The sequence below is a fragment of the Giraffa tippelskirchi genome, chromosome 1 (genome assembly GCF_054371585.1).
Source record: "Giraffa tippelskirchi isolate mGirTip1 chromosome 1, T2T-mGirTip1v1.2.pri, whole genome shotgun sequence".
NCBI lineage: Eukaryota > Metazoa > Chordata > Mammalia > Artiodactyla > Giraffidae > Giraffa > Giraffa tippelskirchi.
Window position 1 is genome coordinate 45,176,967 of NC_137275.1, and position 144,179 is coordinate 45,321,145.

The 144,179-nt window shown below is 41.3% G+C and overlaps 3 protein-coding genes, 1 long non-coding RNA gene, 1 other non-coding gene and 1 pseudogene across 13 annotated transcripts; 5 read left to right on the forward strand and 1 right to left on the reverse strand.

Moving 5' to 3' along the window:
* Window positions 1-15,168: 15,168 nt before the first annotated feature.
* On the reverse strand, window positions 15,169-61,199 carry SPATA18 (spermatogenesis associated 18). 8 transcript variants are annotated; one of them, XR_014082103.1, is made up of 14 exons: window positions 60,889-61,199; window positions 56,305-56,337; window positions 44,799-44,904; window positions 44,551-44,666; window positions 42,748-42,854; window positions 37,112-37,207; window positions 34,723-34,968; window positions 32,803-33,097; window positions 30,941-31,099; window positions 28,572-28,747; window positions 22,260-24,968; window positions 17,922-18,287; window positions 15,621-15,666; window positions 15,169-15,349 (listed from the first exon to the last, which is right to left on the reverse strand). XR_014082103.1 is itself a non-coding variant. In XM_081590031.1 (14 exons), the coding sequence occupies exons 1-14, from the start codon at window positions 60,973-60,975 to the stop codon at window positions 15,342-15,344; spliced, it is 1,683 nt and encodes a 560-aa protein (XP_081446157.1). In that variant the 5' UTR covers window positions 60,976-61,199; the 3' UTR covers window positions 15,169-15,341. The 8 variants fall into 8 exon arrangements, 7 of the variants coding, with proteins under 7 accessions (XP_081446157.1, XP_081446218.1, XP_081446168.1 ...); XM_081590031.1 differs by having other exon boundaries at window positions 17,922-18,005; window positions 24,845-24,968; XM_081590092.1 differs by having other exon boundaries at window positions 17,922-18,005; window positions 24,845-24,968; window positions 42,737-42,854.
* Window positions 61,200-61,257: 58 nt separating this feature from the next.
* On the forward strand, window positions 61,258-62,248 carry LOC145545496 (uncharacterized). The gene is made up of 2 exons (XR_014082116.1): window positions 61,258-61,622; window positions 62,125-62,248. It is a non-coding gene; the product is annotated as an uncharacterized LOC145545496 (long non-coding RNA).
* Window positions 62,249-68,358: 6,110 nt separating this feature from the next.
* On the forward strand, window positions 68,359-94,958 carry SGCB (sarcoglycan beta). The gene is made up of 6 exons (XM_081590107.1): window positions 68,359-68,580; window positions 76,480-76,689; window positions 85,448-85,633; window positions 86,369-86,560; window positions 86,888-87,019; window positions 91,388-94,958. Exons 1-6 carry the CDS (start codon window positions 68,428-68,430, stop codon window positions 91,589-91,591), a joined length of 1,077 nt encoding a protein of 358 aa, XP_081446233.1. The 5' UTR covers window positions 68,359-68,427; the 3' UTR covers window positions 91,592-94,958.
* On the forward strand, window positions 79,310-79,637 carry LOC145545495 (ATP synthase F(0) complex subunit j, mitochondrial pseudogene; annotated as a pseudogene). Its single transcript, XR_014082111.1, has one exon. The product of XR_014082111.1 is annotated as an ATP synthase F(0) complex subunit j, mitochondrial pseudogene (transcript).
* A 3,241-nt stretch (window positions 94,959-98,199) lies between the features above and the next one.
* On the forward strand, window positions 98,200-121,788 carry LRRC66 (leucine rich repeat containing 66). The gene is made up of 4 exons (XM_081590144.1): window positions 98,200-98,695; window positions 110,647-110,816; window positions 116,252-116,441; window positions 118,077-121,788. Exons 1-4 carry the CDS (start codon window positions 98,200-98,202, stop codon window positions 119,795-119,797), a joined length of 2,577 nt encoding a protein of 858 aa, XP_081446270.1. The 3' UTR covers window positions 119,798-121,788.
* A 6,689-nt stretch (window positions 121,789-128,477) lies between these two features.
* TRNAC-ACA (transfer RNA cysteine (anticodon ACA)) lies at window positions 128,478-128,549 on the forward strand. Its single transcript has one exon. It is a non-coding gene; the product is annotated as a tRNA-Cys (tRNA).
* The last annotated feature ends 15,630 nt before the right edge of the window (window positions 128,550-144,179 follow it).

Here is a 144,179-nt window from a genome sequence, read left to right on the forward strand (position 1 = left end):
CGATATAGTGCGATAATACTGCAGCGGGGTGCTCCTGTTATTTAGGATGTCTGCTTTTTTTCCAGCCAAAACAATGTGCTCTTCAGTCCCCTCTCTAATGCACAATACTTAACTGCTATTTGTCAAAAAATATTAAATCTTTCTAAAGAAACAGCAGTGATGTGTTTCCACCAAAGCCGGTAGGAGAACCAGGTCTGACCTGACCATCTACGCACCCTTCAGTGGATTTTCCTTGGCTCACAGTGTCCTGCCTTCACTGACAGCTTCTCACAAGTGAAGTCCCAGGATTCCTAGGAGTGCCCCTGCCTGGGACCTGAAAACTAGAAAACTCAGAACCTGGGAATCGGGGGAAAGGGCCACAGCACTGAGGAAGAAGGGACGGGGCTGGAGCAGGGTGCGAGGAGACAGGATGCTGAGCATCGTCAGCAAAAGACAGCTTAACTTTTCCAGCTGCTTCTTCAATGCTCTATGGAGATTGGGGTTCTCAACACATTTATCTAGTACCTGTTCTGCTTTGTTTCAAATTTAGTTCTTATAAATCTCCCATTTTATCCATCAAAGGGAGTCACTGGGAAGTTAAATGAATTGCCCAAGTTCACAAAGGAAACCACAGGCAGAGTAGGAATTCCCAGCCCCAGAGAACTGAAGCCTGGGCAGTAGTTCCACAGATTAAACAGCCTGCTCAGAGGGTCAAGGGTTGGTTCAGGGCTCAAGCAGTTTTGGGGGACAAGGGAAAGGGGAGGAGACAGGAAGGAATGGACAGTTTGGCTGCCGCCTCAGCTGCTGCTGTTAAGTCGCTTCAGTCGTGTCCGACTCTGTGCGACCCCATAGACAGCAGCCCACCAGGCTCCCCCATCCCTGGGATTCTCCAGGCAAGAACATTGGAGTGGGTTGCCATTGCCTTCTCCAATGCATGAAAGTGAAAAGTGAAAGTGAAGTCTCTCAGTCGTGTCCGACTCTTAGCGACCCCATGGACTGCAGCCTACCAGGCTCCTCCATCCATGGGATTTTCCAGACAAGAGTACTGGAGTGGAGTGCCATTGCCTTCTCCGCTGCCGCCTCAGAGGGACCAGCAAATAATGAGACTTCCAGACCCACCCAGTAATCTGCCACTCCTCTTAGCCATGATTTTTATCCTACCACTTTCACCCCTGCTCCATGCCCCACTCCAAATACATCTCTTTTATCCACTCAAAGCGCTCTCTCCCTTGTCCTGGATCCCAAAGGGAACTCCCACCTGCTGGTTGGAAAACCTTGTTGTAGCAAAAGATTCTTCTTAGTTAGGCTGAAATCCCAGGAGAGAGAGAAGGGGGAAGATGGGAGAGGAGAGAAGATAAGGAACCCAGACTGATGCCATATTTCTTCAAGATGGTGCCTCAACAGGGGCTACTATCTGGGGGTAACTTCTTGTCTTCCTTCTGTACCTTCTTGTTCCTGCTAGCTCTCCCTCCAAGGCCCTGCATTCCTCAACAGAAACCCAGCCCTTCAGAGTCCTAGCTACTGTCTGTCCTCCAGCCCCAACATGAATGGAGGAGCAGCCACCTTGTGGATGAGACCATTCCTCTAACCCAGGGACATGCCCAGTGGGGCAATGGTGGAAGCGCTCATCCACCCAGTGTCTCCAGGGTGGAGACTCAGAGCCTTGGGGGAAAGTCTCTCACTTCCCTGAGATATTGGGTTGAAAGTTAGAACACCCTCAAGCACTTCGCTTGACTTGAAGGGGGAAAATTCCTAAGATTTTTTTTTTCTGTCATGGGCATCATTGTACCCCACTTCTGAAGTTCTGGACTAAGAATTATTTTAAAACTGGCATCAGCTCAATTCTCATGCTACTCTACTTGAAAGCAAATATTTTACTTCATGAGGCATAAGTGACTGTTTTATCAAAGACTCAACCTGGAAAGAATCTCCCGGTACCCTTCCTCTCTGAGGCAGGGTCCCAGCAGGCTGACTTTACCTATTCAGAATAAAGTTGCCCACAGCCAGGTCTCCAGCCTTCATCAGTATGTCTTTGTATGTGGTGCAGAGTGTGTGTCTGTGTGCTTGTGTGCAATACACAGTCTCTCACTTGGGCTGGTTCTGAAATGCCTGTTGGTCATATACTCACAGAGAAAGGAGCCTAGTGAAAAAAAATCAGTGTCTACATGTCAGTCATACCTCCCAACCCCCTCAGTAAAACTCTAGCCCTGCATTTTGCACAGAGCTTCAGAAGTCTGCCTTGCTCAAAGCTGAGCCAGAGGGAAAGTGGGGGAGTAGATAATCCAGCTCTTTTCTCTCGGTAAAACCCAGAGAAGTATTCTATTAACGGAAACAGTGCCACACCAGTCCCATTTAGTGTCCACATCGGTTGGTGTGGCTTCTTTACGGCTTGGAGACGCCCTAAAGGAGCCACCTCTGTGGTTAAAATTCCCTCATCAGACAACTGCTGTGGAATTGGGGCGGGCACTGAAGTTAGGGCTCTGTAGGGGTCCTGTGAAGAGTGCTTCCGCCGGTGAGGGGAATCATCACACCAGCAATAAGGAGCAGGAGCAAAGGGAATCCTCCAGACATGAAGGACTTCTTTTCTAGTCAGAGTTTCTGATAATAAAAGCAACCCCCTCATCAGGCGAGCCGGCTGACCATCTTCACTAAAAGCCTCAGTTAACAGTCTGGCTTTGCATTTTGCACCTGTATGTGTGTGTTGGTTTGCCTTCAAAGACCTTAAACTTGAAGAAATTATAATGCAACCCCCCCACCCTCATATAATTCAATGTTTTTCACAGTCTAAAAGCTTAAGGAACTCTAACAAAATTCTGATTTTTTTTTCCTAAAACTAATTATAGTATTTTTTGAAAATGACAGACACTAAATTTTTTTATTTGGGGGGTGACCTTGCTTTGCTGATATACCCTAGTTCATGTTCAGTGTGACTGGCAGCAGCCCAGGGTTGGTCCTGGGCCTCTGCTTCAAGTTTAAAAATTGTTAACAGAGCATTGCCCCTGGGCCTCAGGGTTATAAGTATATATAGTTCTGCAGGTTCTTGGGAAGAAGGAAAAAATCAGCTTTCTTTTGTTTTCAATAACTCTATTGTCACCATTAAGAATATTTAGAAATTAAAGAGTTCAGTTAAAGATATTTCTGGCTCTTAGGAACGAGGTTTCCAAAAGAGAGGCTTAGTGGGGCATCAGTATTACCTCCAAAGTGGATGACTTTCCAATTTCTTTATAAAGTTCTCATTGTTCTTCAAGGCAGAGATCACTCAAGTGCTGGTGTACACTGCACCATCCTGCAATTGCTGGAGGGCCATCTCTTCTCAAGGCAACTCTCCAGTACACAGAGACTAAAGTCAAATGAAATACATATTTCAGAATGCCCCATCAAAGACCCAATTACTGGATGTAATTGCATCCAGGAATTAACAACGCCCCCATTTGTGACTTTCCCAAAGAAATGTCTCTCTTCTTGACACAAGATGTTCTCTTTCAGTGTGGATATCAGAGATTCTGTTTTGCTCAAATAAAACTGTTCCTGTGTTATTAAATCTCTTTACATTTTTATTCACAGTACTCTTGATTAGAAATGCCTTTTAGGTCCACCAGTACAGAAGTCCACACATCAGACTGGCGCTTCCATCCTATTGTCCATGTTGGTCTGAAACAGTCCTAGAAATCAAAAGGAAGTTTATTGTTCAGACCTGTGTAACACAGTTCACATAATCAGAAACCAAAGTTGGGCAAATCCTCATTATTTCTTAGATTTAGCATTTTTTTTGTTTTTGTGGCTACAGAGAAAAGTTGCTGATAAATGCAGTTTCGTGTGATACAAGAAACTTGCTACTTTTGGTCTTGTTTTGTTTACAATCTGATTCATTGAAAAGAAACAGATCACAATGACATTTTCTCATCAAAGCCCAGAGATACTAGCCATATTGCATTAATTTGCAGACACTTCAGACAATTCAAATCATGGATTCAGAACCCAAAAGAATGTATTATCAATATCATCCTGTCTTTATTTAAAAGGCAAACACTTTGTTCATCATGGATTTTTTCCCTTAACTTTGACTTTTTTTAAAATATTGCATTAAAACATTTTATTACTGAGTTTTTGGTACCTATTGATAGTACAACTGCTATCACTTGCCTCACCCTAGTCCAGACTCTAGGGCATACTTTTCGTAAGACTCTCAGAAGGAAGACAGAAGCCCTGTTTGAAGAATATGGTTTATATCCTCCTCAACAGGGAAACAGCAAAAATGGTTCTGAGAATCTCCTCTTAAACGAGACCTTCCAAGAACTTCGAAGATGCCACCAAATCAATACTAAAGCCACCTTCTCTTATGCAAGTTTACTGTAAAGTTTCACTTTTGAGCAGTGCACAGTTCTAGGGGACACTGTTCTGTTTTTTGTTTTTGTTTCGGCTACACTGGGTCTTCGTTGCTACACTGTTGTGGTGAGCAGGGCTTATTGCGGTGGCTTCTCTTGCTGCAGAGAACAGGAGCTCTGCAGCATGTGGGATCTTTCTGGACAAGGAATCAAACCCATGTGCCCTGCATTGGCAGGTGGATTCCTAACCACTGGACCACCAAGGAAATCCAGGTGCCACGGCTCTCATCATAGTCTAATCAGTGCTTCTCAGGACTGCTGTCAATTCACAAGCTATTGATTTCAGGTCCATCACTAAATAATGAGCTTGCATCAAAATTTAAATCAACTGTGTCCCTAACCATGCTGTTTAGTGCAGCTTTTTGGTTTGTTTTCTCCCTTAGCAAGACTTTCTCAGTGAAGGAAGCAGTGCATTGATTTATATTCTGATCCCAGCTCCTCGTCAATTTGCACTTTGAATAGCAGTTATCCAAATGAGAAGGGTGCCCTGTGGATGTGAAAAGCAAAATCTGTGCAACTGAACATGGACACTGTGTTTTCACCTCTCCTTGCCTTCTTAATAGACATAGTTCTGGTAGCAAAATTAGGAACAAAGAGATGTCTTTGAAAACAGCCCCCCTTTCAACGCTTCTTTAATCCTCACCCCTTTTCCTTACATCTTAAACATTCAAAACTTTCCCTTTCCCTTTCTAGTGCAAAGGTTCTGTTACACTATTTTGGTTTAAGAGTGATAGGTACCTTTCCCACAATGACTTCTGCCCTCCTGGGACCAAGCACAATGTCTATTTATTAAAAATTAAATACGAAGTAGACAGATGCCCTATTGTTAAAACTAAATACAAATAAGCTTTAGGCTTGCTGATGGCATATAACATTAATTAACAGCATCCATGTTATTGATCATAAACCCACAGCAAGGAAGAGTTTCTTTTCCCAGCCATCAGTGACAATATCCTAAAACTGCTATGTCTCTGAGAATACTAGAAAAATAGGGGATTGACCACTTTCCCCATAAGTCTGACCCAGGTGATACAGAGCCGAAAGAACTGGATTGAAGCCTCAAAAAGGAAGAGGAAGTAGAAAATCTGTCGTCAAATTTTGCTTGGAGACTAGAATTTTAATTTAAACTTAGATGTGTGGCCATTGACGACAGAAGGATATATTTCCCATAGTGAGACTTTCATTGACTGTATTCACTGACTGTAAAGATGTAAATTTTAAGATCAATGTTCTCTGAAAAATTGTTAAAAAATAGAGTAGAAAAAAAAACAGAGTAGGTCTACAGAAGCTAAAATGGAAGTCTACAATTTTTAAATTGAAGTATAGTTAATTTACACTGTTGTGTTAGTTTCAAGTGTATAGCATAGTGATTCGGTTATACATATATACATATATACATATATATATATATATACACACACACATATTTTCAGATTCTTTTCCATTATAAATTATTACAAGATAATGAGTATAGTTCCCTGTGCTGTACAGTAGGTCTTTGTTGTTTATCTATTTTATATATAGTAGTGTGTATATTTTAATCCCAAACTCCTAATTTATCTCCTTGCCCCCCAGCCTGGAACTCTACATTTTTGACAGGAAACATTTCTGCTTCTGCAAAGATTTATTTTTTATAAAGTTTTAATTAATGCTATAAAATTTTCTTCTTTTCATTGGTGACTTTTTCAAATGCTCACAATATTATTCTGGTGAGTTCCTATAATTTTGTAGAGAGTTTCTCAGCAATATTATTCTATCTTCCAGGTGAAAACTGAATTATTTGTTTGGAATAACCCTAAGGGTTTCTGAAACTGACCTCCCTGCTCAGGATGGACCTGGGGAGTTTGGACCATGGGAAAAGCTAACAGTTTGAGAAACCTTGGAGATCTTAAAGGATCATTAAACCTTCAGTTTCTCCTATTCCATGTTTAAGAGCAAAGAGCTATATGCTATATATAGTATAGCAAAGAGCTGTATTATATAAATATAATAAAAATATTAATTAAGGAATTGAATTATGTTTTAGTAAGAACTCCAGATTAACAAGGTGATGGTGTTAGGTTGCATAAAGAAATTTTAAAGTCAACACAGAGAAAGCTTTGTTCTAGCACAGGAATTGCTTCTTGAGCCTTGGGGATCAAACGCATAAATCCTTCATTAGGTATAATGATAGCTATATAACACTTCACATTTTCTATCACACTCTTTGTATTTTATGCCCGGCCATTCTCCATCAATTTAAGTTGTTCTCCAAATTTATGGAGAGCAGTAAAACTAGTAACTAAATTACAGATTTTACCAAAAGAAAAGATTTTACTACTCTCTAGCGAGTCTTAGTACTGATGACTAATAGCCTTTTATTTCTTAAGCAATGTTGCCATCTGGTGGTTACCTCTATGCATATCCCAAGCCTAAGTGAACTAGAGAGACCTCAAGATTCGAATTGATTTATAGTGCAGAATTTCTTTTCATTGTGAATCAAATTGGTTAAGGAGGAGGCGATTATCTCTCCTCCCCAATTTTACATTGATTATTGTTTCCAGTAATCAATGTTGCTTTGTCTTTTGGCCACTTTTGGCCATTCACTGAATAAGAGCTAAACCAAACAAGGAAAACATTAAGAAAAAAATTAATCATTATTTTCACCAAAGCACCATGTATTTCAAATATTGGCACATTCAATTTGGCTCCTATATATGTATATTTTTTCCTGGAGCTTTTCAGAACTTTCTTTTCAACACTAAGACACTGTAATGATGAGAGATGATATTGGGGCCTGAAAACAGAAAAAGTGCGTTAGTCTTTGTGAATATAAACTGAGACAGGTTCATTTCCGATTTCCTCTTTGGGACATTTGATGAGTAAACAGAAAAGGCCAAATTTGTCTCCTCTATTTAACGTTTGGGAAAATTCCAGGTGAGGTGGGCCACCTGTGAGGTCTAATGCTTGGATGTCAGTTTCACTCTATTTTAGATTTTCTCTAGAGACTCATATGAATAATCATAAAGCTGTTCCTAAGTCTGACTCATACAGGTGACTAGCTCCACTTGGCAGACAACCATGACTAGGCAAACTGTGGCCGACGGGGACGCGTTACTCTGTGAGTCTCTCATAATACACAGTGAACACGGGGTGGAAGGGAACAACTTATGAAATACACGTTCTGACAGCTCAACAAAGAAGCTACCCAAACAAGAAATGCAGGAGAGGACATTTTTAACCTCTAGGGAAGAAAAGTAAAATTTCTCTTCTCTTTTGTTCTCTTTTATTGAAAATCTAATTATATAGCAACATTTTTATATGCATGTATACAAATGAAGAATGCATATACTAAATTGTCAGTAATTTACCTATTATTGGAGTACGGGAAATCATTTAATATTCTCAGAGGCTTTTAAATTAATTTATTATTTTCCATTTAGAAAGTAAAGGACAGCATAATACATGGAATAAATTATTTCTGTAACATTCTGCTTGTAAGTCATTAAAGCCAGACCTAGACCAGTGTTTTTCAAACTTGTCTGCTGATGTTAAAATACAGATGCCCCTGGAGATTCTGATTCAGTGTGCATGGAGTGGCGTCCAAGAATCTCTCTTTGATAAGTTTGCCAAGTGATTTTCATCATCAAACAAATTTGGGAAGTATTAGTCAACATTTTTACTGAAGTGACTAAAGATGTAAGTATAATCACTACTCAGACTTATTGGAAGTCAAGTATAATTTAAGAATCGTCATTTTTAATAACCTAAATATTCAAAACTTTAGAAAATATTTTAAAATTTTTATAAAATGTATGCTTTATATGAATCGGAATGCAAATTCATCTTTATAAGGAATGCGATTTGGTGTGTTCTAATTTTGAATAATATCCATTTGTCTCTTTCATTGATTCATAATTACATTAAAGTTTAGCCTGTTTGTAAGAAGCGTAAATGGATTTGCACTAAAGAGATTAACTTGGAAAACAAAACCCTGAAAAAGAAAGCAGAAGAGAACAAGAGAGAGAAAATAGAAGCGAAGGTCAAGGTATAACGTGTAAGGGATTAAAGGAGAATCATGGAATGCTGGAAAAGCAACATTGACATAAACACTGAGTTCAAGGGAATCTTACTTTATGATATAGTTGATAGAAGGGTGAAGAAAACAAGAGGAAAAGCTAAGCAAAAGTATAAAGATACAGACATAAGTAAGAGATTTCCATTCTGAGCCTGTTATTCCATAGTAAATTTATTAAGTGAAAAGTCTGTTTATCTATGACAGAGTCAGAATTCTTCCCTCCCTTGTAAAAGCTGATAAAACCTAACTCCCAATGGTTGTGGCATCTGTAATTCTAGAAAACAGTAGGTCTTAGGAAGTATTTCCTGAAATAGGTCTTCCAGAACAACACCTCTTTAAGAACTCCATGAAGAAAAAGGCTTCCATGGAAAAATAAATTTGGAGAATCTACACAACATTCTCCTTGAAGTTCCCCACAAACAGTAGAAGATTCAAGGCTCTGAAGAATCCCAAAGAGACGATTTGTGTGCAGACCAGGGAACACATTGCAGGGCTGGGCTCCCTGGTCTAAGAAGATGGAAGCAGCCCCAGCACCCCAACACCAGAAGTCAATTGCAGAAGGCTCCACTTCATCCAGTGGCACTCAAGATCTTCTGACAATTACTACCTTTTCCAAAATATACTTCACGTCACATTGCAAGACGTTATTTTGGTTGTTTCACTAAAATTATGGCTTAAAATATACTGAAATGGAGCTATAACATGCCCATTTATCATATTTTTTGTTGCTCACCTAATAGGAGATGGAGTTAGCTGCCTGGCTGACATACTAATTGCCAGTGATATTATGCAAAGTATGATGTTCATTCTGGCAACTTTAGGAGAAAATTTTTGAGCATGAAATTACCCAATCACATTGCATTTGAAAGAAGAAAATTCATTCCTGCTTCATTTTCAAGGCCCCTTTTCACTCACTGCGTTAAGGCTTCACTGCTTTGGTATTTAAATGGCATATATTGAATGTCACTTTTCCATATGGCCCCTGGACTCACATTTCAATGACCTAATGCAGTTTGAAATAGTAGTTTCTTAGAATCTCCATAACACATTACCCTTAGTAGGTATGATATTATTTAAAGTCACACTACTAAGAAGTCTTTCATTTGACCCAAAATTTATAGAATGCTATTGGCAGCAGTCTGCCTCATGAAGGATTTGCAGGGTGCCTAAAAGTGAATTATAACGGTCCGCAACTTGCCTTGTTTTTTAGGAATATAGTAGGTGGAACACAAAGTAGGGTAACGAGGAGTGTTAGATGGATCTCTGAGCCCCTGTCCCCACACTCATTTTATTGTTCATGATGATCTTAGGATTATAGTTTTAGTGGATACTTGTTAAAAGACTGACTAATTCACCTGTGGATGACATAACTGAGTTACATTCTCTCATAAAGTTCACCATACTTCTCCTACTGTCTTGCATAACTTTCTTATATATAGATGTTTGTCCTCAAGTTAATTCAATTGCTATGTGGCACTCTTTTAAATTTGCTCTACTGACTGTATTTTTTTCTTTACGCCATCATATATGCTCTCTATGACAGGAAAAACAAAGGAATGCAACTGAACATGACATTAAGCTCAGAAGAGCCAGGACTTTGTCTATCAGTGTATCCCTAGCGGTGTATACTGTATCTATCACCCAGGAGAAGCTCGTTGAACTTGCGAGTGTTTGAATGAATGAACAAACAAAGAAATAAACAAAAGAAATGATGCAGTAGGCCATCAAGGAACAAAAGAGAACATGATGGACTATTATTGTGAAATAAAAAGCCTTGAAGGAAGACTGCATGGTGTACTCGATGAACAGTTTCCTTACCTTTTTTATGCTGCGTGGATCACAACAAACTGTGCAAAATACTTAAAGAGATGGGCATACCAGACCACTCGACCTGCCTCCTGAGAAATCTGTATGCAGGTCAAGAAGCCACAGTTAGAACAGGACATGGAACAACAGACTGGTTCCAAATCGGGAAAGGAGTACATCAAGGCTGTATATTGTTACCCTGCTTATTTAACTTCTATGCAGAGTACATCATGAGAAATGCAGGGCTGGATGAAGCAAAAGCTGCAATCAAGATTGCTGGGAGAAATATCAATAACCTCAGATATGCAGATGACAGAAAGTGAAGAGGAACGAAAGAGCCTCTCAATGAAGGTGAAAGAGGAGAGTGAAAAAGTTGGCTTAAAACTCAACTTTCAGAAAACTAAGATCATGGCATCTGGTCCCATCACTTCACGGCAAATAGATGGGGAAACAATGGAAGCAGTGACAGACTTTATTTTTGGGGGCTCTAAAATCACTGCAGATGGTAACTGTAGCCATGAGATTAAAAGACACTTGCTCCTTGGAAGAAAAGCTATGACCAATCTAGACAGCATATTAAAAAGTAGAGCAAAGGTCCATCTAGTCAAAGCTATGGTTTTTCCAGTAGTCATGTATGGATGTGAGAGTTGGACGGTGAAGAAAGCTGAGCGCCGAAGAATTGATGCTTTTGAAATGTGGTGTTGGAGAAGACTCTTGAGAGTCCCTTGGATTGCAAGAAGATCCAACCAGTCCATCCTAAAGGAGATCAGTGCTGGGTATTCATTGGAAGGACTGATGTTGAAGCTGAAACTCCAATACTTTGTCCACCTCATGCGAAGAACTGACTCATTGGAAAAGACCCTGATGCTGGGGAAGATAGAAGGTGGGAGGAGAAGGGGACGACAGAGGATGAGATGGTTGGATAGCATCACTGACTCGATGGACATGAGTTTGAGTAAGCTCCAGGAGTTGGTGATGGACAGGGAAGCCTGGCGTGCTGCAACCCATGGGGTTGCAAAGAGACAGACACGACTGAGAGACTGAACTGAACTGAACTGACACCTGGATTTCTTGTGGGGAGAAACTGAAATCATGTGCTTGAAAACTCTATAAAAACAGTATAGAACTACTCAGAGAGTATATCTCGAATATGAAGACAAAGAATTGTGAATAAACTGAAGCTGGCAATTAAGCTACAGCAGGGAACTGCAGCATCACAGAGTCAACCCCAGAGCAGAGGCGCTGTTGATATTTTTTGAGGGAATTTTCAGCCATGGTTCAGGCTTCACAGAAGGGAGGTAGATGAAGGGAATCTGCAGGAGAGTATATCATTGCAAAGAACTTATAGGTACAGAAGAATTTTTTTCCTGATTTTATTATTAGAGGTTAAACTGATAATACAGTAACTAACATTTACCCAGGTTACAATAAAAGTTTATCATTTTTCAAAGTCACCAAGGTTAAGGTGCATGCCTTGATGAAATGAGTATAGGTCAGCCACCTTCTGTTTTTGGACCCTTTCCACAAATTATTCTAGACTAACTGCCAGGCCCTGTGCAGTTACAGTTCAAATCAAAGACTTGGGAAATGGCAAGTGGCCTGACAGGATACAGAGAAATAAACTGAGTACATACAACATTTTTCCCAACCAGGTGCATTCTCACATTTCAGTCCTAAAAAAAAAATCTGATATGTAGGCATTCTCATTACTTAGTGAGGTTTAAGAAAAGACCTTTTAGCCCATAACACAAAGTAATTGATTTATGGTTTTAATATACATCAGCTTTTCCAGGCATGCATTTACTATGCAAATCAAGGCACTGCTGTAAGTTATTATTCAAAACTTCACCAAGAGTTGTTCACCATTTCAGAAAACCCCTGACCATCAGTGTTTCTGACGTCACCGGTACAATGCACACTGATTTGCATTTGTAGCTGGTAATTCTACATACAGGTGGAAGTGTCTGATGACTTCACTATATCTTCTGGGATCATTATACCCAAGGCTTTTTGTTGAAATACATTCTGTTTTATTAAAAATTTCCTTTTTTTTTCTGTTTATATTACAGTTTGAGTACTGTATCCACTGTTTAAAAACATATATGCCATATATGGAATTTGAAAGATGGTAACGATAACCCTACATGCGAGACAGAATAAGAGACACAGATGCATGGAACAATTTTATGGACTCTGAGGGAGAAGGTGAGGGTGGGACGTTCTGGGAGAATGGCATTGAGACATGTGTATTGTCATATGTGAAACAGAGCACCATTCCATGTTCGATGCATGTGACAAGGGCTCAGGGCCGGGGCAATGGGATGATCCAGAAGGATGGGATGGGGAGGGAGGTGGGTGGGGGGTCCGGGAAGGGGAACACATGTAAACCCATGGCTGATTCATGTCAATGTATGGCAAAAACTATTACAATATTGTAAAGTAATTAGCCCCCAACTAAAATAAATAAATTTATACAAAAAAAAACAAAAAAAAACAAAAAAAAAACATATATGCCTATAATCACACTAATTTTGAACTTCATTTCAGAATAGCCAGAATACATATTATAAAAGGAGGCACTGAGTCTGGGAGGGTTGACAGAACTACCAATCCCATCCACCTGCCTCCCTCTTCAGTGAAACTGAGGCTCAGAGAGGTGCAGTAACTTGCTTCAGGCCACCAAGCAAGCTGAGGACTAAGTCAAAACTGGATCTGTCTGGACACTGAGCTCTTCTATCAGCACTCGGCCCTGCCTCAAAATGATGACTACACAAATGCAGAGGGAGAACAATTAAGCTTGCACTTCAGAATAAGTTGGCGGCTCAGACTGTAAAGAATCTGCCTGCAATGTGGGAGACCCAGGTTTGATCCCTGGGTCAGGAAGATCCCCTGGAGGAGGGCACGGCAACCCACTCCAGTGTTCTTGCCTGGAGGATCCATGGACAGAGGAGCCTGGTGAGCTACAGTCCATGGGGTCACAAAGAGTCGGACACGACTGAGTAACTAACACTTCCACTTTCACTTTCAGAATAAATTGGTGACCATCAGACCAGGGGGTGGAGGCTAGAGAGGTCTCTCCCTTGCCTGTGTCCCATCACAAGAGACAGATGCTTTAGGGAAGTTTTTCTTTTTGTTATCTGTGGGGGTTTTCATTTTGTTTTTTATTTGTTTTCACCTAAACAGCCCCAGCTGCTGGTTCTGGCCCTGAACTTATGCAAACTGAGCTGTGACCAATTTGGAGCTTCTCTCTAAAAAGCACACGGCAAAAGTTGTCATTTGCGAAGCTTGCGTTTGAAGACGGCATTAAAATGGACAAAAAAAAAAAAGCAAAAACAACATTACTTATCATTCCATCAAGAGCTTGAACTTTTTCAACAGTACTTCACAGTGAAGAAATCAAGAGACAGACATTCTATTTAAAAATCTACAAATGGTTCCCTTAGCTTTTAGCCTTGAGATTCAGAGTTTCACTCAGATGGAGTTCCTTTTTTCTTTTTAAGATTTAAAAAAACATTTTCTTCTATAGTATATTTTTCTAAATAGAATTTTTCACAAAGCAAAAATCAAAAACAATAGTGCTATTTTATTTTTTAATTGTTTAGCATAGCTAAATGTCATTTATTAATCAGCTATTCAATGAGAACTCTTCTGCATTCCAGGCATGTCCCTTTCTTTCTTTCTTTTTTTTTTTCATGGAAATGCATTTCATTTTAAATACAGCAGTGTGTATAAGTCAATCCCAAACTCCTAATCTATCCCTCCCCCTCCCCACCCTCCTCTCAACAGTAACCATAAGTTTGTTCTGTAAGTCTGGTGAATCTGTTTCTGTTTTGTAAATAAGTTCATCTGTATCACTTTTTAGGTTCCATGTGTAAGCAATATCATACAATATTTATCTTTCTCTGTCTGACTTACTTCACTTAGCATGGTAATCTCCAGGTCCATCCATGTTGCTACAAATGGCATTAGTTCATTCTTTTAATGGCTGAGTAGTATTCCATTGAATATATGTATCAATCTTCTTTATCCATTCGTCTGTTGATGGACACTTAGGCTGCCTCCATGTCTTGGCTGTTGTAAATAGTGCTGCTATGAACATAGGGGTGCGTGTATCCTTCGAATTCATGTTTTTCTCTGGATATGTGCCTAAGAGTGGGATTGCTGGGTTATATCGGTAGCTCTATTTTTACTTTCTTAAGGAACCTGCATACTGTTCTCCACAGTGACTGCACCAGTTTACATTCCCACCATCGGTGTCAGATGGAGTTCTTAGGAGATCTGAGTTTACAACCAACTGAGTAGAATAGGTAAAAGATGTCAAGATGTCAGGTAGCTTTTCTATTTAACATGTACATTAAAACTTCATTCAGAAACATTCCCAGGAGATAAACACAAGATAACTAACATATAGTCTTCAAGTTAGCTTCTACCCAAATCACCACTCCACATTTATGAAGCAAGAGAACTCTCTCAAGTAAGTAGCTTCAACCAACAGTGCTCAACTAAACCAAACTGGGCACTTCAAAGTAGGAAAAGAGAAGCCAACCAATGAACTATATTTTCCTAAATCATCATCATGTACATGTAGCCTGAAGTCCCTGTTATGCTATAAGTTCCCCAACTTGAGACTGGGGCTGTCTTCCAAGTCCCCAAAGAAAATAAAAACACCCCAGACTGTTTTCCAGCTAAATCTAAAACCAGCAATTATAATATTTATGATCAGTCTGCAAATTGAAATGACTCTTCTTGTCTTTTGGACATAGCGCAGTAAAAGTTTTCCACTTTAGTTGTTATAAAAGAGCCTTGTGTTTCAGGTTGAGAATCCTGAACCTGTATAATGGACTTTGCTTCAAATGAATATGATCCTAAACACCTAGGCAATAGTTTTTATCAAATTAATGGAATCTGTATCTATAAAAATAAAATAAAATGCAATATATCTGCAGTTACAAATGTGCTAAGCCAAAACATTTAACTCTCTGTGTGAAGTGATACACAGAATTGCCTTGTCACATTAGCTTAAGTGAGGTCTGAGGCAGCACAGCAGGCAGGTGGAAGCACTGGGTAAGCTGGCCATTGCAGGTGTCCTGGGCAGAGGAACATGGCTGGTGGTTTTAAAACCCTAGGGAGAAAAATAAAGGGCTCATTATTATGGTTGATTTCTTAGACTTTCTTTTGAGAAGACCTAAACAAAAGATGGGTGGTTAATCCAAGTTTGAAAGTGAAAGTGTTAGTCGCTCAGTCATGTCCAACTCTTTGTGACCCTATGGACCCTATGGACTGCAGCCTGCCATTCTCCAGGAAGCAAAACATTCATATTGCTGCTCCATGCTGAGTACTAAGAGAAGCATTAAAAAACAGAAACCTTGCTCCACCTAGACAATCCCACTTACTTGGCAATCCACATCTTATTGGAGAAGGACTCCGGCTTCGAGATATCTGGAAAATATAAAAGTGTAATGCAAATTACACAGTAGATGAAGCTCAAACAATGAATTCTTTTGATGTTTTTTCCCTAAATCCAGATAAACAGTTGCTCTGAAGCAGTTTAGAGCTATAGTGGCTTTGCCCTGAAGTTTTTGCCCTATGATTCCTTTTACACTTCCTGAAGTGCATGTATACTCAACTTAGCTTAAATTATTTATTATTAATTAAAAGCTCAGTGGCCTGGGTTTTGTTGGCTTTTGTGGTGTTAGTTGTTAACAGCTGCTGAACATTTTTTGAGATTGGATGCTCACTGGCCATACTGAATTCCATGACTTCCAGAAGATATTATTATAATTATGAAGATTAATTAAGGCTAAAATTATCAAATACTCTCTGGCACATCCTTTATATGAATTATCTCATGTGTCCAAAATGCTACCTATTAAAGGGAGTCCCTGAGAAGCCAGAAAAGACCCACATGTCAAATCTCATCTTTGTTTTCACTGAACAAAAGCCAGTTATCCTGGTTACCTACCATCCTGACATGGCTCAGAAATAATTGGCTGCAGGCATCATTCTTACTCTGAGCTTTCACTTTAAATAGACACTAGCAAAGATGGAGGCTGTTCTGCCCATGAAATCTCAAACAAGTCAACCAGATTAACCAAAAATTTTTGTACCAGTCTTGTTGTAAGGAGATGATGGTGGAAAGGGACAGAATTTTGGTAATAGTTTCACCTTTGAGAATACATTTTATTCTTATCAAAGGTTTAAGTTTGTTCTCCTGGGGGACAAAGGAAAGAGAGAGGAGGGGCTCAAACATGTATAAGTACTTATCACAGAGGGACACTGCCCATTGATAAATCTTCCAGTGAGTGTCCAGAGTTAAAATGTGTCGTGGCTGTAAGGACAAGTGGCTAATATTGCTCTTGCTTCTGATATAACACTTCCTCTTAGGATGAGGAAAATTTTTATTCTTCCAGTATAAAACTCATAAGATGTCTCTTTATCAGCCCATTAAGTGTACAATCTTTTTGCTTTTACCTATGGTGAATACTTATTTGGCAATAAGGATAATTAAGTTTTATTAAAATCTGCAAGAGCAAAAGAACCACGTCTGACATACACCTTTGCATTCTCAGGCCATTTTGTTCCTATGGTTAGTCTTCCCCAACCCGTAAGAACTCTGTAAGATCACACACCACCTCCTCCATGAACCAAATCCAGAGGGAAGCACTGCCTCCTCTGACAGCTTTAGTACACGGTGCCTCTTTTATGGACTCTATCATATACCACATTCAGTTACTTTGTTTAAATCATACTGATCTTTCCATACTGATCTTCCTATATTGAAACCCATTCAGGAAAGAAAACATGTTTTAATCATTTGTGTGTTGCCCCTCTCCTCCTAGTCTAGCATCCACTCAGTACAGAAGAAATGTTTTATAGGAACTTTATTAAACATAATGCTTTGCTGAGAGGAGTTTAGAAGTATAGGGCTACAGTTGCATCACTAGAGATAATTTCAGAGAATGGAGCCTTGACAAATGTGATCCTCCTTCTTCACCACTCTCCCCAAAACTAGGTTGAACAAATATTTAAAGAATTTTTATTTGAAGGAAAAGCAAATTGTTAGCCTATCTGGTATCCACATGTCTTGGTCCAGACATGTATTCAAAAGGAATTAACTATGAACAGTGGTGATTCATAATAATTTCAGGTTTTAGGGATGTTATCATCACAGTCTGCAGAGGTGTTTTTGCTTTTTTTTTTTTCTTTGACAGACTTATTGCTAATCCTAAGAACAAATATACAGAGACTAATCTTAATTCTTCCTACTTTGAAATTTGGAGGAAAATCAATACCTGCAATGCCCTTTATACAGTACTGAAATCCAGATCATTTGAGCAACTTCTCCAAGCTCATACAAGAAGTTCTAGAGGAACCAGGGACTGGTGTGTGCAGAGATCAGTTGACTAAGATGTCCCATTCTCTGTTTAGAAAACTAATTGATATCTAATAGCCCATTTTCATTTAAAGATAAAAATAAAGCAATGAAATAACTAATAAAGAAAAAAAACTACCTCTCTTTCCTTCTTTCTAGAATGATAAATTCCTTAGCCCAAGGTCAGATAGAAATCAATCTAAGGTGACTGCAGCAGGTTCTTTTTCTACCTCCAGACTTACCATCACCTCTTTTATAGGTAACTGTGGATGAAAAAATACATAAGATGATTTTGTGTAAAAACAATGAGACAGATACCTACCATGCCTAAACCAATATGGGTACGAGGGCAGATGGGGCTTAAACTCCTGCTTCGACATCGACTTACAGATCGCACTGAATTCCACTGGAAAAAAAAAAGAAAGAGAAAAATAGTCAATGGTTTGTAAGGGCCCATGTGGCTTACAACAATACTTATATCCCATAGAATGAACAAGAAATTTTCTGACATGATTGCACTTGCCTGTTACTGGCAATTGGCATAAGGTACACTAATTTCTTATAGCTGCCCAATATTTGACAATAATTCTGGGATATTTCTCAAGAAATTCTCCTTACAATGAACTTTGGGATATTCAAATTCTTCATGCTAATGGAACTGTTGCAGGAAGGGGACCCCTTCCAGGGCCTGAAACTGGGCTCTTGTCTAACACTCGGAAAAGAATTGTCCGAGGAGACACATGTGCTGACAAAGCAAGAGATTTTTTTGGGAAAGGGCACCCGGGTGGAGAGCAGTAGGGTAAGGGAACCCAGGAGAACAGCTCTGCCACGTGGCTCCCAGTCTCGGGTTTTATGGTGATGGGATTAGTTTCCGGGTGGTCTTTAGCCAATCATTCTGACTCAGAGTCCTTCCTGATGGTGCAAGCCTTGTTCAGCCAAGATGGATGCCAGAGAGAAGGATTCTGGGAGGTGGTCAGACATGCGGTGTCTCCTTTTGACCTTTCTCGAACTCTCCCATTTGGTGGTGGCTTATTAGTTCCATGTTCCTTACCAGGACCTCCTGTCGTAAAACAACTCATGCAAATGGTTACTGTGGTGCCTGGCCAGGGTGGGTGGTTTCAATCAGTGTGCTTCCCCTAACAACTCTCCCCTGAGAGACTTCATACTCAAGATACTTCTTGGGAATTGGGGGGAGGTCCTTCTTCTGTAACTTCTTCCTGCTGTGCATGGGCGTAGGCCTGCCTAGCAGAGCAGAAATGTCTCTCTACCTGATCTAAGTCAAGGTGTTTTTTGCCTAAAACCAGCATTCACCCTTGTAATAACAGCAATTTGGTTTGAAACTGTTGGCTCCTCTCAGAGATGAAATAGACAGGGACCAAACAGGAGACCTAACAAGAATGGTCATCACTGGTCCCCAGACACAGGAGGCAACATTTAGGGTAAGGGATACAGGGTTTGTGACATTTTTTTTTTTTTTTAATTGGTTGGTGGTGAGGCAACAGAACTATGCTCCAGGAATCTTGTGTTTAGCCTGAAGTTACCATCCTCCACCTGGGTCGGGGCTCCAGTTCTCACCTTAAAATGATGCTCAAACAAAGGAGAAACTACACTACACCAGGATGAGAAGACAACAACATCAGAGGTAGACAGTTTGCCCAAGATGCTGGACCTGATTCATATGATCATTTATAAAGTTTTCTTGACTTCTTAGACCTTTACATATAAATCAAATGCTTTTCTATCATAGGCCTGATCCTATGCTAGTTTTAGAAATCAATCCAATTGTTGGGTTTGTGGCCAATTACTTGTGTCTACTTCTGGGTTACCTTGGTAAATTTCTCTACTACAAGGCTCTAACTGGTTGGCCTTGAGAAAATTTACTTTAAAAAAAATTATAGTCATATTCAGGTCACTGTGATATTACTAGATGGGATCCCTTCACCGGGCCAATTAATAATGCATTCTTGGACTCTGGCCATAAATTTGAGCTTTCTTCTATTACTCAAGCTCAATCAGAGCAACAAAGTTTCAGCAAAGGAGGGAAAAAAATCTCCCACAATTATGGGATGGATTCATATGGATAACACCGGGCTATGGTAATTTAGGTTTAGAGTCTCCTCTATGTTAGAAACAATTAAATTATACTAAGGATAATCAGTCTAAGTAACACTAGAAAACTGGACTATGTGCCTTATAGACAGTGCCAATATATAATTTCCCTGGGAGATAAAGATTCTACAGAGTAGACTAAGTCAGATGACCTGGGATATTCTGGGCTACATCTAATGGAAGCTCTTAACTTAAGTCTTACTTGTGACTTTACTAATACTGCTGGCTATGTTATTTGTATTTCACCTGTTTTACAAAATTGCTGTTTCTTACACTGCCAAATGTGTGACTGAGGCCTCTGATAAAATAATATATAGTTCCATATGAGATTGATGATGGTAACAGTGTAACTCTAGATATGGGAAGAGCCAATAAGAGGGAAAGAGGTCTTTCCTGGACCAAGAGGCTAGTAAGACAGGTGGTCCAGAGAATTTTGGGTACTGTTTTATGGCCTAGTCCAGTAACAGCACGTTGAGTGGCCTGTCAACAAAATCTTTGCCAAACCTGAGAATGGACATTCTCAGCACCATGAGATAAAATGGTCATGGAATGCCCCCCTCAGAATCATGGTCAAGTTTATGAACAAAAAGGGGCTCTGCCAACTGAAAACTGACACTTGCCATCTACGTCTACAAAGATTAAATCATGGCCACTGCAACTGCTGACCTTCAACTCCCCTGAAAGGAGTTCAGGGTGAAATCAGGAATGAGGCACTCTGCGTTCTGGGAAAAACTGGCAGAACAGGCCTTCAGATAGTTAGATCTTTTCAGGAGAAGATTTTAAGAGTCCCAATTCTTGCATCTTCTCATACCTAGAGAAACACTGACGTCATTAATGGTGATATCTGCTTTGGCTATTAAGAAAAATTTTACAATTAAAAGTCAAAATAGAGTAGCTATGGTTCAGACATCCTGAGAAATAACTAGGTGATGCTATGGGTGTACTTTCAGATTAGACCTTGTATTGCTAAACACTTGAGTTTTCTGAGTCATGTCAGGCTTGAATGCCACCATTCTCAAAACAATGTCTGCTGGAAGCTAGTAACTGCAACCTTACTTTTTATAAAACTAGGCAACTGGCTACCTGGCTACAAGTCTCCCCGAAGTGCCAGGTCCAGACTGGGTTTCAAGTCTATTCTTCTAAAAAGAAATGAGATTTATTTTGTCTATAAAAAGTCCAGTTATCACTCCCCCAACTACTTCTAATTGGGTCTGTTACACCAAAATGGTAGACCAAGGGATTGAGATTTTAATCATACAAGACTCAGATCTAGAACTTGGAACTCAGGAATACTTCCAATTCAGTGTCTATTCTCCAAGCTGAAGCAGTCCTATGCCCCATTTTGACAGAAAGTTATCACAATCATAGTTGCCTAGTTCCTCAAATTAAAACTGAGAAGAACTCTGTGGGGCTCTGGAGTACAGATCTGTTCTGTGTTCTCCATTTCTTGTCTGTAGGATATCGGCTTCATTCAGCCTCCTTGACCTTCTCTGAGTTCCAAAGGGTGGATTCAAACAATTGCTAATCAGGGAAGGGGGGGATACATAAACAGAGGAGAAACAATCAAAGGTTGGTACAGCCTCCAGACAGGGTCCTGGTTCCTACTCAAAGAAATATGCATAACAATGTCTTTGAGTTCTTCTACAGAACTGGAGCCCCGACCCAGGTGGAGGATGGTAACTTCAGGATAAACCCAAGATTCTTGGAGCATAGTTCTGTTGTCTTACCACCAACCAATCAAAAAAAAAAAAAAAGTCACAAACCCTGCATCCCTCACCCCAAATGTTGCCTCCTGTTTCTGGGGACCAGTGATGACCATTCTTGTTAGGTCTCCTGTTTGGTCCCTGTCTATTTCATCTCTGAGAGGAGCCAACAGTTTCAAACTAAATTGCTGTTATTACAAGGGTGAATGCTGGTTTTAGGCAAAAAATACCTTGACTTAGATCAGGTAGAGAGAGACTTCTGCTCTGCTAGGCAGGCCTACGCCCCTGCACAGCAGGAAGAAGTTACAGAAGAAGGACCTCCCCCCAATTCCCAAGAAGTATCTTGAGTATGAAGTCTCTCAGGGGAGAGTTGTTAGGGGAAGCACACTGATTGAAACCACCCACCCTGGCCAGGCACCACAGTAACCATTTGCATGAGTTGTTTTACGACAGGAGGTCCTGGTAAGGAACATGGAACTAATAAGCCACCACCAAATGGGAGAGTTCGAGAAAGATCAAAAGGAGACACCACATGTCTGACTACCTCCCAGAATCCTCTCTGGCATCCATCTTGGCTGAACAAGGCTTGCACCATCAGGAAGGACTCTGAGTCAGAATGATTGGCTAAAGACCACCCGGAAACTAATCCCATCACCATAAAACCCGAGACTGGGAGCCACGTGGCAGAGCTGTTCTCCTGGGTTCCCTTACCCTACTGCTCTCCACCCGGGTGCCCTTTCCCAAAAAAATCTCTTGCTTTGTCAGCACATGTGTCTCCTCGGACAATTCTTTTCCGAGTGTTAGACAAGAGCCCAGTTTCAGGCCCTGGAAGGGGTCCCCCTTCCTGCAACAGAACTTTGTTTTGATGCAGAAGCTGTTAGAAATTGCATTCAAATTTCCAAGTATTGGACAATGTAAGCTCCATGTGGGCAGGAATTTGTGGCTGTTTTGTTCATTGCTGGATCCCAAGCACCTAAACAGAGTGCTTGGTTCATAAATAACTATCAAATAAAATGAATTAATGAATGAGTGCATGGGTGAATCACCACTGTGGACCTTCTACTCTCTAGCTAAATCAACGCTCAAAAAAGAAAACTCTCTTTCCTATAATGAGATTTTACTAGTGTTAGGTAGTTAGAATAGGAAACAGGAGTCCAAAATGGCAGTGGCTAAAAGACAATGAAGGGAAAAGCCCACAAAAATGGAACAAAGGAAGGTCAAAGGAACTTCCAAGGACCGGAGTGAGAACTTCAGGTAGAACAGTTCTCCTGGCTAAGCCCAATTTGCTTAGGGCAGGCCCAGAGGGAGGATAAAAACATAAAAAGAGGAGCCAAAAGTGCTCTCTCCCTCTCTCTCCCGCGCACTGGGGCGTTCTTCTCTTAAAGTCTTTGGGTCCACGGTCAGCATGCCCTCATGCTTCGAGGATGCATTTTCCTGCTATCATCTAAATAAAAGAGCTGTAACACTGAGCTGTGGAGAAGGCAATGGCACCCCACTCCAGTACTCTTGCTTGGAAAATCCCATGGACGGAGGAGCCTGGTAGGCTACAGTCCATGGGGTCGCTCAAAGTCAGACACGACTGAGCGACTTCACTTTCACTTTTCCCTTTCATGCACTGGAGAAGGAAATGGCAACCCACTCCAATATTCTTGCCTGGAGAATCCCGGGGATGGCGGAGCCTGGTGGGCTGCCGTCTATGCGGTCGCACAGAGTCGGACCCGACTGAAGCGACTTAGCAGCAGCAACACTGAGCTGTAACACTGATCCATCTAAGAGCTATAACACCGTCTGTTTGAGACCTGAGAGCTGTAACACGGTCTGTCCAAGACCCGAGAGCTGTGACCCGCTGAGGGCCGAGGGCTCTAATGTCCGTCACTCCAAATCTTTGTTGTGACGAGACAGAACCGAGGAGCATACACTCGCCTAACACTAGCCAAAGTCTTCTTATCAGATCCTTTCATTCAACCCTTTCCTTCTCTGCTTTTGATTTTAGGGTATTTTCTTTAAGTTTGGGAGTTTCAACTTGGGTAAATACTGATGGTGCACTTAAGGAGAGAGACAAAGGAAGTAAAAGGCAATTGCTATTTGATGTAGACCACAGAAATAGTGGCTATTTCCTCTCCTCCCCTTCCAAACTATACTGCACAGTCTACATTAAGAGTTCCTTAACAGAGGGTGATTGTTTTAAGGGCAAGAAGCACATTTTACGAGCTCACTTCATGTGAGCATGTGTGATTCTCAAGTCAACACAACCAATTTCTACAGCCTCAGCTTTCCTAGCACAGAATATTTCACTGAGATACTATTTGCTCTAGTGAGATGTTTAAGCTGCAAAAAATCCTTTTCTTAAGTTCTTTTAAAATATACTACAGTGCTTCTCACACTCTGCATGTGAATACCTGCCACGAAACACTTCCTGTCTTCTCCAAGTCAAAGAGAACAGGAACTGAGACCACCAAGAAGGTAGCTTTGCTCTGGACCCAGGAGCTTCTCTCCAGAATTCACTTACCTCCTTCTAGGAAGGGCAGGGTAAAACTCCATAATCGGAAACATGCAAAATATCCAAGCATCCACAGCAACCAGTTCCAACACCCAATCCCCACCTTAACACACACATGTTCACACACTTGCATACCTAAGCTTCCACTTTGAAGGCTGTCCAATTATTTGACATGTTCAAAGCATTCTACAGCTGATGTACATAGGAAACTGATTGACTACTCTCTCCCCATCTCCTCTGCCCTCTTTTTCTCCATCCCTCCTCTCCTTACACATCATACCAAGGAGGAAAAAACAGGACACACTCCAAACAGGACATATTTCCAAACAGAGAACTGTCAATAAAAATTTGACCAACCGTGTTCTGAAAGTTAATCAATCACTTTTAAATGCTTAGAATTATAGAAAGCCTCCAGGTGAGCTCAAAGGCTTTGCCCTTATAATAGCATAGTATTTATAAGATGAAGAAGGCAAATAGGACCAGTTCTATCTTATAAAGAGGCTTCCCAGGTGGCTCAGTGGTAAAGAATGGCCTGCGAAGGCAGGAGACGTGGGTTCGATCCCTGGGTCGGGAAGATCCCCTGGAGGAGGAAATGGCAACCACTCCAGTATTCTCGTCTGGGATATCCCAGAAGAGTCTGGTGGGCCACAGTCCGTAGGGTGGTAAAGAGTCAGACACAACTTAGCAACTAAACCACCTCCATCTTACAAATAAAGCAATAGACAAAGAAATGACTGCCAGGAAATTCTGAAGACTCATGAGTCAAAGAAAAGAATTCGTTCTTTAACAACCAGTCCCATTCCTCTCCTTTGTATGAAATCTTATCAAACAACCCTTATGAACTTTTTTTATACAATCTTTGGGTTTGTAAATGTTCTCGAACTTGTGAATCAAGCACTAGGGATGAATTGTCACTACACAAGGCCACCGTACAAAAGCCCCTCTCCTGGTGACAGCTTCTCCCTTCATGACGACACAGTCATTCTCCATGAGAGCAGGCCACACATGATAGAAGACCAAGGGAGCCGTGAAATCGGAGTCATAGCTTCGACGGTACCTATTATGAACACATAAAAGAACAAGAAAGAGAGGTTAAGCAGTTATGTAGCCTAACTGGGAGGGGAAGGTCATCAGTGTAAAATTTTCATCTTTTATTCTGCTCAAACCTAGATAAATATGGATCCTGATTCTATTATTAAAGAGATAGTTGTGGGCTCCTAGAATAGGAACCAGTTATAACAAGGACCCAACATGAGCTCACTAAGAATAAGTCATGTCATAGAGAACAGACTGGGGTTGCCAAGAGGGAGGAGGTTAGGGGAAGGGTGGAGTGGGAGGTTGCTGTTACCAGATGCAAACTAGTATATGCAGATGGATAAACAACAATGTCCTACTGTATAGCACAGTGAACTATATTCAATACCCTATGATAAACCATCTGGCAAAGAATATTTTTTAAAAATGTATATATATGTATAATTGAATCACTGTGCTGTACAGCAGAAATTAACACAACATTGTGGAAGTCCAATGTGCTATCCATTGCACAACAGAGTAACCCTAACACAACATTGCAAGTCAACTATATTTCAATTTAAAAAAATTAACAATAACAACAACAAAAAAAACTCAAGTCATGTCAGACTAATCTTGTTCCTTCTCAGGATTACAAGAATTGTAATTCAGGGAAATGCTAGAGATGGAGAACATCTGAAGTCCCATAAGCCACCTACAAGATTTCTCGTGTTATCTTTGTGGACAAAATAAGAGAAATATAGGTGGATGATTAATTTAAGTAGGTGGATTAGACACTGGTTCAATAATCATATCCAAAAGGGTAGTTAATGGGTCAACAAGAATGAAGGTGCCCAGGGCTTGCTCGCTCTCTCTCTCTCTCTCTCAATCCTGGGGTAAGTCAATATGTTCATCAATGACTCCCATGAAATACATGAAAAATGTTCAAAGGTGGGGAGTGGGTAGGGAAAAAGAAACAGATGACTGTATCAAAAAAACAGTTCAAGAGGTTGGAACTATAATAAGCTAAATCTACTAATATAACAACATAATGCAAACACACATGAGGTCCTGCAACTGAGTCTAAAAAGCATGTAACTGGGTTCAGGAGGGAGAGGACATATGTATACCTATGACTGATTCATGTTGATGTATGGAAGAAACCAACACAATATTGTAAAGCAATTGTCCTCCAATTAAAAATAAATAAATTTTTAACAAATAAAAAGCATGTAACTGCACAGATGATTGGCTCAATCACAGTAAAAGAAAAAAAAACAAAACAGGTTTTAGTTGAACTCAAAATGAACCAACAGTGTTCTATGTCCAAAAAAAAAAGAAAAGCTACTATAAATTAGAAGACTTAATAGAGGATAAAAATGGTGTTAGCACCTCCAGTCTGGTCAGTTCAAACTTGGGGTTTACATTCAATGTGGACACTTTTTAAAATTTTTATTTACTTTTAATTGAAGGATAATTGCTTTACTATATTGGTTTGATTTCTGCCATACATCAACATGAATTAGCCATGGGTGTACATATGTCCCCTCCCTCTTGAACCTCCCTCCTACCTCCCACCCTTTCCCACCCCTCTAGGTTGTTACAGAGCCCCAGTTTGAGCCTCATTTTCCTTGAGTCATACAGCAAATTTCCATTGGCTCTCTATTTTACATATGGTAGTGTATATGCTTCCATGCTACTCTCTCCATTCATTTCCTCCCTCCGCCCTTGTCCATAAGTCTGTTCTTTATGTCTGCATCTCCACTGCTGCCCTGCAAATAGGTTCATCAGTGCCATCTTTCTAGATTCCATATATACGCATTAGTGTACGGTATTTGCTTTTCTTTTTCTGATTTACTTCACTGTATAACAGGCTCTAGATTCATCCACCTCTTTAGAACTGACTCAAATGCGTCCCTTTCTATGATTGAGCAATATTCCATTGTATATATGTAAGTGTGGACACTTTTTTTCTAAAGAAATACTCAGACAAACATGGAGCACAGACCAAGAAAACCAGTCTAAATGTGAGGTCTCAAAATCCCTTCAAATAAAAAAATCTAAAACCATGAGGCTGGAGAAGGATGAGTAATTGATTTCAAATGTGTGAAAGGCTATCATGGTAAGAATAAAAACAAACAAAAAAAAGGTTTAGTCTTGTTCTGTAAAACCCTAGGGTAGAACCAAATAAATTCAGTCATTATTAGGAACTCCAGTTTGAGCTCACAGCCATCCAGGAGTACAGGCCACAGTGCCCCAAGAGACAGCATGTTACAGCAGGTATGTAAGCAGCAGGCCTGCCAGAAGTCTGTGAAATGAGCAGATTCCACAGACTAAAATGGGTGAATACTTCTCAGTAGTTAGTTAGGCAGAGGATCTGAATGGACATTTTTCTGAAGAAGATATACAGATGGCCAACAGATACATGGAAAGATGTTCAACACCATTAATCACAGAGAAATCAAAATCACAATGAGCTATCACCTCACACCTGTTAGAAGAGCTGTTATCAAAAAGATAAGAAGTGCTGGCAAGGATGTGGAGAAAAGGGAACCCTCGTGCCCTATCGATGGAAATGTAAATTGGTGTAGCCATTATGAAAAACTGTACGGAGGTTTCTCAAAAAATTAAAAACAGAATTACTGTATGATCCAGGAATTCCACTTCTAGGTATTTATCCAAAGAAAACTAAACTTGAAAAGATATATGCACCCCCATGTTCACTGCAGCATTATTTACAATAGCCAAGATGGACACTTAAGTGTTCATTGATGGATTAATGGTTAAAGAAGTTGTAGTACATATACAATGGTATATTATTTAGCTATAAAAAAGAGAAAGAAATCTTGCCAATTGAGACAACATGGATAGACCTAGAAGGCATTATGAAATAAGTCAGACAGAGAAAGACAAATATGATGCAATCTTACTTATACATGGAATCTAAAACAAACAAACAAAAACCAAGCTCACAGATACAAAGAACAGATTAGTGGTTGTCAGAGGTGGAGGGTGTGCAAAATGGGTTAGAGAGGTCAAAAGGTACAAACTTTCAGTTACAAAATAAGTCATGCAGATGTATAATTGTTAATAATGTAGTTAATAATACTGTCCTGCAAATTTGAAAGCTGCTTAGAGAATAGATCTTAAAAGTTCTCATTGCAAGAAACAAATTTTTTGTAACTACGTATGGTGACAGATGTTAAGTACAATTTTCATGGTAATCATTTCATAATATACACAGATATAGAATCATGTTGTAGACATGAAACTAATATAACATTAAATGTCAATTATACCTCAATAAAAATTTTTAGACAATAAAAAGTAATACATGTTTGTATTTATATAGCACTTTTCTTTTAAAGTGTTCCAGAGTCCAGGTGCTCCTTAGTTCTCCCCAAAACCAATATACCCAATGGAAATCATAAGGTCTCCTCTGAATCACATTTGACAGAGAAGGAAAATGACCCCAGGAGAGGGCCCCACCCTGTAGTACAAGGAAGTATACGGTAGGGCTTGGAAATCAGGTAATGTCTGTTGATTTCCCCACTCAGAGTTCTTTTCCCTAAATTGTTCCCAGGAAATAAAGACAATATCATTTATTTGTAAAGAATCCCTTAGCTTCTGCTTCTATGTCTCTTACTTGCAATCATTAAAAATTTCTCCATCGGCCCCAAATGCGATATCTAGGGGTGGTTCTAAAGTCTGCATTGCAAAGGCAATGCAACATATCTCCTGGATGAAGTTACTGAGGAGGCAAAAGTCAACTTCAGGAGGGAATGAAATCTTGGGATTGACATTCATGGCTCGGATCACATCCTGAAAAACAAAAAGATGGCATCATCTTTTTACCAACCTGTGAAAGATACACTGACAATCCCTAAGGACGTTATGACTGATGGGAGGTGGGAAAAGAGCACATGAGTGAAAATAAAATAAACTAGAAAAGAAGTGCATGTGCTGAAAGGAGAAAGACTCCTTAATAGAGGAGGAGGAAAGATGACAGAGGACAAATGACATACTAAAGGCCAAGAAAGTCTTCCCAAAAAAACTAAAGTAAAAACTCTTAATAGCTTTTATTTATTATTTCCTACTATTTTTCTATTCTGCGCAAGTTATATGATTGCCAGCACAAAACTCTGCCTTGTTCATAATCTATAATAATACCAATTATAATCGCTCAGGCTCAGTCACTCAGTCATATCTGCCTCTTTGAGACCCATGGACTGTAGCCTGCCATGGGATTTTTCAGGTAAGAATACTGGAGTGGGTTCCCATTTCCTCCTCCAGGGGAACTTCCTGACCCAGGGATAGAACTCACAACTCCTGCATTGGCAGGCAGAGTCTGCCGCTGAGCCACCTGGGAAGCCCAACAATTATAATCTTGCTCTTATTGAGAGGTTTTTTTGCTAAGAAAATTACCTGCTTCCTTTCATTTAATCCTCTCACAAACTCTGTGGGGTCATGACCATTGTTGCTCCCATTTAAGGATTAGAAAAATCAAAGTACAGAAAAGTTAAGTAAATGTGCAAGGTCACACAGCTAGTAAGTGGCAGAGCCAGGATGCAAATCCATAACTATCTTTCCCAAAATCATTGCTCTTAAGCACTATAATATTCTGTCTTCCAACCTTAAGGGCCTGTCTGAAGAATAGAACTACAAAGCTCAAAATAGTTTCCCCATAAAATGTCTAAGAAAGAAACAGCCAATAATGACTGGTTCTATAAAGCACATTGGATGCTGCTCATTCCTGCTCTTCCATTACGTAGAAGTGAGAGAGTCAATCCCTAGGCAGGTTGATAAGAAGTCTGGGGCTCCCGAGGAGGAGCAAGGGGTCTGAGGATCTCAAGGAGGAGAAAAGAACAAACATTTTTTTCTACATTGCTTTGTCTTAGTCAATATAACAATGTATCTTGCTCAAGGATATGTTTCTCCTTAACAATAACCTTCTGACTAATTTTGTTATCTTAAAACTTGTATACTGCGGGAGTGGGTCTGGTTCAGTTCAGTTCAGTTGCTCAGTCATGTCTGACTCCTTGCGACCCCATGGACTAAAGCACACCAGGCTTCCCTGTCCATCACCAACTCCTGGAGCTTACTCAAACTCATATCCTTTGAGTCAGTGATGCCATCCAACCATTTCATACTCTGCCGTCCCCTTCTCCTCTCGCTTTCAATCTTTCCCACCATCAGGGTCTTTTCCAATGAGTCAGTTCTTCGCATCAGGTGGCCAAAGTATTGTAGTTTCAGCCTCAGCATCAGTCCTTCCAATGAATATTCAGGGCTGATTTCCTTTAGGATTGACTTGTTGGATCTCCTTGCAGTCCAAGGACCCTCAAGATGTGAAACAGAACACCATTCCACGTTCGATGCATGAGACAAATGCTCAGGGCTGGGGCAATGGGATGACCCAGAGGGATGGGATGGGGAGGGAGGTGGGAGGGGGGTTCAGGATGGGGAACACATGTAAACCCATGGCTGATTCATGTCAATGTATGGCAAAAACTACTACAATATTGTAAAGTAATTAGCCCCCAACTAAAATAAATAGATTTATTTAAAAAAAAAAAAAAGAGTCTTCTCCAACACCACAGTTCAAAAGCATCAATTCTTTGGTGCTCAGCTTTCTTTACAGTCCAACTCTCACATTCATACATGACTACTGGAAAATCCAATTTAAGATGTATGTTGTGGGAGTGGGTCTCATAAAAGTATATAATTCCCTTGCTAAGGCTATCAAGGGCGGCACTCTCTGTCCCCCTTCTGATGTCTATGCCAGAAGCTTCCTCTGTCCCTTTTCATACTTTAATAAAACTCTACTACACAAAAGCTCTTAAGTGATGAAGCCAGGTCCCTGGTCCCGAAGCTAAATCTTCTTTGGAGATCATGAATCTGACATTGTTCACTATAAGCTATCAGAAGTGATAGTGAGCACTGGATGGATTTCTGAGTTATTAGTATTCAAGGCAACAGCTGTAGCAAATCAGTCCCAATAAAAGACCCAACACTTACATTAACACTGCTTTGAGAATCATATAGATCAAGATGACAGATGATATAATCCGAGACAGCATCCTCAAAGTCATTTGACCCAGCACAAGATGGTGTCAGTGATTTCCTCACACGGATCTTGAAGTGTCTGAACGCCATTTTGGCCACATGGAACGCCTCCTGCACATAAAATACAGCCAGTGTATTTGGTGGGAGCAGAGGAATAAAGAGGTCCAAAGCAAGGAACAAAGAAAGAATGCCCCCCAAAAATCAGCATCATATTGGACACTTCTGATAACTAAACCCAGCAGTCAAAACTATTTTTAATCTGGGAGAAAATACACAACTAAATTTTGGAAAATGTGTAAATACATGTTCTATTCATCACTTATTAGAGTATCTATAGTCACTAATTTCGAGACAGTTGACCATTGTTCTGATAACCCTGATTTCAAGAAGCAGGACAAGGCAGGCATTCAAGGAAATAAAATCCCCTGTGGTTACATAAATACTTGAAGTATGCTAGTTGATGCTTTGTCCCCACAGCATGATTATAATATTGGTCAAAAAATAAGAGAAAATTATCAATCTAGTGCTCATGTCATACATAGACACATATCGAGCATCTGGCATGTTTCCTGGTATATATTAATTCAAAAAATATTTATTGAATATTTATTATGTAGCAGGCATAGGAAAACCTCAATTATGCATGAAAGATATGCCCTCTACAATTACAGAATTTTAACAACTCAGTACGTGATTCTTAACTATATAACCCAGGGGTTGGCAAACTTTTTTCTGTAGGAAGCCAGATGGTAAGCATTTTAGGCTTTGTGGATCCAACTGTTTTTGTCACTCTCTTTTCTTTTTACAATCCGTTAAAATGTAAGAGTATTCTTGTATGATAGCTCTTGGGTGGTATTTCTCTTAGAATTACAGGCCAGAACCAGATATGGCCCAGGGGTCATAGTTTGCTGATGCTTGATATAAAATAAACATAGGAGAAGATTCAAAAGATTCTGATAATTCTTCTCTTACACCAATATTTAGTTTTGTTTGTAATATTTAATTCTTCTCATAACAGGCTTTTAGTATCTCAATATGGTGCCCCTAGAACTGAAGATTATATATGAGCACTCCTTAATTTTCCATACTCAAACAGCTGATATATTAGCAATTTCAGTAACTACTCTTCATTAAATAAACAAAAGAGTTAGCATATTCAGAGCCTTCTGATTTTTCTAAGAATGGTAGGTAACCAATCAAATGTTTGCTGTTGTTTAGTCACTAAGTTGTGTCCAACTCTTTTGCAACCCCATGGGCTGTAGCCCCCCAGGTTCCTCTGTCCATGGGACTTCCCAGGCAAGAATACTGGAATGGGTTGCCATTTCCTTTTCCACGGGATCCTCCCTACTCAGGGATCAAACCTGCATTGGCAGGTGGGCTCTTTACCACTGAACTACCAGGAAAGCCCAGAAGAAAAGGTTGCTGCTAAGTCGCTTCAGTCGTGTCCAACTCTGTGCGACCCCATAGACAGCAGCCCACCAGGCTCCCCCGTCCCTGGGATTCTCCAGGCAGGAACACTGGAGGGGGTTGCCATTTCCTTCTCCAAAGAAACGGTTACTTAGTGTGAAAAATAATTCATCGCAAATATTTGTAATAGGTGAAAGGAACGAAAGAAGGAAGGAGAGAAAAAGAAAGAACAGAAGAAGAGAGGAAAGAGAAAGAAAGGGAGGGAGGAAACAGATGGAATCCCACCCTCCTTCAGAGACCTCAGGCCCTACGAGTCTTTTGAGCGTCCTGTTGAGGTTACCTAGGTTTTCCCTCCCGCGATGCCCGGGGACCACGGAAGCGCAGCGACGCGTGCGAGGCTCACATACCACAGTAGCGATGTAGATGATTCGCTGCACCGTCTCGGCTTTGTCGATGCAGCGCCGCAGCAGGCACTGTGCATCCAGGCGACCCTGGGAATAGGCATCGCTGAACCGGGACAGCAGGGCGGCTTTGCGCGCCACGCTGGACAGTTTGGCGCGATTCGGGGACGGGGTCCTGGCCTTGGCAGAGGAGGGGCTGACGGACCTGCTTCGGCTGTGACTGTGGCTCCGGCTGTGGCTGCGGCTGTGGCTGTGGCTGCGGCTGCAAGGGGCAGGGCTAGGAGACCGGCTCCTGGCGGACCTGTTGGTGAACAAGAATCAGGCAGGGAAGTGCTCTGATTCCCTTCTCCCTTTTGTTCCTATACTCCAGCTGCTTCTCTCCCCATAAACCAGAAGCCACCGGAGACCGAAGCAGGGAGAGCAGCTCCCTGTGAAAGGCACTGTGTCTCCACAAAGGAAAAACAGTACTCAATATTTGCCTGATGCATTAGAATTTATAACTCACTTTCACTCACTCAGCACATCAGTTTACCCTTCAAGCAGCCAGGTAAGGTCAGCATTTATTGCTGGCCATTTTACAGATGAGGAGGTTGAGGCTCATAAATGCTACGAGGGCTGTCCTAGAGTAATACAGCTAGCAAGAGCCAGAGTTAAAGAAGTCAGATTTCTTACCCTGACCTTGGGCAACTGACACATCACTGAGCTTTCTGGTATAAAATGAGATAAACAGATTGAACAATGAGAAAGAAAATGTGTTCTCCTTCTGTAACAATGAAACCATTTGCAGTCATGTCTCCTCTCCAGATCCTCCATTTTCACCTACATAATTTGTGCCCTATTTTAGGATAGTGATGGGGGTTGGAAGAACATGGGGAGGTACTTGGTGAATCGAAAAGCATTGTGTCAGTGAAAGGTATTATATATTGCTACCAAGTACATAATAAATGATCAGACTAGCTAATCCTTAGGGAAAGTTTTGTAGAAGGAACTATGGGGCAAAAGGTGGTGCAAAGCAGCCCCTCTGAAGGTGGAAGGTGGAGGTTGGGGGGAGCCCTCATTTATAGTGTTTGCCAGTTTCCACAGTGCAACAAGCACTCTCACCATAGGCAATTTCAAACTATTCATGTGATGTCACTGAACCTGGAGTTAGGTAGAAATGCACAGAATCAGTCCCCAGGAGCTAGTACAAGCTGGCGCCTGCACCACACTGATGGAGCAATTCCTCAAAATGAAAGATTAAGGTGACATTAGGGAAATGGAGAGCTGGGGTAGGTGTGGCTTTGATGTTAGCCTGAATCTGGACACACTGTGGGGCTGGCAGGGAAGAGGGAAGTGTTAGAGAGCACAAGAAAAGGCAGAGAAACATCCTGCTTTGACCTCACTTAACACTGAATGACCTGTCTTAACATTTTGTCCATCAGCAGAAGGCAATTTCACATTCCCTTACCTACACACCCCACCGGACAAAGTGAGATGTAAAAAGGAAATGCCTGGCAGTAAAGTGACAATGGGTCATCTCTGGAGAGAGGACTCCTAGGACTCAGAGAACAGGATCCTCCTATCATGAACAGTGTTTCAACACAGGTACCAAGTGTTTCAACATGAGTACTGCTTTTTGCATTATAGGCACTCAAATCTGGTTTCAAGCCACAAACTTTCCTTTGCACATCTCAGTTCCATTCCATAAGCTTCAATGTCATTCCAAAATTAATTAGTGCCCAAGTATTGTAAATCCAGGAGGTATTTTCTCTCTGGAAGGGAGCAGTTAGAGAAAACAGCCCTTTACAGTTCAAAATTTTCCATATTGTTGAGATTTGGGTTCAGGATATCATTTTACTTTTGTTTTTTTCCTTTACCGAGCTGGGCTTTGATCACTAACTTGGCAAAAAGGGGCTTAAATGAAAGATCTGTGAGAGTTTGTCAGACCTTCCTTGGAGTACAGATTTTTCAGCAGACAGAACAGCTATCTCGTCCTTCAGCGTTCGGAGCTGTTTCTCATAATCGCACACGGCTTCTGCGTTCCGCTGGTCTGCGCTCCGCCTGTCCAGCTCAGAGACCCGCTGCTCCAAGCCCCGCACCTCCACTCTCCTACGCTCGGAGCCCCGCTTCTCTGATCTCCTACGATCTGAGTTTCTGCGGCGAGATTCTTCCTGGGCTTGAAGAGATTTAAGCCTGAACAGAAACAAAGGTTTGAAAGAAAAGAGAGAGAGGTAGAGATGGAGGAAAGGTGATAAACTGCAATTGGCATACTTAACGAGGCTACTCTATTCAGTGTGCAGTTACTGCCTTGGAAAACTCATGGAAATAGGAACAAGAATAAATTAACAGAATTGCCAGGGTCAGGGAACCACACCGTGTCTGCAGCTTGCATGGGAAAGCTCCTGAAGAAAAGATGGGTTTGCAAATCTAGCCAAAGCTGTGGGCAGAGTCATGAAATCCTTGCGGAGGCAAAGCAGAGGCATCCTATTCTTTATTGGATGGCTTCACTGCACAAAACTCTGGAAGCAAGTGACCCCCAAAACCTACTCCAGAAGCTGGTCAAAGATATGATCTATTCTCACTGGTGCTTCGGAATGTGGGGGGGGAAACTTCACTGGAAATTGAAAAACATCCACAACACTAAGCAGATGTGTGGACCTATAAAAATAATGTCCTACAGAAAGGAGCAAAGCTTTAGAAATAAAATGGGCATCCTCGTTAAATACAAAGAGGTGTGACCATCATACCAGGGAGAAAAAGTCATAAGAAGAGAACATGGTATCATGAAAATGGCAATGGTGTTAGAAGAAAAGGGAAGAGGTAAGATTAAGAAGGATATAGAGCAGCTGAAAATGCAGTAGCAGAATTAAACGCCACACTAGAAACAGTGGAGAACAGAGTAGGTGCTATAGGAATTGCTGAGTAATAGGAGATAAAGAATTTGAGAAGCTTTATCAGCTAGAAAAATAAGAGATTGAAATGATGATGAGAGGGGAGTTAGAAGTGGAAAACAGAGCAGTGCTCCAAGCTAAAATTTATGGATGTTCTTAAAGAAATCAGAACAATTGGAACGTGTATGAAGACAGTAGAAATGTGTATATATGTATTTTACTACAACTGCTCTTTTGGGGCGAAAAAAATCAAACTTAAGATTTTAAAAATTATAACCTTAAAGGATCAGTGTTTATTTTCCCCTTTTAGAAATTTATCTTTAGAGACTAACAATCTGAAATTTAAACTAAGATTTGCCACAAAAAAATTATTTCCGATGTTGAAAATTGGCATCAAAGTAAATATTTAATATTAAGGAAATACTCAAATGAGGAAATATGATGGACCCATTTAAAACTAAGCTCTATTTTCTTGGTAATATAGAAAATTATTAAATGAAAAAATGGGGTCCACAACTGTATACTTATATTTTATTGTCTTTATTTTTAATGAACTAATTGGAAAAAATATCCAATGGTGACAGTGAACTGGCTCTGGAATTATGAGGGGTTTTTGGTTCCTTTCTACTATGCTTTGAAGATTTTCTATAGTAGATAGGCAAATAGATGGGGAAACAATAGAAAACAGTGACAGATTTTATTTTCCTGGGCTCCAAAATCACTGCAGATGGTGACTGCAGCCATGAAATTAAAAGACGCTTGCTCCTTGGAAGAAAAGCTATGACCAACCTAGACAGCATATTAAAAAGCAGAGACACTGCCAACAAACGTCCATCTAGTCAAAGCTACGATTTTTCCAGTAGTTATGTATGGATGTGAGAGTTGGACTATAAAGAAAGCTGAGCGCCAAAGAATTGATGCTTTTGAACTGTGGTGTTGGAGAAAACTCTTGAGAGTCCCTTGGACTGCAAGGAGATCCAACCAGTCCATCCTAAAGGAAATCAGTCCTAAATATTCATTGGAAGGACTGATGCTGAAGCTGAAACTCCAATACTTTGGCCATCTGATGCGAAGAACTGACTCATTGGAAAAGACCCTGATGATGGGAAAGATTGAAGGCGGGAGGAGAAGGGGACAACAGAGGATGAGATGGTTGGATGGCATCACTGACTCAATGGACATGAGTTTGAGTAAGCTCCGGGAGTTGGTGATGGACAGAGAAGCCTGGCGTGCTGCAGTCCATGAGGTCACAAACAGTCAGACACGACTGAGAGACTTAACTGAACTGACTGCTTTTGTAATAAGAAAAGTATATAAAATATTAATAAAAATATTGCTGCCTCTCCTCTTTGTGGACAGATTCTTTTGTATTGTCATGGAGCACCAAACTAAATTCAAAGATTAATTAGCAGCCTGCAATAATCCTGTCATTTTTTTTTTCTTACTGTTGTTTTAGCTGATATATTTCCTCCTCTGCAGCCAAAAGGGATATGGCAGATCTGTTCTTGGGTTCTTCAAGAGTCTTTTCAGTCTCAGCCATACTGTAAGAGAAATCAGTAACTAAAGACAGACTTTCCAAAACTGGCAGACTTTTTAAATCAAGGCATAGTTTCTCTTGGGAACTTTTGCCATATGCTATAAATTCAACATAAACAAGAACAAATTATAAGACATCTGCATTCATTCAGATGATATTACAAATATTATGGCAAACTGGTATGCAAAAACATGCTAGCATCTTTCCTCAATGTCAAACACAAAGAAATTTCAGTGCTACTATCCCTACAAGACTACATAATAATTACTGATATTAGAATATAAAGTACAAAGAAACTTGTCCAATCTCTTCATCTCACCCTCCTAATTCATTTTCTCTAATTACACCAAATCCCCAGGTTGCTCCTCTCTATAAAATCTCCATTTTTCTGTAATATATTAATACCTATTCTTATTACTTTGCACTGTAGCATTGTATTTGACTTAAATTTCCTGGACTTACTAAATATAAAAAAATTATTTGCCTACCTATAAAGAAAGTCTTCCACAGTTACACTCAACTACCAAGTATCTCATGTGTGCCTCTGACTTCCAGCACTAATTGAGCACAATTTTCCGCATTTTCAATCTAGTTTGGTCATTGTTAATTTCAAAGACTTCTCTCATTGTAGGCAAATCATAATAAATCATACTATTTCTTTAGGTCTAAATTAAAGGAAATGAGAATGCTATGGATGCCATTGGACAAGTGAAGCTGTCCTAGTACAGTGAGAGATCATAGCAAAAGAGAGAATGGGGATCATAGCAAAGGTTTCCGGACATCTCTGACCCTACATCACTGGAACACCCTGTCTCTTTCATCACAGTAGTTCTGAGAATAAGAGATTGCAACTGCTGTCCAAACTTACATCAGTCTTCCCCCTTACACTCGGACAGAAGAATGGAAGGTTAAACTCTGGCCTACCCTATACAGTGAGGGAGACAGAAATAATGGGCTAGCTAGATTCCTATCAAGTTCCCACGGGTCCCAGGCAATGAGGAAATAGAGGAAGAGGTGTGAGTTTCCCCAAATCCCATCTTATATCCTTCTCCTCCAACAAACTCCCACTCATCCATGAATACATCTCCAAAGGCCATGTCTAACTCTCAAGCAAAGTTTGTCTCTCCTTCTGAGCTCCTCCCACACTTGTTCACATCTATAATCTCATTACAAACACACTATGAACTAGTGAAAGGCAAAGAGTCTATTTTATTGATCTCTTTATCCCTAGCATGTAAAACAGTGCGTCATATAGTAGATTTAAAAAAAAACAAAACTGAATGAGTGAAACAATGAAATGCCTAAAGTCTAAACTAAAACCAAAGTAGCAATAACTTCATAATAGGGATGTTGGCAGTTGAAAGGAAATTACTATGATTTAATTTAAATGTGAATATGTTATAGATTCTTTTTAAGTACATATGGGAAAACGAACACTTTTATCAAGAGAAAATTGTGGAATATTAAAAGAAGAAAATAGACCAAGAAAGGGAGAAGAGTATGAACAATAATCATTTTTTGTTTGTTTTGTTTTGCTTTTTGTCTGAAGACAAGGCATAGGGAGAGAGGGTGAGGGAGGGATGGATTAGAAGCTTAGGGTTAGCAGATGCAAGCTATTATACATAGAACTGATAAACAACAAGGTCTTACTGTGTAGCACAGGAATTTATAGTCAATATTCTGTGATTAACCATAATGGAAAAGAATAGGTTAACGAATGTGTGTATATATATATATATATATATATATATATATGTATGTATGTATAACTGAATCACGTTGCTATACAGCTGAAACTAACACCACACTGTAGATCAACTATACTTCAATTAAAAAAAAAAGACCTGGCACACGTGTGTGAGCCAATATACATATGAACAAAAAGGGCAAGAGGGCTAATTTGGCTCCCTTGGATGATATACAGAAAGAAGAAAGGGGGTACATTCATGTGACAAGCATTGTTTTAAACAGGCTAACGTATTTATTTTTCATTATAGGTTTATTCATTCATTGAGCAAATTATTGAGAATTTATTATGTGCCAGGCACGATGCTGGGTGCTGAAGATACAAGTGTCAGAATAGTGATACAGGATGGTAACCCTCTAGAGCCTCCAATGTAGTGAATCATAAATATGCAAACAAATTTTTCAAAGTTCCAACTTATGGTATAGATAATTGTTGAAAGAGAAAAGAAAGAAAGGAAAGACTATTCAGTGTAGAGTGGTCACAGACTCTGAGAAAGTCACATTTAAGCTGAGACCTGGAAGACAAGAAAAAGCTAGTCTTGCAAAGAACCAGCAGAAGACTTCTGCTTTTCTGAAAGGGCACAGGCAAGGCCTCGAGGTGAGGAAGCAGAGGGAAGACTGAGTGAGGGGAGCCTGGCATGAGATGAGGGTGGAGCAAGAGGTAGGGTCAGATCACACAGGACTGGGAGAGCTCTGAGAAGGAATTTAGAATTTTTTTTCTAAGTACAAAAAGGGGTGACTAAGATGCTTTAAGCTGGATGTGGGAGAGTTACTTGCTATAATAAAAATATATTTCTATTTGCTGTGAGGAAAATGGATGGTAGTAGAGCAAGAACAGACCCAGGGAAGCCAGTTGGAAGGCAGCTATTTGAGGTGAGAGCTTACAGAGGTTTGACTGAGAGCAGCAGTAGTAGTATAGAAAGGACTGGGTGCAGGAGACGCTTAGGAGGTAGATTTCACTGGATCCTCTAACAGATTGGAATAGGAAACGAGAACAGGTGAGGGTTTTAACCAGAGTCCCAGCAAAAAATCTAGTGGTCTTCCCTTGTCTGCTGCTACTGCTAAGTCGCTTCAGTCGTGTCCGACTCTGTGCGACCCCATAGACAGCAGCCCACCAGGCTCCTCCATCCATGGGATTTTCCAGGCAAGAGTACTGGAGTGGGGTGCCATTGCCTTCTCCCTTCCCTTGTCAAGGGCTCATCAAATCTGGGCAGACCTGTCCCCATTCTATTGGAATTGGCTCCTTTGGAACTGAGTCACACCCAAACTGGACTCCACAAGGTTAGACCTGGGAACCTCCTTGGACGGGCCCTTCATTCCACAATAGATAGCATCCTGGATTTGGAGACAGGGAAGCAGAGTAGTGGAGGAGAGAGCTGGCTACCATAGAACCTGGGTGAACAGCCTCCATCATTTCTGATGCCTTAAGAAATAGAATATGAACCACAAGTGGGTTAAACCAAAACAAAAGTAGGAAATTTAGGGGAAAAAAACAAGCACTTTACTGTGTGCAACTTCCAAATGGGGGAGGGGAGTGTACACACAGATAGGGAGAGTATAAGTACAAGATAAAGTAAACAAAGCAAAAGGCATATGAAAGGGTACATGGGTGTTTTTAGTATTATTCTTGTGAATTTTCTGTATTTGACCTTATCTCCAGATAGATGCTTTAAAAAAAAAAATCCACGCAGTCATAGCTTTTGGTCCATGATATCTCTTATGGGTAACTACACAGCTATGGTGACAAGAGAGGGAGGTAGGAATTACCGGCTCCTATGGGTGCTGCCTGAAGTCAAGAACCAGAAAGGTCACAAAGATTTGCCTCATAACCAGAGGCAGCAGCAGAGGCCATCGAATGCCCCAGGAAACCTAACCAACAAGCCACAACTCAGCATCATCAGCACAAGACTCTAGTGCCCAGGCAGAACCAAGGCAGCAGGAAGCCAGAGGGAAGTACAAGACCCAAAGCCCCTCTCCTCCAGCACCAGGAGAGGTAGAAGCATCCCTCCATCCCTAGACAGCCATCTAAGGAAGGAGGAGGACAGTGAGACCCCTTGAAAGGGCAAACACAGCCCCTAACAGAAGTCCGAACTTGGAATTAACTGAAGATTTACACATAAAGAACTACGATAAACCAGAAAAGAAGTGGCAGGGTTAAGGCTCCCCCTTACCCCTCTCCAAATCAGTTGACATTAATTGAATTAAGTCATAGAAATTCAGAGGAATTTATGCATTGTGCACATTACATTTGTAAATTTTGACTGCTGCAGCTATAAAACTGCTGACAATGGATCCAATTGGAAAAATAAGTGAGTGTGTGGGGAAGTAACTCTGCATGTGTGTGAAAGGAAAAATATCTAGAGTAATATGCAAAAAATGTTAATAGGCATAAACTAATAGATGATTTTCACCTTTGTATTTTTATCATATGCATCTTGAGAAGGAAATGTGTATAACTTTTATAATTGGGCAAAACGAAATCAATCGATCAATAGAGATGTTTTCCTTAGAAGGAAATCTCAGCAGAGAACAAGGCAGAATGCCACAAGGTATTCCATCATAAGCCCTGTGTAGTGTGTTAGTTGCTCAGTCGTGTCTGACTCTTTGCGACCCCACGAACTGTAGCCCGCCAGGCTCCTCTGTCCATGGGATTCTCCAGGCAAGAATACTGGAGTGGATTGCCATTCCCTTCTCCAGAGTATCTTCCTGACCCAGGGATCGAACCCAGGTCTTCTGCATTATAGGCAGATTCTTTATTCTTTTCATAAGCCCTATGCTATGCTATGCTATGCTAAGTCACTTCAGTCGTGTCCGACTCTGTGCGACCCCATAGACGGCAGCTCACCAGGCTCTGCCGTCCCTAGGATTCTCCAGGCAAGAATACTGGAGTGGGTTGCCATTTCTTTCTCCAGTGCATGAAAGGGAAAAGTGAAAGTGAAGTCGCTCAGTCGTGTCCGACTCTTAGCGACCCCATGGACTGTAGCCTACCAGGCTCCTCCGTCCATGGGATTTTCCAGGCAAGAGTACTGGAGTGGGGTGCCATTGCCTTCTCCGTCATAAGCCCTAACTAGTGACAAAAGAATCCTTTGCTGCCCTCTGCAGGTCAGCCATGGAGCAATGCTGCGGTGGGAGACACACCTTATTGATGGATTTTTGTTAGATAAATTGAAAGCAGTTGCATCACATTCGTCTAACTCCCTCAAGGAAAAACCCAAAGTTTGCAATTTTCATTGCAGTGATTCCTTGAGCTTGCTACCCTGGCTTTGCACATAGCATACATCTGATGTCCATTATTGCCTGACATTACTTAACTTTTTCAAATTACACTTTTGTATCTCAAAATTATTCCAAAATCTTTAATGCTTCTTAGTCAGGCATACATAGATCTTAACTGACAGATAGATGCAAACTGCTGCATTTTACTTTTTCTCTCTTTCTCTTATTTTTTCTCTTTACCTGATCTTACACTCTTTTCCTGTTTGCATCTTTTCTTATCTTCCTTCCCAAAGGTAGATTTGCATGTTACAATCTTTCTTTTTTATAAATATGGACTGATAGTGAGCCTATGAAGAAGGAAGAACCTCAGGAATGTAGCCAAGGGAACCAGAGTCTTAGGGATCATAATATAGAAATCCCATCCCCAAATTCAAAGACACTGACTCCCAACTCATACACACACACATCATGTTACGTATTTGCAAATATCTACATTTTACATGAGCCAGTATTTTCCTATCAAACTTAAATATTAAGAATAAGCAATTGTTTTTGAAAGAAGATAACTTGCATTCCTCTTACTCGTCTTGAACCTGGTTGAGTTGATTACGAGTTGCACTCAAATCAGCATCTAATTCTTGTATGTCCCGAGTACCAGTCTCTTTATGTCTGTCCTTATCAAATGTGTCCTGGAATGATACAGAAATCAAAACAGAGTCTGAACACATGAGGCCACATGGACAGCAAAAACATTACGCTGGACAAAAGAAGTCAAGCCAAAAGGGCACGTAATGTATTGTTAAATTTTCATAAAGTTTCCGTGCAGGCGTAATTAACCTAGAGTGATAAAAATCCGAAGGGTGATTGCCCTAAGGGCAGAGGGAGGGGACTGGGAAGTGGCACATGGGAATGAGCTGAAGGAATGGAAATGTTTTGTATCTCAATAGGGATGTGAGTTACAAGGATATATCCATTTGTCAAAATTTATCAGCCTACGGTTTTCAATGCAGGTAAGTGACACCTCAGATTTTTTAAAAAGACACTGAAATACTATTCTACATCTTTATACCCAGAATAACATCTACAGGGGGTAAAAATCTAAGAGAGTTTTCCCCATGTAAAAACTTTCTTTAATGAAAACTGACATCTACAGAGCACTTCCTACATGTAAGTTTTTTCCCATGCTTATCACGTTTGACTCTCACAATGACCCTACTAGGTAAGCAAAAGCATGGTTCCCATTTATTTAGCAACTGAGGAAACTGAGACCTAATAGGTTGGACAGTCTACCTAGGGCCTTAGAAGGTGGACAAGGATTCTGTCAAGTGATCTCTAAGCAGGAATCCTTCAGCCACTACCTCATAAGGCCCTCTTGCTTAGAACACAGCTCTGGTGGTCTTAGAACACAGCCTGGTCTTAGAACAGGTCTTAGAACACAGCTATGGTTTTAGAACACAGCCTGATCTAAGTGGTTCATCTTTTGAAAGAAATTTATATAAATCCAAAAAACACTGGAAATCAAGGTTACCAATGTTTTGCTTATCCAGACATAGTGATACCCGTGCCTTACCAGTGGTCCCCAACCTTTTTGGCTCCAGTGATCAGTTTCATGAAAGACAATTTTCTCACAGACCCGGGGGTAGGGGATGGTTTCAGGTTGATTCAAGTGCATTACATTTATCATGCACTTTATTTCTATTATCATTACATCAATTCCACCTCAGATCATCAGGCATTAGATCGTGGAGGTTGGGGGCCCATGCCTTGAGCAAAGTATGTGTTCTCTTCTCAGTCTGGTCCTCAACTGTTAAAACACCATCACTGCCGTGTGGAAATCACCAATATATCAACCACAAATGATGACACTCTTGATCAGTCTACCAGAATTGAGTTTTCTTATCTGGGAAGTTTCCAATTAGGTAATTCGTTTTATTTTACTCTTTCAGAATACTAAGCTACCCCCCTTTTAATGATCCCTTCTCTTGTGACTCCCCACCCCTCTCCCATGGTACCCTGTCAGGGTGACTAACTTGTCATTTAAAAGTTACTATTTAATGCCTAGAGTGGGTGCATCAATGTCCCAAATACAGACCATCACCAGGCCCTTTTCATAGCTGAGGAAGCAGAGGCTCCTTGAGTTGATTGAAGCCATACCACCAGGAAGTAGGCAAGGCTGAGATTTTAATGCTGATCTGTCTTGAGAGAAAACTCAAGCCATTATGCCACAAACTACGATAAATAGAAACTCACCTTTCCAATCCCTGTCTCAGTTCCCTAACTAGAACCGAGCTCCTCACTAGGTAAAAAGCCTTATCTTATGTATGTTTGAGTTCCCAGAGCCTGATCAGGTGCTGAACACCGAGGGCGATCCTTTAGTATCCCTACCTGCAGAGAAGGGACCTTGCTGTCCACAGGTTTTCCCAGGGAAGCAGCTGTAAAGGAGGCCTCCAGCCAAGGCAAAAGGCGCGATTTGATTGTTTCCACACCATCATAATGTCCTCCTGGAAGAATCCACAGACAAGGTGAGCGAGAGAAAGCCAACCACACCCACCCAGGCAGAGAACAAAGGGAAGGAAAAAGGAAAAGAAGGCGAAGAGGGGAGAACCAGAGGGAGACGCACGGGCCCTTCTCACCTTCTTGGGCAGCTGTAGTGAGGATCCCAAAGAGTTGTCCCTGCACTTTGGCAACTTGTTCAATGAGTTCGAGGCAGTGATTTAGATTTTGATCACATGAGTTCACCTGCAAAGCCAGAATGAGAGACATCAGTGTAATTTCATCCTTCTGGGACCCACTGCACGGTGGACACACATGTCACTTTATGGACACACATGTCACTTTATGGACACATGTATCACTTTACACAAGGGACAGCTGGCTCTGGTATGCTCCCAGGGCAGAGACTGCTGGGTGCTCACAAAACACACTTGCCTCTCCTCCTGGACACCCAGCTAGACAGCCTTCCCCCATTTCCCTAGCAACCAATGTGGCCATGCAACCGAGTTCTGGTCTGGGATGGCAAGTGATGAGTGACTGTCCTGAATGATTGCCTTCTCTCTCTCTCTCCGTCTGCCAGCCGAATGCAGAAGACCTAATAGAGGACCCCAGGAGCATAAGAGATGGTGAAGCCACAAGATTGAGAAGGCTGTTAACTGAACACTTGAACTATTGAAATGTGGGGTTGTTTTTTATAGCAATAACCCTGACTCCCTACTCAATGTGCTGTGCCCAGACATTCAGCCGTGTCCACCTCTTTGCAACCCCCTGGACTGTGGCCCACCAGTCCTCTGTCCACGGGATTCCCTCAGCAAGAATACTGGAATGGGTTGCCATTTCCTCCCCCAGGGGATCTTCCAGACCCAGGCATCAAATCAAGACTCTTTCATCTCCTACATTGACAGGCAGATTCTTTACCACTAGGGACACCTGGGAAGTCCTACTCAATGGAACCCTGTAAACACTTGTTTCATAAATAGACATTTTGTAACAAAAGATAAATCATTGCCTCCTAATTTACCCACATAGTTGGTTCTTATCCTCTACCTAAGTTCAACATGTGCATAAAGAGCACTATTTGTCAACAATAAGAAGGTATTGCTGGGTGGAGGATACAATGGAGAAGAAGACCAAAAAGATGGCCTAGGCTTCATGGTGATGCAGACTAGCTGGGGAGACAGGAGAGTAGACAGTTACCCTGCAATGGAACAAAGTCTTACTGTAGGGATAAGCACAAGGTCTATTTAAGAGCCATTGTCTGAGAAAGTCAGGGAAGGCTTCCAACAAGCAAAATCTAGGAGAGAAGAAGTTGGACTCAGGGAAAGTCTGCCCCCAGAACAGAAGCTAGGAGGTAGAGCTTTCAGCTCTTCTGCTGCTTTTGTTGTCTCCTTGGTGAGCTTTCACCAAAGCCTCACTAGCCAAACCTCTAACTGATTCTGACTCCTGAAGGAAAGAACGCGACAGCAAGGAACAAATTATGTGGGTGTAAAATGCATAGATCTATGTATCACCTCAAGCCATCATAAGGCAGGGGTGCTTTCTGGATATTACGAATCCCAAGATAAGAAGTGGGAGATAGAAACTAGAATGAAGAGGAAAGGTTTAGATGACCTCCAGGCAAAAGTTTACAAGTGAAATGCAGACCTGTGTCAACAGGGAAATGGTTCAGACAGGCAGTAAGCTCTTGAGGACAGAGGCTGTGCCTGGCTGGGTCACTGTGGCATTTCCAGGCCTTCATCCTACTGTCTCTATGTATTCAAACTCAATATGTATTGCGTGGATGAATGAAAATGAGACGATTCACTCAATTTGGCTTTATTACATACCTGCTAAGTGCCAGGCACTGTCCATGCTTTATGTAGGTAAACTCAGAAAATCCTCACCATGGATACTCTAGGAGATTAGGAGGACCGTTGTCATCAAAGCCATTTTTAGATGAGAAAACTGAGACCCAGAGAGGTTAAGAAACATGCTCAAGGGTACTTAGCTAGTAAGATGTCAGAACTGAGACCTGCTTCCAGAGCCCATGTTCTTGACTACTAAACTATACTGACTTTTGGATCATGATTAGTGCCAGAAAGAGGAAGGGGAGGATTGGATTATGTGACAAAAAGTGAATTGGGAGGGCAGTCAGGGAAGCCTCTCTGAGAAGGAGTCACTGGAGCTAAGTCTCAGATTCAGAGCGCCAGAGAAAGAGCAGGCCAGGCTGTGGGAACAAGAAGGGCAAAGGCCCAATGGCAGGAAGGAGTCTAGCAACCTTGAACCAGAAGTATGTGCATGTGGCAGAGGATAGGTGGTCAGAGAGTTGGCAGGACAGATTCTGGGGGCACCCTGCAGGCCGGGTAAGCAGTCAGGATGGAAGGGACTCATTGTAACTGAGACGGAGATGCTGGTTTACTTTCCATGCCTGGTTAATGGTACCTGGGACTAGCTCTATTGTAACACTTACAAGAAGAAATGGACACAATCGAAATATCTCATTCTTCTATCCCCTTCTCCTAAAAAGTCTATGAGCTGTTTTGGTTCAATTTTGACTATGAGTTTTCTTTTTTAAAGACTTTGTCTTTCTCATCAATCACCTCTAGTATCCATGGCAAACCAAAGGGCCCCAAAGATTTGATGAATGAGTGACTGAGTGACTAGCATAATACGGACATGATCAGGACACATGGGACCCACAGCCTGATCAGCTTTCTCCATTCCTCTCTCGTTGAACCAGTAACTCCTTGCCCTTGCTGTTTCTTTCCTGCACTTACCACAGTGAAATTCAGTTCCCCAGTTACAGCCTTTTGCCCTCTGGCTGGATCATGCCATGTGCTAAGTGGACAGAAAATAGGCTTGGGAGTTAAGCAGATCTGAGTATCTCAGCTCTGCTACCTGCCACTGTTCTGTGTAATTCTGCACAGGTTACTTAGCCTCTATGAGCCTATTTCCCAACCAAGAAAATGAAGATTATGGCTTGCAGAGTGTTAAGAGAATTAAATCAAAATAATGCACTTTCTGCACCTTCAAGACAAAAGATGTAGCACCTGTAAGATGCTGCAGAGAACTGAAGGGAGCAATGGACTGAGTAATAGGGCAGACCCTAGTTCAGATCTGGTTCTCCACTTATTAGCTTATTCCCTTAGAGAAGACATTTTAAAAATGTTCTTCCATTCACTGGAATTTAGAAGGTGGATGATCTCACCAGCTAGCATAGGTGCAGAGTAGAGGAGATATATAATAATTAGGATTATTGTAGTATTATTACTATAGGTTTCTGTGCCTTGACCAGTGTCTGGCACAAAGTAGGGGTCCAATGTTTATCAAATGAGTTTGCACACACCACTAACATAAGAGAATATACCATGTCAGACTGTTTCTGATCCCAAGACGTGTCACAACACGCTGCCTGTTTCTAACACAAAGCATTGCACAAGACACTCAACTTGCCATAGTCACAGTACTCTACCAAACAATTACTCCCCACAAGATAAACAGAGCAAAGATATGAATTAATTATGTGCTTGCGTGCGTGCTCAGTCGCTTCAGTTGAGTCCACAGGGGAGATTGTGATGCCGTTGCCTAACCAGAGGCCACAAGTAGAGAAGCAACAAGACAGGAGGGAGGGCAACTCATCCTGTTTGGTTCATGTTGATTCAGAGGATCTGGCCATCCACATGGAGCTGTCTGGAAGGCAGGTGGCCAGCCATTCAGGTCAGGAGCTCTGGAGAAAGGCCCAGGCTGGAGATAAATCTTGGAGTCACCAACATCTGGGAAATAGCTAAAGCCATAAAATTGGGTGAAAGTGTCAGTCATGTCCAATTCTTTGTGATCCCATGGACTATAGCCCACCAGGTTCCTTGTCCGTGAAATTCTCCAGGCAAGAATACTGCTGGAGTGGGTTGCCATTCCCTTCTCCAGGGAATCTTCCTGACCCAGGGATCAAATCCAGGTCTCCTGCATTGCAGGTAGATTCTTTACTGTCCGAGCCACAGGAGAAGTCTAATAAAATTGGATAGGATGTGTAAATTACTGCAGAGAAATCAAGGATAAGGACTATGAAAAAAAAAGAGATTAGACTTAACCTGACCATCAGGTGGAGCAGTTAGAGAAGAATGTTTTGGGGAAAGGATACTTGATGTTGTTCCAGATTGTTCCAGGTTGAGGAAAAAATGGGAGTTAAAGAAGCAAAGACAGTGAGGACAGACTGGTCTTTCAAGAAGTTTTGCAGTGTGGGGAAGGAGAGCAACAGAACAGAGGCTTTGTTCCCACCCCTTTAGTGTTATCACTCTCTAGCCCAGACCAAACCTCCTAACCAACTGAGCTTAGTTCAGTTCAGTTCAGTCGCTCAGTCGTGTCTGACTCTTTGCGACCCCATGAATCACAGCACGCCAGGCCTCCTTGTCCATCACCAACTCCCGGAGTTTACCCAAACCCATGTCCATCGAGTCAGTGATGTCATCCAACCATCTCATCATCTGTCATCCCCTTCTCCTCCTGCCCCCAATCCTACCCAGCATTAGGGTCTTTTCCAATGAGTCAACCCTTCACATGAGGTGGCCAAAGTATTGGAGTTTCAGCTTCAACATCAGTCCTTCCAATGAACACCCAGGACTGATCTCCTTTAGGATGGACTGGTTGGATCTCCTTGCAGTCCAAGGGACCCTCAAGAGTCTTCTCCAACACCACAGTTCAAAAGCATCAATTCTTTGGTGCTCAGCTTTCTTCACCGTCCAACTCTCACATCCACACACAACCACTGGAAAAACCACAGCCTTGACTAGACAGACCGTTGTTGGCAAAGTAATGTCTCTGCTTTTAAATATGCTGTCTAGGTTGGTCATAACCTTCCTTCCAAGGAGTAAGCGTCTTTTAATTTCATGGCTGCAATCACCATCTGCAGTGATTTTGGAGCCCCCCAAAATAAAGTCTGACACTGTTTCCACTGTTTCCCCATCTATTTCCCATGGAGTGATGGGACCAGATGCCATGATCTTAGTTTTCTGAACGTTGAGCTTTAAGCCAACTTTTTCACTCTCCTCTTTCACTTTCATCAAGAGGCTCTTTAGTTCTTCTTCACTTTCTGCCATAAGGGTGGTGTCATCTGCATATCTGAGATTATTGATATTTCTCCCGGCAATCTTGATTCCAGCTTGTGTTTCTTCCAGCCCAGCGTTTCTCATGATGTACTCTGCATATAAGTTAAATAAGCAGGATGACAATATACAGCCTTGACGTACTCCTTTTCCTATTTGGAACCAGTCTATTGTTCCATGTCCAGTTCTAACTGTTGCTTCCTGACCTGCATACAGGTTTCTCAAGAGACAGGTCAGATGATCTGGTATTCCCATCTCTTTAAGAATTGTCCACAGTTTATTGTGATCCACACAGTCAAAGGCTTTGGCATAGTCAATAAAGCAGAAATAGATGTTTTTCTGGAACTCTCTTGCTTTTTCGATGATCCAGTGGATATTGGCAATTTGATCTCTGGTTCCTCTGCCTTTTCTAAAACCAGCTTGAACATCTGGAAGTTCACATCTGGAAGTTCGCGGTTCACGTACTGCTGAAGCCTGGCTTGGAGAATTTTGAGCATTACTTTACTAGCATGTGAGATGAGTGCAATTGTGCAGTAGTTTGAGCATTCTTTGGCATTGCCTTTCTTTGGGATTGGAACGAAAACTGACCTTTTCCAGTCCTGTGGCCACTGCTGAGTTTTCCAAATTTGCTGGTATATCGAGTGCAGCACTTTCACAGCATCACCTTTGAGGATTTGAAATAGCTCAACTGGAATTCCATCACCTCCACTAGCTTTGTTCGTAGTGATGCTTTCTAAGGCCCACTTGACTTCACATTCCAGGATGTCTGGCTCTAGGTGAGTGATCACACCATCGTGATTATCTGGGTCATGAAGATCTTTTTTGTACAGTTCTTCTGTGTATTCTTGCCACCTCTTCTCAATATCTTCTGCTTCTGTTACGTCCACACCATTTCTGTCCTTTATCGAGCCCATCTTTGCATGAAGTGTTCTCTTGGTATCTCTAATTTTCTTGAAGAGATCTCTAGTCTTTCCCATTCTGTTGTTTTCCTCTATTTCTTTGCACTGATCGCTGAGGAAGGCTTTCTTATCTCTCCTTGCTATTCTTTGGAACTCTGCATTCAGATGGGAATATCTTTCTTTTTCTCCTTTGTTTTTCGCTTCTCTTTTTTTCCCAGCTATTTGTAAGGCCTCCTCAGACAGCCATTTTGCTTTTTTGCATTTCTTTTCCATGGGGATGGTCTTGATCCCTGTCTCCTGTACAACGTCACGAACCTCCGTACATAATTCATCAGGCACTCTATCAGATCTAGTCCCTTAAATCTATTTGTTACTTCCACTGTATAATCATAAGGGATTTGATTTAGGTCATACCTGTATGGTCTAGTAGTTTTCCCTACTTTCTTCAATTTAAGTCTGAATTTGGCAATAAGGAGTTCATGATCTGAGCCACAGTCAGCTCCCGGTTTTGTTTTTAAGCGTTTCCTTATTTCCAAGGTTCTTCATAACGTGCCTCTCCATGACTTCCGCTGCCTCACTTCCTCCAGCAGCTCTCTCCACTCCCACACAAGCCTATTTCGCTAGTGTATGTGTGCCATGGACACCAGATCAACAATCCTTTGATCCCTTTCAATTCCTATACTTCTGAGCAGCCTTGACCTTATTAACATTTCTCCTCATGAGACCCCAGTCATCCTAGCCTGTGTTGAAATGGCTCTCTCATCATAGTATTCTATTCTTAACTTGAATCACCTCCACAACATTAGAAAGAGAGAAAATTTTCACCCCAAATATTAATAATATAATGTATCACTAAATATTTTTAATCAACTTGCAAATTTCAATTCGAAAAGCTTTGCAAATTTCAATTTGAAAAGCTATTCAAATCGTCAATTTTAGTACAAAATATAGTTATTTCCACTTTGAGAAACTTTACTTTCATATATACAAAATATGCTTTATCTATATTAGATAAGAGACTGTGCAAAAGGATTTATCACAGTATCCTTTAAAATATGAAAGTTACAATCATTTAATAATGATTTGCCTGATATTTTTATTTTTAAAACCCTTCTTTTAAAAAAAGTCATTTTACGTAGAACAAGAATGGCATTTCCAGACACACCAATTAGCGAATATGTAGAGGAGCAAGGAAAAGAGATGATCAGTAGGAAGGATGTGGAGTCTAGTCTGAGGGGTGGCATTTCTCAGGTCTTTGCAGCTGACTCTGGAAATTCACATATGGAAAGCACAGCCCTAATTTCTATCTTCCTTCCCCGTTCCAATCTCCCCACTGCCATCGCTGACCAGGGTATGTATTTTTAGAGGGTGGGTGGGGGAAGGATGCCAGGAAACAGACGCTGCAAGTCAGTGGAATGTCCTTCCCTCCTTCTGTAGGAGATAAGAGAATGGACTTGACAAGCAAAATAGCTAGGTTCAAATCCAAGTTCTACCCTTTTTAGTGAAGTGGCCTTGGGCAAGCAAGCTGCCCTCCTGGGACTTGGTTTTCTCATCTGTAAAATACAGAAAATAAAGCCTGCTATTTCATAGGTTCTTATAAAGCTTAAAGGCAATAATGCATGAAGAGTGCTTTAAGGGATTTCAAGAACTCTTTAAACACTCATTATAAGGGATTAAGAGGTATAAACTACTATGAATAAAATAGACATTGTACTGCAACAAACATTGGGGTACATGCATCTGTTTCAATTATGGTTTTCTCAGGGTATATGTCCAGTAGTGGGATTGTTGGGTCATATGGTAGTTCTATTCCTAGCTTTTTAAGGAATCTCCATATCGTTCTCCATGGTGGCCGTATCAATTTACATTCCCACCAACAGTGCAAAATGGGGACGGAGATAGGAGAGGGGACATATGTATATCTGTGACTGACAGATGTTGATGTATGGCAGAAACCAACACAATATTGGAAAGCAATTATCCTCCAATTAAAAAAAATCAAAAATAAATAAATAAGCCACAAGGATATATTGTACAGAATGGAGAATACAGCCAATATTCAATAATTATAAATGGAGCATAACCTTCAAAAATTGTGAATCACTATGTTGTACACCTGAAACTTATATAACACTATACATCAGCTATACCTTAAAAAATTCTTTTAAATGAAGTCTGATGCAAAGTAAAAATAAATAAAAATGCTGGTTATAACAGGCTATAACTGCTTCTAGAAAGGTGCCCATCTGTGGGCAGCCTTTCAAGTAGCTCTGTTTCAAAACCAACCCTGTGTTCTACATCATTGAGGCTGACCCTGCCACACGCTCACTGCCTCCACAACAAAGTTTTTAAACTGAAATCCTGAATTTTATTTTATTTTTTTCTTAATATATATATTTTATTGAAGTATGGTTGGCTTACAGTGTTTCAGGTACACAGCAAGGTGATTCAGTTATACATATACACATATACTGTTTATATTCTTTTTCAGATTATTTTCCATTATAGGTTACTACAAAATATTGACTATAGTTTCCTGTGCTATACAGTGAACCTTTGTTGCTTGTTGCATATCTACTTTTTTCTGAATTTTAGATATAAGAAAGAGGAGGATTACCCCAACAATTTAGGAACAGCCTCTATTTAGGCTTTCCCACTGGATTTTGGAGGCGGGCATGGCAACCCATTCCAGTATTCTTGCCAGAAAAATAATATGGACAGAGGAGCCTGGCAGGCTATAGTCCATGGGGTCGCAAAGAATCAGACAGGACTGAAGCAACTGAGCATGCATGCACTGGGTTTTAGTGTCTTGATCCATAATTAATATTCCTACTGGACTTATTTTGTTACTTCTTCTCCTTTAACATTAAACAATGGTGATGTTTACATTAACCAGTTTGTCCAAGATGAAAATAAGGAGAATCAAATTTAAAAGTTGGTAGACTCTCTGTTAAAAAGAAAATAGTGTTCCTTAACTATTTGTCAATTATTTTGTAGACATGAATTTATCATTAGTAACTGTGGCAGAAGGGGTGGTACCATTAAATATTCCACGTGCTTTTCCACATTTCTTGGGCTCCCTTACAGTTAGACAGCAGCCACACAACTAAGTCTGCCCAAGGGACAATGAGTGCAAGGGCTGTGTATGATGTAGGAGCAGGGCAAGTTCTCCACTCCCTCTATTTCCCTTGCAGAACCTTCAAGGTCCGGTAATGAGGTGGCTGCTCCATCTGATGGAGGGCACCTGAAACTGAGCCAGTGACAGACAAGAGCTACCATCAGACTTTGCGTGAATGGGAAAGAAATTTCTGTTATGTTAAGACACTAAGGTTTGGCGTTTATTCATTACTAGCCAGTAAATCACTGCAGATGGTGGCTGCAGCCATGAAATTAAAAGACACTTGCTCCTTGGAAGAAAAGCTACGACCAACTTAGACAGCATATTAAAATGCATAGACATTACTTTGCCAAATAAAGGTCTGTCTAGTCAGAGCTATGGTTTTTCCAGTAGTTATGTATAGACGTGAGAGTTGGACTATAAAGAAAGCTAAGTGCCGAAGAATTGATGCTTTTCAACTGTGGTGTTGGAGAAGACTCTTGAGAGTTCCTTGGACTGCAAGGAGATCCAACCAGTCCATCCTAAAGGAGATCAGTCCTGGGTGTTCATTGGAAGGACTGATGTTGAAGCTGAAACTCCAATATTTTGGCCACCTGATGCAAAGAACTGACTCATTGGAAAAGACCCCGATGCTGGGAAAGACTGAAGGCGGGAGGAGAAGGGGATGACAGGATGAGATGGTTGGATAGCATCACTGACTTGATGGACATGAGTTTGAGCAAGCTCCAGGAGTTGGTGATGGACAGGGAAGCCTGGTGTGCTGCAGTCCACGCAGTCGCAGAGAGACAGACACGACTGAGCGACTGAACTGAACTGAAAGAAATAAAGGTCCTGAAGGGAAGAAAAGTGTTCTCTGTAAATTTAATAACTAGTTGAACCTTCAAGAATGTAGAAGGGGAGGAGTGAAGGGAAGAAGTGAAGGTGGGGCAGGGAATCTGTTTGAAGACACCATAGCAACGACAACAAACTTATGAGAGGGTAACAGGTAGGGAGGCCAGAGATCCCCAGGCAGTAGGAGGAAATAACTGCAAGTGGCAGACTTTTTTTTCCTTCTGTATTGACGAAACTGGTTCTGCCTAAGACCAACCTCTTTTTTCTTTTCTCAAACCTTGCGCTGATAATGGTTCAGCAAACCAGTACTCATATGAATTGTTTTATGGCTGGGGATGAGACACCTTGGCCATCCTGTCTCAAAAATGCATTTTGTGGGAGAGTGGCCTGGTGAAACTCCCTCAGCCTTGAGGTGTTTCTTTTATCTGATTAGAAGCTAGCTAACAGACATAAAATGCCTTGCTAAAAACGAGCAAGGAGGCACTCTTTCTGTCCCCTTCTGATGTCTGTGTTAGAAGCTTTCCCTTTCTCTGCTATACCTTATTAAAACTTTGCTACACAAAAGGCTCCAAGCAATCAAATCTTGTCTCTGACCCTGGATCAAAATCCTCTCCTCCAGAGGTCACGAATCCTGGCATAACACACAGCTCGCAGTAGCAACCGTTCACTTTTTTACTTAGAATCAGGCATGTTTTGGCATAAAAGCAGGCTCTATTTCAACCACAGAGATTATTCTAAAACAAACAGAGGATGTCTCTCTAAGAGCTCCTTTTTATGTGCTGATAGTTAATATGCTGTTTTCACTTGTTAGTACAGAATTCTATAGCACAAGGGGAGAGTAATGCAAGAGAAGCATTACCTCCCTACATAATACTTTTAGTTTCTCCGCATTGCCCTCAGGATAAAGTCCAAATTCCATAACACACCATCCAAGGCACCCGTCCCCTGGCCCCCACCACTCCATCTCCTTGGCCTTATCTCATGTCCACTCCCTGTCTGGAAGTATTCCCAGTCCCCCGAGATATGCTAGCTTTTTCATGCTTCCCAGCTTCTTGCACACATCCTTTCCTCTCTCCTTTGTCCTCTTCTCCAGCTAGAATTTCATCACTAAGATGCAGCTGACATTTCTATTCCCAGCATCTAGCACAGACAGGCATATTGTAAAAAAAAAAATTTGATGAATAAGTGCACACTGCAGAAAAAGTGTGAAAATAGAGTATCTCACCCAAACCTTTATACCTACCAGGAGCTAAGTTACCATTTGTTCAATTAATTCTTAAACTCTTAATAATTGGCTCAGTTATTGGCTGAACAAGAAGGAATTCTCTATGGCTGTTCCACTAATATTCTCAATAACCACAAAGGAGGAAAACTAACTCTGCAATTCATGTGTTTACCACAACCCGTCCCTGAGTCTCCAATGGAATCCAAGTTTTAAAGACCAAGTAATGCAATAATTCAGCATCTCTTTAATAACTAAGAGAAAATGAGGTGGTGCTGTTTGCTGTTGTTTTTAGGATTTGCTTCTCTGGGAGGGGAGTTGGTTAGAAAATATTTCTTCCTGAAGTTGTTTAAGATAAATATAGCTTAAAAAAAAATCAAGCAAGAAGCAGTTTTGCCAAAGGCCCAGAGGATTGGTAGATGTTGTAAGATTAAAAACAAGCCAAAAGATAAAAAACAAAAGCTTCAGGGCAGAAAAATATATTTTAAAAGAACTTACTGTTTCTGACAACGTAGGAATCAAGGAAACAGGCTGTGTATGAGATGGTGGTGATGGCCAGATATAGGCAGAGGGGATAGGAACAGATAAAGAAGGAAATTATATTAGAGAAATTAAGAAGAAAAACTAAATAGGATCTAATTGTTAATTTAAATGATGGCTAGCTTGGAAAACAATCAAAATTCTGCATTGTGTTTTAGAATTAATCTGTTCAAGTTATTTACCTATTTCACTTGAAACTAACTTTTCCCAGAGGAATAACTTTAACCATGTTCCTAATTCTAGAGGGATATATACGGTCTTTTCTTTTGCTTGAGTTTATCAGAACTCAATTAATGTGATCACAGTCAGAAAAATCAACCTTCCATAGCAAATATAATTTGAAGCTTTTAAGGAAAAAACATAGTTCTCTACAACCAACATTTTAATAAATATAATTTGCTGCAGTGAGTACTCTTCATCTTAAGGATTCAAGGCCAAAGTCTTTGGAACTAATAAAACAATACTGCAGTATTACAGGAAAACTCTTAGCAATTGACTGAAACTCAAACTGTAGATGACAAGATGTTGAATAAGTCTCTATGTAACTTAAATTTTGGTAGGTGCTGTAAAGAGATTTTCTCATCGTCTTTCTTTAGTGCCATGCCCCCACCACCCACCACACACACACACTGTTCAAAATGCTTGCACCCTCCCACTTGTGCTCCTGATCGTTAATCCTGGCTTCTGGTTTCAATTTTAAGAAAAGTTGAATTAAAGATATTTGGGGATCATTTCTGGGCTTCCCTGCTGGCTCAGGGGTAAAGAATCTGCCAGCAATGCAGGAGATGCAGGAGACTCCAGTTCGATCCCTGGGTCAGGAAGATCCCCTGGAGGAGGGCATGGCAACCCACTTCAATATTCTTGCCTGGAGAACCCCACGGACAGAGGAGCCTAGTGGGCTATGGTCCATAGGGTCACAAAGAGTTGAACACGACTGAAGCGACTGAACACACAAGGCACGCACAGGGATCATTTCTAATTTTACACTGAATATGAGGTTTTTCAGAAATGAGTCCAAGGAACTGGGTGTCTGGGAGAAAGGTGGTGGCGTTCAGCCAGTCATGATTTATTGAGCAACTACTAGGGGCCAAAAGTGTAATGAAACAGAAATCTCTGCCTCTGCCGTCTGGAGCTTACATTTTAGGGTGTGTTGGGAGAGGGGAGGAAGACTAATAAACAAAATAAAAGAGTAAATCAGTAAAAATTAGTAGATATTATGGAAGAAATAAAGCAGAGAAGGGGCACAATGGTTCCATTGTGGAACCACTGAGGGTGGCTGCTCAGTCCAATACAGTCACCACTGGTCACATGTGACTGCTACTGCTGCGAAGTCGCTTCAGTCGTGTCCGACTCTGTGCGACCCCATAGACGGCAGCCCACCAGGCTCCGCCGTCCCTGGGATTCTCCAGGAAAGAATACTGGAGTGGTTTGCCATTTCCTTCTCCAGTGCAGGAAAGGGAAAAGTGAAAGTGAAGTCACTCAGTCGTGTCCAACTCCTATCGACCCCATGGGTCTGCAGCCTACCAGGCTCCTCCACCCATGGGATTTTCCAGGCAAGAGTACTAGAGTGGGGTGCCATTGCCTTCTCCACATATGTGACTAGTTGAATTCAAACTAGACTTTAATGAAGTTAAAACTGCAGTTCCTCAATTTGCACTCATTGAATTTCAAATGCTTATTGGCCACCATGTTGGACAGTGCTGAAATAAAGATATATATAGAATGTGTCCATCATCATGGAAAGTTCTGTCAGACAGTTCTGCTCTACAAAAAGCAAAGTGTCTAGTACTGCTGCAGTGGTTGGGCAAGGGAGAGATAAGAGACAACATGATAGAGTTTAAAGGAGCACAGTTGTACAGGAGCTTGATGGCCATTGCAGGAACTTTTTCCCTGAGATATGAAGTTTGGAGAGTTTTGCCATAGGAGTAACTTGATCTGACTTGGCATTTAGAAGAATTACTCTGGGTTATTTTTTTTTTTAAGTAACACAAATAAAAGATGACCAAAGGTGTACAAGTGTGGCAGCAGAGTCGGGGGCGGTGTGGAACATGCTCAGGTTCTGCACAAGCTTAGAAGCTAGTACCAACAGATTCTGCTGGTGAGAAAGTACTGGAGTATGTCATGATAAAGACTGTGACTAAAGGAAAGAAGTCAGTGTTTGTGGCATGGGAGAAGCTGGGGTCAGTCTTACACTGATTTGACTTTGCAGTGACAAAAGCACAACTGAAAATGTCCAATGGACATTTGGAGAAGTGAGAGCTCAGATGAGAAAAGGACCTGAGTATAGACAGGATATTCATCAGCAGAGGGGTAAGAGATGAAACAGAAATGGAAGTGGAAGAGGTTTCTAAAGTCTGCCCTTGAAGAACAACTATGAGACAGGTATGGGTAAGACAAGGGACAAATAGAGTCTTAGAAAAATGCAGGTGTCGACAGTCAAATGCAATAGAGATGCCAGAAAGTTGAAGAGAAATGATGATGCCCAAGGAATGGCCACAAAATTTGGAAAGGCACTGATCTCTAAGAGTGCAGTCTCTACTAATTATATGTATTGGAGATGGGGAGAGCCACAAGTGAGGAAACTAAATAGAAATGGTTTCAGTGAGAACAGACGAATGGAGTGCACCACTGTTAGTGAGAAGAGAAAGTACAATAAACTTTGGCATTTCTCAGAATTTACAGGTCGTTTCTAAAACAATCATGTAATTTGGTCCAGCCACTACCAGTGACATTTGTGTTCAACATTGTCTAGTGACAAACTGAATACACTTTTTAATGGTCCAAGTTAATTTAGGCCACAGGGCAAGAAAAACATTTTTTTGTAAGAAGTAGTTTTAAGAAGGGAAAATACATGTATTAGGATTTGTTATTCTCATCCTTGTGAGATTAGGTAACAAGTAGCCACTTTTAAAGGTAGGTGGTGGGGGGAACCCAAGGCTTTGTGCTAACAGTGAATTTCAATTTTCCTGCAATTCTGATGGAGAAGCGTAAACACTAGAAAAGCAAGCTAAGGAGAAAGCCATAGCTTAAGCTCCCCTCCTCCCAGGAGCCTGGTTACAAGCTGGATAGGAAAGTTCAGGAACTCATGATGGCAGGCAGTTGCATTTTCCTGGCAGGATTTCAGAAACAAGCTAATCTAGACTCAAAAAATTGAGATCCAAAAAGGAACTTCACCCATCATCAATTCCAGTCTCCCAGTTAGCTAAGGAAGTACTGAGACCTAGAGGTTAAATATTTTGCCCCGAATGATTCAGCTTTTGTTATTGTTGTTTGTTGTTGTTTAGTCATTAAGCCACCAGGCTTCTATGTCCATGGGATTTTCCAGGCAAGAAAGAATACTGGAGTGGGTTGCCATTTCCTTCTCCAGGGGATCTTGCAGACCCAGGGACTGAACCAGCATCTCCTACACTGGCAAGTGGATTCTTTACCGCTGAGCCACCAGGGAAGCCCCAATGATTCAGCCAGTTCTCTGCAAAGTCAGACCTAAAAGCTGGGGCAGGGCCTGATTCTGGGTCCCCAGCTCTTTTTCTTTCATTGTTCTACTTGCTGTGTGAGAATAAGACTCTCCTTTTTTTGTTATTGTTTAGTCACTAGGTCATGTCTGACTCTTTGCGACCCCATGGACTGTAGCCCGCCAGGCTCCTCTGTCCATGGGGATTCTCCAGACAAGAATACTAGAGTGGGTTGCCCATGCCCTTCTCCAGAGGATCTTCCTGATCCAGGAATCAAACCAGAGTCTCTTGCATTACAGATGGATTTTCTTTTTTTTTACCAGCTGAGCTACAGCATAGAACTCTCCTTTTTAAGACAGACCAACCGAAGCAAATTCTGCATTGGAGTTCTACTATCTGGATGGGGAGATGAAAGGGAGCTGGAGTCGGGTTGGGGGGGGGTGGGGAATTAACGAGATTTGAAGAACTCTTCTGGGTTTGATGACAGAATATTGGCTTACAAATGCCTTGACAACAGGCCTTCTGAAATCTGCCCTGGTGTTGAAACTGCCTTACTTGCCATGCTGATCAGCACACAAGTGAAACTCGCAAGGTTGACTAGTGTCCGTTTCATTAACTTCTGGGTACTAACTCCTGGGTATATTTCTATAAAAATCTTATCCCCAGAGTGGGAGAGTTGCAGCAAGGCAAGAGGAGGGATGTAATAAATAATAATAATTCGAGTCGGGGTATGGGGGTGGACTGCAGGCAGAGGGGACTGGAGGAAGAGTGACAAGCTAGACCGGACCCGGGTTGCTCGCAGGGCTTTCCCGTTGCTAGGACCGCCAGCGTCCTTGGCTACCGCTCGCTAAAATACCAGCTCTCCTCTGCTACGACCAATCCAGCGCTTCGCGGACCGCGCCACCTCGCGCCGGAAGGAGAAAGAGGAATCACCTTTCCTCGCTTCCATCGATGCGGGTGCCAGTGAGGAATCAAACTGCGGGACTTGGCAAAGCAGTCACCCGGAGACCAGTCCTAAGACCCTCCCGCCGAGGGTTGCGCAAGGAACTAGAGAGAGGGCGAACCCCGGGGATCTTCCCCTCTGACTCACGTTGTACTCCCTCAGCCAGGACTCTAGCTTGTCCTGCAACGATCTTAAAGCTTCGTTGGAGACCAGTCTCCTCAGGTTATCTGCCATCGCTCGCTCTTCCGCTCGGCCTGCTCTGGGAGATGGACTCGTGGACCGCGGGATGGTGTGGCGGGAAAGGTGTTCTCTTCCTGAGGGGCTCAGAGCGCGGCTGGTGTTTCCATCCTCCCCCCTCGGGTCGGACGGGGCAGGGTTCGAGAAGCCGGGGGGAGGTGCCCTGGGCCACAACCGCCGCGCCTCATTCGCTGCCCCGCGGGCGGTCTCCCGGCTCCCGCGCGGCGGCCGGGAGCCAGGGCCATAAATACCCGGGCGATTATTAAACAAACCTTGACGTGAGCGCGCGGCAGCCGGGGACGCGCGCCGCCCGTTGCCTGGCAACGCGCACGCCGCCGCCCAGCCCCAGCCGAGCGCACTACCCTCCTGCAGCCCCGCCGCCCCGCGTCTCTCCTGCCCCCTACCCACCCACGCGCCATGCCGCTCTTCCTCATGCTGCTGATGCTTTGCCTCATGCTGCTGCTGCTGGTGCTGCTGGTGGCCGAAAGCGAGAGCCCCCACAGTCTGTGAGACTCCGGGTCGGGCCGGCGGCTGGAAGACGCTAAGACTCCAGATGGCAGCCGCCCGACCCCCTGATGGACAGAGAGGCGCCCGCAGTGTGGGGATGCTGGGCAACCGGAGGCCTCTTGTCTAAAAAAGCAAAGGTTATTTCCTTCTAGACGTTTTTTGGTTAGGCGGTGAAGAAAGCAGCTGTTTGGCTCCTTCCTATATTCTTTCACTTCTCAAGACTTTACTTCTTCCTTTGATTTGGTGGGTGCCCAGCTAAATAGATTTTAGCTCCAGGTTGTTCACAAATTAAAGTCAATCAGGTTTAAATAAGATTTGGTCTGTTTTTAGACTCATTAAGCACTCTAAAGTTATTTAATTATGAATTCTCTAATTGAGACTTTGTGCAAGTTTAGAGCCGGTTTGGCACTATTTCAAAAGGTGTATTAAGCCACAGTGGTAGTTTGGACTACTTAAGAAATGAAACCATTTCAACCATCATTAAGCATTTTAGTACCCTTATTTTCTATGTCATCAAATAATGTGCAGATTGCAAATCATCCTTACCTATCTTTTTTAAAGCAGAGTGAGTGGAAGCAGAACCTCAGCTAGCTAGTCGGTTAGCTAGTTTAATTCAGTTTCTTCTTTTTTTTTTTTCAGGTATTTAAGAATTATGAACATTGAACATGTCCACTGACGGTAAACTTAAGAGTTATTGCCCCCACCCCGCTTTTTTCCTCTTAATTAGTGGTTTTACTGTCCTCTGATAAAAATGAAAGGCTCATTCTGGAGTCTGTATTCTTACTATCTTCTGTAGACCACAGAATAAGACTATAAAAGTTCTCACCACAAGAAAAAAAAACTGGTAACTATGTCTGGTGATAGGTATTAATTAGACTGATTGTGGTGATTATTTCACATTATATACAAATATTGAATCACTATGTTGTACATAATGTATTATTTTAATTATATATCAACAAAAAGAAAAAACAAGGAATATAAAGAGAAGATACATTTTATCATAGTGCAATAACAATTGCTAAAGTACAAAAAATAAATATTCATTACTGACTTTCTTTAAAAAATATAAAGAATGAGGAAGGCAATGAAGAAGAATCTTATAGATTTCTTAATGCACATTTTTATAGGTAACTGGAATCTTTGAAAGTCTGATTTACTTATTAATAAAAACCAAGTTGGAATATTTGCTTAGGTCAGACTAAGGGTTAAATCTTCCTCCTTGATGTTACACTTTAATTAACCTCTAGTCCTTGTTTATATCATCTTGCATGCCTATGTGCTCAGTTGCTTCAGTCATTTGGGACACTTTTATGACTATAGCCTGCCAGGCTCTTCTGTCCATGGGATTGTCCTGGCAAGAATACTGAATAGGTTACCATTTCCTCCTCCAAGGGATCTTCTCAACCCAGGTATCAAATGGTGTCTCCTGAGATGGATTCTGAGCCATCTAGGAAGCCCTTATATCATCTTACTATAGTTCTTACTTCACAGTGTTATTAGAGACTAAATAAGATCATTCATGTGAAGTGCAACACAGTGCTTGACATGCTATAGCAAGGGCTTCCTAAATGCTATGATCACTATTACTACAAATGTGCAATAGGTCACAGTACTAATATTAAACAGACAAGAGTAGGTTGGAAACATGTAAAGCAACAATAGGGCTGCTGATTGAGTAAATTATTCAATGGACTGTTTCACAATAGAAATCTCATTATTGAACAGTTAGTATCTAGGAATTATTACTATATAATGTTAAGTGAAAAAAGCAGGTCTCTAAATTATATATATATTGTGTTACATTACACAACATGAACCCAAGGCATGACTATGGGTGATTTTAATTAGTTCCTTTATACTTCTCCGATTTTTCAAATTTCCACCATGAACACAAACTGCTTTTATGAAAACTTACTCAGAAACAGCTATCCAAAAACTAGACCACCTTCAGAAAAATGTTACTCAAAATAGAATATACTTTGACCAGATGTTCATATTACTCATTTAATAGACTATAGAGTCTTAGGATAGAATGGTCTGAAATCACTTTAGAATATGCTACCTGACCTTATCTCTACAATACTTGACCACCACAACTAGATTCAAGACCCTTCAGGTTTTCCGGTCATTTCATGCACCTCTTAGTTTCCATAGAGCTCTGGAGCATGGTTGTCCATAGCAAGAACTTGATGCTACTAATAACAAGCATAGCTCTCAAGTACTCAAAACAAAGGAAACACTTTACATACTTAGTCATTATTTATCCCCCTAAAACTTCCAAAAGAGGATCTCAGATCGCTTACAGTAAAGGGTTTGTAGAAAACATGTTTGTTAGATTTAGAAAAAAAATTAGTGAAAAAAACAAATATGCCCCCAGTTTAAGCCTGTATACTAATATGGAGACTTATTTTACATTTATTTTGGGGCTTTGTGGCAGTCAAGAAAAAAAGGAAAATGGGTGGTATGATTACCATTTGATTTTTAAAGTACACATACCAATTCTTTGAATGAAAGCACATTTTTTGGTACCAGTTCTTAAATATGTTTATTCCTTTCCACAGAGTATAGAATAACAGATGAATGTGTCCTTAATAATCTCCCCTTTGTAAAGAAAATACAGAAACAATCTTAATGTGACTTTCTTACAGTCACCTTTGATCAATGACAATGGGGGTAACACTAGAATACATGCCATCAAAGTAGGGCCAAGCAATTGACACCCCATTTCTTAGCTTCTGGTGATGTTACTTGATACAAGCTTAGAACTTCCATACCTGTAGGAATAAGTAGATATCCTCATAAGTGCCCTTAATGATTATCCCTTCCTTAGCACTTTTGATAGGCACAGGATGGCAATCAATTTAAGAAAGAGTTAGAGCTTGGAATGCAAACAGTAGATGTTGCTGATTCAAGAAGAATCCACATGCTTCAAACTATAAGCATGCACTGAACAAGGTTGAGATTCTGTTTTTAAAGTCTATATATACATAGGATAAAGGAAGTGTTAGAGTCCCTCAGTTCAGTCCAGTTCAGTTCAGTCGCTCAGTCCTGTCTGACTCTTTGTGACCCCATGAACCGCAGCACGCCAGGCCTCCCTGTCCATCACCAACTCCCGGAGTCCACCCAAACCCATGTCCATTGAGTCGATGATGCCACCCAGCCATCTCATCCTTTGTCGTCCCCTTCTCCTCCTGCCCTCAATCTTTCCCAGCATCAAGGTCTTTTCCAATGAGTCAGCTCTTTGCATCAGGTGGCCAAAATATTGGAGTTTCAGCTTCAACATCAGTCCTTCCAGTGAACACCCAGGACTGATCTCCTTGGCTAAGATCATGTGTAGTATCAAGTGTAGTGTCCCTCAGTCACGTCCAACTCTTTGAGACCCCATGGACTGTAGCTCACCAGGCTCCTTGTCCATGGGATTCTCCAGGCAAGATACTGGAGTGGGTAGCCATTTCCTTCTCCAGGGAAACTTCCCAACCCAGGGATCAAACCTGGGTCTCCCACACTGCAGGCAGATTCTCTACTGTCTGAGCCACCAGGGAAAAGTGAAAGTGAAAGTCGCTCAGTCGTGTCCGACTCTGCGACTCCATGAACTACACAGTCCATGGAATTCTCCAGGCCAGAATACTGGAGTGGGTAGCTGTTTCCTTCTTCAGGGTATCTTCCCAACCCAGGGATCAAACACAGGTCTCCTGCATTGCAGGCAGTTTTTTTACCAGCTGAGCCACAAGGGAAGCCTGAGCTACCAGGTAAGCCATTTATATATATGAAAGGAAATAGATAAGTAAAGGTTCCATTTGAAGAATCTTTTGATGCTCTAATTTTGTTCCTATTTATTTCAGGATATTATCAAGTAGGCATTTATTTGGGAATAAAAGAAAAATCAAATCTTTCTTTCTGGTACACTATCAGATTATCTTAGAGAAGCTGAAAGAACAATAAATTTGAAACATGGATACTCTTGTTTTATCTCACACTCTTCCAGTTAGCGGTTTCTCATGACTTTACATAAGTTTTTAATCATTCTGAGCCTCACTTTTCTTCCATCTATATAATGAAAAACATGGACTTGATGAGCTCTAAGATCTCTTGCAGTTCTGACATTCTTTAACGTTGTTTTTCCTTTTTTTTTTTTTTAACATATTGGTTATGGTTGAGAGTGAGCAAATCTTGCTTGTTGTCTCAATTTCTGGTTCACAGTTCAGTTGAGGTCAGGCCTTGATTCTGAGAGCGTTAGCCAATCAGCAAAAGTTGAACCTCTTTTTGGCATACAATTTATTCTGCAGGCTTGCTGAAATAACTAACAGAGCTAATCTCCAGGAAATAAACACAAGGTTTCTCCAAAGTTGCACTTTTAATAAATTTAAACTCAGCTCAAACTGACAAAATCTTCCTAACTTCCCCACCCCCTCAAAGCTCCTTACTCTCTTCCTTATGCTTTGTCTAACTTTAGAAATGTTGATATTGTTATCCTACTATATTAAACTTATTTGTCTGCATCCTATATAAGCTTGTGAGTTTCTGAAAGAAAAGGGCAAAGGTCTATTTAGTTTAATATCCTCAGCACAGCAAGTGGCACATTCTAAGCCCTCTATAAAAGTTTGTTAAACTGTTAACAAAAAGAGAAAGAAGTAAAAGAAAGAAGAAAGGAAAGCAAAGAAGGAAAGAAGGCAGGAAGATAATTGGCTGCTTTATATCTGAGGTCATAACCCCATAGAGGTAGAAGAAGAGCAAATTTAATAGCCAGTTGGTTGTTCTTAGAGCATCATAATTCTACCACCCAGCCAGGAGCCTTTTTTTCTAGAGAAGTGTAATGAGTCAAACATCTGGATGGAATAGGCTTTCTGAAAGTTCTTACTTTTGTCCACTTTGAATTTTACCTGCATCAGCTAGCTGGAGAGATTTTTAATTGGGGATTTTACGAAGCCAACAAAAGAGCAACCAAACCCCTCAGTATAGCAAGAGCTGTGTGTGTTTTCCGATGCTTATATGTAAGAAGCTTGTATTCAAGGAGCTCCAAGGATATACAGTGGGATCCTCATCATAATTTCCACTGGGGACAGTTGGAAACCCTCAGCGAATGTGGCTAAAGGCATAATCTGTTCTGCTCTAGTCAGGCTTCTTTTTAGGCATCCCAGTCCCCTTCTGTGTGTGCCATGCTATTCTTATCCTACAGCTGTCCATGTTAGTCCTTTGGGTCAGGGCCTATATTACTATTTGAAGAAAATCTTTCAGCCTTTGCTGACCCAATTGCATGTGATTTCCTTTAAATTTAGTTTTTACTGGTGGTATTGCCAAGGTACTTTTTCTCTATGTATGAGACAGGTTGGCAAAACCAAGGCAGGGCTGCTAGTCTTAGAAACTGGGGTATTACAGATTTCTAAGAAATTTATTAAGTTTCATTACTGTCTTAAAGCATTGGAGATAAAAGGATGAGTAAGATACGGATCTTCCAGATAGAGCTCCCCATTTTTTAGATGAACTTAAGAGAGGTAAACAAAATAGAATACAATGCAATCTGAAATACGTGTAGAAGACTAGGAGCAGAATTAAGGGACAGACCAGCTAAAAGTGCCCAGGCTTGTAGGAAGGCTCAAAGAGAACGTGACATTTGAATGTATTTTTGAAGGATGAATAAGAGTGTGCTTGACACAACTGAGCGACTAAACTTTCACTTTTCACTTTGACAGAGAAAAAGAGAAGGACTTTTCAAGCAGAAGGAAAAGAAGCAAAGGATAGGAAGTAAGGACTAGAGGACTAGAATTAGAGATAGGAATTAAGGATCAGTCAAAAGCCCAGTTATCTGAGTGGATTATTGGGACCACAGCCAGACTATTATCAGAGGCTTACTGCTGCCTCCCCAAAGCACTGAGCTGTAACAGTCTTTCTGCTTAAGATGAAGCTTGTCCTAGAGATCCAGGCAGGAGTCAGCCTAGAGATGCAAGTCAATTGGTTCGAGTATTTGGAAAGAATTTCCAGAACTTGATGACCTGCTAGGTACTGATCTTAGCCAAAACTAGAGGAGAGAAGGGCAAGATTATGAAGGATTTACCAGGTGAGAGAGCTGAATCTTCTAAAATTTCTCGGCAATCCTCTGATGTAAAGTACGCAGAGAGAGAAACATCAGCTCCAGTCATCAAAAAGCAAAACTGACCTAGTTCCTAGAGAAAGAAAAATTTGGCCAGCAGGTCTCTTTGGTGTTCCTGTTGAGTTAGGCAGGCCCGGGGGCCCCAAGATGCTTAGAAGTTTCAGCTACCTGAGGAATAGTTATCACATCTTGGTCACCACTGCTCTCTCTTTTTTTTTTTAACTAAGAGGATTATTGGATTATATTGACTCGACAGGGAACAAGGAATGTGTACTTGAGTTACTTGTATATCTGAGTGCCTTCCTGGTGTGCAGTAAACATCTGTTAAACTGGATTCCCCAGGTGATAACATCCACACTGTCTTCAACCCACCTCCAAAACCACAGAAAAAAAGCATCAGCCTTCACAGGCCCGCCAAAACTAAGAAGCATCCCTGAAGTGACTGTATTCCTCTTTAAGGACATTCGGTTTTCAAGATTTTAGCTGCCTATCAGCAACTTGTTAACTTCTGTCCACGTTGTCACCACCTCCTCCCTAGTCCACATGTACTCTGCAAATGCGCCCTTCCCACCCAGCCAGGGAGACCCCTACTCGTGAAGCAAGACCCGACTCGTGAAGCCAAGGAGACCCCGACTCGTGAAGCACTAGCGCCGCCCCCCACCCCTTGCTGGGGAATGGAGGGGAAGGGAGAGGGATCCTCTGTATTTTGAGGGCGCCCTTTTGGAAGAATCCAGAGGCGGCCCGAAGTCGAATGGAATCCCGGTGCGCGAGAAAACGCTCCCGGAGGCCACTGCCTGGGCGCCGGGGGCAGCAGAGCTGGCACCAGCGGCCCCGGCGGGGCGGGGTTGGAGATGGGGGGGCGGGGGCGAGGAGCGGCGGGCCCCCCTCCCGCCCCTCCAGCGCGCAAGCGCAGGCACGCGAGGTGCGGAGGCGGCCGGGAGGGCGGCGGGGCCGGCGGGCGCGGGAAGATGGCGGCGGCGGCGGCGGCGGCGGCCGTGGAGCAGGTCTGTGAGCCCCGCCGCAGCCGGGGGGCTGGAGGGCCGGGGGAGGCCGGGGTCCTGCCGGTGAGGTCCTCCGTAGGACCGGCAGGCGGGGGCCGGGGCGCGAGGGCGGGCTCCGCGGGGCGGGGCTGGGCGGGAGGAGCTGTCCGCAGCCCGGGATGCTGGCGAAGGCCGGGCGGGACCCCAGGCAGGGGCTCCGGGGCGGATAAGGGGGAGCCAGCCGCGGGCTCCCGGCCTGGTCTGGCTGTCCCTCGGCGGAGTCAGAAGGGGCGCTGTCCTGGAGGCCCGGGATGGGGTCGTGGCAGCCGGGAGCCTCCTCCAGGACGTACCGGGAACATGTCCTGCTCCGTGGCCAGCGAAGATGCGGGTAAAAATAACTCCAGCCAACGAGCCGCCAGCCTCCCCTGATACCAGCCAAGAAACAGTCAGCTGTTGTTGGGTATCAGCTTGCGGCCACTTCTTGTGTGCCATCCCCCTAGGCTGACAGCCACGTTTCTCCTCCCGCTTTGGTTCTGGAGACTGAGTCACCAATCAGTATAAGATTGTCTCCTATTCAGTTGGTTTAAAATCATTTTCTAAAAATACTTTATCAAGTATTTTCTAGTCTGCGTTGTAAACTTGTAACTTAGAATAGCTTAAAAGGCCATTTTCTTACACACACACACACACACACACACACACCTGTAGTTACTAGGGTGATTTGTTATAATAAAAATAATTTTGATAGTCGCTTTCCCCCCCTTAACTATTACTTTAAAAAGAAACTGTGGTAGGATAGTTTCTTTGGAAAAGTCTCATTGTTCAGCATTGTTGAAAAAAATAAATGAGCCAAGTAGCCAACAGTCTGTTTCCAGAAAAATCTTGTCTGGAAAGATTTTCTTAAGTAATTAACTGCTTTTAGAGATATAGTAGGTAGATATCACTGGAACAGTCATGCTGAGCACCATGAAAAATAAAAGACATGACATCTGCCTTCAAAGTTAAAGTTAAACTGCCAGATAAATGCAGAAAAATCAGCTAAAGATGGTAGGCAAGCTACAGAACCTAACAATAAAATAAAATGTAAAAGAATGAGTGAAATTGAAAGGAGACAAAGCTTCTTGCAATTGTTGAGATTGAAATTGTCCCTTGCTTTTGTGATTTCCCCCCTGAATTATCAGTGCCTGTTTTAGATGGTTTTTCTTTCATCTCCATCACCTGTTGATACTCTTGAAGTTCCACCTAGTTTCTATTCTTGCTTTACACATAGACTGGGCAATCTGATCCATCTCTTATTCTCCACTTCAGAGTTAGGTATTTATGTCTCCAGTTGGAATTTGATTGAATTTTCCACAGGCACCCCAAACTCAGAAATTTTTAATGGTGAATGGTGCATCACACTCACCATTAAAAGGGCTACAACCATCCATTCACTTGGTTCACCTTGCCACAAACTTGGGAGCAAGACTGGCTCAAGGGAGCTCAAAATGGACCCACCTTTGGGTTAATGTTCTGCTGTCCCAGGCTTGGTACTTGAGCAGAGAACCTCACATTTTCTTTTTGTTCTAGACCCCACAAATTATGTATCAGGCCCTATTTGGGGGTCATCTTAGATCCCCCTAAGTAACACTCACATCCAGACAATCACCAGGTCCTTTCAGTTCTACCTCTTACGGCCTCTCCTGAAACTTGATGTGCAGTATCAAATTCAGTCAAGCCCTCATTTGGACTGTTAGGGAAACCTGCTGTTGATATCTCCATCTCTAAGCTCATCTATTCCAGTTCAACTTTTGGTTTAATTTTGCTATACTGCAAATCTGTGTCACTAACCTATTTTAAATCCCCATTACCTTCAGAGTCTATCATTCTTGATGTGGTACTTATATCTACTCATTTATTGATCCCTAACCACATCTTGGGGCTTCCCAATGGCTCAGTGGTAAGGAATCCACCTGCAAACCAGGAGACCCAGGTTCAATCCCTGGGTGGGGAAGATCCCCTGGAGAAGGGCATGGCAACCCGCTCCAGTACTCTTGCCTGGAGAATCCCATGAACAGGGGAGCCTGGCAGGGTTCAGTCCATAGGGTTGCAAAGAGTCAGACATGACTAAAGTGACTTAGCGTGCAAACAACCATATCGCACCTCATAGTTTGTCTGATTCGTATACTCATCTTCTACCAACGTTAGTTTGCACAAAATGACCTCTACTCAGTTTCATGACGTTTCCTCTGCCTGGAATGCCTTTCTCTGTACTTTACTTGGCTAACTTCTGTTTGTCCTTCAACGTTCAACTGAAGCCCCAGCTTTTTTGAAGAATCTTCAACTGATGACCTTACTTGATAAGTCAAAGGGTATTCCTCTTATGCACTCTTTCAGTTTCATTGCTTTACGACTGCACTTGCCATGTTGAACTGTAATTGCTTATGACTCCATCTATCTACTCTGCTGGCCTGTAAGTAAGTTTGTTGAGAGTAGATGCTGTGCCTTGCACGTCTTGGTAGTCTAGAACATCTGGCATATAGTAACTCGTCAATAAATGGTAAGTGCAAAGAATGAAATATACTAATGTACATGAATTGACAGAGAAAAGTAAAGAATTCATCCCAGGAAGGTAAGATTTGCCCTGTCTCTTACGTAGACCGGTATTCAGTCTCTGGCTAAGACTTCTAAATTGCCCATCTGACATCACTGTCATAACCCTATACTGGATCTGTGAAAATTAGAAGTAAGCTCACCTCCCCTAAGATATTTTACTTCCTTTGGCCGAAAAACGACCAAAATACAAATTCAACTCTAAAGTGTTTGCAACGTCAACGCACCCTCATAGCTTCTGCACCTCATGTGGATACACAACCTACACGGCTGTATTCAGCAACTTGTTTTGTGTTAAACCTGTTGAGTAGATTGAATGATCTTCTACAAAGCCTTTCTTACCGCTTGGTGGAGTTTAAAAAATTTTGTCTGCCACATTACACACAATGATTATTCTTGTCTTTTTCTGTTTTCCATAAGCCCTCGACCAGCCTGCTACCCCTGCAACCACAGTAAGATTCCAGCTGTCCTCTCTGCTCTTGATTGAGAGATGACCTTGCCTTTTACATCCTGAGGAAAAATAGAAATGGTTTCTCTTCCTGGTGTGAACCATTTGAATGAAGTGGGAGCCCACCTTTTAAGACTCCCCTGTACATTCACTTTCTTTCCTGTCTCCCGGAGGATCTTATTTCCCTCATTACTCTGCCCTACTCTGAGGTATCTGGTCTTTGTCCTTCTTGGCATGTTTCCCTCTGCGATCAAACATGTAAGTCTTCCTACAAATTGTTGGAGGGAAGGGACAGAAAGCTCCTAACAACAAGAACAAGCGCAGTTCTCCTCTGACAGTACATAATTCTTTAGTTACAGTCTTCTCTCTTAATGAAAATAAATGTACACACGCTGGCATCTTTTCAGGACTGTTTCTACTTACCAGTTTGCTGCTCAGAGTTTGAAAATCGCAGAGGCAATTCTTACCATGTTAAGTTCTGCAACGCTGCACGTCCTTAGTTTTCCTTTATTTCTCATTTTCCATTGTTCCTGCACAAAGTTTTCCAAGAGTACTTCCTTGGCTCTTTGTTCTTTTGCTCTATACAAGGGGTCCCTGACTTCCAGGACCCAGTGCCTGACGATCTGAGGTGTAGCTGATGGAATAATAATAGAAATAAAGTGCACAATAAATGTAATGCCCTTGAATCATCCCAAATCCATCCCCCTACACCCCTGTCTGTGGAAAAATTGTCTTCCGTGATACTGATCCCTGGTGCCACAAAAAGGGTTTGGGACCACTGCTTCATATTGTTTTTTTACAGTAGACTGATACATCAGTCTCATAGATTTAATTTACTTTGAAGCTGAAGACTCTCAAATCCGTATCTCAAGTCCTGACTGACCTAATATCTCATCCCGTCCTTATTGCCTTTGAGGCAGGAGGTGGTTTCTCATTCAGTTCAAATGCAGCATATGTAAAATCTCCCTGCTTCCTTCCCCATGTTTAAGTAGTCACCATTCAGTAAACGTGAGGGGCTTTTTTTTTTTTTTAACCAGGCTACAAATTCACTTAATTCTTCTCTTGAAGTGTATTTTTAATCTCTCCTTTTTCATCCCACCCAATTTAGGCCCTCAATAGCTCAGGTCTCCCTTACAACAACATCCCAGCAGCCTACTTGCTGATATTCCTCTTTCCTGTGTCTCCTGCAAATACTCACACATTTAGCATCCTGAAACATATATCGTTCATGTTCAGAGACCTCTAGTGACTCGCAAATAAACAGACGTAAAGACTAGAATTTGTGCACAGGTGTCCCAAAACTTCCACAACCTGTCCTCCTTTTCCACCTTGATCCTGCCTGCATTGCCAGATCTGACCCACCTGCTCCTTCTGGTTTCCCTGACAACTCCAAGCCATGCTGTCTCTTCTCCCATGAACTCCACAGCATGTATTGTCTGTACTATTGATTTTGGCATCTGAGCATACAGAATATATTATTGCATTGCTAACTATTTTGTGTACCCAAATCACATTTGTAATATCTGGAGGATAAGGATCTTGTCCTGTATTTCTTTTGTATTCCTATATATATGGGTTAAAGCATAAAGGGCTTAGAAAATGCTTATTCGATAAATTAATTTTCTCAAAACTCTCAAAAATATGAAAGTTGGGCAGTAAGCATTTCTACTTCTTCCTTTTATGTTCATGATATACCAAATAATCACCTACAATGTCATTCAACCATAGTCTGAGGTTCTCAAATTTTTTGGTCTCAGGTTCTCTTCATGCTCTTCAAAATGACTGAGAATCCCAAAGAGAACAAGCTGTGGGTTTGTAGGGGGAAATCTAGAGAAATTAAGTCTGAAGGAATCTCTCACATCTAAAATTATTAGACACACTCATTTCAGTAAAATATCATTGAGTGCCTTGTTGTTGGTCAGTAGCCAAGTTGTATCTAACTCTCTGAGACCCCTTGAACTGCAGCACACCAAGCCTCCCTGTCCTCCACCAACTCCCAGAGTTTACTCAAATTAATGTCCATTGAGTTGGTGATGCTGTCCAACCATCTCATCCTCTATTGTCCCCTTCTCCTCCCACCTTCAGTCTTTCCCAGCATCAGGGTCTTTTCCAATGAGTCATTTCTTCGCGTGAGGTGGCCAACGTATTGGAGTTTCAGCTTCAGCATCAGTCCTTTCAATGAATAGTCAGGATTGATCTCCTTTAGGATGGACTGGTTGGATCTCCTTGCAGTCCAAGGGACTCTCAAAAGTCTTCAACACCACAGTTCAAAAGCATCAATTCTTCGGCACTCAGCTTTCTTTATAGTCCAACTCTCACATCCATACCTGACTACTGGAAAAACTATAGCCTTGACTAGATGGACCTTTGTTGGCAAAGTAATGTCTCTGCTTTTTAACATGCTGTGTAGGTTGGTCATAACTTTTCTTCCAAGGAGCAAGTGTCTTTTAATTTCATGGCTGCAGTCACCATCTGCAGTGATTTTGGAGCCACCCAAAATAAAGTCTGTCACTGTTTCCACTGTTTCCCCATCTATTTGCACTGAAGTGATGGGACCAGATGCCATGATCTTAGTTTTCTGAATGTTGAGTTTTAAGCCAACTTTTTCACTCTCCTCTTTTCACTTTCATCAAGAGCCTCTTTAGTTCTTCTTCACTCTCTGCCATATGGGTTGTGTCATCTGCCTATCTGAGGTTATTGATATTTCTCCTGGCAATCTTGATTCCAGCTTGTGCTTCATCTAACCCAGCATTTCTCATGATGTACTCTGTATATAAGTTAAATAAGCAGGGTGACAATATACAGCCTTGACATAGTCCTTTCCCTATTTGGAACCAGTCTGTTGTCCCATGTCCAGTTCTAACTAGGCCAGAATACTGGAGTGGTTAGCCTTTCCCTTCTCCAGGGGATCTTCCCGACTCAGGAATCAAACCCAGGTCTCTCGCATTGCAGGCGGATTCTTTACCAGCTGAGCCACAAGGGAAGACAGAAAAACCATACCTTTGACTATATGGACCTTTGTCAGTGAAGTGATGTCTCTGCTTTTTAATACGCTGTCTAGGTTTGTCATAGCTTTTCTTCCAAGGAGCAAGCGTCTCTTAATTTCCTGGCTGCTGTCACCACAGTGACTTTGGAGCCCAAGAAAATAAAATCTGTCACAGTTTCCACTTTTTCCCCATCTATTTGCCATGAAGTGATGGGACCAGATCCCTTGATCTTAGTTTTTTGAATGTGAATTTTAAGCCAGCTTTTTCACTCTTCTCTTTAACCCTCATCAAGAGACTCTATTTCCTCTTTGCTTTCTTCCATTAGAGTGGCATCATCTGCACCTCTGAGGTTGTTGATATTTTCCCCGGCAATATCAGCAGCAAAATGCTTGCTTTATGGTAACTTAATGTAGTCAGTGGGCTTCCCTGGTGGCTCCGTGGTAAAGAACCCGCCCGTCAATGCAGGAGACTCAGGTTTGATCCCTGGGTCGGGAAGATCCCCTGGAGAAATGGCAGTTTCTGGAAATGGCAATCCACTCCAGTATTCTTGCCTGGGAAATCTTATGAACAGAGGAGCTTCGTGGGCTACAGTTCACAGGATCTCAAAAGAGTTGGACACGACTCAGTGACTAAACAACACATGTTAATCAGTACAGTTCCTTCATGGTAGCCTAACCTATACACTAGTGAATGAATTATAAAAATAAAAACTTTTTATGGCATGAAGTATCACAGTCATATTCATATCCTTTTTAAAAAGCCAGGGATATGGGATGATCAGCTGATAACCATTTTCTCCAGTTATGAGACAGAGAGACTGTACCTAATATAATTCTTTAAAAACAAGGTTATAAAACAGTAAAGAAATTGTTATTAGTTTTATATTAAATATTACTCACCTTATATATCTACATGTTTTATACATTCACAGCAAATCTTTTTCTTAATTTTTTCAGTGTTTCATCTGCAAGTTTTTTTAAATTGTTAAAAATCTCCAAAATTTTTTCCAATACATTTATTGAAAAAAATCCACATATAAGTGGATCCATGCCGTTCAAACCCATTTTGTTCAAGGGTCATCTGCACATTCATGAGAGAAGAAGAGTAAAAAAAGAAAACAACATTATAGTGGGTTTCTTTTGAAAATGATTTTCACCCTCCAGACACTTGAAGGATTTCAAGGGACCTCTCCATGGTTTCTCAGCCCAAACTTTGAAAACTGCTGGTCTAGGATAATATTAATTTTAGCCAACTGGAGTGATAAATAAAGTGTATTAGCCTTTCTAAATTCATTTCATGTAAATGAAATATATATATATATATATATATGATTAAGCAGATCTTTATAAATCATTAATAAAAACAGTTCCACTGTAGAGTGTGTCTGTCAGCTCTCCCCCAAAATGAGCTGGCTGTTCACTCTACTGATGGTAGGACTATTCAAAGCAGACAGTGGAAGTCTGATATCAGACTGTTATCTACAACCCTTCTCAGTACAGTCGTGTCCCCACTTGGAGCCTGCAATTCAGCATGTGTGTGCATGCATGCTAAGTCACTTCAGTCATGTCCAACTCTTTGTAACCCTTTGGACGGTAGCCCGCCAGGCTCTGTCCATGGGGATTCTCCAGACAAGAATACTAGATAGAGTGGGTTGCCATGCCCTCCTCCAGAGGATCTTGCCAACCCAGGGATCAAACCGTGTCTCCTGCATTGGCAGATGGGTTCTTTACCACTAGCGTCACCTAGGAAGCCCCAGTGCAACATGACTTGAGGTTTATTAATAGCAAATGTATCACTAACCAATTAAGCTTTCTTTCCTTATGAATTTGCACCTAACAAATAATGCATCCAAAATAGAGGATATAGCTGCTCCATTGTGTTGTATTTTGTTTTTAGCAAAGTTCCAATGGTCCTGTGAAGAAGTCCATGCGTGAGAAGGCTGTTGAGAGAAGGAATGTCAATAAGGAGCACAACAGTAACTTTAAAGCCGGCTATATTCCAATCGATGAAGATCGCCTCCATAAAACGGGACTAAGAGGGAGAAAGGGAAATTTAGCCATCTGTGTGATTATCCTCCTGTTTATCCTGGCTGTCATCAATTTAATTGTGAGTATTTAGCACAGACTATTCTTTTCTTAATTAGGATGAGGAATTTTTCTTCTGTTTTTAGTGAAATCATGGTAAAGAATCTGCCTGCAGTGTGGGAGACCCAGGTTCAGTCAGTCCCTCAGTTGGGAAGATCCCCTGGAAAAGGAAATGGCAACCCAATCCAGTATTCTTGCCTGGAGAGTTCCATGGACAGAGGAGCCTAGCAGTCTACAGTCTATGGGGTTGCCAAGAGTCAGACACGACTGAGCAACTAACACTTTCTTACCTTGTTTTTTGGCATTTAGCTTTACTGCACTTTGCATTTACTGCATTTTTTACAGATTGAAGGTTTGTGGCAGCCTTGTCCCAGGCATGCCTGTTAGTGCTGTTTTCCAGCAGCATCTGCTCACTTCAGTCTCCTTGTCACAGCTCAGGAATTTTCACTATATCTCAGAGTTTTTCTCATTATTATATTTCTTATGGTGATCTCTCACCAGTGATCTTTAATATTACCATTGTAATTGTGTGGGGTTCCCACTATCCACATCCATAAGAGATGGTGAATTTAATTGATAAATGTATGCATTCTGATTGCTCCATCCACTAGCCCTTCCCCCTTTTCACTCTTTCTCTCCCTCAAAGTGAAGTGAAGTGAAGTGAAGTCGCTTGGTCATGTCTGACTCTTTGCGACCCCATGAACTGTATAGCCTGTCAGGCTCCTCTGTCCATGGGATTTTCCAGGCAAGAATATGGCAAGTGAGTTGCCATTTCCTTCCCCAGGGGATCTTCCCAACCCAGGGATCTAACCTGGGTCTCCTTCCCTGAGAGGCCATTCCCATGGCCTCTTAAGTGTTCGAGTGAAAGGAGGAGTTGCAAGTATCTCTCAGTTCAAATCAAAAGTTAGATATGATTAAGCTTAGTGAGGAAAGTACATGACAAGCTGAGATCAGCTGAAAGCTAGGTCTCTTATCCCGAATACTTAGACAAGTTGTGAATGCAAAGAAAAGCTTCTTAAAGGAAATTGAAGGTCCTACTCTAAGGAATTCCTTGCTGGTTCACTGGTTAGGATTTGACACTTTGACTGCCCAAGTGCCCAGTTCAATCCCTGGTCGAGAAATTAAGATCTCACAAGCTGTGCAGCACAACAACAAAAAACTTAATTCCTATTCTAGAGAACACATGAATGGCAAGAAAGCAAAATAGTTTTATTGCTGATACAGAAGAAGTTTTACTTGTCTGGATGGAAGATCAAACCAGCCACAAAATTCCCTTAAGTCAAAGCCAAATCCAGAGTAACGAACACCTTTCAATTCTGTAAAGGCTGAAAGAGGTGAGGAAGCTGCAGAAGTTTGAAGCTAATGGAGGTTGGTTCATGGCGTTTAAGAAAAAAGGCTCTCCATAACATAAAAGTACAAGGTGAAATAACCTGTGCTGATATAGAAGCTGCAACAAGTTATCCAGAAGACCTAGCTAAGATCATTACTGAAGGTGACTTCACTAAATGACAAATTATCAATGCAGACAAAACAGCCTTATATTGGAAGAAGATGCCATCTAAAACTTTCGTAGCTAGAGAGGAGAAGCCAGTGCCTGGCTTCAAAGCTTCAGAGGACAGGCTGATTCTCTTGCTAGGGGCTGAGACAGCCAGTGACTTTAGGTTGCATCCAGGGCTTATTTGCTATTTGGAAAATCCTAGGGCCGTGAGAATTATGCTAAATCTTCTGTGTCTGGGCTGTATAAGTGGAACAACCAAGTCTGGATAACTGCACACTTGTTTACAACATAGTTTACTGAATATTTTAAGCCCACTGTTGAGATTTGCTGCTCAGAAAAAAAAAATGTTTCTTTCAAAATGTTACTGCTCAGGAAGGGGAACACATGTAGACCCGTGGCTGATTCATGTCAATGTATGGCAGAAACTATTACAATATTGTAAAGTAATTAGCCCCCAACTAAAATAAATAAATTTATTAAAAAAAAAAAATGTTACTGCTCGTTGACGATGCATCAGTCACCCAAGAGCTCTGATGGAGATGCACAGTGTTGTTTGTAGTGTAGATATAGTGTTGTTTTCATGCCTGGTAACACAACATCCAGTCTGCAGCCCATCGATCAAGCAATAATTTTGACTTCCAGGTCTTATTGAGAAATATATTTTTTTATTAAAAAAAGATACATTTTTAAGGATAATAGCTACCATAGATAGTGACTCCTCTGATGGATCTGGGCAAAGTAAGTTGAAAAGCCTTTGGAAAGAATTCATTATTCCAGATGCCATCAAGAACAATGGGGGTTTATGGGAAGAGGTCAAAATATCAGTGTAAACAGGAGTTTGAAAGAAGTTGATTGCAGTCCTTATGGTTGACTTTGAGGGGTTCAAGACTTCAGTGGATCAAGTAACTATAGATGTGGTAGAAATATCAAGATAATTAGAAGTAGAGCCTGAAGATGTGATAAATTGCTACCATCCCCTGATAAAGGATAAGGAGTTGCTTCTTATGGATGAGCAAAGAAAGTGGTTTCTTGAGATGAAATCTCCTCCTGAGGGAGATGCTATGAAGATTATGGACATGACAATAAAGGATTTAGACTGTTACATAAATTTAGTTGATAAAGCAGTGGCAGGTCCTGCACAGAGATGCCTCAAAGCCTTGTTAAGAATGTTTGGATCTCCATGAAGCCCTACTATACCCATGTTTACCTAGAGATTTGGGTAGGCATGGCTTCACCATTTATAAAATCGGGAGTGCTGATAAAAGAGGTAAAGCCTTGAAAGCTTCCAGTCCTGCACCTGCTTGTGGTCATCATTAACCAGCTTTTTTTGAGTGGGACATAGGTCTGACTGTGTTGTGGGAACACGGGGTGTTGTGTATGCTTGTAGCAGTGCTGCTGCCCTTGGGCATGAATAAATGTGCCTGTGAGGACCTCTCCCTCGCCACACACACACACAAACAAAAATAATAAAAGCAGTAGTAGGATTTGAGAGGATTGGCTCCAATTTTGAAAGAAGTCCTACTGTAGGTAAAATGCTATCAAATAGCCATGTATGCTACAGAGAAATCATGAAAGGAAGAATCAGTGCAGCAAACTTCATTATCATCTTATTTTAAAAAATTGCCACAGCCACCCCAGCCCTTCAGCAGCCACCACCCCAATCTTTCAGCAGCCATGAATGTCAAGGCAAGACCCTCCACTAGCAAAGAGTTTATACTCACTAAAGGCTCAGGGGATAGCATCTTGTAGCAAAAAAGTATTTTTTAATTAAGATACGTACATTTTTTTGGCCTCACCTCGTGGCTTGCAGGATCTTACTTCCCTGACTAGAGCTCAAACTCAGATCCTCAGCAGTGATAGTGCTGGGTCCTAACCACTGGACCACCAGGTGTACTGACAGGATTCCCTGAAAGTTGTTTTTTTAGATGTAATGTTGTTGCATGCTTAATAGACTACAATATAGTGTAACCTTAAGTTTTGTATGCACTTGTAAGCCAAAAAAGTTTGTGTGACTTGCTTTATTACAATATTCACTTTATTGCTATTATCTGGAACCAAACCCACAGTATCTATGAAGTATGCCTGTATATGTTTTATCTCTTACTGAATTTTAATGAATATTTTCTTTATGAAAACCTAGTATGCTAATATTGCCATTGTCAACTTAAAAAATAGTCACAACCTAAAAGTTGAGAATTATGTTTTATTCTGCAGGTATTTTTAGGACTTCAAACATTTAGGACTTCAGACCTGGTAGACAGCATACCAACTGACCCTGAGAGAACTGCTCTGAGGAGGTTAGGGGAAGAGCCAGGTTATATAGAAGTTTTGCAACAACGGGCAGGTAGTCTGAACATCAAAAGATTATAGTTAATTAAAGGAAGCCAGATATCCCAGGTTAAAGAATTTATTACTTTTTTGTGCATGGGAAGATGTAAGAATCTGAGTTTATTGGAATCATTGCTTTCATATGCATCTCAGCTATCTGGGGCCAGTGTCCTGTGTTTTTCACATCCTGAGCATCCCTGGGGCTCACCATAGGGATTGGTTGCAGTCTGATGGCTGGTATTCTCCATCCTAAGTGTCCTTAGGGCTCATCAACTCACATTGAAAGGCTGCAATTGCTGATGACTGTGACATTCCTGTTTATTGATATGGCAGGAAATACTTCATTTCTCACCATGTACTAATTTTACTTAGAAAAAAATGTTTGTAGACTCTTTCCTTTAAACAACTTAACTTTTAAAAGATTAGCATCAACTCAACAGAAGAGACCTTTCCCAAGATGATTTTATTGCCTTCATCTCTCGTAAAAATACACTCCTTCATGTTTTCTTTCAACTTTTCCCAAATTTACTTTTGCCTCCTCATCCTAAAAATTGTGAACCTTGGATGCAGTAAAAGGTTACCTTTTCAGTCCTAAGTCTTTATTGTTGAAGAATGAAAGGACCTGAGGTAGACTAGTTGACACCAAGGTATGAGGAGTTGGTGTATTACCTTTTCCAAAGATAATTGCTTTCTTAAAGAAGGAGACTTTTTTTTAATAAATACTTATTTATTCATTTATTTTGCTGTGTCAGGTCTCAGTTGTGGCACATGGGTTTAGTTGCCCCACGACACGTGGGATCTTAGTACCTTGACCAGGGATCGAACTCATGTCCGCTGCATTGCAAGGCACATTCTTAACCACTGGACCACCAGGGAAGTCCCTTAAAGAAGATGACTCCTAACCCAAGGTTGAAACTACCTGAGAGTTAAATGTGAAACCCTCTGGCATGTGTGTGGACAGACATTTTCAGAGAGTGATTATTGGTATCCATAACACCGATCATGAATATGGATGCAGCAGTTCTAAAGTGATTCCGTTTACTATATTCTTTACTTCTAATACTCTTAAGTCAGTCTTTGTATTTTATGTACATCCAAAACTTTTGTGTCTAATTCTTCACTTAAATTGAAAAGAGCTGAAACTGTAAGTAGCTTTACTAGGAGCACATGTTCTGAATTTATTTTATTGAAAAGTTATGGTTAAGATGGCAAAAAAAAAAAGACATTTTTCATCCCCTTCTGCTCTAAAAAGTTCAACCTAAGGTGACAATGTCAAGAAGCAGAAATATCTTGGAAGAAAGCAGGAGGCAATCAGAATTCTAAATCATAATATTTGAAGACAAAAAGGAGGATGAGGAATGGCAACTTACCAGAGAAGAGAAACTGCATGTTAGGGAGGGGGTTGCAGAGGGCATTGGTGGAAGTGCCTTGCAGAATCCTGAAAAACCTCAGGAAGCGGAAGTACAAGTTCCTTGAAAAGCAGGAGTGAGAGGGAAACCGAAAACAGAGAGCTTCTTTGAAAAATCTGTAGAAGGAGCCATGTGATCCCCAGCCCCGCTCCCCTTCCAGCCAGCAGTCAGGGAGCTGCCCCTCCTCACCCTGCACTGAACCAGACAGGATTCTTTGTGCCTGAGGGTAGGCATGGGTTTCCACAGGAAAGCAGGGGGGTCCTGCACCCTGAGCCCTGAGGCTCCGTTATCCTCATCCCCCACCTCCAGCTCCCTGCACCAGGCTTACATTCTCTGGGCAAGATCTGAAGATGCTGACACTTGGCAGGTCCCCGTGAAAAAGCCACCTAAATCCCCCTGCTGGGAAGCCTGTCAGTCACTAGGCCCACCCCACACAGAGACCTTTCCGTGAACTTTTTATAACCACTGTGTTAAATATGAACACAGAGCCACAGGGATCAGTAAATGTTTATGGAAAGCTCCCAGAATTGAGAAATGATTGAGACCGAAAGCACCCAAACCACGGGGAAAGTAGGAATTCAGGGAAATAGAGAAAATTTAGCAGATGACAGTAAACCTAGATATCCATCAGCAGACGAATGGATAAGGAGGTTGTGGTACATATACACAATATCAGGGCTTCCCTGATAGCTGAGTTAGTAAAGAATCCGCCTGCAATGCAGGAGACCCCAGTTTGATTCCTGGGTTGGGAAGATCCACTGGAGAAGGGATAGGCTGCCCACTCCAGTATTCTTGGGCTTCCCTTGTGGCTCAGCTGGTAAAGAATCCACCTGCAATGTGGGAGACCTGGGTCTGATCCCTGGGTTGGGAAGATCCCCTGGAGAAGGGAAAGGCTACCCACTCCTATATTCTGGCCTGGAGAATTCCATGGACTGTATAGTCCATGGGGTCACAAAGAGTCAGACACAACTGAGTGACTTTCATTTACTTACTTATACACAATGGAATATTACTCAGCTATAAAAAGGAGCACATTTGAGTCAGTTCTAATGAGGTGGATGAAACTGGAGCCTATTATACAGAGCAAAGTATGTCAGAGAAATATCAATACTGTATATTAACACATATGTATGGGATTTAGAAAGATGGTAACGATGATCCTATATGCAAGGCAGCAAAAGAGACAGAAGTAAAGAACAGTCTTTTGGAGTCTGTGGGAGAAGGCAAGGGTGGGATGATTTGAGAGAGCAGCATTGAAACATGTATATTACCATATGTAAAATAGATGACCAGTGTAGGTTCGATGCATGAAACAGGGCACTCAAAGCCCGTGCTCTGGGACAACCCAGAGGGATGGGGTCAGGAGGGAGGTGAGTGGGGGGTTCAGGATGGGGGGGACACATGTGCATCCATGGCTGATTCATGTCAATGTATGGCACAAACCATCACAATATTGCAAAGTAATTTTTTAAAAAGATAAAAACACTAAAATCATTATCTTCAGAGAAGTAAGAGGATATTGTGTCCATTAAACAAGGATACCATGCCATTAAAAAGCAATTAAAGAATATGGAAAAACTCATAGAAATAAACACACATGGATGGGTAGATGAATGGATAGATAGGTAGATAGATACATAGATATTGAAAGAAAAACTTCCACGAAATTCAACAAAATTAAAGAATTAATTCAGAAACATGCTGTTAATAGGAGTTTTACAAAGAGAGAGGAAAGAACACACAAGGGAGAATGTTATCAAATAAATCAAGAAAATTTGAAAACTATCATTCTGGGTCCATGTGTGTGTGTTAAGTCGCTTCAGTCGTATCTGACTCTTTGCAACCCTATGGACCGTAGCCTGCCAGGCTCCTCTGTCCATAGGATTCTCCAGACAACAATACTGGAGTGGGTTGCTATTTCCTACTCCAGGGGACTTCACCCCCCACCCCCCAGAGATCGAACCGGCATCTCTTTAAGTCTCTTGCATTGGTAGACAGGTACTTTACCACTAGCACCACCTGGGAAGCCCATTCTGGGTCCAGCATATGCCTAAAAAAGACTCACACCAAAGCTATCACTGTTAAATATAAGAAGACCAGGAATAAAGAGGAGATCCTAAAATCTTCCAGAGAATTAAAAAAAAAAGATTATAAAGAACGCAAAATCAGAGTGGCATCAGACCTTTCAAAAGCAGTGCTGGAAACCAGCAGGCAAGAAAGCAAGGGCATTCAAAATTCAGACAGAAAATAATTTCACATCTAGGAATGTGTGTCAAGCTAAACTATCAATCAAATGTGAAAGATTATAGAGACATTTTCTTAGCCATGCTCAAAAACTATTCCCATACATTCTTCCTAAGGAAGCCACGGGAGACTGCTTTACTGAAAGAAGATACTAAACCAAGAAGGTTGAAGTCTAGGATACAGGAAACTGGGTATCCCACACTGGAGAAAGAAAAAGGAAGTTGTAGCATGAAAATGAAGGGAAGGCTCAGGGTAACAGCAGTGAGGCAGACCCAGAGGGCAAGAACAGAGTGGAGGCAGAAGATGAGGGTTCCAGAAAGAGTTCCTGGGAGAGGAAAACAGAACTAATACATTTTCTGGGAGGTTTGGACTTTTAGAACATTTTATTGAGAGACATTTTACAGAAATGTTGGAGAGTTTGAAAAGACTTAGTCTGATATTCAGAGAAATTAAGCAAATGAGGGAAAGACAAGTATTAAACTCTGAAAGACGCAAAGCCCAAGAAAAGAACTGCCATCATAATACAGTGTTTGGCTTAGCGTGAATAGTATTTATATTGTCATAATGGCTGAGAATACTGAACATGGATGTAACATGGCCTGGAGTTAGGGGAGAAGAAATATAAATGAGCTAAAATTCTCATCTGCTAAAATAGGAGATTGCTGCTGCTGCTGCTGCTAAGTCGCTTCAGTCATGTCCGACTCTGTGCGACCCCATAGACGGCAGCCCACCAGGCTCCGCCGTCCCTGGGATTCTCCAGGCAAGAACACTGGAGTGGGTTGCCATTTCCTTCTCCAGTGCATGAAAGGGAAAAGTGAAAGTGAAGTCGCTCAGTCGTGTCCGACTCTTAGCGACCCCATGGACTGTAGCCTAACAGGCTCCTCCGTCCATGGGATTTTCCAAGCAAGAGTACTGGAGTGGGGTGCCATTGCCTTCTCCGAAAATAGGAGATTAATAGATAACAATCTAAAATTGATCAGTAAAGACATAACACACACATTATTTAGAAACATGGAGAGAAGTTCTAGACAAAAAGTAGCTAAAATTGTTTGAAGTGGACAAGATACAGAGGGGGGTAAAAGAAAGAAATGCTTCCTTTTTTTTGCTTTTAGTTATTTGTATATACCTTGATTAAAATAAAATTGGTTTTGTTTGTAAGTGGAAACCCAGTTTATGTGTTTATGTCACTGATGAAACCATTTAGGAAGTTTAATCCTTTGGCAGCTGCCTTTTCTGTTTGCTTTCAAGTTGTGTTAAGAATGTATGCTACCTATCAACAGTGGGTTTGATTCCTTTTTTAGATAACACTTGTTATCTGGGCTGTGATTCGCATTGGACCAAATGGCTGTGACAGCATGGAGTTTCATGAAAGTGGTCTGCTTCGATTTAAGCAAGTATCTGACATGGGAGTTATACATCCTCTTTATAAGAGCACAGTAGGAGGAAGGCGAAATGAAAATTTAGTCATCACTGGCAACAACCAGCCTGTAAGTAACCGTATTATTTGAGAAACATTAGAGAAAAATTCTTTGTAAAAGCCTCAAGTTGATTGTTTGAAATGGTTATTTTCCTTTAAAGAAAATTCATAATTATATTCGATAATGTTGGCCTTCTAATCTATTAATATTCGGTATTTTCTTAATATTCTAGGTTTTGTTTCATGGTAACATTTTCTGGGATAGATATAATTACTGTAAGAATGCATAGTTACTCTTTTCTCCTCCATATGAAGAAACCATTTTAAAAAGCACCTTTGTCCCCCCCTCGCCTTCCCCCACTGTGTCCAGTGTGACATTGTAAAGCAGTTATCCTCCAGTTAAAAGTAAATTTTAAAAAAACGTCACCTTCCCAGGTTAGAATTACCTCTACTCTCTGGGAGTCTGGTAGGGAATACATCCGCCTAGTCAGTGGCAACCCCTGCCGAGTGGCTAATATAACTGACCAGAACCTGAAGGAAGCATCCTTACTGGCCCTGCCCGCCTTAGCTCTGGGTCCCTGTGCTCAGCAGCCGTCTGTTTTCTGCCAGGCATTGCGGCACGTAAGCATGGAAGCCCCCATTGGAAAGAACTCTTCTCCCAGGTGGGTGGAGGGAGTCAGAGAGAGGCAGCGAAAATTACATGAAGTTAAATGTCTGTTATTGTAAAGTTTTTGATAATGCTCTTGTTGAATTTTGGATGCAGCCTTTTTCAAAAACATATTCATGATGAAGTGTTTTTCTGAAGATTGTTTTTCAGCAAGGGACAACAAAGCTCAGTGTAGAAAAGAACAAAACTTCTATTACAAGTGACATTGGCATGCAGTTTTTCGACCCAAGGACTCAAAATATCTTATTCAGCACAGACTATGAAACTCATGAGTTTCGTTTGCCAAGTGGAGTGAAAAGTCTGAATGTTCAAAAAGCATCTACTGAAAGGGTATGGTTTATTTTCTTTGCTTTATTAATGGAAGAGAATTACTGTCTAGAGTTACACAGTCTGTATGGGGGGAGGCAGTTTTACTGATACAGTGCTGTGAAAGAATTAACTCCAAATAGTGGAAAAGATTAGTTCTACATTTGTCATCAACTGGTTTGTGTGATCATTATCAAATCATCTCTCTTTATCTCTATGTCTATAAAATGTGAATGAAAACACTTGCCTTTCATATTTTTTCATTGAAACTTCTACTCTTCTACCTCTAATAATAATTCTCACTTTACTTTAGAAATTCTTCATCACTAGTTTTTCTTTTATAATTTTCAGATTACCAGCAATGCTACTAGTGACTTAAATATAAAAGTTGATGGGCGTGCTATTGTCCGTGGAAATGAAGGCGTATTCATTATGGGCAAAACCATTGAATTCCACATGGGTGGTAATATGGAGTTAAAGGCTGTGAGTATTTTTTGAATTTAAGTGAAATGCTAGATTCTTGGGTACATAAACCCACATTTGGAAAGTATACTTATGAAAAATGATAGTGTATTTGTATTTTTTTGACATGGAAAGATGTTCAAAATAGATTATGAAGTGGAAGTAAGTTGTAAAACAATGTGTGAAATACCTCATTTTTATTTTTCAGATTATATGTATGTTTATAAAAACCTGGAAGATTAGGCCAAAATGTCAACAATGGTTATAGGCAGCAGGGTAACAGATGATTTTTATTTTACTTCTGCTTGCCTGTTATTTTCTAAAAATTTTTTTTTGCATAATGATGCCTGTATTATTTTAAAAGGCAAGCAAACAAAAAAACCCTTCTTAAAGAATATCAAAATAACTATCCATGCCCTGAAGTTGATGGGGTTTTTCCAGTTAAAGATTTTTCATATCCCTTCCTGGGTTTTGTGTCTAGTGATGTAAAAATCAATTAGTCAATATATAAGATGTGTTTTTATTTATACATCTAGTATTTAATTGTAAAGGAAAAAGATTTTGCCTTTATTATACCTGTTGAAAAGCGCGGTTTTCTTTGTGCCTCACAGATTATATCTGAACTTTAATAGATAACATATTTCATGTAAGGGAGCCATAAGTACAAAAACATTTTACCTGTTTCATAATTCTGGTCAAAGTATATTTATTCAGAATGTCCTTTGGGCACCTGCTCTATGCTATCTAACTAAAGCTAATTAAGCATTAAATAACAAAGATGAACTTAAACCTAAGGACTTACAAAATAACTCTTTCCTTTTAAAAATGTAATCATGGCTCTTGAAGGAAAAAACTTTTAAAAATTAGGTTTTTCACTTTCATGAATATCTTTTTCCTCTGAAGAACATGTTCCAGTCTCTAAATAGTAAATATGAACATAAAATGTGATTCTTGTCAGAAACTCAGTATCAGTGCTGAGTACTTTTTGTGAACCCTGTAGAAAGAAGCCATCCTTCTGAGAGAGTAATAGTGTTACCGAGGGGCTGCTGTTCTCCACATCAGAAACTCAAGCAAGAGATGTGACTGATTTGTTTACAGCCATTAGCAAGTTACCTAAACCTTTTAATTTTTTCTACTTGAAAATTCTACCTGTTGTTAATGTGACATACTTTGAAATATATATACACACACACACACCAATATCTCCACAGTTAAAGAAAAAGAAGCCAATATTGAAAAGATAATGAGCTTTATCTTTCAGCTAATATCAGAGGTTGGTTTTTAAGTGTGTGGCTAATCATTAAGAAGAATCTTATCAATTAAACTGCTTTTTATTTTTAAAGTGCTAAGACAAATATGATATCACTTGTATGTGTAATCTAAGAAATAATACAAATGAATGTATATAAAAAATAGAAACTGACTCATGGACATTGAAAACAAACATGGTTCCCAAAGGGGAAAGGGAGGCAGGGAGAGATAAATTAGGGGTATGGGATTGACAGATACAAATTACTATACATAAAATAGATAACAAGGATTTACTGTATGGCACAGAGAACTATATTCAAAATCTTGTCATAACTTATAATGGAAGATAACCCCCCAAAAATATGTATGACTGAATCACCTTGCTGTACACCTAAAACTAATACAATATTGTAAATTAACTATACTTCCATTAAAAAAAACTGCTTTACAAATTTAAAGAAAGTAAAATTACATGACCACAAGATGGCAGCATTGGAACAAAATTTCAAAATTCCAGGTACTATCTCAATTCCATGTACTGTCTCTGAAAGAGGCTGGAATACCAGACCACCTGACCTGCCTCCTGAGAAATCTGTATTCAGGTCAGGAAGCAAAAGTTAGAATTGGACATGGAACAACAGACTGGTTCCAAATAGGAAAAGGAGTATGTCAAGGCTGTATATATACAATATATACACCCTGCTTATTTAACTTACATGCAGAGTACATAATGAGAAACGCTGGGCTGGATGAAGCACAAGCTGGAATCAAGATTGCTGGGAGAAATATCAATAACCTCAGATACGCAGATAACACCACCCTTATGGCAGAAAGTGAAGAAGAACTAAATTTCAATGAAAGTGAATGAGGCAAGTGAAAAAGTTGGCTTAAAACTCAACATTCAGAAAACTAAGATCATGGCATCCGGTCCTATCCCTTCATGGCAAATAGATGGGGAAACAGTGGAAACAGTGGCAGACTTAATTTTTGGGGGCTTCAAAATCACTGCAGATGGTGACTGCAGCCATGAAATTAAAAGATGCTTACTCCTTGGAAGGAAAGTTATGACCAGCCTAGACAGCATATTAAAAAGCAAAGACATTACTTTGTCCACCAGGTCTGTCTAGTCAAGGCTATGGTTTTTCCAGTAGTCATGTATGGATGGATGTGAGAGTTGGACTATAAAGAAAGCTGAGTGCCAAAGAATTGATGTTTTTGAACTGTGGTGTTGGAGAAGACTCTGTCCCTTGGACTGCAAGGAGATCCAACCAGTCTCTCCTAAAGGAAATCAGTCCTGAATATTCATTGGAAGGACTGATGTTGAAGCTGAAACTCTAATACGTTGGCCACCTCATGCAAAGAACTGACTCAGTTGAAAAGACCCTGATGCTGGGAAAGATTGAAGGCAGGAGGAGAAGGGGACAACAGAGGATGAGATGGTTGGATGGCATCACCAACTCGATGGACATGAGTTTGAGTAAACTCCAGGAGTTGGTGATGAACAGGGAGGCCCGGTGTGCTGCAGTCCATGGGGTCGCAAAGAGTCCGACACGATTGAGCAACTGAACAACAATATCACTAACATAGTCAATTAACCGTTTCTATCACTTCATAATCAACTTTCTCTCATTGCTTTAAGCACCCTCTATAAGCTGATGACTGTCAACTTTGGCACTTCTTCTTTCTCTCCTGAACTAAGATTCATATATCCAACTGCCTTCTTACCTCTCCACTTCAGTATCTAATAGGCATCTCAAACGCAAAAAGTCTAATAAAAGTCTGCATATTCTCCCTCCCTCCCCAAACATGTATTTCTCTCAGTGTTCCCATCTTGTTAAATGGTACCCATTGGTTCATGAGCAGAGCCTCCGGGCTGTACCTTCAGAAGATGTACAGAGTCTGGCTGATGCTTGCCACCTCCACCACCACCACCACCATGGTGCAGACCACCATCATTTCCTGCCTGCACTGCTGAAACAGCCTCCTCTTCCACCCCTGCACACAGTTCTCTATGAAAACAGCCAGAGAAATCCTTCTTAAAAGATCGTGTCACTTCTCTATTCAGAACCCTCCAAATGTCTTCCCATCTGATTCAGAATAAAATCCAAAGTCCATTCCCTGGCCCCGTGTGTCTGGCCCCTGGTTATTTCTGTGACTCACCTTCTCCTTCAGCCACACTGGCCTCCTGTCTGTTCCTGGAACACAAGTCACGCATGCATATTGTTCTTTCCTTTGCCCAGTCACCCACATGCCCTGCTCCCTCATGTCACCCAGTTTCCATCAGACTGTGACCTTATCAGAGAGGCCTTCCCTGACCTTCCTCTGTAAAGTAGAACCCCACCTGGTCACTCTCTCTCTACTTATCCTGACTTGCTCTTCTCAGATGATGTTTGTTTTACCTCTTAAGATGTTTATTGTCTGCCCCTCCCCAGTAAAACATCAGTGTATGAGGACTTGAACTTTGCCTGTCTGTTGACTGCTGTGTACTCAACACCAAGAATAGTATCTGACACATAGGAGACATTTAAAAATTAATCATTGGATGAAGGAAAAGAAGAAAAGGGAAGAAGGGAGAGAGAGGAGTTCCAAAAAAGAAAGAGTCTGCAATACAATAGTGCTCCTGGGACAGTGGGCTTGAAGAAAACTTCCAGGCAGTTTGAGTATCTGGTCTTCAAAATTATATGGCTTGAATCTTCATTTATGGTGTTATCAAAAATAATTGGAAATTAAAATTACTTTTCTCTAACAGAAAAAAGTTTTCTAGTTTTTCTTTTTCTGTTGATTGTCGGAAACATATCAATCAGACATTTGGTTAAAACCCTCAAGTAGTAACAAATGAAAATGGTCTGAGACTTGATCAGTGTCAGTCTTATGTGCACTTAGGAATTTCTATATAATTTTTAGCTAACTGAGAAATAAATCATATTAATTGTATAAATACACCTTATGAACAGTTACTAAGAGGTCACTAGCCGAATTTTGATTGGTTTGGGGACGTTTTTGTTGTTATTTTGGTCATGACTTTACTCTGTCTTACCGCCTTCTATTCTTGCTCATATTCCAGTGAGTTTTGTTTGTTATCTTTGTTCTGTCCCTTCTTGTGGGTGTAAACAAACTGTATGATTTTTTTCCTGATAGGAAAATAGCATCATCCTGAACGGAACTGTGATGGTCAGCACGACTCGCCTCCCAAGTTCCTCCAGTGGAGACCAGTTTGGTGGTGATGACTGGGTGCGTTACAAACTCTGTATGTGCGCTGATGGAACGCTCTTCAGAGTGCAGGTGACGGGTCAGAACATGGGCTGCCAGACCTCAGACAACCCCTGTGGAGACCCGTACTAGAAGAACCCAAGAGGACATCAATAGATTCATATTGTGACTTGACTTTTTATTTTTTTAAGACTAGGCGTGCATATCATGTTTTTACAGAGTTTGTGATGACTGATAATTATTTTATCTGCAGTGCACTGCTGCATCTATTATGGAGTCTCCATGTTTAAAATAGTCTCAGAGGGCCTAAATTCTAATACATTTCATTGAGTTGCACTGATCTTCAGTTTACAGTTCTCTAAAATTATTGAGAGAAGTGAATATAATCAAAATTAATCTTTAAAGAAGTATTTTTAAAATGCCACTGTTCCTGTCTAAAGGATAAAGGGATGAAGCAACTGTTTAGACTCACTATAAGTAACTTTTGGTAACTAATGGGGATAGACCCACTTAAGATATTTAAAGATACACCATCAATAAATGTTACATGTTCTGTCTTTTGGCTTCTAAGAGGAAAGACAGATTTTTAGTGCATTGCTTTCAACTATATTCTCACATACAAGTGAGGTCACTAAAGAGCTTCACATATGGGAGATAGTAAGGAACTAAAGGTCCATCTCGTCACAGCTATGGTTTTTCCAGTGGTCATGTATGGATGTGAGAGTTGGACTATAAAGAAAGCTGAGCACAGAAGAATTGATGCTTTTGAACTGTGGCACTGGCGAAGACTCTTGAGAGTCCCTTGGACTGCAAGAAGATCCAACCAGTCCATCCTAAAGGAGATCAGTCCTGGGTGTTCATTGGAAGGACTGATGTTGAAGCTGAAACTCCAATACTTTGGCCATGTGATGCGAACAGCTGACTCATTGGAAAAGACCCTGATGCTGGGAAAGATTGAAGGCGGGAGAAGGGGATGACAGAGGATGAGATGGTTGGATGGCATCACTGACTCAACGGACATGAGTTCGAGTAAACTCTGGGAGTTGGTGATGGACAGGGAGGCCTGGCATGCTGCAGTCCATGGGGTCACAAAGAGTCGGACATGACTCAGTGACTGAACTAAACTGAACTGATGGTTCCTTAGTTTTGCACTAGGAAGAAAATACTCTAAGAATGTTCACTCGTTAAATGTTGATTTACTCATTAAATACTGTGTTCGTAATGTGGTGGAAATGAAAGCACCATCTCAGCTTTAAGTAGTAAATGATGATAGCTGTCATTTATTGAGCATCTTACACTGCTAGGCATTGCCCTAAGCATTGCACATGTAATGTCTAATTCTCACCACAAACTCTATAAGCAGATGTTATCCCAGTTGACCCATTTAGGAAACTGAGGATTAGAGAAGTTAAGAAATTTGTCTGAGGAAAGAACAGAGTTGGGATTGGAATTCAGATGTGACTCAAACCTAGATGGACCTGTTTCTAAATACCACATTCTTTTTTATCACTATCTGTACTGGATTTTTAGGTATTTAAGACTCTAGAAAGATGAACAGAGGCTAATTCAGACTTATCTATGCAGATAAGAATCAAAACAGTTGTGCTACTCTAGATAAAAGAAAATCAATCTCTTGTCAAATAACTGACCAGTCAATGTCAGATTTTAAAGTTTTTTAAGCCAATTACAAAATATTATACTATAGAGAGGTCATAGTTGTTGGTTACCCCCATTTCCCAACTGGGGTGCCTGAATGGGTAAAGGGGTTACCAAGATATGTATACCTCAGCCTTCAGGGTGGCACAGTGGGAGATGGGGAGGTCATGTCCCAGACGAGCCCCGCTGGCCAGAGATAGCTGGTAAGTTTACCCCAGCGAGCCAGACAGATATTAACCTTTTTAACATGTGCCAAACCTTGAGAAGAGTCAGGAAGCACTGGACTAAAGGGCACTAATGCAGGAAGTAATACAAGTAATTTTTATGTAAGATGAGAATTGATCTTTGCTTCTAACATCAGCACCCATTGTAATGATTTGCAACCCTCAAGACTGTTGATTTTTAATGTGTTTCATATTTGACTTGAAAGGAATTCTGGTATTACTAACACACATACAACATCGGGAAGAGAGACTTCAAAGTAGTGTGCCATAAAGTAGGCAGCAGAGATAAACCATAAACCCCATCTTGCATTCAAATATAACAATAATCTGTCCTTGACACTTTGAACTATATAGATGAGCAAATCAAGACAAAAAATAATTTGCATTCAGTATTGTCACCGTCTCTCTGATAGAAAAACCAAACCAAAAAACAGTAGAGACTGACTTACTACCTATTACTGAGTACAGTTTTTAAGTGAAGAAAAAAAAGAGGAAGTGAAATTTATGACCTCTGGGTATTGTTAGTTGTAGTGATATTCAAAACCCATATGAATATATTCAGTTTCACTTAATATCTGAATGATACTCAGAAAAAATCCTTGGAATTTTCATTCAGCTGCTCAGTATATTTGTAAATTTTACATTCATTACATGTCTGCTTTATTTATATTTGCTTTGGGGTTTTGTTTAGATAAATATTTTTACAAAAACCACAAAACACTATGTTACAAAGTATTATTTATTGAATGTAATTCATGAAACAATCTATTTTTACTTCTCTGAGAAATAACTTGTTTTTGATACACTTCCATAAAGTGCTTTGGACATGAGAGAATATTTTGCTCTTTTTATAGAACTGATTGTTAAGGTAACAGATTTGGTATTTAGGACACTTGACAGGTAGCTTTTCTTCTTCATTGAAACATAGACCTGGAAAATTCCCTGGGAAGCAGAACAAGAACAAACCATCTGTTTTGCGTAACAGTAAAGCCTCAGCTACTCGTTCTCACCATCAGAAACTAAATTTTTTCTATAAATTCTTAACTTTGCCTCTTCTGCTGATTCCTCCCCTCATACGACAGGCAACAGACTTGGGGTGAGTAGAGGACAAAGACAGGATCCCAGGAAAATGGGGCAGACCCACGCTTGTTTAAATAACTACGCTCCTTTAGAGGTAGATGACGATGACAAGGGGGACAAATGAAAGCAAGGTATTTTAGAGGCTGTCTAATGGGCTAGTAGGAAGAATGCAAAACAACACACAGTAGGGACTGTGTTGTCTGTAATATTTAAAAATATACTTGTGTTCTTTTTGCATTATGAAAAAAACCAATGGTGTATGGTAGTTTTGAATGAACAGTGAAAGTTCTACCGAGTTTTGAGTGAGTTCTTTAAAGAACGTGGATGTTACGGTGCTAAACTTGACAAAAAAAAGACCATTGAAATGCTGATAACTTTAGTAACCTTTTTACAAAGCATTGAGGGGGCAAAGATTACAAATTATGCCATACAAAAATAAACATATAAATCTGTATTGAGTTACTAATTTGACTTTCAGTTGATTCAGTTTGTAATAACTATTAATGACCTCTGTTTACAATAAAGATTCTATAAAATTGTTTGCTGTTGATTTTTTAATTGTTAAAATATTGGCAGGTTTCTGCTCACTCCTATAAACATGTTGAATAGCTTGAGAATTGGGCACCACCAGTATTTATGTCATCTCTCTGGAATCCTAGAGCTCAGAGTGAGAAGTTGTACAGTCCCAGTCTGGAAAGTCCTGCCCTCTGCACAGCAGAAGGCCTCTCTCTCTGGTGGCTTTTCCGCAGCATCCCAGGGGAATGTGCACTACGTGGTCTGTCCTCTCTGCAAGAGGCCAGAGCTTAGATAAGAAAGGGTTAAAGGTTTTCCAGCGAGCAGGCTCCAGGGCCGATGGGTGGAGCCTCAGAGGCTCAGGTCTAAAATCTTCACCTGGCATGATTCAGAGAGAGACCCACTGGAAAAGAATCCCTGAGGATCAGAGGTATGCCCAAGAAACAGTGTTCCTGCTCTGTGCTTTCTACGTCTTGGCAAAACTAGCCTCTTGTGCTTTTTTCTTCTAATTGTGGTAACTTCTCTTTCATATAGGAATGGACTCATTTCCTTTCCACTTTCTGAGTTTTCTACTGCTTTCTTCCTACCTCTCTCACTGACACACCCAATATTTCTAACTGCTTCCTTATAACTTCAGCTTGAATGTGTCCATTTATAGATTTACACTTCACCTAATTGTCTCCAGTAGCCTCAGAAAATATTTCTGGAGTTCTCAGGTGTTCCTTACCTAACATATAAGTTTGTTTTAGTGTATATATATATATATAAAATCTTTTGAATTTATTTTTAATCGGAGGATAATTGCTTTACAATGTGTTGGTTTCTGCCATACGACAGTGCAGAGGGGACATATGTATATTATGGCTGGTTTGCACTGTTGTATAATATTTTTTAATTTATGAATTAATACCTTTAAGATATAAAATTATCCTTATCCACTGTTTTGAGGTCAAATCTACTAGTTACAGATAAATCTCGTCAACTTAGAATCAGGTAAGTGAAAAAAAAAAGTAATTTTTTTTTACGTCCCCTTAAAAAATTTTCAACCACGTTTCTCTTTAATATTATACTATGCCTATGAATGATGACTTTTTTCTGTTATTGCTGATATTGTGACATTAGCTTGCTATGTAATTGTATACTGATGATTTCAGCTTTGAATGTAGTAACAAATACCTTTCTGACTATACAAACTAATTCAATTGCTGGTATTACATAAGAGGTACACTTTAAAAATCAGTCACTCCTCCATGCTGTAGGGCACCTTTGCAGTTCATGGCCATGTGTACCTGAATTTAGATGCCCTTCAAAATATAGGAAATTTGACCTTATATGAAACCAAAGTTTAAAAAGTTACATGGTAAGTTTCATTCACTCCATCTATTCATTTATCCAAGCAGAGTATAACCCTATGACAGACTGCAGGCTTAAAAATATAGAACATGGGGGGAAATATATAAATTTAGATGATAAATAGGTTGATGATACAGATATATCCCTATTTATAGATAGCATAGTCCTATGACAGACTGAAGACTATTAAAAATAGTTTTAAAATAGGGGAACTTATCTTTATGTACATGTATATAAATTTTAGATGATAAATAGGTTGATATAGATACAGCCCTATTTATATATAGCATAGTCCTATGACTGAAGAGTATTAAAAATATTAAAAAGTGGGGGAATTTTATCTTTATATATGTGTATGTGTATATATATAAAAACATGGCCCTTACCATCTGGGAGCTGTTGTCTTTTGGGGTGTTTAAAACAGATACAAAGCAAAGCAATGCAGGATAGTATTGATATTCTGTCAAACTGAATGTTACTAACATACATTCATTCATTCAATAAATATTTATTGAAAGGTTTCTGGACAAAATAGAGGCCAAAGCAGGAAAAAGGGTCTTCAGGCCACAGGATCTGTGGTAGATCTAGAAGGACACACATAGGTTTTGAACTGAGAAGAGGAAAGGGCTTTGGGCTTGGAATTGGAGTGAACCAAAAGCTGATTTTTGCATGAGATCTGCATGTATATTGAGGTGCACAAGCCTCATCTCATAGGTACTCCACATGTGCTTTCAAAACTAGTTCATAAAGTTATGTAAATAATACAAAGCTTAGGATGCTGACCCGAGGGATTTGGACTATAGGCACTGGGATCCTTTTACAGGATCCTTAAGGATACTTAAGGATTTTGAATGAGGGAATGAAATGAGGAAAACAGTACTGTGGGGAAGTAACCCTTCGGAATTTCATTGGATAAACCAAGAAGGAAAATCAAGAGGCAGGAAAAATGGCAGGAAAACTAGTTAGCCCAGTCTAGTACTCAGATGAGTGATGAGAGTGGTGCCATTAGAGCGGAAAGGGCAATTTGTCATAAACCTACCTGCTGAATCATGTGGTTTCTGTACACACACTGACTTTTTTAATGGAATTTAGTAATTAAAACAAATCACAAAAGTATTCATTTTCTTTTAAAACTGTTTTTGTGTATACCTTCAGGCATTGTGATTTGTAGATACTTGTTTTAAAGCTTTTGATTGCTCTCAAGAATCTCTGATGAAGAAGATACTTGAGTTTCTGTATCTTATATCTTCATGGGTCCTAGGCAAAGCATCCTTTTTATAACCCCCCTTTTTTTTAGTGTTGTATATATCTCATTTCAGGAGGATTTGAAAGGTCACCAAAGCCACAAAGACAAAGCTTGTAGTTCTTCCAGTCATTTAAAAAAATCGCGAGTCTGTTTCATGAGTTGAAATTTTCACCAATTCAGTTCTGTGGTTTAGTGTAACTAGATGACTTGTCACTCACATGTAAAGCACATGGCTGATTACAGTGCTGTAAGATAAGCATAATAGACTTTACTCGGTGCTAATGACCAGCAAGGAAGCAGGGAAGTGTTTAATCTTGGTAGGTTTCCCTTGTTCTAAAGCAGACTGTAGGGTAAATGGTCCTGGAAAAGCAGACACAGAGGTGAGACCCAAGCGAATATGTATTTTTTGACAGATCGGGGTGGAGGGCAGTGGGGGGGAGAGGGTCTTTCTTTTACAATGTGACATAAATGTAATTTTACACTATAGCTGTATACCATTTTGGCAGTTACATTTTACCTCAATTTGTAAGAAATCAAACATCCACTCAAATTGACAGCCAAGGCAAGATAACTTTGCTAAGTCTTAAATTGAAAATTAAATTTTCTGCTTATTTGCTGTTTGTACATAAGTCATTTTGAATAAGTCAATTTTTCTTTCTCCAGGCATTATGAAAAACCTGTGTTTCAGAGTGATTACCATGGTTATAGGTCTTTGTTTTACTGGCACAATGACAAACCCATCAAGAAAAAGCAATATTTTATTCAATGCCAAGTGCCAATGGAATGGATATCTTACAACAAATTGTTCTTTTGCTGGAAAGCATGAAATACCTGTGGACGTATCACAGATAGCACCCATGGTGGATGAAAGTTCCAATTTCTTTAGGGTTCTCTTACAAACTCACATGAAAAAAGAAGAATGGAACATAAAACACCTGGACCTTAGTAACAATCTCATATCAAAAATAACCTTAAGCTCTCTTGCACATTTTCATGTTTTGGAAATTTTAAACCTCAGCAACAACGCCATTCACTCAGTATTATTGGATCTACCCAATTTTAAGTCCTCATGGGAGAAACGCTACAGAGGCAGCTTGAGAAATCGGCTTCCATTTCTAAAGTTGCTTACTCTTCAAAGAAATAAACTCAGCAATATTCCCAAGGGTAAGTACAATTTTAAAAGATGGACCAAGAAACTACCAGTATTTGGAGAGCTAATACGCATGCTTAGTTGCTCAGTCACGTCCGACCCTAGCGACCCTTTTGACTGTACCCCACCAGGTTCCTCTGTCCATGGGATTTTTCAGGCAAGAATGCTGGAGTGGATTACCATTTACTTCTCCAGAGAATCTTCCCGACCCAGGGATCAAACCCGTGTCTCCTATGTCTCCTGCATTACAGGCATTCTTTACCCACTGAGTCATATGTTTTGTGTCAACAAGAATTCCAAGTTTGTTTTCAGTTTCAGGAAAACAGCTGAAAGTATAGCAATTTATCAGAGTAAATATAATAAAAGGACTTCCCTAGTGGCTCATACGGTAAACTCTGCCTGCAATGCAGGAGACCCTGGTTCGATCCCTGAGTTGGGAAGATGCCCTGGAGAAGGAAATGGCAACTCACTACAGTATTTTTGCCTGGTAAATCCCATGGATGGAGAAGTCTGGAGGGCTACAGTCCATGGGGTCACAAATAGTCAGACATGACTGAGTGACTCTTTCACTTTTCAAATATAATAAAAGGAGTTTCTTATGTGAATTTTAAGTTTATAATATGTGGGATTTAAAGTCAATGTAATTTAATCTCCTGTTGCCATAACTTATATTGATATTATATGAATTTGTCAAGACATACTAATAATAGGAAGTATTTAAGTGCTAAATAATAATGCATTATTTTAAATTACCTAATTTGATTTATGTATATTTGTTACTAATTATAGAAAAGCATTGAGAAATAACTAGTTCAGATACTTTTAATATGTAACAATTCAAATTAAATGTTGCCATATTTATAATTTTTGTTTTTACAGAATACATTGTACATCTACTTATCTAGTTCTCCTCCAAATGTAGACTATATGTATGTTAATATTATATGTAAACTCTTATTATTAAATCAAAATTAGAACTCATCAGAACACATATCGTCCTGTTTTATAATAAATACTCATCCATTCTGATACTCAGTAATCTACATGTTGGAGTTCCTTAACGCCAATGTTTTTATTTAGAAAATATATATAATAATACTAATAATAATGTTTTATTTTTATATTTTATAATAATAATTTTTTATTTAGAAAATAAATCAGATTTATAAGCCACAGCTTCCTTTTTATATTCAGGAAAGCTACCGAGTTTCCTTTCCCTATTTGTTTTCAGTCTCAGTCACTATTGCTAAGTACTTACTTTATATTAGACCCTATGGTGGCGCTAGTGGCAAAGAACCTGCTGGCCAGTGCAGGAGATGTAAGAGACATGGGTTCAATCCCTGGGTCAGGAAGATCCCTGGAGGAGGGCAGGGCAATCCACTCCAGCGTTCTTGCTGGAGAATCCCATGAACAGAGGAGCTTGGCGGGCTACAGTTCATAGGGCTGCACAGAGTCAGACATGCCTGAGGCAACTTAGCACATATGCACGCACATGCTAAAAAAAGAAAATATAAGAATATTTTCATTTTTCTCCATCTCAAATTATATTTAGTTTTTCTCGTTTTCAGTTCTTTAATTTCATGTTTTCATTTTTTTATTTATTCATTTATTTTTTGCTCTTTCACCAGTTTCTGGTCTTGTTGTAAGCATAATCGTGACAATAATAGCCTGGCAGATGTAATCGTGACAATAATAGCCTGGCAGATGAAGGGACACCTGTTCCAGTCACCATATCAGCAGAATTGTGTGAGGACAGGAGTCTTCTCTCCCTGACCTTTTCCATAAAAGCAGGGTGTAGTATTTTCAGTGCAAAGTGAAAACTAATTGCATTTTATGATTTTTATTATATTGTTCTTATTATAAAAGAAATGCCTGTTATTTGTAGAATATTAGGAATTAAAGAAAACTTTAAAGTGAAACATTAAAATCCCTCATGTAATATATATTCTTCAAGTTTACTCTTTATGCCTACCTATATATTTTTCTTTCAAAATTGTATCCTACTGTCCATATGTCATAATATAATTTTATATCACAGAATATTTTGAACATCATTACATAATTAAGCAATCTCATAAATATTTTAAATAGTCAAATAATTTTCATATATGTTAGTCGCTCAGTTGTGTCCAATTCTTTGCGACCCCATGGACTGTAGCCCACCAGGCTCCTCTGTTCATGAGATTCTCCAGGCAAGACTATTGGAGTGGGTAGCCATTCCCTTCTCCAGGAGATCTTCCCAACTCAGGGATAGAACCTGTGTCTCCTGCATTGGAAGGCAGATTCTTTACATCTGAGCCACCAGGGAAGCCCCAGTTTTCATATATACATATATTATAATCAGTTCAGTTAAATAGCATTTAGATTATTTCCATTTTGTTTGCTATAACTCTTTGATGAACATCATTAAAGCTACACATATTCACATGATATAGCAGTGTTTCCTAACTAGTGTGTTAAATGTGAATCTCAACCCACAAATTCAGGTGAACTGGATATGTAACTATTGTTTATAATTCAGCAGAATTTCTAATTCTGAGCCCCCATTCTGCAAGCATCAGTTAGGGTGGGATGGAGAGATAATGACAGTTAACATCAGTCTTTCACGGACTTTGATTTGTCTTTTCCTAGATTTGAACCAGAGCTCTAGAATCTTATAACCCGACAAGGCGTCGAAGTGTGTGTGTGTGTGTGTGTGCACGTGCACACATGCTCATATATATATCCCTTACCCCTTCTAAAGCAGGCTTCCCTGGTGGCGCAGATGGTAAAGCATCTGCCTGCAATATGGGACACCTGGGTTCGATCCCTGGGTCGGGAAGATCCTCTGGAAAAGGAAATGGCAACCCACTCCAGTACTCTTGCATGGAAAATCCTATGGATAGAGGAGCCTGGTCGGCTACAGTCCATGGGGTCACAAAGAGTCGGACACGACTGAATGACTTCACTTTCACTTTTCCCTTTCATGCACTGGAGAAGGAAATGGCAACCCACTCCCGTATTCTTGCCTAGAGAATCCCAGGGACAGCGGAGCCTGGTGGGCTGCCGTCTATAGGGTCGCACAGAGTCGGACACGACTGAAGCGACTTAGCAGCAGCAGCAGCAGCCAGAGAACATTTCTTTTTGGTCCTTCAGTTTGGAGGAAATTCTTACCTGCTTTTGTTTCTTCAAAATCCTCTATCTAGATCTAGAAATTCCTTTCCTCTAAAGATTTAGGCCTTTGGTAAACAAAAGCCAAAAAGACATGTATTCATCTCTGCTTTCTGCCCTATGATGTGCCTTCAGGGGCTACTGTCTAGTTGCTGCATGCGGGCTTCTCATTGCGGTGACTTCTCTTGCTGCGGAGCACAGGCTCTAGGCATGCAGGCCTCAGCAGTTGCAGCACACAGGCTCAGTAGTTGAGACTTGCAGGCCTTAGAGCTCGGGCTCAGTAGTTGTGGTACATGGGCTTAGCTGCTCCGCGGCATGTGGAATCTTCCCCAACCAGGGATCCAACCTGTGTCCCCTACATTAGCAGGTGGATTCTTTCCACTGTGCCACCAGGGAGGGCCTCCCCTGGAACAATTAACACAGATCTTTTACTTTCTGCTTGAACGGAGGGAAAGGAAATAAGGAAAAGAGATAGGCAAAAGATTAATATGTCAAAATATTAGCCCACCACAACAGTAAATAGAGAAATGCTAACTCTGTCTCCTTAAGGCAGATGAATTCCCCAGAGCTCACTGGAGCTTAGGATGAATACATTTCATTTAAGGACCAAATATCCCTATAAAATGCAGGTACAGTCCCATCTTCTTTTCTCAAGTTAAACTTTTGCTTCCTAAAATATCAGGAAATATGTTAAACTTCCAAATATATGAAATGAGCAAATCCTATATCTGAAATTCTATTCAATAATAGAATTCTAGCATATAGAACTATGGAGAGAAGAATAAAACAGATCAATGATGGAAGTCCAACGTAAGCCCTAAATCTAATTGGATATACTTGAGTTCTTTTATCCATAGCATTTTGTGATTTGAAGTATTTTTCTGTAATCATCATATACTTTCAGTTTTTACCAGGTTGAGTCCCCTCTAACGTACCTTCCCATTCATTATTCTGTGACTATGGCTAGGTAACAATAAATTTGTTTTTGTCTAAATCTCAAGTTATCTTTTAAAATGTTAAATAGTTATTGCAGTAGACATGATCCTAGCCCACTCTAATTCATAATTATAATCCATAAGCAGAGAATCATTTGTATCTAGGTAGACAGTAGCCCCTGAAGGCACATCTATGTAGGTAAATAGTTAGATTTACAATGATCAGTGCAAAGAAATAGAGGAAAACAATAGAATGGGAAATACTAGAGATCTCTTCAAGAAAATTAGTGATACCAAGGGAACATTTCATGTAAAGATAGGCACAATAAAGGAAAAAAATGGTATGGACCTAACAGAAGCAGAAGATATTAAGAAGAAGTGACAGGAATACACAGAACTATACAAAAAAGATCTTCATGACCAAGATAACCACAATGGTGTGATCACTCACCTAGAGCCAGACATTCTGGAATGCGAAGTCAAGCGGGCCTTAGGAAGCATCACTACGAACAAAGCTATTAGAGATGATAGAATTCCAGATGAGCTATTTCAAATCCTAAAAGATGATGCTGTGAAAGTACTGCACTCAATATGCCAGCAAATTTGGAAAACTCAGCAGTGGCCACAGGACTGGAAAAGGTCAGTTTTCATTCCAATCCCAAAAAAAGGCAATGCCAAAGAATGTTCAAACTACTGCACAATTGCACTCATCTCACACGCTAGCAAAGTAATACTCAAAATTCTCCAAGCCAGGCTTAAACAGTACATGAACCGTGAACTTCCAGACGTTCAAGCTGGATTTAGAAAAGGCAGAGGAACCAGAGATCAAATCGTCAAAAAAGCAAGAGAGTTCCAGAAAAACATAAACTTCTGCTTTATTGACTATACCAAAGCCTTTGACTGTGTGGATCACAATAAACTGTGGAAAATTCTTCAAGAGATGGGATTACCAGACCACCTGACCTGCCTCCTGAGAAATCTGTATGCAGGTCAAGAAGCAACAGTTAGAACTGGACATGGAATAATAGACTGGTTTCAAATCAGGAAAGAAGTACATCAAGGCTGTATACTGTCATCCTGCTTATTTAACTTCTATGCAGAGTACATCATGTGAAATGCTGGGCTGGATGAAGCACAAGCTGGAATCAAGATTGCTGGGAGAAGTATCAATAACCTCAGATATACAGATGACACCACCCTTGTGGCAGAAAGTGAAGAAGAACTAAAGAGCCTCTTGATGAAAGTGAAAGAGGAGAGTGAAAAAGTTGGCTTAAAACTCAACATTCAGAAAACTAAGATCATGGCATCCAGTCCCATCACTTCATGGAGAATAGATGGGGAAACAGTGGAAACAGTGACAGACTTTATTTTTGGGGACTCCCAAATCACGGCAGATGGTGACTGCAGCCATGAAATTAAAAGATGCTTGCTCCTTGGAAGAAAACCTATGACCAACCTAGACAGCATATTAAAAAGCAGACATACTTTGCCAACAAACATCCGTCTAGGCAAAGCTATGGTTTTCCCAGTTCATGTATGGATGTGAGAGTTGGACTATAAAGAAAGCTGAGCACCGAAGAATTGATGCTTTTGAACTGTGGTGTTGGAGAAGGCTCTTGAGAGTCCCTTGGACTGCAAGGAGATCCACCCAGTCCATTATAAAGGAAATCAGTACTGAATATTGATTGGAAGGACTGATGCTGAAGCTGAAACTCCAATACTTTGGCCACCTGATGTGAAGAACTGACTCATCGGAAAAGACCCTGATGCTGGGAAAAATTGAAGGCGGGAGAAGAAGGGGATGACAGAGGATGAGATGGTTGGATGACATCACCATCTAAATGGACATGAGTTTGAGCAAGCTTCGGGAGTTCGTGATGGACAGGGAAGCCTGGTGTGCAGCAGTCCATGGGGTAACAAAGAGTTGGACTCGACTGAGCCTCTGAACTGATTTACACAGGTGTTTGCTCTCATCTCAATTAACGATTAATTAGAGATAATCTCAGCACCAATCAAACAATTGGCCTGTGGCACATGCATACCTTTATAAATCATGTTTGACATGTCTTAAAATAGTGACGGTTCATAGAGCCAGTGAAAGGTTGCTTTGACTCCAGAAAGCCCACTTTTGGTATGGTAAAAGATCATATTGATTAACCCAGTGTCAGCTGACTTCCTGTTTTGATACTGACCAGCTGTGATGTTACCAAAAAGCTTCATGTTGGAAAAACACCCAGAGGAGGCACTGGCCTATATAATTTACAAAACAGAAGCGAACCGTGAATTTAACCTTAATGATCACTTCACCTTCTTCCCATATTTTGGGAGTATAGCATTAACAATGGAAAAATCAGTTTAAAAAAATAGAAATCCTGGGGACTCCAGTTACACTATCCCACTTACATCAAGCAGTATTTTAGGAGTGCCCAAAAGTGCCTGAAAATATATCAGGACAAACATCTTACTGGGTTTCCAGTTAGGCTGAAAGACCAGATGTGACAACCTCACATTAACACAATAAATTCCAGAATCCAAGAGGTAAGTATGTTATCAATGAGGCAAAATAGTACCTGATTTTCGAAACTGGTGGAGAAGGAAAACAATATAACCAAAGTATTGTTGAAAAAAAGAAGCATGTTGTTTTCTTTTAATTTGTAGGATATTAAACCTTTCATCCTGATTGCTCCTTGGATTATGGAAATACCAATAACCAATGTTCTCAAAACCAATACAGGTTCTAAAGTAACAAAATGAATATATGTCATTAAGCTAAGAGGGCAAGGTCTATGGCTCACCTATGTAAATTTGACAACATTAAGGGCTGATTTTATGAATCAAATATGTTATCCAGGACCATTCCAGACTCTATTCCAATTCTTAATACTCTTTGAACTTGAAGCCATAAACTTTATGTTATCAGATTATCACATTTGGAAGAGCATTTAGGAAGTTCAGAGTCCCAAGTAATGTTTCTAAGATAGTGTAATGTCTAGGCATACCCTCTGTAGCCTTTTTTCTAATAGACACTGAGATAATTTCTTGGAAATAATAAAACTGTCTCTGGCCATTTAAATGCAAAGGCTAACCAAATTCCTGCCTCCTGTGGCCTAAGTGATCATCAGAAGACAGTTTAATAAATAATCCCATCTCCACAAAATTGCCTCCATATTTTTCTCCAACATTCAACTCTCTTTAAACGTGAAATGCGCTCTCTGATAACCAAGCCCCACCCAGTAATGCATCTCACAATCTCTTTCACTCACCTGAATGCCCCTCAACACTGATTCACCATGCAGTTTGTAAACGAACATACTTCCCCTTATTGAGAAACATAGTCAAGGGTCTTGGGAGAGTTTACCCAAATTCCCCAACTCCATCTTGAGAGACCCCCAAACAAAAAGATCATTTGTAGAACTTCACCAGTGCTCTTAGTAGCATTAAAGCTTGATTCTCTAAAAGTGGAAGTAAAGAGAAAATCTTCATTTGGAAGGAATAACTGAACTTCACAGTCTTAATTCCCATGTGCAAAAGTTATCTTCTTTTTATGGATCTTAGCTGGATATTATGAAGGAAGTCAAATAAAAAGGTATTTTTATAACTGTCCGTGTTCAAAAGCCACCCCACCCCCTCATCCCCAAACATGCTTGGGCATGTTCTAGTTCCACTCCTCCAGTTTGTGTTTATCAACCCCAAACTCCCAGTCCATCCCTCTCCCTTGCCCCTCTCCCTTAACAACCACAAGTCTGCTCTCTTTATCTATGAGCCTGTTTTGGTTTTGTAGGTAGGTTCATATCTGCCTATCACATGTGCATTTACTCTCTGCTTTATCTTTTGTACTCCTTGGTGGTGGTTTTGTCACTATTGTGTCCAACTCTTGCGACCCCATGGACTGTAGCCTGCTAGGTTCCTCTGTCCACGGGATTTTCCAGGCAAGAATACTGGAGTGGGTTGCCATTTCCTTCTCCAGGGAATTTTCCCGACCCAGGGGTCAAACTCCAGTGTCCAGCATTGCAGGCAGATTCTTTACCAATTGACCTACCAGGGAAGCCCCTTGTATTACTCTACTTGTTTATTGACCTTAAGCAAGTCACTTAACCTAGAAAAGCCTCCTGGTTCTTTAACTAGAGATAGTGATATATACAAAGGCTGATGTGAGGCTTAGAGAGAGAATTTGTAAAAACCGTAACAGAGTGATGATATATGTAAAACATCTCTCCTTCTACCTCATACAAAACAGGTGTGCAAAAATGTTTGTTCTCCCTTAGGGCCATTTGATCATCCTGAGTATCTAAGTCTCTTTTCTATCCCAGTTCTTGCTACTGTACCTTACAAGGTGCCTTAGTGGCAGCAGCTAAAATGACCCTCAGTTGCTAACTGCCCCATCCTCCAATTTTATTTCAAAACTCAAACAGCTGGAGTGTTTGTTTGGTCTGGATTTATTCCTGCTACAGACAGCTTCCACCGAGCTGGCAGAGGACGTTTGCTGAGAACAGCCTCCCTGCCTCCTGCCAGCCTCGTGTGGCAGCTACACCCATATGGCCTTGCTCTGCACTGGGACACACTGGGCATGCCATAGGACACCTTGATACCAAGATCAAAGCATCTCTGGTTTACAGAGGGGGCACATCAGCCTGCAGAGCTGGCTGAAATGAGACTGTGATTTTCTTTTTTATCATTTTTTTTTAATGAAGTGTAGTTGACTTACAATGTTGTACTAATTTCTGCAAAGTGATTCAGTTATACACACACACACACACATATATATGTATATTCTTTTTTTTATATTCTTTTCCAATATGGTTTCTCATAGGATATTGAATATAGTTCCCTGTGCTATATACAGTACGACCTTGTTTATTCCATCCTAAAACTAGTAGTTTGCATCTACCAACCCCAAACTCCCAGTCCATCCCTCTTCTCTCCCCACTCTCAACTTGGCAACCACAAGCCTGTTCTCTCTGCCCATGAGTCTGTTTCTGTTTTGTAGATAGGTTCATTTGTGCCATACTTTAGATTCCACATATAAGTGATATCATATGGTATTTGTCTTTCTCTGTCTGACTGACTTCACTTATGATAATTTCTAGATCCATCCAAATGACATTATTTCGTTCTTTTTATGGTTGTGTAGTATTCCATTGTATACACATACCACATCTTCTCTATCTTCATCTGTTGATGGATCATTTAGGTTGTTTCCATGCTTTTGCTCTTTTGACAGTGCTGCTATGAGCATAACTGTGCATGTATTTTTTTAATTATAGTTCTTAGTATATTCCCAGAAGTATGATTGCTGGATCATATGATCATTCTGTTTTTATAAACTATTATTATTTTGTCTTACTTGACTGTTTTCCTTGGTTTCTACATTTTCTCACTTCTCTGATTAAATTTGCTCTTTGGAACTTGGGGAAGGCCTAGGAGGCTAAAGCTTTTCTACAGACGAGAGGTAGGGGACACAGGACCTGTCTCTGAGAAGGCCCCACAAGGTCCAGCTTCAATTCAAATCCACGGTTAGAGGTGGAGGTTTCAACACCGCCTGTCAATTGATAGATGTGGTCTCCCTCATCACTGAACTCCTGGGGTACTTATTCAGTTCCATTAAGCACTAGATATAATAGCAACTATGAGCTTACATCCCTATACAGGCCAGGAAATCTCATGAAAATGTTAAGAAACTCCTTCATATCAGTTTCTGTGTGGCATTTTTTTCTCAAGACCCATATGTCTGCATATTAAAACACATAGGGATATTCTTCATTCGACAAAGAAACAGATTTTCTCTAGAGGTTATATTCAAAACATTTAACAAGCGACCTTTAGCCTGGGTTCCCAAGTTGGAAGCCTCCTGGCTGTATTGATGGAGTGGAATCTTTCTGGGGGAGGGAGGGGGAAGGGAGGATGCAGTCAGTCAAGTGCCCAGGGCAGTGGTGCAGCACACAAGGGCTCAGCATGGCTGTTCATGAGCCAATATGGAAGTATTTCTCATATTGTATTCATAAGTATTCAGCATATGCCAGCTGAATATTAACCTTGGCTGTCTCTCATTGTTCTAAACATGAGGGCTTCTTGGCCTATTCTTTGTCTTCCTATTTTTGAAAGACACATCATATTCATCTATAAGTACATGTCCCATCCAAAGCAGGCAGCCTTCATTCAGCTCCAGCCAAATGTTTTGTGCCATTTTGAGACTTCCAATTTCTCAAGAAAAGTTAGAAATGTACGTATTTGTATTGACTCTTTAATGTTGGCTCCACAACTTGTAAATATCTGTGCAGGTCAACCACTGTGACCTCTAGCCTACTGAATGTATATCATACAATAGGCCTTACAAGTGTTCACAAAGATGTGAATTCTGCCCTGAAGGGACCAATCATCTGATGGAGAGACTGACAACCAAAGACTGTTTTATTGGTGAGGGTATAACTGCTTTGTGTAACTAATAGCTTGTTCTTGTGTGTGTGCTTTATCACGTAACCCGACACAAGGTTTCTCTGTTGTCTTCGTCCCCAGCACCAAGTGCCTTGCTCATAATATTTTGACTGAGCAAGTCGTCCTTGTGATCTCTTGCTTAGTCTATACAGCTGAAATGAACATATGAGGGCATAGAGGTGAAGCCATTTCAATTAAGTCATCATCTCTCAGCATAATCAGTCTTATAGTAAGTACTCTGCAGATATTAGACAAGAAATAAACCCTTCTGGAATTGAACCAACATGATCTGCTATGTAGTAGTTTGTTAAAGACACAGACGACATGTGAGAACCGAGCAGAAGGAAATGTAAAAATGCAGGGCTTCCTTGTGAGACTCATATGGGAAATCAAATTTGGAAGACTGCTATGGCTAGCACCTCATTCTCAACGTTTATCTTCAGTGCCAAATGGTTACTTCTGGAATCAAGTGAAATACAAAGGCAGAGGCCAACACTCAATTAGATGATTTTTCCAGAAAGTAAAATATCTAGCTGTAATACATTATGTAATATAAGAATTTCTAGAAAACACTTATCAACAATAAGTAGCTAAAAGATATAACTACAAAATCAAATAATAATATCTGAAAAGGGGAAGAATTCATCCATGTAAACGAAGCATCAAAACAACTTTTTTCTCTATAACCATAGCAAGATCATACAGTTTTACCCACAGGTCAATCAAATAAGCAAGTATTATAATTATCTCATGCAATCCAGGTTAGATTTTTTTACTGGTGCTCTTATAAAATTAGCATGTGCATGCATGCTAAGTAGCTTCAGTGGTGTTCGACTCTTTGTGACCCTGAAGACAATAGCCTGCCAGGCTCCTCTGTCTGTGGGATTCTCCAGGCAAGAATATTGGAGTGGGTTGCCATCCCCTCTTCCAGGGGATCTTCCCCACCCAGGGACTGAACCCACATCTCTTATGTCTCCTGCATTGGCAAGCAGGTTCTTTACCACTAGCGCCACCTGGGAAGCCCCCAAATTAGCACATGTTCATATAAAGAAAGAGTTCGAAGTGTATAAAATAAAAGCATAGTTTCACCTTTCTTCACCACCCTGCTCCAAAGTGTAAATACCACTGGTACCTTAGTTCATCTCCTTCCAGGACTTCTTCTCTGCTCTCTCAAAACATATGTATCTGGTTCTTCTTTTGCAAGAACATTAGAATTATACTCTATACTTTTCTGAAAATTAACGTTTACCTTCCTATTCAGTCAGTTCATATTGGTCTACCCAGTTTTCTTTTAAGGCTACACAGTATTTATAGTATTGATAGACTATCCTTTGTTTGCCTATTTCTCTGTTGTGAACCATTTAAGTTGTATTCAGTTTTCTATCATTATAAACAATGCTGCAGTAAATACCAGATTTATATTTCAATCTGCTTTTTAATTTTAACAGGACTATGGAAACTGAAGTCATTACAGAGTTTGGATCTGTCATTCAACAGGATATCACAAATTGGTTTGTCTGATTTTCATAACTGCCTGCAACTGGAAAACCTCCATTTGAAGAGCAACAGGATATTCAGAATTCATCCAGAAGCCTTCAAGGACCTAAAAAAATTACAGGTTAGAAAATAAAGTTTATAACATCTCAAATATGCGGATCTACAGGCAATTACATTAGAAGAATATTTTCATTGAAGAGTTTCTACATGCCCAGTAATACTGGCTACTAATCAAAAAATATGTCTATTTTAAGATTCCCCTGAAAAAGTTGAAGTCTCTCTCTTGCCTCAAAACTCCAAGGCCTCAATAGTGGACATGAATTTTATTTGAACATTAATACTCAGCAGCAAGAATAGGCACATTATTTTTCCTAAGTCAAATTAAACCCAGCTCCGAGCTTTCACTTACCAATTGGCAAGAAAATGAATCTCAGTTATTAGCAAGGCTCCCTCCCTAAACTACAAGGTCAGTCAAATATCCCTGGTGTTTGATGCAGTTTGGGATGCTATGGGCCTATATGGGCTCTACACCCATAGGGCCCAGGACCACATGAATCTCAGAAGGCTAGTGACCCTGGTGCCTCCACACCAAACTTGGACACAGAATAATACAAATAATAATGATATCAACATATACTTGCATTGCACATACCACGTGCCACATATGGTTCTAAACATCAGACCAATGTAGGGGGGCACTGATGTCACATTTTAGAGCCCTGCTGCCTGTCTCTCAGGCACCCTGCAGTGAATCTCACCAAGGTCCTGACATCCTGACAGCTGTGAGTGTGAGGAACCCCCAGAGCTCTGCTCTAGTTCTGATAGCTCCAGCCCCTTCTCCTCCAAGCCCCTTTCTCCCACCTCCCCCTCTTTGAGGAGATACTGTAAAATCTCTCCTCAGTGCTCCTTTAGAAATACCAAAGTGGCCTGCAGTGTGGCACCTAGAGATGCCTTGTGCTGTGCTTAGTCGCTCAGTTGTGTCCAACTCTTTGCGACCCTATGGACTGTAGCCCGCTAGGCTCCTCTGTCCATGGGGATTCTCCAGGCAAGAATACTGGAGTGTATTGTCATGCCCTCCTCCAGGGGATCTTCCCCACCCAGGGATTGAACCCAGGTCTCCCACATTGCAGTCAGATTCTTAACTGTCTGAGCCACCAGGAAAGCCCAGAGATGGCTTAGGAGCAGCCTAAACCCCCATCCTTGTAACCTGCACCACACACCCCCATTCTTTACATAGGCCACCATCATCCAATAAAAACAACGTGAGCCTCATAGGCAATTTTAGATGTTCTTGGTAACTAGATTTAAGAAGTAAAAATAAGCAGGTAAATTTAATTCTAGTAATATGTTTTGTAATCTAGTATACTCAAATACTATCTCTTAGCATGGAGTCAATATAAAAATTATTAATGTATTTGGAATACAGTCAGCCCTTTATAAACATAGACTACACATAGAAATTCTCAAGTAGCCAGGGTACCCTACTCCTTTAACATATAAATCTGATTGTAAGCATTCACCACAGGGGCCTGGCCCCTACCTGCGCCTCCAGGTTCATTTCAAACCACACTCCTCTTGCTAACTGCTTTCCTGCCCAGTTTTCACCCCAAGCCCTCCCATCTTGCTAATCCTTTTGCCTGAAAGAGCGAACTCTTACTAATCCTTCCAACATCTCTTCCTCAAGGAAGCCTTCCCTGGGCCTCTAGATTGAATTCATTCCCCTTTATACATATTTAATAGGCTATGATTTTCCCTTATTGTACATATGGAATCTGAAATTATTTCATTTTAGATATGGTTAACTGTTAATGCTTTTATCCCTATAATCCTTCTACCAGGTGCAGAGCTCTTTGAGAACATATGGGTGTGTGTGTTCAGTCGCTAAGTCATGTCTGACTCTTTTGTGACCCCATGCCAGGCTCCTCTGTCTCTGGGATTTCCCAGGCAAGAATACTGGAGTAGGTTGCCATTTCCTTCTCCAGGGGATCTTCCCGACGCAAGGGTTTAAACCTGTGTCTCCTGCATTGCAGGCAGATTCTTTACCACTGAGCCACCAGGGAAGCCCCTTTGAGGACATACATTATATCTATTTTGTTTTCTAGTGCTTAACATCTGTCCAGTACATACCATGTATTTACAAACTCTTGGTGAAACAAAGGAATGAATGGATAGATGATGATCATGCATAGGTGTATAAGTTATCTATTGCTGTGTAACAAATTACTGCAAACTTAGCAGTCTAAAACCACACACTTGTATTTATCTCATGCCTTCTCTGGATCAGCAGTCCAGGCAAGGGTTGGCTGGGGCCTCTGCTGAAAGTGTCTCAAGAGACTGCAGTCAAGATGTTGGCCAGGGCTGGAGTCTCACCTGAAGGCCCAACTGAGGAAGGATTCACTTCCAAGCCCATGTGGTTATTGGCAGGATTCAGTTCCACATGGGCTATTGGACTGAAGGCTCAGTTCCTTCCTGCTGTCAGCGTAAGCCTACATTTGTTTCTGTGCCATGTGGGCTTCCACACAGCAGTACACAGCATGGCAGCTGGCTTCAGAGCCCAGAGGAGAAAGCCTGCTAGCAAGAACATTACAGGCTCATGGAAGGTAATCATGGGAGAGATGTCTCATTGCTTTCAGCATAGTCTATTTGTTAGAAGCAAAGCAGAGGTCTCACCTCTCCCCCTCCAAGGAGAGGTGATGACTCAAAGGATGTGAATGTAGGGAAGGTTTTCTGGGGACCTGTCTGCCATAGTAGTTATCAGAGCAAATGAGAAAGTCTACTTAACTTGGCAGCACTCCACAATTCACCACAGAAATGTTGTCAGATTGCCTGGGAACCTCATTTAGTATGTTGTATACTGATTGTGTGTGTGTGTGTGTGTGTGTGTGTGTGTGTGTGTGTGAGTGCTCAGTCGTTTCAGTCATGTTCGACTCTTTGTGACCTCATGAACTACAGCCCGCCAGACTCCTCTGTCCATGGAGATTCTCCAGGCAAGAATACTGGAGTCAGTTGCCATGCCCTCCTCCAGGGGATTTTCCCAACCCAGGGATTGAACTCACATCTCTTGCATCTCCTGCATTGCAGGCAGATTCTTTTACCACTGACCCACCAAGGAAGCCCATACTGATTATATTTATATTTTCCCTATGCCTGTTTTATTTCCTATGCATTTTTATTGTGCTTATAAATAAAAGTCTTCTGCAGCTCACAGGTAATAGATGCTACAGGCAGACTAAAAAAAAAGCCCAAGAATGTTTAAATCATCTGTAATTCTAAATTACCTGAGTTGCCCAGAATCATACAATTTCTCCTTCTCTCTTATCCCTTCTGCATGTTCAGCAATAACTCTAAAAACTGGTTTGGGGACATGATGAGAATCTTTGGTACCAAAAAGCTGAATATTAAAATGGGTGCTGGTTTTTTTTCCAGATGATATATTTAATACTTGCACTATATTATGTGGCTTCCCATGTGGGAATCTTTTCAGAAGCCAGATAGATTTTTCAAAGCATAAATCCATCTTCATGTTTAGATAGAATGAAAATGTTTCATTGGCATTTCAAATTAGCCTTCCTTTTTTTCATGCCATTCTTCCTAGCATAGTGATTTGTTACCAACATTACATGCTTCTCCCAATCTCTCTACAATATAGTGTACATTCCTTTCAAATGATGGTGAATGGTCACTTCTTTAGCTAAATTGGTCTATTCTGTTTTCATTGTTTCTCAGAAATTACCCCTCCTGAATCATTTTATTAGCTTTCTGTCTTCTTTTCTGTTTTGATTTCAGTTTCATGATTTGTAACATAATAGCTTCTAGGATGAAAAAGCAGATGTGCACGAAGAAGAAAATACCCACCAAAACATTAGAATATTTCACTTGCTGTTGAGAAGGGTGTACACAGAATGCTATTTATTGATCCTAGGCAAGGCCAGGCCAAAGCAAAGTTGTTTTGTGTATGTCTTTCCAATCTCATTTCCTGTTTTTGACAGCCTTCCTTTAAGAGTTAAGAGTGCTTGGTTACTCAACAGTGCAAAGGTCCCCTTCACTACTGAGTATTGGTTATGGTGTTGTTTGAGTCTTTGAGTCAGCTTTTCTTAAGAATTTATATAACCTAAGATGCCAATGCTGCTTTTTCCCTGATGTTTGTTAAACAATTGACCTGAATTACATTCAGACTTTCTGGTTTTTATCCATGGCTCTCTTTTTTACTTTTCAGCAAAGTATGCGTTTATGATTTGCTCTCAAACCCCATGACCCCACTCTGGTGCCTCACACTCCAGGCCTCCTCTGTCCAGCCCTGCACTTCAGGGTAGTGAGAGCTCAGGCTCCAAGAGGCTGTATTCTGGAGTAGAAGGCACCCAGCTGCAGAGGCAGATCAGACTTTAACTCTGCCATTCATTCATTCATTTGTTCATTCCTCCATTATTTTATGAGCATGTGGGTACCAAGTCCTAGGACTAGGGACTACGTGGGATAGACTATGAACTCGTCCAGTTTCCTCCTTTGTAAAAAGGGGGAAATGACAAAGCTATTGGGAGGATCAGAGATAAGGCATGTAAAGCACCCAGTAGAATGCCTGGTACACAGCAGCAATGCTCTGTAGATAGCAGTGAGAGTTACACCTAACTATGCTTCATCTACCCCATAACACGCCTGCCAGATACAACTTCAGCAGATCCTGCTCTGTGTTTTTAGAGTCACTGAGTCCTTTTTGTTCCCCACGTTCCCTTTTGTTTCATATGAGACTAGGAAAAGTAGTATACTGAGTAGGCATGGATGCAGAAAAATGTACTACCTTTAAGATAAGGTAGTATCTTATCTTCACACCTGATGTGAAGAGCAGATTCATTGGAAAAGACCCTGATGCTGGGAAAGATTGAAGGCAAAAGGAGAAGGGGCAGCAGAGGACAAGATGGTTAGATAGCATCATCAACTCAGGGGGCATGAATTTGAGCAAACTGTGGGAGATAGTGGAGGGGAAAAGAACCTGGCGTGCTGCAGTTCATGGGGTACAAAGAGTCAGACATGACTAAGCGACTGAACAGCAACATTTAAAATAATACTTGATGCAAAAGAATCCTCTTTGCTACTTCTGTTCAACCACAGTTGTTCTTCTGGACTCTAGGTCCTCATCATCCAATATTTTCTGCCACTTCCGAGATTACAGGGCTTCTAGACATTCTAAACCTGGTACCTAATTCCAAATCTTGATAAGAATTGGGAGTCTAGGTTATATATAGCAGTACAAATCACAACTCTTAGGAAAGAAGGAAGGGAAAGTGATTGGGCTTTTAATAAAGGCTCCAGACTTAAAGTTTTCCCATATATTTAATCTTCAGAACAACCCTGGGAGGTAGGCTCATTGAGAGTCAACAATTTGCCAAGTCTCACAGAGTTCTTAGGGGCAGAGCAGAGATTTAAACCCAGTAGTCTCTGACTCTGAAATCAGTGGGAAATTAATATTGCTTCCATAGAGATACAGACCGTATCTGTAACTCATTTGTCTCCAAATGTCTTTATTCACAGACTGTCCTAAATTTTTTTCTTCTTGAGCAGATGGTAGACCTCAGCAACAATGCGCTGACAGCCATCCTGCCAGTGGTGATCATGGCTCTAGAACTTCCCCACCTGGAGGCTGACCTGGCTGATAACCCGTGGCAGTGTGACTACAGCCTCGCAGTCTTCCAAAATGTTATTTCTGAGTCCTGGAGGAAAAGGTGGAATGCTATTTGCAATGAATCCATAGGTAATTCAGTAGTACCTCTCCTCTCAGAAGTAGTTCCATTTAAACAGAAAAAAAAGTACACAAAACATTTAGTGTCATTTGAAACAATGACAGCCGCCTCAGGAGCAAGAGTGCATTAGTCATCCTTGGGCTGTATCACAGAACAATTGTTGGTACCTGTTTTCCTCAATTCATGAACAATTTTCTTCACATAGTCAGGAACCCCTGGATTTGGTCAAAAACAGAAATTTCACAAAGAGAGAATGTTTCTCTACAGCCCCCAAATGTCATATTTTTATCCCAAAGAGTAACAAAATAATCAAAGAAAGAACTTCTAAAACTTGAACCATAATTATTTAAGATACTTGCTACCCCTCTGAAAATATACACAAAACACACAAATTTCAAAAGTATATTTTTCTTTAATTTTTTTATCTGTCACTCTCCCAAACTGCTAAAATATGTGACTGGAATTGAATATTCTGGAAAGCTTTTTTTTTTTTAACTATTAACTATCAGGCTTCTCTGGAGGCTCAGTGGTAAAGAATCCACCTGCCAATGCAGGAGATATGGGTTCTATCCCTGGGTTGGGAAGATACCTTGGAGAAGGAAATGGCAACCCACTTCAGTATTCTTGTCTGGGAAATCCCATGGACAGAGGAGCCTGGCAACTATAATCCATGAGGTTGCAAAGAGTCAGACACAACTGAGCACTGAGCACTGTTGTTATTAACTATCTTGGCTAAATCTCAAATCAAACTCCTAACTGGGAAAAAAGAGAGAAACGGATTTTTTTTTTTTTTTTAATGAGTTCTGGCCTCTGCTCTACTCAGGACTGCTATTGAGTAGAGACATGGCCATGCTTAACAGGTTTAGGAGAAATCCTAACAATGAGAGAAGTCTTAATGGTTTCAGCCACACTTGTTTTATCACGCTATAAAAGCCATACCAGCCTTCCGAGTGTGGAGGGCAGAATGTCAGGAACCAGTAGAAAAACCTAAATATTTTTGCTGCTTACCAGCACTGAGGAATGGTGAGGAGATGATATAACAAACACAGGTGGGGCCAACGCAGATTTTGCAGGGGGCTGATGGAATGTCCTCACAGATGTGCAGTAAGTAGGTAAGGATGTGGAGAGAGGAGGAGCAATGTGACTGTACCCACAGCCTGGCTTCCTTCCTCCTGTGGGCAGGAGTCAGTCAGGAAGCCTAAGAAACACACAGCCTCTGGGCCTGGGAGCCTCAGACCCAAGCCTGAGAGCCTTGTGTAAATGTGCACAGAGCCTTACACACGCTATTAGCACCAGACAACCAACCAATCAGCCAGTAAAATTGCTAATCATGTAAAACAGACTTTAAATCTAGCTAGATAAGGACTGAGGCTTCCCTGGTGGCTCAGTGGTAAAGAATCTTCCTGCAAGTTAGGAGATGTGGGTTTGATCCCTGGGTCAGGAAGATCCCCTGGAGGAGGGCATGGCAACCCACTCCAGTATTCTTGCCTGGTGAATCCCATGGACAGAGGAGCCTAGTGGGCTACAGTCCATGGGGTTGCAAAGAGCAGGACACAACTGAAGCAACGGAGCACACACGCAGGGAGATAAAGCACTGAGGACTCACAGATGCTTTTAAATCACTGGAATCTCATTCCCATTCTTAGGGAAGGAGGATGCACACTGGAGGACCCCCACAAGCAGAATGTCCAGAGAGACTCGCCTTCCTCACGCTGATCTGAATCACATGAAAACCCTCATAGGGAGCAAAGCTGAGAGGGCCCGGGAAGTGCGCTTTTCCACGCTGGAGAAGGACACTGCAGGCTCTGATGTCGGTGACAGGCCGAGACAGCTACCAAAACGGGTTAGGAGGGCCAGGGATGTGCACGCTGCTGGCAGAAAGCAAGACTCTTCCCAGGACCTGGTCCTGGCCGTCTGCCTGTCGGTGTTCATCACGTTCTTCGTGGCTTTCTGCCTGGGGGCTTTTGCGAGGCCTTATGTGGACAGACTGTGGCAACAGAGATGCTGGAAAAAAAGTCCAGGTTCAGCGTCAGGGAACGTGTATTCAAACCAGGCCTTCTACGATGAAATCGAAGGCACGGTAAACCTACAGCAGCCGAGGATGGATCTGCGCCAAACTTCCCACCATCTAAACCTCTATGAGAACCAAGCCCCACGCGCCGCTGTGGTTCCTGCAAGAACGGTGGCACCGAGCAGAAGGGAGGCTGACCGCCAGCAGGACAGGGAACAACACGGGGTCCCCACAGAGGCAGGAAGTGGGAAGGACAAGGCGCTCCCAAATCACAGTGCAGCCCGGCACGTTCTCTACGGACCGTCAAACGCCCATGACACCCAACTCACGTCGGCGGGATGGGACCACATCTACAGGAATGATGTTCCTGGAGAAGGCAACTATGACACTGTGGCCAGGCAAGTTTCCCTCGGTGAGCGTTCAGTGGACATCCCTGCAGTGGCTGCGGGAATACAGACCAGCCCTGGCTCAGTCCGTAGGGATTCCGATGAACTAGGCCCATCCCGCCCCAGAGAAACGACAGCGCCTCTCTCCCAAAGACCAGCGCGCACACACTCGCTGAGCACTGGGGGGGACAAAGAAGGGATCCCTCCACACTTCCCGTCAGAGTTTTCTAAGGAGAATGGGCAGAGCGCACAGCAGCAGAGGCTCCAGTGCGCCGGTGCTGAGGGACAGCCTCCCGCCCACTACGAAGCGGCCACGCTCAGTGACCCAGGAGACCCGTCCCCACTCGGCGTCCTGCCAGGATGCGGCGGAGACCTGCCTGTGGCTCCAGCTTACCGGGAGCCCGCGCAAAAGCACACTCCTGACACTCAGTACGAGGTGGACTCTGACTCCGATTCTGAGGAAGGGTCTTTATTTACTCTGAGTTCAACAAGTTCAGAAGACTGGAGAAATGTGGCGGAAGAGGAGGCACGTGGGGATCAGAGCTGGAGAGCCGAGGAGCCCCCTAGGGACCAGGTCTCCTGTGAGAGGAGGGACAGTGTCAGGCCATTAGAGAGTCCTGAGGACAGCATCGCCTTCCAGAAGACTCTGAGGAAATGTGAAAATCAGGAAGATCGTTTTGGAAAAACTGTCATTTCTGACCCAGACTCTCATTTGTGCGAGAGTCATCTGGAAAATGCCTCTAATACCAATAAATATGAGGATTCCTTGCCTCTGTCATCAGGCAGCAGTCCTAGCAGTGAGGAGGTCCCAAGCATGTCCATTTACAATTACATCTCAGCTCTTCAACCCAGCGCAGTGGAATGGCAGTACTCACTTAGAGACTTGGAATTTGTAAATGTGGATGCTTTACCACAAACACCACCGTGTTCTGCCAAAGTTTCCTCAGATCCTGACAAATGTCTGTCGTGAAGGAGATGCAGATGTTTGTAAAGAACTTTATGTTCAAGGAATAGACACAGCCCCAAACAGTATTCCTTCCAAAGTCACTGCAGGGCAGAACTTGAGAACCTCACAAGATTATGAAGAGGACAACAAGAATGGACACTGATGCAAATGAGGAGTGTGTATGTCCTCTTGGGGACAATGATTCCAGAAAGGTTATAAATGAAACACCATTTGTGAAGGGGTAGGGGGACAGGAGGGCTATTTGGAAGATGGTTTGAAGAGCCAGGTACCACTATTACAAGTGCTTTCAGATAAAGCCAGCTCACTGAGCACATAGGAGCACTTCAGTGATAAAGACTGGGGTCAGCACTCAGAGCTGAATCAATGAATTGGATTCTCTAAATTCTTCTCTATATTTAGTTAATTCTAATATAAAACTGCCATTCAGAAGACATGGGTCATTTAGGTAGGGAAGCATTGAGATACCTAAACATCGAAGGTTCCAATTAATAAGTTTTACGCTAAAATTTAACACTGATGGTATTGCAGTTAGAAAAAAGGTGATTCCAATTTTTATACTCAAATGCAAACCCAGAGAAACCGGATGCGAGTTAGCTGTCCATGTGAGGACCAGATCTGCTATGACAAACACAAGGATGTTCATCCTGAAAATCAAAGGGGATTCAAGCAGCATTTTTAGTGCATATTGAAGCACTTTGATGGAGCTGCTGAGGAGATTTTAATGAATTTTGCACAAAGAACAGTGCAGATTTTGGGAGTTTGATTAGAAAACTACAAAACTGGAGGGATTCAGAGCAATTCTAAATATTTGTTTAAAAATGTTAATGGAGACTGCATTTTGTAGAACAAAGTGTAAATTAAAAATTAATTTTCAGGAAGAACATTTATGCTTCTTGTAAAAGAAAAAGGTACTACACCATTGTGTGTTTGCCTGGTAAATATCTATGCTGTTGTCGTTTGGGGCTACATCTGGCTCGGTCCCAGACCCTCTTGTCTTCTCACTCGGTTTCCTTTCCCTGAGTGAGCTGTTACTTGTAACGGCTTTTAATTGTTATTTTCTGCTTCTGTAACTCCAGCTCTGAAATCTTTCTGGAACTTTAAACTCACATCCAGCTGCCTGTTGGATATCCCCATAGGCAGTTCAGTCTAAGCATGTCCAAAGTGAAATGCAGTAGCAGCCCCTAATCCTCTCCACCACCACCCCCAGTCTGATCCTCCATTTCACTATCTGCCCCGTTGCTCCGTCCAGGAACCTGGGGGTCTTCCTCTCCTTGCTGCCCACATCTAATTGTTTTCATTGAGTACAATCCCTTCTAGCCCTTCAACATCTGTCAAGTCTGTTCTATCCTCTCTGCCCGCAGAGCCCCAGCTTCAGTTCTCACCTTGACACTCCCCCTAGGTCTGTAACAACAGCACACTGACTGGTTTCTTTAGCACTGGTCCTATGTGCCTTTATCATTCCCACACTACAGCCAGGGAGCGGTTCCTAAAACCCAAGTACAATCACGTGGCTCCCCAGAGTAAGTGCTTTGTGGATGCAGTCTTTTCTGTTTTGTTTTTTTTTTTTTCTTTTTTAATAGCACCATGTAACTCCCTGTCTCCAGACCTTTGTCCACATCGCATCTGCCTGCAATGTTCTTTCCAACCCCACCCAACAACCTTACCACCAAACAAGCCCCCCTTTTAGCTCAATAGACCCTACCTGAGTCTCAGCCTTAACTCTCACTTCCTCATGGAAGCCTTCCTGAACCCCTAGACTCAGCCGGATTTTCCTGTTGCAAACTCTCTCATTACACAAGCATTGTCCTTCACAAGGAGAGCTTATTGCAAGTAAAGTTGAATAATTATTTGTGTGATGGTTGATTTACTGTCTGTCTGCCCCTTCTGTACTCTTATCTCCACAAGAACAACAACAATGTGTCTTGTCTTCTAAAGGTCTGGCATTTAATAGGTTCTCGATATATGGATTCATTAAATAAATGAATGAAAATGAACTCTTTAGTATTGATCTGGCCCCGCTTTCCATCCAACTTTTCATGTGGTATTTATCTCACTGTGCAGTACCTCACTCTGAAATCCACAGTTACAGACACACCAGACTATGTCCCCACATTTAGGGGCACATCTGGCCTTTCCACTAAGTCCACCTCCTCTGCCTGGAAGATGTCTCTGCTGTTTTTGAGACACTGTTTAAGGTCACCTCTCCCAAGAGCCTTTCTTAGCTCATTCCACCCAAGTAGAATGGACCACTTCCTTCCTCCCCCCAGCCCCTGCTATACTGCTGTGTGCTATGGTGAAAACAAGGCTTCACATGGCTTGACTGAGATCTACTGGAGACTCTTCTATGGGCTGGATGAAGTTCATTACCAGCATAGGGTCTATGAAGCTGAAAATCATCTCAGAGTTTGCAGTTACCTTATAAAGTGAAAAATTACTTTCTATTTCAGCAGCATTGAAGAAAAAAAAGTATATATGGCTTTGACTATTTTTGTTTGTTTTTGTTCACACCTCCAAAAAAAAGCTTCTGGTAATGTGGCATAAACATCACAGGCATTACTGTTAAGTAGGTCTGTATCTCAGCAAGCGCTTATAAAAAAAATTTTTTTAAACCCCTCTCAATATGCCTGCTTGGACAGAGGAGCCTGGAAGGCTACAGTCCCATGGGATCACAAAGAGTCAGAGACGAATGAGCAACTAACACACACACACACACGCTTGGCTAACACTGCTTGATGTGAGTGAGATTTGAGGTCTGCTACTTCCAGATTTCCAAAATGTCTCACCTTTGGGGTCTGCCCCCAAACTGACTCAAACTTTAGAATTTCTAAGTTCCTTAGATACCCTTTACCCCAGTTTCACTTATTCCAATTATGCCTCTAGTTCTATTATGACACAAATGACCTTTCAAACATCTCACTTTTCATTAAGGTAACATTTTAAAATTTCTTTAGCAGAGTAACTCAAATTTTTATCAGCCTAACAATTCCATAATAGAGTATTTTCATCTAGGAAAACATTGGGAAAACCCTGGCATAAGTAAACTTTACATGTTTCTAAGACTATTAAACACATCTTGGACACATGGCTGTACAAACAACATATGAAACATTAAAATACTTTTCTTAAAAAAGCAACTAGTGCCACATTTACTTGTCTTTTTGATGTTATTTCAGGTTCAGTAAAGTCATTTTGGTTCAGGTTGACAAAAATTTCCCCTACCCCTCTAGAACGGTTCAAGATGTAAGTCCTCAGGCCTCTCTCCCCTTTTGTCCTTGGGAAAGATTCATCTTGCTCTTTCAGTGGCCATGCAGGGTGAAGGAGAAAACAAAGGAATAACCATTGGAACCACCAAACAACAAATAAATATAAGCTAAGAGACATTGCCATATTTCCAGTTCATTTGAAAGACAAAATTCATTCGACTCAAGGCTACATGTTTTTCAGACCCAAGGGAGATGGAAGTGAGAGGGGGAGAAGGAGTTCCTTTTGCCTATGAATTCCACTAGAACTATATTACTATGTCATCAAATAAAAAGTGGCTGGCCACAGACTTACAACAGGAGGTCTTACTAGCAAGTAAGGGGAAAGAGTGCCGTCTTTCTGTTGCCTGAAAGTCTAATATTCATGAGAAATTGAGGGTAAAAACTGGTTGTCTAAACATTGTTTCTGCACAAACTGGCCAGTTTATATTTTTCAAATATCCATGTTAATGTTCTACTACTATCTGAAAAGTCTAGGTGTCATGGGCAGTGAAAGTGTCATTGAATTTTAAGGCTCTGCAGACTCTATATAATTTAACATACTCAATATGACAAGCATACTTCAGTCACCATAATGAACAAGGACATCCCAAACCTGGACACGAAATCTTTTCAGGCTTTTGTTGATGGGTATTTTGTCCGCCTTTGTGTGTATATGTATCTGCAATCCTGAAGCAATGTGTGTATTTACACATGATAACATGTTGGCTCATTTGAATAGATGCAACCCAAATATAACACTTGTTATTGGAAAAGAAAATTCTTATTTTTCTTTGATTGGAAAAGAAAATTCTTATTTTTCTTTGAATGGCGTTATTGACTGTGGCTTTTCATGACTCAATATATTTTAATTAACTATAATTTTTGGTTTTATTTTTAGTTTTTGATACTTAGATTGTTGCAATTTGGTCCATCAATCCTCCTTTAGGCTATTTTCTCCATCTTTCTCCAGAATTTCTAAAGCATCATTACTTTCTGGCAATAAATGTTCCAAGTCCATCTAGAATATTACCCCAAGAATGGAATCAGCGTCTCTCCAAAGAGACCTGCTTTCATTGGTAGAGAATAAATAGTTCTGGTTTGTCTGCTATAATGTGAAATGTGCATTAATGAAAAACCTCATGTTTTACAAAAACACACATTAAAAGTCATGGGGCTTATGGGATAGATAAAGTTGGGGAGACCGCTCAAAAGACAGGCAACCTTGTGACTAAAGTGCTAAGAAAAACAATCATTGGTACCTTGGCAATCATCTTGGACCACACATGCAGGCAGCTAGACATGGCTAGAGGCTACCAGAGTAGACATTAAAAATTCACATAAACACTGAATGGCAATACTTGCCATTGTTCAGTTAGAGCAGAGCCAGGAGGTTGCTGGGACAATCCAGCCGGAACCAGCTCTGAGCCAGGAACTTCTCAGGCATAGGAGCCAAAAGTGACACAAAGCTGGGGTCCACCTCCCCGGGCTCCCACAGAGAGCCTGGTGCAGCTGCTCATTTTCAATGTTCACAAAACACAATGAGAGGAATCCTACTCCCAGGACAGCACTGAGGGGTGGGAGTGTTTTCCTTTCTGCTGAAGGTTTCAATTCTACTCCTGCTCTTCTGGAGCTCCTCACCTAGAAAAATCTGATATGACCAGGCTTGACTTTTAGGTTAGACTGACATCATTCTCTCGGAGAAGGCAATGGCACTCCACTTCAGTACTCTTGCCTGGAAAATCCCATGGATGGAGGAGCCTGGTGGGCTGCAGTCCATGGGGTTGCTAACAGCCGGACACCACTGAGCAACTTCACTTTCACTTTTCAATTTCATGAATTGGAGAAGGAAATGGCAACCCAATCCAGTGTTCTTGCCTGGAGAATCCCAGGGACGGGGGAGCCTGGTGGGCTGCTGTCTGTGGAGTCGCATAGAGTCAGACACGACTGAAGCGACTTAGCAGCAGCAGCAGACATCATTCTCTAATCATGCATGAACTAATTCCTATCGTAGAAACATGCTTTGCAAAGCCATCAATTTCTTCTCTCTCTGTACATGCAGGTATTCTCTCACCTCGTTGAATCTGAGCTGACCTGCACCTGCTTTAACCACCAGAGTACAGGAAAAGTGACTGTAGGGCTTCCAAGATTGTCTTTTATAACTTTTATAGCTTCTGCCTAGGTGCCTTGGAATGCTCACTCTGGATGATGCCATCCCCCACCTAAGAAGCTCAGTTACCCTAAGCCCACCATACTGTAAGGAAGCCCAAGCTAGCCACGTGGAGAGAGAGATACCCAACTAGCTCCCCATTGTTCCAGACATCCCATCCCAGATATCAGACATTTAAAGATGATGACTTCAGGGAGTTCCCTGGTGGTCTAGTGGTTAGGACTCAGCACTTCATTGCCATGGCTGGGTTCAATCCCTGGTTAAGGAACAGAGATCCTACAAGCTGCGAGGCACAGCCAAAATTAAAAAAAAAAAAAGATATACAATAAAGATGATGACTTCAACCATAGCCACACCTGACTGTAACCCTAAAAAGACCCAAAACAAGAACAACTCAATCAAACCTGTTAACCTCCAGAACTGTGAAAGATAATAGTGACTGTTGTTTTAAGCCATTAAATTTTAGGGTTATTTTACTACTTTAATGACAGAAAGTGAAGAGGAACTAAAGAGCCTCTTGATGAAGGTGAAAGAGGAGAGTGAAAAAGCTGGCTTAAAACTCAACATTCAAAAACTAAGATCATGGCATCTGGTCCTATCACTTCATAGCAAAGAGATGGGGAAAATGTGGAAACAGTGTCAGATTTCATTTTCTTGGGCTCCAAAATCAATGCAGGTGGTGACTGCTGCCATGAAATTAAAAGACACTTGCTCCTTGGAAGAATAGTTATGTCAAACCTAGACAGTGTTTTAAAAAGCAGAGATCACTTTGCTGACAAAGGTCCATATAGTCAAAGCTATGGCTTTTCCAGTAGTCATGTATGGATGTGAAAGTTGGACCATAAAGAAGGCTGAGCACTGAAGAATTGTCACTTTCAAACTGTGGCACTGGAGAAGACTCTTAGAGTCCTTGGACTGCAAAGAGATCAAACCAGTAAATCCTAAAGGAAATCAACCCTGAATATTCATTGGAAGGACTGATGCTGAAGATACAATACTTTGGCCACCTGATGCCAAGAGCTGACTCACTGGAAAAGATCCTGATGTTGGGAAAAATTGAGGACAAGAGGAGCAGGGAATGACAGAGGATGAGATGGTTGGGTGGCATCACTGACTCAATGGACATGAGTTTGAGGAAACTCATGATGAACAGAGAAGCCTTGTGTGCTGAAGTTCATGGGGTCTCAAAGAGTTGGACATGACTTAGTGACTGAACAACAACAAAGTTTTAGGGTGATATATTATGTAGTTGACCAGAACATAGAGAAATATACTATATTAGTGTATGAAAATTAAGCATAGGGATGGAGGATAGATTATCTGTCTTGAGTGTAGTATTGAGATAACTGTACCTGGGCTATTTAGAGGCAGAGTTAGAAAAGATATCCTTTGTATACATAAGCTCACATGAACACTTTTAAGGTTTAGTTTCACATTTCCTGTGTGCTATACCTGCTAAAAATTTTAGCTTCTATTGGGGCTTCCCTGGTAGCTCAGCTGATAAAGAATCCGCCTGCAATGCGGAATGCAGGAGACACCTGTTCGATTCCTGGGTTGGGAAGATGCCCTGGAGAAGGGACAGGCTACCCACTCCAGGATTCTTGAGTTTCCTTGGTGGCTCAGATGGTAAAGAATCCACCTGCAATGTGGGAGACCTGGGTTAGATCCCTGGGTTGGGAAGACCCCCTGGAGGAGGGTATGGCAGCCCACTCCATTATTCTTGCCTGGAGAATTCCATGGACAGAGAAGCCTGGTGGGCTACAATCCATGGGGTCGCAGAATCTTCCAAACTTTGATTTTAAGTTCTTTTCTTTCATAACTTGCTGAGTCATACATTTATTTGTGAAAGTGAAAGGGTGAGTCGCTCATCGTGTCTGACTCTTTGCAACCCTATGGACTCCGTAGCCCGCTAGGCTCCTCTGTCCATGAGATTCTCCAGGCAAGAATACTGGAGTGGGTTGCCATTTCCTTTTCCAGGGCATCTTCCCAATCCAGGTATCAAATCCGGGTCTCTTGCATTGCAGGCAGATTCTTTACCATCTAAGCCACCAGGAAAGCCAGATTTATTTATAACTTAAATGATATAACTACTTAGTTTTTATCCTTCCACACAAATTAAGTCTAAAGTGAAAATGTTAATATTAACACAGATAATAAGACTACTGGACGATTAATAAGGTTTAATATTGCAGTGTTTGGCAGCTATATTTGTAAATATCCCATTACTGATTGCTACTCAAATTCTTTTGCTTTGATTTATTGAGGTTGAAACATAAACAAAGCTTCCTGTTGTGTTTTGGTTTTAAGTTTTTTGAAAGTCCTATTTTTACCATGCTACTGTTTCAAATACCAGAAATTATAATGTACTTTCTAAAGCATTAGTAGAACCAAAAACAGCTTTTCATGGAGAAAGGAGAAAACACAACTTGTTTTAAGTTTATTTATATTTGCAGTCATTAACAAGTACTATTTTTCATCTATTACAGTTTCTTACCTGGCATTTTGTGACTTTTCATGTTTCATGATTACTGACATCCAAACAAATAAAAGAGGTTTACATTTCACATGGTAAAAAAACTTCCACCATAAAGTAATTTGATAACAAGAGAGTTCTGATGGCTTTACACTGGATGGCTGAGAAACACAGCCAAAAAGAATTATCACCAGAGATACAGACAGTCGCTCTTACCTGAGACTTTGTCTTAACCCTGTTATTTAGCAAATATGCACTGGTAGCAGCAGCACCTTCTCTTTCCAACAAAGAGGTATTATTTGCATATAATGCCCAATTAAACAAATGTACCTTTAGGTGCAAGAGTTTGTTTATAGTTCCTTTTTTTTTTTTTTTTTTAGAAAGACTACTGTTTTATTATTATTATTATATTTTTGACTGTGCTGGGTCTTCCTTGCCGTGCATGGACTTTCTCTAGTTGCGGCAAGTGGGGGCTACTTTTCGTTGTGGTGCATGGGCTTCTCATTGCAGTGGTTTCTCTTGTTTTGGATCAGGAGCTCTAGGGTGCGAGAGTTTCAGTAGTTGCTGGTGTGTGGGCATAGTCAGCCCGTGTGGGCGTAGTCAGCCCATGGCATGTGGAATCTTTCCAGACCAGGGATTGAACCGGTGTCCCCTGCATTGGCAGGCGGATTCTTAACCACAGGACCACCAGGAAGTCCTACAGTTCTTTTTAATTAAAATACTTTCCTTTCTTAAAGAGACTTAAACATTTTTTGTTTCCTATCTTTCTCAAAAGATTAAACGTTGTCCTCCAGATGGACTTCCCTGGTGGCTCAGACGGTAAAGCATCTGCCTACAATGCAGGAGACCCAGGTTCAATCCCTGGGTCGGGAAGATCTCCTGGAGAAGGAAATGGCAACCCACTCCAGTATTCTTACCTGGAAAATCCTCCAAATGTATTGAGACAAACAGCTGGCTGATGAAACTTGATTGCTAAATAGCAGCTTAAATTTAGGCCCCAAGATTATTGTTGAAATATAAGTGCGGGACTTTCTGCCATATATTTTTTACAAGATAGTGGGCTATTGTGGTAGTGCAGCCCAGGCTCTGAAAGCTGATCTCTCTTGATATGGTGAGGACTATGTCACTGACTGTAAGAAACAGAGGATCCATTGACTTTCTCTGCAGGGTAGCCCAAAGCAATAGGATGTGCCCTGGGTGGTGTACTGGGTAACACTCAGTGACTCCAGGCTGTCAGAACAGGTCCTTCTTTCTCTGACAATAAGCTTTGCTCTACTCAGAAGGGCTGGAGATGGCTTTGAAGCTTACTGGGGTTTTACCCATATCTTGTGGGGCTGCATGAAGATCCATTCCTTTAGAAAAAAGAGACCCTGCTTTCAATTCCATCACCAGAACTAGAACATCAGTCTTCATATAACCTGTGTCCTATAGCATCTGGAACCCCAAGCTTACTGAGAGTAAGGTCATGCTTTATACATAACCCCCACCCCTACATTCCAGTAATCAAATATTGAACTGAACTTAAGGGAAAAATGGATATCAAATAATCCTCACTTGGTGAATTATTTCATCAAAATAATTAAACACAGAGTTGATGCTTCAGTTTTAATGAAAAGTAGTCCAGTGTAGCTCATAAACAAGGAGCATTAGCAAGGACTTGATCATTTCTGGGTGGAGCACTATAACCCATTCAGTCAGTAGCAGATGTAGCCAGAGGAGTGAACCCATGGATTCCTGCAATTTTTGCTAGGATGTGATGTAGAAATTAGAAATGCTTTTCATATCAAATGTAAAGTTACAAAATGAACAGAAATAAAAATAAGACTAGATATTTTCCATAAATTCTTTGCATTCATATAAAGCCTCCTTTCTGTATAGTTAATGCCCTTAATACAGTCTTCCAGGTGGCTCAGTGGTAAAGAAACCACCTGCCAAGCAGGAGATATGGGTTCGATCCTTGAGTTGGGAAGATCCCCTAGAGAAAGAAATGGCAACCCATGTCAGTATTCTTGCCTGGGAAATCCCATGGACAGAGGAGCCTGGCAGGCTATAGCCCATGGGGTTGCAAAAGAGTCAGACACAACTTAGCAGCTAAACAACAATGCCCTTAATAACTAACATAAATATTGCAACCATTTCTTATACCTCACTGATTTGAAAGCTTGTTTTTCCATTCAAAAGCAATGTTTTGAGTGGTTAAATAGTAGAAAACCTAGAGTTGTATTTACTTTCATTGACTATTTTTAAGATTCAACAATTATTAATATTTGCCATATTTATTTTTTCTCTCATACACTTGTGCGCACACACACTAAAAACATATATATGTATTTATATATATTATATAATTATATATTTAATATATATTATTATTACATATATGCATATATATTCAACAGCTGCACTTTGCTGGAGCAGCCGTGAAGAGATACCCCATGTCCAAGGTAAGAGAAACCCAAGTAAGACGGTGGGTGTTGCGAGAAGGCATCAGAGGGCAGACACATTGAAACTATAACTACAGAAAACTAGCTAATCTGATCACACGGACCACAGCCTTGTCTATCTCAATCAAACTAAGCCCATGTGGGGCCACCCAAGGTGGATGGGTCATGGTGGAGAGGTCTGACAGAATGTGGTCCACTGGAGAAGGGCATGGCAAACCACTTCAGTATTCTTGCCTTGAGAACCCCATGAACAGTATGAAAAGGCGAAAAGATAGGACACTAAAAGATGAACTCCCTAGGTCGGTAGGTGCCCAATATGCTACTGGAGATCAGTGGAGAAATAACTCCAGAAAGAATGATGGGATGGAGCCAAAGCAAAAACAATACCCAGCTGTGGATGTGACTGGTGATAGAAGCAAAGTCCGATGCTATAAAGAGCAATATTGCATAGGAACCTGGAATGTTAGGTCCATGAATCAAGGCAAATTGGAAGTGGTCAAACAGGAGATGGCAAGAGTGAATGTCGACATTCTAGGAATCAGCAAACTAAGATGGACTGGAATGGGTGAATTTAACTCAGATGATCATTATATCTACAACTGTGGGCAGGAATCCCTTAGAAGAAATGGAGTAGCCATCATAGTCAACAAAAGAGTTCGAAATGCAGTACTTGGATGCAATCTCAAAAATGACAGAATGATCTCTGTTTGTTTCTAAGGCAAACCATTCAATATCACAGTAATCCAAGTCTATGCCCCGACCAGTAACGCTGAAGAGGCTGAACTTGAACGGTTCTATGAAGACCTACAAGACCTTTTAGAACTAACACCCAAAAAAGATGTCCTTTTCATTATAGGGGACTGGAATGCAAAAGTAGGAAGTCAGGAAACACCTGGCGTAACAGGCAAATTTGGCCTTGGAGTACAGAATGCAGCAGGGCAAAGGCTTACAGAGTTTTGCCAAGAGAACGCACTGGTAATAGCAAACACCCTCTTCCAACAACACAAGAAAAGACTCTACACGTGGACATCACCAGATGGTCAACACCGAAATCAGATTGATTATATTCTTTGCAGCCAAAGATAGAGAAGCTCTATACAGTCAGCAAAAACAAGACTGGGAGCAGACTGTGGCTCAGATCATGAACTCCTTATTGCCAAATTCAGACTTAAATTGAAAAAAGTAGGGAAAACCACTAGACTATTCAGGTATGACCTAAATCAAATCCCTTATGATTATACAGTGGGAGTGACAAACAGATTTAAGGGACTAGATCTGATAGACAGAGTGCCTGATGAACTATGGACAGAGGTTCGTGACATTGTACAGGAGACAGTGATCAAGACCATCCCCATGGAAAAGAAATGCAAAAAAGCAAAACGGCTGTCTGAGGAGGCCTTACAAATAGCTGGGAAAAGAAGAGAAGCGAAAAGCAAAGGAGAAAAGGAAAGATATTCCCATCTGAATGCAGAGTTCCAAAGAACAGCAAGGAGAGATAAGAAAGCCTTCCTCAGCAATCAGTGCAAAGAAATAGAGGAAAACAACAGATTGGGAAAGACTAGAGATCTCTTCAAGAAAATTAGAGATACCAAGGGAACATTTCATGCAAAGATGGGCTCGATAAAGGACAGAAATGATATGGACCTAACAGAAGCAGAAGATATTAAGAAGAGGTGGCAAGAATACACAGGAGAACTGTACAAAAAAGATCTTCATGACCCAGATAATCACGATGGTGTGATCACTCACCTAGAGCCAGACATCCTGGAATGTGAAGTCAAGTGGGCCTTAGGAAGCATCACTATGAACAAAGCTAGTGGAGGTGATGGAATTCCAGTTGAGCTATTTCAAATCCTTAAAGATGATGCTGTGAAAGTGCTGCACTGGATATGCCAGCAAATCTGGAAAACTCGGCAGTGGCCACAGGACTGGAAAAGGTGAGTTTTCATTCCAATCCCAAAGAAAGGCAATGCCACAGAATGCTCAAACTACCGCACAATTGCACTCATCTCACACGTTAGTAAAGTAATGCTCAAAATTCTCCAAGCCAGGCTTCAGCAATACGTGAACCGTGAACTTCCAGATGTTCAAGCTGGTTTTAGAAAAGGCAGAGGAACCAGAGATCAAATTGCCAACATCTGCTGGATCATCAAAAAAGCAAGAGAGTTCCAGAAACACATCTATTTCTGCTTTATTGACTATGCCAAAGCCTTTGACTGTGTGGATCACAATAATCTGTGGAAAATTCTGAAAGAGATGGGAATACCAGACCATCCGGCCTGTCTCTTGAGAAACCTGTATGCAGGTCAGGAAGCAACAGTTAGAACTGGACATGGAACAACAGACTGGTTCCAAATAGGAAAAGGAGTACGTCAAGGTTGTATATTGTCACCCTGCTTATTTAACTTATATGCAGAGTACATCATGAGAAACGCTGGGCTGGAAGAAACACAAGCTGGAATCAAGATTGCCGGAAGAAATATCAATAACCTCAGATATGCAGATGACAGCACCCTTATGGCAAAAAGTGAAGAAGAACTAAAGAGCCTCTTGATGAAAGTGAAAGAGGAGAGTGAAAAAGTTGGCTTAAAACTCAACGTTCAGAAAACTAAGATCATGGCATCTGGTCCCATCACTTCATGGGAAATAGATGGGGAAACAGTGGAAACAGTGTCAGACTTTATTTTTTGGGGCTCCAAAATCACTGCTGATGGTGATTGCAGCCATGAAATTAAAAGACGCTTACTCTTTGGAAGGAAGGTTATGACCAACCTAGATAGCATATTTAAAAGCAGAGACATTACTTTGCCAACAAAGGTCGGTCTAGTCAAGGCTATGGTTTTTCCAGTGGTCATGTATGGATGTGAGAGTTGGACGGTGAAGAAAGCTGAGCACCGCAGAATTGATGCTTTTGAACTGTGGTGTTGGAGAAGACTCTTGAGAGTCCCTGGGACTGCAAGGAGATCCAACCAGTCCATCCTAAAGGAGATTAGTCCTGGGTGTTCATTGGAAGGACTGATGTTGAAGCTGAAACTCCAATACTTTGTCCACCTCATTCGAAGAGTTGACTCATTGGAAAAGACCCTAATGCTGGGAAGGATTGAGGGCAGGAGGAGAAGGGGACGACAGAGGATGAGATGGTTGGATGGCATCACTGACTGGATGGACATGGGTTTGGGTAAACTCTGGGAGTTGGTGATGGACAGGGAGGCCTTGCGTGCTGCGTTTCATGGGGTCGCAAAGATTCGGACATGACTGAGCAGCTGAACCAAACTGAACTGATATATATACATTCCAGAAATGTGGGTGAATAATGTCACAAATATCTTCAATATGAAAAAAAGTAAAACAGTATTATCTATGATTCCAGACTATGGACATCTTGTAGATACCAAAATCACTGTAACTACATTTTAGTCTTGCCTCTGCATCAATTTATTAATGTGGGTCACATTCAGAATGCCATCCCTCAGCAATGAGAATGAATTTCTGATGGCAAATGATGAGAAATAATGTTGATAATTATGCGGGGAATAAATTCATTTCCCCTCCTTTTTCTTTCTTTCTTTTTTTTTTAGCTTTGTCATTTCATTCTTTCTTATAGCTGGTGTAGGTAACTGACCTGACTGAGGAAACTCTGTTCCAACTTGGAGCAGTTTCCAGGAGAATAACAGATCAGAGATGGCAGAGCCCACCATTGATTCTAACTTTATCCTGTAGAGGAAGAAACTGAAGCAACAGATTAGTAAACTGCTATGCCCAAGGTCACCCAGCTAGTCCTTGTTTCCAACCAGAATTCACTCTGGATGTCCCCCACCAGTGAGGACGATCCTTATCCTTGCCTCTCTCGCTGGCTGGCTTGACAGGGAGGCCCTGCCACCCAGAAAATGTAGAAAACATTCTCTTCAGGATGTCACAGCATCTTCCAGGTGTTTCTTCCCAAGAAGACTAGTGCCTGCTACAGCAGACGCCACACCTGGCATCCTCCCTGCCCCATGCATGGGGCTATGGAGTGGTACCCAGGGTGTAGCCCAGGCTGTTGCAGCCCTGTCTTCACCTTCCTGCGTTCTGGGATGGGCTCCACGGAGCTGTCTTCAAGGGTCAAGGCTTCCCTCTTCCTGCTTCTATCGTTCCCTCCTGATCCAGGTGAGCCCTGAGGTTCTCCCTCTGGGGATGAACCCCCACACTGCCCTTCCCACCCTGCTCCTTCCCTCAGGTGAGCTGGCTGTACTTGGCAGCTAGGACCCTAAGGGTGATAGCAGCTAAAACGGCTCTCGGTTGCTCCCCCCACTGCCAACTTTTAAAAAAATCTCAAACAGCTGGAGTGTGTTTGTTTGGTCTGGAGTTATTCCTGCTACAGACAGCCGCCACCCAGCTGGCAGAGGCCATTTGCTCTGAGAGCAGCCTCCCTGCCTCCTGCCAGCCCCACGTTAGCTGCACACACCGATTTTTTTTTTTAATTTTCTATTTTTTTAACGAAATGTAGTTGATTTACAATGTTGTGCTAATTTCTGCAAAATGACTCACTTAAACACATATACACATTCTTCTTTTTTAATCTTCTTTTCCCTTATGGTTTATCCAGGAGATTGGATATAGTTCCTTGCTGTTTATCCATTCTAAGTGCAATAGTTTGTATCTGCCAACCACAAACTCCCAGTCCATCTCTCTCTCTTCCCCACTGCCACTGGGCAACCTCAAATCTGTTTTCTATATGCGTGCATGTGTTTCTGTTTTGTAGACAGGTTCATTTGTGCCATATTTTAGAGTCCACACATAAAAGATATCATATGGATGAGGTATTTGTCTTTCTCTTTAATTAAGGTTGCCAGGTTTAGCAAATAAAAATACTGGACACCCAGCTGAGTTTGCCTTTAAGCTAAACAACAAATGTTCTCCAACTATGTAGGTATGTCTCATGCAATATTTGAGACTTATTTATACTAAGATATGATTCGTTGTTTAGCTGAAATTTAGATCCAACTGGGCGACCTGTGTTTTACGTGGCAACCTTATTTTCATATTGAAACAAAAGGAGCTGAAAAATCTCTGCAAGGTCCTGAAAGTATCTGCAGCTCCAGCAAGGGTGTGAGGCAGTGATTAGAGTCTGGTATGTCCTACATGGGGCATTACGCACATGCCACCCATGCTTGCAAAACTGCCTCCTCAAAGCTAGACAATGATTTACAAGCAGTAAAAATGGAAATTCACTCACACCTAAATCCAGAGGGCAGAAAACCCAGAACAAGTTCTGCCTGCAGTTGCCAAGGAAAAAAACAAAATAAACCATGACAAAGCCAAATAGTTGCAAAAGCATTCCTTACACAGAAGCAAAGAGTTACTTGTAGGGAGAGTGGGTTTGTAAATTCTTGCTGTCTCCATAGGAGCCACTCCTAAGATCTTCCCATTCTGTAAATCCTGCCACTAGTGGTCACCCCAAGTATTCCACCAACTCCCTGACCTGCTGGCTTCAAATCTTATCAGCTTTTACTTTGGCTGACTCAGCAGCCTGGAATGACTCACTTTCAGTTAAATCAGTGACACATTTAAAATCCCTTAAGTATTTATGGCATTTATGGCAGGCCGACTTTGGCCCCCTAAATTATACACGCACAGATGTGGAAACGTGCTTAAATTTACCTCTCCATTCAAGGGAAAGCCTCTCGTGTGCAAAATGCCATGAGAGCCACCTGATAAGGATGGGGTGCGGGGCATGAGGGAGGCCATGGGCTGGGGCTGGACCCACACTGAGGCCATCCTGCCCTCAGAGCACTTAGAATCCAGAAGGAAAGGCTCAGGAAGACAAGCTTTCTCCACCAGCAGTACAAACACATGCTGTCCAGAGAAATGGGGCTGGGGTGATGGGATGAGAAGCTGGGCAGGTGGGAGTATGCATATTCTGTCCGTATCGTGAAGTGACTTATGGGTGTATGCCAGATGAGTGTCAATGTATTGCTTAAATCACTTATCTAAGTAATAGGTGTTAAATTGAATTCAAAAGTGCTAAATGTGATGGGCTCTGGTCTTACGTGGTCATTAGAGGAAAAATCATTTTACAGATTCACAAGATTCGATTTACATTTAGTAATGAAGGTGCAACCATGCAGCCCAGCCTAAATCTAGAGATGGCAGCACCTGGGGATTTTGTCTTTGAGCACATGATGTTATGAACTGTGAGTGAATTTGTGAGTGAAACTCAACCCAAGGAAGATGTGCTGGGGCTCATTTCCCTGTACATGAAGGTCACCACTAAAGCACATGAGGGGATTCTTTTAAAAAAGGGAATCCTGACCCAGCCATGAAGGTATACAGTTTGCTCTTTTGTTCTTCCCCATTAAAACATAGCTGGGACTTGCAGAGTTTTCATGGGGTGGCCAGATCATGTCATTGTCCTGTAGCTGTTGTTGTTGTGTTAGTCGCTCAGTCGTGTCCGACTCTTCGCGACCCCATGGACTGCAACCCTCCAGGCTTCTCTGTCCATGGGATTCTCCAGGCAGGAATACTGGAGTGGGTTGCCATTGCCTTCTCCAGACTTAGTGGAGTAAGTTCCTGGAAAAGCAACAGTGCCCAGGGTCAGGAGTGAAGCCAGTCTCTGTCTTCTAGGTTTGCTATTAGCAGAGTTTCTCCAAGTGAGATCCCAGAACCACAGTGTCTGGACCCTCTAGGACAGCATTTCTCAAATCCCCACTGTGCAAAAAAATCACAGCATCACAAGAGACCTGGTTAAGATGCAGAGGCATCAGGCACCCTAGATTCTGCATTTCTAACTTTGCCCAGGAGGTAGGTAAAGACCACATTTTCGGTAGAAGGACCTCAGCATCGTCCTGTAGAAAACCTTCCAAATGGGTTCCCTACTTGGCCCACGTCCCTACTTATGTCATCGATGCTGCCACCTCCTGGTCACCCCTCACCGGGCTACTCTCCTTTCACTGCTTCAGCCACACTGGCCACTCTCTGCTCCCAGAACACGCAGGGCCTCTTCCCACTGCAGGAATGGGCACTCTGCAGTGCCTTTGTGTGGAGTGTTCCCACCAGGGCTTCTTATTGTCATAAAGATCTTAGCTCATTTCTCACCTCCTCAGATAGGTGCTCCCATCTTATCTTATCTAAAGTAGCACACCCTACCCAAAGCATTCTTTATCACATTCATACCTCCTAAAATTATCTACAAAATCATTGCTTATTCACATATTTCCTTCTGTATTATTTCTCTTGTCAATAAGAACAAAAATCATTTTTGTCTTGGTCACTAGAGCACCCCCCTGGACTGGGGACAGTGCCTGGCACACAGTAAGTGCTCAAGAAACATTTTTGACTGAGCAAATAAATTTCAACTGAAGCCCAAAAAAGTGCTTTTCAACATATTTTTGTTAGAAAAGACTCACATTAGTGATGGGATGGTGGTCTCAGAGTGTTCACTTTCCAGAAATCACTAAAGAAGAATACAGTTAATCTCTTTTACTAACTTTATGTGATCTCTTGGGAAGCATCATCGTGATCAAGAAAATTTTAAAAGTAGAAAAATGTTAACTATTCCTGACTTTCAGTCTAACTTCCCCTTCACTTAGAACATTTTCATACAATTTCAGTAGAAAGGGTGACCAAGAACTGTCTCTCTGACAGTCTTCACCATTGGAGGAGGGCTGTTTGGATCTAGCTTTTAGATGCTTTGGTAAGTGGAAACCCAGTTGTAGATATATTTTAAAAGGGGTCGAGTAAAGAGTCCTGGGATTTCTAGGTCCCTGGCAGCATCTATCCGTATCTCTCTTGAGTCTAACATACCTTCCTCAGTCTCGTTCATGCTTTTACCCAAGCCTTGAACTTGCCCTAGCTTCCCACCAATACCAGGACCCCGCCTGTATTTCTACATGACCCGTGTGCCTAATGCAGTCATGCTTCAATGGGAGCCTTTTATTATAGTCCACCATCAGTCCCATCAGGGAGGATGTGTTGAGCTCCTCCTCAAGGACCAGGGGCAGATTTCTACAATCCTCCCTGGGTCTCGGCGTCTCAGTCTACAAATCTGGCACAGTGAGCACAGCCAGCAACCGAGGGCCTCCCTACATCTAATTGTGAGATCTTTCATCTGTCTGCTTACCTTGAAAAATCTTTTCAAGGAAGTATGTATAACCCTGGCATAAAAAAAAAATTATTTTAAAAACTTTAAAAAGTAGGGGTAGCGAATAATTCATCTTCATCCCATTGCTCTGCTGGAGCTCATATCAAATCTCAAACCAGATTGTCTGCAGTCTGGAAGTCAACAAATAGCTCATTGTTTCCAAAAACCTGTAGCCACCTGAAACCCTGTACACCTGTACAAACGTGTAACCTTTGTACACATTCAGGCTCCAAAGTAGCCACTGATTGATCCATTGATTGAAGAAAATTGATTGAAGTTTTCTACAACGAGAAAAGCCGTAAATGCTCCCGATCGCTCCCTCCTCCAAGTCTTTCACTGGAGCTCACCAGGTGCTCACAGGAAGGCTGAGGATGGGGTGGTGACAATGGCTGGCGTCACAGCCAAGGAACACTGAGCTTTGGGAGTCACCTCTTTGAGAGCAAGCCTGCTTTTATCTTCGGGGAGAGGCTGCCTTGTCCCTCGGGCTGCTCCTTGCATGCACAGCCCTGAGACGTGGCCTGGGAAAGGGGCTGAGAGCTGGGGCTCCTGGCACTCCCAGTGGGAACGTGCTGGCACCCGCATGGTGGATCACCTCTCCCAACAAGGCTAGGAACCAGTCCTGAGGGCCCCGCCCAGAGGGTTCTTCCACGGAACCAGGCCTAGGCCACGGGCCTGCTGTTGAGCAGGAGGATGTGAAATAGTGGAAGTGAAAGATCAGAACTGCCCCTCTGGCCCTGAGGGATTGTAGGCGGTGATAAGAGAGGAAACAGGAGGGGAAGCGTGAGATAAAGAGGAAGGGAATTGGGGATGAGATGAGCGGATGCTGAGGGCATCAGTGAGGACTCAGAGAGGGGGGTCCCTCAGATCCTACCCCCTCCCACACACCTGGGGCTGCCAGAGCCCAGGCACCTCAGCCATGCAGCAAGGCCAGGAGGTAGGGGATGGAAGCTAGCTTTCCAGAGCTGCTCTCTGTACCGCTGTGGTGTGGTTCAGATCGGGCAATCCTGCAAGGGCCCAGAAAGGGGTGCCCTGGACAAACATCCCTCCCTGGACTGCTTTGGCCATGTGCTCCTGGTCCAGCCATGCTGGACCCTTTCCATTCTTTGCCCAAAGCCAGCAGCACGTGCCCACCTGTAAGTCTTTGTGTCTTCACCTGTGGAATAGGGATAAGAGTAGCACCAACCCCACAGGCTTATATAACTTCTTTGTGCCTTGGTTTGATCATTTGCAACGTGAAGATAATACTACTATCTATTTCAAATGATTGATCTAAGAATTAAATGAGTCAACATTTGTAAAACACTTAAACCATGTCTGGTACCAATAAGCACCATACAGATGTTTATTGTCATTATTATTCTACTTCCAAGTTAGATTTGCTTCATGAACGTTCCTGTGTGAAACTTAGGAAAATTTCATTTCTCTTAGGAAATGAAAATATTCCAAGGTCACAGAATCATAGCCTTTCAGAGCTGGAGTGAATTTTTAAAAATTAATTGAGCCCCACCCTTTTGTATTTTAAATGATAAAAGTCATTTCAGTGTAACACAGCCAAGGTGAGCTGGCCCATAATGCAGAACCCAGACCAGAACCCAGTTCAGAGTTCTTTCCAATACACCACTTTCTGTCTGTGCTTATCAAACTAAGCACCACGTGTCAGGGGCCCCAAGCAATTCAGAGCCTTTATTGCCACAGTCAAGCTTGGGTCCAGAGAGCAACACAGAAGCATAAAAGAAGAATTTGGAAATCACTCCCCAACACCACCACTACCACCTCACAGTCTTTGAGATGCCTCTAGAAACCTGATCCCCTAATTCTATTAATAGAACCTCTAGAGCTATTGCTGAGTTCCCTCTGGGCTCCACCCACCACAGCTTTCAGTGGAATTCCAGGGATTCAACAGGAAAGTTCTTCCAGTTCTTCAAAACTGAGCTGTGTTTATACTACCTCTTAATTCTCCCTAAAAAGTCTCTTGCCCTGGGGAGAGTTTATGTAACTTTCTGCTAAGGTCAAAGCACTGTTCTCTTTTAGCAGCTGGATATTAATTGGTCATTGATCTTTGAACTATGCTTTTTCAGGCTGCTGCACTGAGAAAAATGAGTAACATTTGTCTTTTGGAGTGCTTTCTGCAAAAAACCTCTCTCAGGCATCCTTTCTCTCCTTTGCCACTACCACCCTTCTCTAGGTAGGCCCTTTTTACACTCCTGGGTGATTTATCACGAGGTGCTCTAGTGCGCTGGTGAGGAGGACAGCTTTAGGGTGAGACCTGGGTTTGAGCCCTGGCTCTGCGGTTAGTGTGCAGGGAATTGCTTTGGGGGTTTGGCTTAAGTCCTCTTAGCAGAGATGCAATGGTGCTGGCTCCAGCTCCAGTCTGTGCACACAGAGAGCAAATTTTTTGCCTCTCTTCTCAGATGGGGCTCACCACCACCCCCAGCGCAGGAGGATTCTCACGTTTAAGCTGTGATGGTCGTCTCTCTGATGGAAGATGCTGCCTACCACCCAGTCTTCATGGATGCTCTCCAGACCTTTCACTGCTTTTTCTATTTCCAGACTGGATTTCAGCTTTTCTTGTCTGTCAATATCATCACCTCCCAATGGAAGAAGGGAAAGTAGGAAAGATGTGCCCAGGAGATGCCAAAAGGCTATTAAGCATGATTGTATACCAAAGCTAACTTTTCCCTGAACTAACCAGTCATTTATCTGGTTTGCTGGCTTAAAGAAAATCTGCTTTGTGATTTGCTCTGAGCTCCAACAGAGTGGAGGAAGGAAGATTATGAGTTGTCCTTACTTTTAGACTTTGCAAAGTTATTCACTTATGCCAAGGCTCTGTACACTTCCTTGAAAAGAGAGAAGGGAGAGGTGTTTTTCCACCTGTTCTTTCCAACTTACTCTTTCTGCCCACATCCTTACCACAGCTTACCTGGCTCTTCCATGATTTTTCTGTTTGCCAGCTGCTGACCATCCCTCCTCCCTGATCCTCCCTAAACCCATACACCTGATCTGAGGCACTTTGTTTTCCATAGCGAATTTGTTCCAGATACAAACAAATTTCCTCCCTCCCCAGTTCAGTGCAGCAGAGTTTGGAAATTTTTTGAAAGACCTTTATTAAGAACCTAATGGGCAAACTGGAGAAGGCGATGGCACCCCACTCCAGTACTCTTGCCTGGAAAATCCCATGGATGGAGGAGCCTGGTAGGCTACAGTCCATGGGGTCGCTAAAAGTCGGACACGACTGAGTGACTTCACTTTCACTTTTCCCTTTCATGCACTGGAGAAGGAAATGGCAACCCACTCCAGTATTCTTGCCTGGAGAATCCCAGGGACAGGGGAGCCTGGTGGGCTGCCGTCTATGGGGTCGCACAGAGTTGGACATGACTGAAGCGACCTAGCAGCAGCAGCAGCAGCAATGGGCAAACTAGTATTGAGCTGGTATTAACCACTGTGATCCAACTGGTTATAAAGTCACTGAAATATTGCAAATGACATGATCTTATAGAGAGAGAGCCCTAAAGACTCCACTAAAAATGAGAAGTGATCAACAAATTCAGTAAAGTTGCAAGATGTGGAATCAATATATAAGAAGCAGTAGCATTTCTATATTGATTCCGCATCTTGCAACTTTGAATTTGTTGCCGTCTATGGGGTCGCACAGTTGGACACAACCGAAGTGACTTAGCAGCAGCAGCAGCAGCATTTCTATACACTAACAACAAACTATCCAAGAAAGAACTTTTTAAAAAATCTCATTTATAATGGCATCAAAACCAGTAAAATATTTAGGAATAAATATAATAAAAAAGGTAAAATATCTGTACACTGAAAACTATAAAACACTGATGAAAGAAATTGAAGAAGACACAAGTAAATGGTAAAAGATTCCATGTTATTAAATTACAAAATAAATGTTATTAAAATATCTATATTACCCAAAGAAATATATAGATTCAATGTAATCTCTATCAAAATTCAAATGACATTTTTCATAGAAATAGAAAAAAAATTCTAAAACTTATGTGGAACCACAAAAGACCCCAAAGAGCCAAATCAATCTTAAACAAGAACAAAACTAGAGGCATCACACTTTCTGATCTCAAAATACACTACAAAGCTATAGTAAATCAAAACAGTATGGTAATGGCATTAAAAACAGACATATAGACTAATGGAACAGAATAGAGATTCTAGAAATAAATCTATGCATTTTCAGGCAATTGATCGTTGGCAAAGTTCCAAGAATACACACAGGAAAAGAATAATCTCTTCAATATACAATGTTGAGAAAACTGGATAGCCACATATGGAAGAATGAAACTAGACCCTTATCTCATATCATATAAAAAATTAATGCAAAATGGATTAAAGACTTAAATATACCTGAAAATCCCTTGCATTCCTATACACTAACAATGAGAAAACAGAAAGAGAAATTAAGGAAACAATTCCATTCACCACTGCAACAAAAAGAATAAAATACTTAGCCATAAAACTACCTAAAGAAACAAAAAACCTATATATAGAAAACTATAAAATACTAATAAAAGAAATCAAAGATGACACAAACAGATGGAGAAATATACCATGTTCATGGATCAGAAGAATCAATATAGTGAAAATGTTTATACTACCCAAATCAATCTATAGATTCAATGCAATCCCTATCAAGCTACCAACAGTATTTTTCAGAGAACTAGAACAAATAATTTCACAATTTGTATGGAAATACAAAAAACCTTGACTGGCCAAAGCAATCTTGAGAAAGAAGAATGGAACTGGAGGAATCAACCTGCCTGACTTCAGGCTCTACTACAAAGCCACAGTCATCAAGACAGTATGGTACTGGCACACAGACAGAAATATAGATCACTGGAACAAAATAGAAAGCCCAGAGATAAATCCACTCACCTATGGACACCTTGTCTTTGACAAAGGAGGCAAGAATATACAATGGAAAAAAGACAATCTCTTTAACAAGTGGTGCTGGGAAAACTGGTCAACCACTTGTCAAAGAATGAAACTAGAACACTTTCTAACACCATACACAAAAATAAACTCAAAATGGATTAAAGATCTAAACATAAGACCAGAAACTATAAAACTCCTAGAGGAAAACATAGGCAAAACACTCTCTGATATAAATCATAGCAGGATCCTCTATGACCTACCTCCCAGAGTAATGGAAATAAAAGCAAAAATAAACAAATGGGACCTAATTAAACTTAAAACCTTTTGTGCAATGAAGGAAACTATAAGCAAGGTGAAAAGACAGCCTTCAAAATGGAGAAAATAAAAGCAAATGAAGCAACTGACAAAGAATTAATCTCAAAAATATACAAGCAACTCCTGTAGCTCAATTCCAGAAAAATAAGTGACCCCATCAAAAAATGGGCCAAAGAACTAAACAGACATTTCTCCAAAGAAGACATACAGATGGCTAACAAACATGAAAAGATGCTCAACATAACTCATTATCAGAGAAATGCAAATCAAAACCACAATGAGGTACCATCTCATGCCAGTCAGAATGGCTGCTATCAAAAAGTCTACAAACAATAAATGCTGGAGAGGATGTGGAGAAAAGGGAACCCTCTGATACTGTTGGTGGGAATGCAAACTAGTACAGCCACTATGGAGAACAGTGTGGAGATTCCTTAAATAACTGGAAATAGAACTGCTGTATGACCCAGCAATCCCACTGCTGGGCATACACACCAAGGAAAACAGAACTGAAAGAGACACATGTACCCCAACGTTCATCGCAGCACTGTTTACAATAGCCAGGACATGGAAGCAACCTAGATGTCCATCGGCAGCCGAATGGATAAGAAAGCTGTGGTACATATACACAATGGAATATTACTCAGCCATTAAAAAGAATACATTTGAATCAGTTCTAATGAGGTGGATGAAACTGGAGCCTATTATACAGAGTGAAGTAAGTCA

Bases quoted from the DNA above. Each gene is read 5' to 3' on its own strand.
- SPATA18 (XM_081590031.1), bottom strand. From the start codon at position 60,975: ATGGCAGATAACCTGAGGAGACTGGTCTCCAACGAAGCTTTAAGATCG. The intron at 37,208-42,747 runs GTAAGAGGAATG...TTTCTCTTACAG, and splicing joins CTCAACCAGGTTCAAGACGA to TATGGCTGAGACTGAAAAGA. The intron at 28,748-30,940 runs GTAAGTGTTGGG...TTTGTTTTTCAG, and splicing joins ATTCTCAAAGCAGTGTTAAT to GATGTGATCCGAGCCATGAA.
- SGCB (XM_081590107.1), top strand. From the start codon at position 68,428: ATGGGGGGGCGGGGGCGAGGAGCGGCGGGCCCCCCTCCCGCCCCTCCA. The intron at 68,581-76,479 runs GTCTGTGAGCCC...TTTTGTTTTTAG, and splicing joins CGGCGGCGGCCGTGGAGCAG to CAAAGTTCCAATGGTCCTGT. The intron at 76,690-85,447 runs GTGAGTATTTAG...TTCCTTTTTTAG, and splicing joins TGGCTGTCATCAATTTAATT to ATAACACTTGTTATCTGGGC.
- LRRC66 (XM_081590144.1), top strand. From the start codon at position 98,200: ATGAAAAACCTGTGTTTCAGAGTGATTACCATGGTTATAGGTCTTTGT. The intron at 110,817-116,251 runs GTTAGAAAATAA...CTTCTTGAGCAG, and splicing joins AGGACCTAAAAAAATTACAG to ATGGTAGACCTCAGCAACAA. The intron at 116,442-118,076 runs GTAATTCAGTAG...TCCCATTCTTAG, and splicing joins TATTTGCAATGAATCCATAG to GGAAGGAGGATGCACACTGG.